Raw genomic sequence first — 144,179 nt, 5'->3', positions numbered from 1 at the left:
ATCACTGGTGTACATGAGAGGAATTCCACAAGGACAAAAGAAGGCAGCTTTTCGGCCCAATCTGAGGGGCATGTAGATAAAATACATACACAGTCGGATTCCTCATCCAGCGACGGCCATAGACTAGCAGCAGGAGTGACATGATACCGGATCATGTCTTCCCGTGCTGAAAATAACACAAACACCGCATTTACTGACACACCAAATATACGTACAGCGGAACCAAAGAGTTTTGGAGCCGACGAGATGATAGCGAGAAAATTGAGCGTCTTTGGGGACAAGTACAGGAAGCGAAAATCCCTTAGAGGAATTAAAATGGGCATTGATCATTCTTTTAACATGCATTCCATCTACCAGTAATGCTATTATACTCTGCATAACTGAAAAAAAATGTTCAAAGAAAAAATATGCCTAACCGACGCTTTAGATATGCTAAAACCATCCACAACAATTTAGAAACATACTCCGTCGTACATAAACACCACCAGCTCTCACTTTACTGGTAGGAAAGACATTGAAATTATCAACATTTCTAAATTTCCCCAAAATTGCAAATGGCGGCCAGTGGGCATCCACACCGTTACTGTCAAACTACGACCCGTTTCAATACTTATGTACGCTCTTCACACTTTAGAATGCAATAACAGTCTGCTTAAATACCTTGACTATGCAGCCTTGTAAACATCTTGTCAGTAGATGATCTCAAAACGATGCTGTAGTCAACGAAATGCAGAGCGATAGGGAGCAAGAGCGAAAGTGAATCTGTTGGAAACAGAGGGGACCGTTGGCAACGACAACGGTAACTACATGGAGACAAAGTCAGAACGAGGCGTCATCGAATGTTTTCGGCAAGGTCAAACAGCCAGCTATAGCGGCATCTCATGGGGTAAAATTCCTGACGATTTTAAGGTTTTTCATCAATGCCTAATATTCCAACGCTGGATATACCGTAGTTCACTAAACCGCCGCACCCGTTAGATGTTGAAAACACATTATTAACTCTGTGAAACCATGTAAAGATTAGCACCTTTAAGGAAGGTTAAGTTTCCGTTTTCAGTCAGTATAATGCAAGTCTCCCGATTCCCCTTTTCTCCTTTTCACATATGTTTATCTTGGACACAGAATTTGTAGTCTATACGCGTGTAGTACCTGTAATAATGGACAGATGTACTTGGGGATTAAAATCATCTGCGTGAAGCTGAAATACAGAGGACATAATTTCTTGAGGGGACCACTTCTTGTGATGGACAATGGACTAAATGACGGTTAAAAGCAAACGACAGAAGGAAAGGAAGCAGATCCTGCTTTGAAAGCTGTTGTCATGGTTCCCCTTCGGCGATAAAATGAAGTGCATGTTGCGTTTGTTTGAACCCCGAGTATTAACTGGCAAACTGGTGAATGTAGGTAGGTGCTGGCAATGGCCATTTACCGGAGGTGGGGACCGTCTTGTGGTATGAAGCTCGTGGTGTACGTTTAGGGTTCCACTACACTAAAGCAGAATGACATGCTCCCTGAGCGAGCAGCGTATGTAAAACGACAGAAGAGACAGAGACATATGACAGTTGTGATTGGATGAAATAGGGTAAGATGTTTCTGTTTTTAAAAGCACATCCATCCAGTAATTATAACTGACAACAAGTTTAAGCATTTACTGCTGTCATTTTCATCACCATGACTTATGCTTATGTGTGTACAGATATTTTTAGGAGGCGACATTTGGTGCGGAACTGGGGTTGACCTGTTCAGCTTCTGTGCTCGGAACGTTAGTCGGACAAGTTGGACAGAAATTGTGTTTTATTGTAGTTTAAATGCCAGGCTGTACCCGCGTGCACATGGACTGGATGTTCCTAGTCTGGCTAACTAAATGTAGGTAAGGTTACAATAGAAGTCGGTGGACAAAAATTTGGTGTTGTGTAACCTTAAGCATGGCGGTAGCGCACTTCGCCTGGACACAGCTGGCTGATAAACGCGCGCTAATAAGCTGACAGGAGTGGTCTCCCTCTGTGCACAGGCCGCGAGCAAGTTGGACGTTCGTCCGTTCATCTGAAAGGCAACGCGCCTGGTGGAGACTAGACCTGGTCGAACTGGCAGTTCTTGTACATCTGATTCATGTTCTTATCAAACACTACTTGTCTTTCTTGATCAGATATTATAGCCTACATCTATCCTGGAAGTAAAGGGTACCAACCCGGTCCAAGTATCATACAAGTCACTAATTATTATGACTATTGCCTGGATTGAACATAAGTAGCAGACAAGAAGCAAATTACCTCTTTCAGTCTCAGAGCCTGTATAATTAACATCCATAAGACATGGGAACGGTTCTACAGCCAGACTGAGCAATGGGAGACTACTCTCGATTATTCATGTCGTGTGCATGTGACGTATAGTAAGTGAAGTGGTCGTAAAATGTCCAGTCTTCCGACAACAGGTTTGTAGTCATGGCCAAACACGATTACAGACTTTGTGATTTCCATCACAGAAAAGGTGTAATGCATTCGACTAGAAGACAGCAACACAGCAGGATACAGCAAATGACCCCTCAATTTCTTCAAGTGTATTTTGTTTACTCTTATGGCAACTTCAAGATGTCTCAAAAATAGACTTACTTTAGCTGCCCTTCCTGCTGTGTTGCTGTCTCCTAGCTAAGAATTGACCCAAAGGAGGAATGAAGACAGACTCATGTGTATACCATTCATTAATATTTATTGACATATAATCTCAAGAAATAGAATGGCAAGTGCTGAAAGAAAGTCTCCAAATCGGGGCCAAAAGGGAAGATCAATCCTCTTATTAGTAGAGAAATAAAAGAAAGAAATGTCAGCCAAAGGGTGAGCCAAAACATACGTGATCGAAAGGGGTTGTCCAAAAATAAACCAAAAGGGTGTAGCCAAAAGAGACCAAAACTGGGAAATGGTATAGTAGACGAGCACCAAAACACACCATCTCATACAACACACTTACATCCGAACATACATGCAAAACACACCATCTCGAACCGTTCACACCCTCACTAAATCACAAATCTCTCTCTATCTCTCTCTCTCTCTCTCTCTCTCTCTCACACACACACACACACACACACACACAAACACACACAAACACACACAAACACACACATATATCAATACCACTGTCTCTCTTATCTGTGTTCAAATACACACGTAAATTGCATCCTCTAACATGCACACCCAATCGTACAACATGTACTCTTGCACACATTCATCCAATCGCACATACACGTTTACCCCTATCCACGCACACACACGCACCCGCGCACGCACACACTCACACACATACACACATGGATGAGGAATCTACGAGAATACTCTCCTGAAGAAGGCAGCCACTCTCCTCAACGCCCTCCTCACGGGATGAATATCCTCCACGAAGCTGTCGTCGTCCTCGTCCTCATAGACCCAGTAGTCACTGTCGTCGTCACTTGAGACAGGGTAATAGTCGACATAGGTGATGGTGACTGGGGCAGGGAGCGTCTCGCCGTGGTCAGGGCGGGCCCAGAACGGGGTGAAAACACTCAGGGGATCGGGAGAGGGACTCGGGGACGAAGCCAGGGAACGCTATATCGATGAGTGGGGAGGGTGGGAGAAAGGAGGGTCATTGGGTGAGGTTGACAGGAGACGTTTAACCAAGCAATGTTAAAGAATGTTTGAGATCATAGCCTCTGGCCACACATGCTATGAGGTTGTATCCAACGAAAAACATGCTGTCAGATTGTTAGAAAGAAATCTTTTTATGTTAATGTGTAAATGGGAGAGGGGTACCCGGAGACAGACTTTCAGCACACCATAAAATATATAATATCACTGGTGTACATGAGAGGAATTCCACAAGGACAAAAGAAGGCAGCTTTTCGGCCCAATCTGAGGGGCATGTAGATAAAATACATACACAGTCGGATTCCTCATCCAGCGACGGCCATAGACTAGCAGCAGGAGTGACATGATACCGGATCATGTCTTCCCGTGCTGAAAATAACACAAACACCGCATTTACTGACACACCAAATATACGTACAGCGGAACCAAAGAGTTTTGGAGCCGACGAGATGATAGCGAGAAAATTGAGCGTCTTTGGGGACAAGTACAGGAAGCGAAAATCCCTTAGAGGAATTAAAATGGGCATTGATCATTCTTTTAACATGCATTCCATCTACCAGTAATGCTATTATACTCTGCATAACTGAAAAAAAATGTTCAAAGAAAAAATATGCCTAACCGACGCTTTAGATATGCTAAAACCATCCACAACAATTTAGAAACATCCTCCGTCGTACATAAACACCACCAGCTCTCACTTTACTGGTAGGAAAGACATTGAAATTATCAACATTTCTAAATTTCCCCAAAATTGCAAATGGCGGCCAGTGGGCATCCACACCGTTACTGTCAAACTACGACCCGTTTCAATACTTATGTACGCTCTTCACACTTTAGAATGCAATAACAGTCTGCTTAAATACCTTGACTATGCAGCCTTGTAAACATCTTGTCAGTAGATGATCTCAAAACGATGCTGTAGTAAACGAAATGCAGAGCGATAGGGAGCAAGAGCGAAAGTGAATCTGTTGGAAACAGAGGGGACCGTTGGCAACGACAACGGTAACTACATGGAGACAAAGTCAGAACGAGGCGTCATCGAATGTTTTCGGCAAGGTCAAACAGCCAGCTATAGCGGCATCTCATGGGGTAAAATTCCTGACGATTTTAAGGTTTTTCATCAATGCCTAATATTCCAACGCTGGATATACCATAGTTCACTAAACCGCCGCACCCGTTAGATGTTGAAAACACATTATTAACTCGGTGAAACCATGTAAAGATTAGCACCTTTAAGGAAGGTTAAGTTTCCGTTTTCAGTCAGTATAATGCAAGTCTCCCGATTCCCCTTTTCTCCTTTTCACATATGTTTATCTTGGACACAGAATTTGTAGTCTATACGCGTGTAGTACCTGTAATAATGGACAGATGTACTTGGGGATTAAAATCATCTGCGTGAAGCTGAAATACAGAGGACATAATTTCTTGAGGGGACCACTTCTTGTGATGGACAATGGACTAAATGACGGTTAAAAGCAAACGACAGAAGGAAAGGAAGCAGATCCTGCTTTGAAAGCTGTTGTCATGGTTCCCCTTCGGCGATAAAATGAAGTGCATGTTGCGTTTGTTTGAACCCCGAGTATTAACTGGCAAACTGGTGAATGTAGGTAGGTGCTGGCAATGGCCATTTACCGGAGGTGGGGACCGTCTTGTGGTATGAAGCTCGTGGTGTACGTTTAGGGTTCCACTACACTAAATCAGAATGACATGCTCCCTGAGCGAGCAGCGTATGTAAAACGACAGAAGAGACAGAGACATATGACAGTTGTGATTGGATGAAATAGGGTAAGATGTTTCTGTTTTTAAAAGCACATCCATCCAGTAATTATAACTGATAACAAGTTTAAGCATTTACTGCTGTCATTTTCATCACCATGACTTATGCTTATGTGTGTACAGATATTTTTTAGGAGGCGACATTTGGTGCGGAACTGGGGTTGACCTGTTCAGCTTCTGTGCTCGGAACGTTAGTCGGACAAGTTGGACAGAAATTGTGTTTTATTGTAGTTTAAATGCCAGGCTGTACCCGCGTGCACATGGACTGGATGTTCCTAGTCTGGCTAACTAAATGTAGGTAAGGTTACAATAGAAGTCGGTGGACAAAAATTTGGTGTTGTGTAACCTTAAGCATGGCGGTAGCGCACTTCGCCTGGACACAGCTGGCTGATAAACGCGCGCTAATAAGCTGACAGGAGTGGTCTCCCTTTGTGCACAGGCCGCGAGCAAGTTGGACGTTCGTCCGTTCATCTGAAAGGCTACGCGCCTGGTGGAGACTAGACCTGGTCGAACTGGCAGTTCTTGTACATCTGATTCATGTTCTTATCAAACACTACTTGTCTTTCTTGATCAGATATTATAGCCTATATCTATCCTGGAAGTAAAGGGTACCAACCCGGTCCAAGTATCATACAAGTCACTAATTATTATGACTATTGCCTGGATTGAACATAAGTAGCAGACAAGAAGCAAATTACCTCTTTCAGTCTCAGAGCCTGTATAATTAACATCCATAAGACATGGGAACGGTTCTACAGCCAGACTGAGCAATGGGAGACTACTCTCGATTATTCATGTCGTGTGCATGTGACGTATAGTAAGTGAAGTGGTCGTAAAATGTCCAGTCTTCCGACAACAGGTTTGTAGTCATGGCCAAACACGATTACAGACTTTGTGATTTCCATCACAGAAAAGGTGTAATGCATTCGACTAGAAGACAGCAACACAGCAGGATACAGCAAATGACCCCTCAATTTCTTCAAGTGTATTTTGTTTACTCTTATGGCAACTTCAAGATGTCTCAAAAATAGACTTACTTTAGCTGCCCTTCCTGCTGTGTTGCTGTCTCCTAGCTAAGAATTGACCCAAAGGAGGAATGAAGACAGACTCATGTGTATACCATTCATTAATATTTATTGACATATAATCTCAAGAAATAGAATGGCAAGTGCTGAAAGAAAGTCTCCAAATCGGGGCCAAAAGGGAAGATCAATCCTCTTATTAGTAGAGAAATAAAAGAAAGAAATGTCAGCCAAAGGGTGAGCCAAAACATACGTGATCGAAAGGGGTTGTCCAAAAATAAACCAAAAGGGTGTAGCCAAAAGAGACCAAAACTGGGAAATGGTATAGTAGACGAGCACCAAAACACACCATCTCATACAACACACTTACATCCGAACATACATGCAAAACACACCATCTCGAACCGTTCACACTCTCACTAAATCACAAATCTCTCTCTCTCTCTCTCTCTCTCTCTCTCTCTCTCTCTCTCTCTCTCACACACACACACACACACACACACACAAACACACACAAACACACACAAACACACACATATATCAATACCACTGTCTCTCTTATCTGTGTTCAAATACACACGTAAATTGCATCCTCTAACATGCACACCCAATCGTACAACATGTACTCTTGCACACATTCATCCAATCGCACATACACGTTTACCCCTATCCACGCACACACACGCACCCGCGCACGCACACACTCACACACATACACACATGGATGAGGAATCTACGAGAATACTCTCCTGAAGAAGGCAGCCACTCTCCTCAACGCCCTCCTCACGGGATGAATATCCTCCACGAAGCTGTCGTCGTCCTCGTCCTCATAGACCCAGTAGTCACTGTCGTCGTCACTTGAGACAGGGTAATAGTCGACATAGGTGATGGTGACTGGGGCAGGGAGCGTCTCGCCGTGGTCAGGGCGGGCCCAGAACGGGGTGAAAACACTCAGGGGATCGGGAGAGGGACTCGGGGACGAAGCCAGGGAACGCTATATCGATGAGTGGGGAGGGTGGGAGAAAGGAGGGTCATTGGGTGAGGTTGACAGGAGACGTTTAACCAAGCAATGTTAAAGAATGTTTGAGATCATAGCCTCTGGCCACACATGCTATGAGGTTGTATCCAACGAAAAACATGCTGTCAGATTGTTAGAAAGAAATCTTTTTATGTTAATGTGTAAATGGGAGAGGGGTACCCGGAGACAGACTTTCAGCACACCATAAAATATATAATATCACTGGTGTACATGAGAGGAATTCCACAAGGACAAAAGAAGGCAGCTTTTCGGCCCAATCTGAGGGGCATGTAGATAAAATACATACACAGTCGGATTCCTCATCCAGCGACGGCCATAGACTAGCAGCAGGAGTGACATGATACCGGATCATGTCTTCCCGTGCTGAAAATAACACAAACATCGCATTTACTGACACACCAAATATACGTACAGCGGAACCAAAGAGTTTTGGAGCCGACGAGATGATAGCGAGAAAATTGAGCGTCTTTGGGGACAAGTACAGGAAGCGAAAATCCCTTAGAGGAATTAAAATGGGCATTGATCATTCTTTTAACATGCATTCCATCTACCAGTAATGCTATTATACTCTGCATAACTGAAAAAAAATGTTCAAAGAAAACATATATGCCTAACCGACGCTTTAGATATGCTAAAACCATCCACAACAATTTAGAAACATCCTCCGTCGTACATAAACACCACCAGCTCTCACTTTACTGGTAGGAAAGACATTGAAATTATCAACATTTCTAAATTTCCCCAAAATTGCAAATGGCGGCCAGTGGGCATCCACACCGTTACTGTCAAACTACGACCCGTTTCAATACTTATGTACGCTCTTCACACTTTAGAATGCAATAACAGTCTGCTTAAATACCTTGACTATGCAGCCTTGTAAACATCTTGTCAGTAGATGATCTCAAAACGATGCTGTAGTCAACGAAATGCAGAGCGATAGGGAGCAAGAGCGAAAGTGAATCTGTTGGAAACAGAGGGGACCGTTGGCAACGACAACGGTAACTACATGGAGACAAAGTCAGAACGAGGCGTCATCGAATGTTTTCGGCAAGGTCAAACAGCCAGCTATAGCGGCATCTCATGGGGTAAAATTCCTGACGATTTTAAGGTTTTTCATCAATGCCTAATATTCCAACGCTGGATATACCGTAGTTCACTAAACCGCCGCACCCGTTAGATGTTGAAAACACATTATTAACTCGGTGAAACCATGTAAAGATTAGCACCTTTAAGGAAGGTTAAGTTTCCGTTTTCAGTCAGTATAATGCAAGTCTCCCGATTCCCCTTTTCTCCTTTTCACATATGTTTATCTTGGACACAGAATTTGTAGTCTATACGCGTGTAGTACCTGTAATAATGGACAGATGTACTTGGGGATTAAAATCATCTGCGTGAAGCTGAAATACAGAGGACATAATTTCTTGAGGGGACCACTTCTTGTGATGGACAATGGACTAAATGACGGTTAAAAGCAAACGACAGAAGGAAAGGAAGCAGATCCTGCTTTGAAAGCTGTTGTCATGGTTCCCCTTCGGCGATAAAATGAAGTGCATGTTGCGTTTGTTTGAACCCCGAGTATTAACTGGCAAACTGGTGAATGTAGGTAGGTGCTGGCAATGGCCATTTACCGGAGGTGGGGACCGTCTTGTGGTATGAAGCTCGTGGTGTACGTTTAGGGTTCCACTACACTAAATCAGAATGACATGCTCCCTGAGCGAGCAGCGTATGTAAAACGACAGAAGAGACAGAGACATATGACAGTTGTGATTGGATGAAATAGGGTAAGATGTTTCTGTTTTTAAAAGCACATCCATCCAGTAATTATAACTGATAACAAGTTTAAGCATTTACTGCTGTCATTTTCATCACCATGACTTATGCTTATGTGTGTACAGATATTTTTTAGGAGGCGACATTTGGTGCGGAACTGGGGTTGACCTGTTCAGCTTCTGTGCTCGGAACGTTAGTCGGACAAGTTGGACAGAAATTGTGTTTTATTGTAGTTTAAATGCCAGGCTGTACCCGCGTGCACATGGACTGGATGTTCCTAGTCTGGCTAACTAAATGTAGGTAAGGTTACAATAGAAGTCGGTGGACAAAAATTTGGTGTTGTGTAACCTTAAGCATGGCGGTAGCGCACTTCGCCTGGACACAGCTGGCTGATAAACGCGCGCTAATAAGCTGACAGGAGTGGTCTCCCTTTGTGCACAGGCCGCGAGCAAGTTGGACGTTCGTCCGTTCATCTGAAAGGCTACGCGCCTGGTGGAGACTAGACCTGGTCGAACTGGCAGTTCTTGTACATCTGATTCATGTTCTTATCAAACACTACTTGTCTTTCTTGATCAGATATTATAGCCTATATCTATCCTGGAAGTAAAGGGTACCAACCCGGTCCAAGTATCATACAAGTCACTAATTATTATGACTATTGCCTGGATTGAACATAAGTAGCAGACAAGAAGCAAATTACCTCTTTCAGTCTCAGAGCCTGTATAATTAACATCCATAAGACATGGGAACGGTTCTACAGCCAGACTGAGCAATGGGAGACTACTCTCGATTATTCATGTCGTGTGCATGTGACGTATAGTAAGTGAAGTGGTCGTAAAATGTCCAGTCTTCCGACAACAGGTTTGTAGTCATGGCCAAACACGATTACAGACTTTGTGATTTCCATCACAGAAAAGGTGTAATGCATTCGACTAGAAGACAGCAACACAGCAGGATAGAGCAAATGACCCCTCAATTTCTTCAAGTGTATTTTGTTTACTCTTATGGCAACTTCAAGATGTCTCAAAAATAGACTTACTTTAGCTGCCCTTCCTGCTGTGTTGCTGTCTCCTAGCTAAGAATTGACCCAAAGGAGGAATGAAGACAGACTCATGTGTATACCATTCATTAATATTTATTGACATATAATCTCAAGAAATAGAATGGCAAGTGCTGAAAGAAAGTCTCCAAATCGGGGCCAAAAGGGAAGATCAATCCTCTTATTAGTAGAGAAATAAAAGAAAGAAATGTCAGCCAAAGGGTGAGCCAAAACATACGTGATCGAAAGGGGTTGTCCAAAAATAAACCAAAAGGGTGTAGCCAAAAGAGACCAAAACTGGGAAATGGTATAGTAGACGAGCACCAAAACACACCATCTCATACAACACACTTACATCCGAACATACATGCAAAACACACCATCTCGAACCGTTCACACTCTCACTAAATCACAAATCTCTCTCTCTCTCTCTCTCTCACACACACACACACACACACACACACACACACAAACACACAAACACACACAAACACACACATATATCAATACCACTGTCTCTCTTATCTGTGTTCAAATACACACGTAAATTGCATACTCTAACATGCACACCCAATCGTACAACATGTACTCTTGCACACATTCATCCAATCGCACATACACGTTTACCCCTATCCACGCACACACACGCACCCGCGCACGCACACACTCACACACATACACACATGGATGAGGAATCTACGAGAATACTCTCCTGAAGAAGGCAGCCACTCTCCTCAACGCCCTCCTCACGGGATGAATATCCTCCACGAAGCTGTCGTCGTCCTCGTCCTCATAGACCCAGTAGTCACTGTCGTCGTCACTTGAGACAGGGTAATAGTCGACATAGGTGATGGTGACTGGGGCAGGGAGCGTCTCGCCGTGGTCAGGGCGGGCCCAGACACTCAGGGGATCGGGAGAGGGACTCGGGGACGAAGCCAGGGAACGCTATATCGATGAGTGGGGAGGGTGGGAGAAAGGAGGGTCATTGGGTGAGGTTGACAGGAGACGTTTAACCAAGCAATGTTAAAGAATGTTTGAGATCATAGCCTCTGGCCACACATGCTATGAGGTTGTATCCAACGAAAAACATGCTGTCAGATTGTTAGAAAGAAATCTTTTTATGTTAATGTGTAAATGGGAGAGGGGTACCCGGAGACAGACTTTCAGCACACCATAAAATATATAATATCACTGGTGTACATGAGAGGAATTCCACAAGGACAAAAGAAGGCAGCTTTCGGCCCAATCTGAGGGGCATGTAGATAAAATACATACACAGTCGGATTCCTCATCCAGCGACGGCCATAGACTAGCAGCAGGAGTGACATGATGCCGGATCATGTCTTCCCGTGCTGAAAATAACACAAACACCGCATTTACTGACACACCAAATATACGTACAGCGGAACCAAAGAGTTTTGGAGCCGACGAGATGATAGCGAGAAAATTGAGCGTCTTTGGGGACAAGTACAGGAAGCGAAAATCCCTTAGAGGAATTAAAATGGGCATTGATCATTCTTTTAACATGCATTCCATCTACCAGTAATGCTATTATACTCTGCATAACTGAAAAAAAATGTTCAAAGAAAACATATATGCCTAACCGACGCTTTAGATATGCTAAAACCATCCACAACAATTTAGAAACATCCTCCGTCGTACATAAACACCACCAGCTCTCACTTTACTGGTAGGAAAGACATTGAAATTATCAACATTTCTAAATTTCCCCAAAATTGCAAATGGCGGCCAGTGGGCATCCACACCGTTACTGTCAAACTACGACCCGTTTCAATACTTATGTACGCTCTTCACACTTTAGAATGCAATAACAGTCTGCTTAAATACCTTGACTATGCAGCCTTGTAAACATCTTGTCAGTAGATGATCTCAAAACGATGCTGTAGTCAACGAAATGCAGAGCGATAGGGAGCAAGAGCGAAAGTGAATCTGTTGGAAACAGAGGGGACCGTTGGCAACGACAACGGTAACTACATGGAGACAAAGTCAGAACGAGGCGTCATCGAATGTTTTCGGCAAGGTCAAACAGCCAGCTATAGCGGCATCTCATGGGGTAAAATTCCTGACGATTTTAAGGTTTTTCATCAATGCCTAATATTCCAACGCTGGATATACCGTAGTTCACTAAACCGCCGCACCCATTAGATGTTGAAAACACATTATTAACTCGGTGAAACCATGTAAAGATTAGCACCTTTAAGGAAGGTTACGTTTCCGTTTTCAGTCAGTATAATGCAAGTCTCCCGATTCCCCTTTTCTCCTTTTCACATATGTTTATCTTGGACACAGAATTTGTAGTCTATACGCGTGTAGTACCTGTAATAATGGACAGATGTACTTGGGGATTAAAATCATCTGCGTGAAGCTGAAATACAGAGGACATAATTTCTTGAGGGGACCACTTCTTGTGATGGACAATGGACTAAATGACGGTTAAAAGCAAACGACAGAAGGAAAGGAAGCAGATCCTGCTTTGAAAGCTGTTGTCATGGTTCCCCTTCGGCGATAAAATGAAGTGCATGTTGCGTTTGTTTGAACCCCGAGTATTAACTGGCAAACTGGTGAATGTAGGTAGGTGCTGGCAATGGCCATTTACCGGAGGTGGGGACCGTCTTGTGGTATGAAGCTCGTGGTGTACGTTTAGGGTTCCACTACACTAAATCAGAATGACATGCTTCCTGAGCGAGCAGCGTATGTAAAACGACAGAAGAGACAGAGACATATGACAGTTGTGATTGGATGAAATAGGGTAAGATGTTTCTGTTTTTAAAAGCACATCCATCCAGTAATTATAACTGATAACAAGTTTAAGCATTTACTGCTGTCATTTTCATCACCATGACTTATGCTTATGTGTGTACAGATATTTTTTAGGAGGCGACATTTGGTGCGGAACTGGGGTTGACCTGTTCAGCTTCTGTGCTCGGAACGTTAGTCGGACAAGTTGGACAGAAATTGTGTTTTATTGTAGTTTAAATGCCAGGCTGTACCCGCGTGCACATGGACTGGATGTTCCTAGTCTGGCTAACTAAATGTAGGTAAGGTTACAATAGAAGTCGGTGGACAAAAATTTGGTGTTGTGTAACCTTAAGCATGGCGGTAGCGCACTTCGCCTGGACACAGCTGGCTGATAAACGCGCGCTAATAAGCTGACAGGAGTGGTCTCCCTTTGTGCACAGGCCGCGAGCAAGTTGGACGTTCGTCCGTTCATCTGAAAGGCTACGCGCCTGGTGGAGACTAGACCTGGTCGAACTGGCAGTTCTTGTACATCTGATTCATGTTCTTATCAAACACTACTTGTCTTTCTTGATCAGATATTATAGCCTACATCTATCCTGGAAGTAAAGGGTACCAACCCGGTCCAAGTATCATACAAGTCACTAATTATTATGACTATTGCCTGGATTGAACATAAGTAGCAGACAAGAAGCAAATTACCTCTTTCAGTCTCAGAGCCTGTATAATTAACATCCATAAGACATGGGAACGGTTCTACAGCCAGACTGAGCAATGGGAGACTACTCTCGATTATTCATGTCGTGTGCATGTGACGTATAGTAAGTGAAGTGGTCGTAAAATGTCCAGTCTTCCGACAACAGGTTTGTAGTCATGGCCAAACACGATTACAGACTTTGTGATTTCCATCACAGAAAAGGTGTAATGCATTCGACTAGAAGACAGCAACACAGCAGGATACAGCAAATGACCCCTCAATTTCTTCAAGTGTATTTTGTTTACTCTTATGGCAACTTCAAGATGTCTCAAAAATAGACTTACTTTAGCTGCCCTTCCTGCTGTGTTGCTGTCTCCTAGCTAAGAATTGACCCAAAGGAGGAATGAAGACAGACTCATGTGTATACCATTCATTAATATTTATTGACATATAATCTCAAGAAATAGAATGGCAAGTGCTGAAAGAAAGTCTCCAAATCGGGGCCAAAAGGGAAGATCAATCCTCTTATTAGTAGAGAAATAAAAGAAAGAAATGTCAGCCAAAGGGTGAGCCAAAACATACGTGATCGAAAGGGGTTGTCCAAAAATAAACCAAAAGGGTGTAGCCAAAAGAGACCAAAACTGGGAAATGGTATAGTAGACGAGCACCAAAACACACCATCTCATACAACACACTTACATCCGAACATACATGCAAAACACACCATCTCGAACCGTTCACACCCTCACTAAATCACAAATCTCTCTCTCTCTCTCTCTCACACACACACACACACACACACACACACACACACACACACAAACACACAAACACACACAAACACACACATATATCAATACCACTGTCTCTCTTATCTGTGTTCAAATACACACGTAAATTGCATACTCTAACATGCACACCCAATCGTACAACATGTACTCTTGCACACATTCATCCAATCGCACATACACGTTTACCCCTATCCACGCACACACACGCACCCGCGCACGCACACACTCACACACATACACACATGGATGAGGAATCTACGAGAATACTCTCCTGAAGAAGGCAGCCACTCTCCTCAACGCCCTCCTCACGGGATGAATATCCTCCACGAAGCTGTCGTCGGCCTCGTCCTCATAGACCCAGTAGTCACTGTCGTCGTCACTTGAGACAGGGTAATAGTCGACATAGGTGATGGTGACTGGGGCAGGGAGCGTCTCGCCGTGGTCAGGGCGGGCCCAGAACGGGGTGAAAACACTCAGGGGATCGGGAGAGGGACTCGGGGACGAAGCCAGGGAACGCTATATCGATGAGTGGGGAGGGTGGGAGAAAGGAGGGTCATTGGGTGAGGTTGACAGGAGACGTTTAACCAAGCAATGTTAAAGAATGTTTGAGATCATAGCCTCTGGCCACACATGCTATGAGGTTGTATCCAACGAAAAACATGCTGTCAGATTGTTAGAAAGAAATCTTTTTATGTTAATGTGTAAATGGGAGAGGGGTACCCGGAGACAGACTTTCAGCACACCATAAAATATATAATATCACTGGTGTACATGAGAGGAATTCCACAAGGACAAAAGAAGGCAGCTTTTCGGCCCAATCTGAGGGGCATGTAGATAAAATACATACACAGTCGGATTCCTCATCCAGCGACGGCCATAGACTAGCAGCAGGAGTGACATGATACCGGATCATGTCTTCCCGTGCTGAAAAGAACACAAACACCGCATTTACTGACACACCAAATATACGTACAGCGGAACCAAAGAGTTTTGGAGCCGACGAGATGATAGCGAGAAAATTGAGCGTCTTTGGGGACAAGTACAGGAAGCGAAAATCCCTTAGAGGAATTAAAATGGGCATTGATCATTCTTTTAACATGCATTCCATCTACCAGTAATGCTATTATACTCTGCATAACTGAAAAAAAATGTTCAAAGAAAACATATATGCCTAACCGACGCTTTAGATATGCTAAAACCATCCACAACAATTTAGAAACATCCTCCGTCGTACATAAACACCACCAGCTCTCACTTTACTGGTAGGAAAGACATTGAAATTATCAACATTTCTAAATTTCCCCAAAATTGCAAATGGCGGCCAGTGGGCATCCACACCGTTACTGTCAAACTACGACCCGTTTCAATACTTATGTACGCTCTTCACACTTTAGAATGCAATAACAGTCTGCTTAAATACCTTGACTATGCAGCCTTGTAAACATCTTGTCAGTAGATGATCTCAAAACGATGCTGTAGTCAACGAAATGCAGAGCGATAGGGAGCAAGAGCGAAAGTGAATCTGTTGGAAACAGAGGGGACCGTTGGCAACGACAACGGTAACTACATGGAGACAAAGTCAGAACGAGGCGTCATCGAATGTTTTCGGCAAGGTCAAACAGCCAGCTATAGCGGCATCTCATGGGGTAAAATTCCTGACGATTTTAAGGTTTTTCATCAATGCCTAATATTCCAACGCTGGATATACCGTAGTTCACTAAACCGCCGCACCCGTTAGATGTTGAAAACACATTATTAACTCGGTGAAACCATGTAAAGATTAGCACCTTCAAGGAAGGTTACGTTTCCGTTTTCAGTCAGTATAATGCAAGTCTCCCGATTCCCCTTTTCTCCTTTTCACATATGTTTATCTTGGACACAGAATTTGTAGTCTATACGCGTGTAGTACCTGTAATAATGGACAGATGTACTTGGGGATTAAAATCATCTGCGTGAAGCTGAAATACAGAGGACATAATTTCTTGAGGGGACCACTTCTTGTGATGGACAATGGACTAAATGACGGTTAAAAGCAAACGACAGAAGGAAAGGAAGCAGATCCTGCTTTGAAAGCTGTTGTCATGGTTCCCCTTCGGCGATAAAATGAAGTGCATGTTGCGTTTGTTTGAACCCCGAGTATTAACTGGCAAACTGGTGAATGTAGGTAGGTGCTGGCAATGGCCATTTACCGGAGGTGGGGACCGTCTTGTGGTATGAAGCTCGTGGTGTACGTTTAGGGTTCCACTACACTAAATCAGAATGACATGCTCCCTGAGCGAGCAGCGTATGTAAAACGACAGAAGAGACAGAGACATATGACAGTTGTGATTGGATGAAATAGGGTAAGATGTTTCTGTTTTTAAAAGCACATCCATCCAGTAATTATAACTGACAACAAGTTTAAGCATTTACTGCTGTCATTTTCATCACCATGACTTATGCTTATGTGTGTACAGATATTTTTTAGGAGGCGACATTTGGTGCGGAACTGGGGTTGACCTGTTCAGCTTCTGTGCTCGGAACGTTAGTCGGACAAGTTGGACAGAAATTGTGTTTTATTGTAGTTTAAATGCCAGGCTGTACCCGCGTGCACATGGACTGGATGTTCCTAGTCTGGCTAACTAAATGTAGGTAAGGTTACAATAGAAGTCGGTGGACAAAAATTTGGTGTTGTGTAACCTTAAGCATGGCGGTAGCGCACTTCGCCTGGACACAGCTGGCTGATAAACGCGCGCTAATAAGCTGACAGGAGTGGTCTCCCTTTGTGCACAGGCCGCGAGCAAGTTGGACGTTCGTCCGTTCATCTGAAAGGCTACGCGCCTGGTGGAGACTAGACCTGGTCGAACTGGCAGTTCTTGTACATCTGATTCATGTTCTTATCAAACACTACTTGTCTTTCTTGATCAGATATTATAGCCTACATCTATCCTGGAAGTAAAGGGTACCAACCGGTCCAAGTATCATACAAGTCACTAATTATTATGACTATTGCCTGGATTGAACATAAGTAGCAGACAAGAAGCAAATTACCTCTTTCAGTCTCAGAGCCTGTATAATTAACATCCATAAGACATGGGAACGGTTCTACAGCCAGACTGAGCAATGGGAGACTACTCTCGATTATTCATGTCGTGTGCATGTGACGTATAGTAAGTGAAGTGGTCGTAAAATGTCCAGTCTTCCGACAACAGGTTTGTAGTCATGGCCAAACACGATTACAGACTTTGTGATTTCCATCACAGAAAAGGTGTAATGCATTCGACTAGAAGACAGCAACACAGCAGGATAGAGCAAATGACCCCTCAATTTCTTCAAGTGTATTTTGTTTACTCTTATGGCAACTTCAAGATGTCTCAAAAATAGACTTACTTTAGCTGCCCTTCCTGCTGTGTGGCTGTCTCCTAGCTAGGAATTGACCCAAAGGAGGAATGAAGACAGACTCATGTGTATACCATTCATTAATATTTATTGACATATAATCTCAAGAAATAGAATGGCAAGTGCTGAAAGAAAGTCTCCAAATCGGGGCCAAAAGGGAAGATCAATCCTCTTATTAGTAGAGAAATAAAAGAAAGAAATGTCAGCCAAAGGGTGAGCCAAAACATACGTGATCGAAAGGGGTTGTCCAAAAATAAACCAAAAGGGTGTAGCCAAAAGAGACCAAAACTGGGAAATGGTATAGTAGACGAGCACCAAAACACATCATCTCATACAACACACTTACATCCGAACATACATGCAAAACACACCATCTCGAACCGTTCACACCCTCACTAAATCACAAATCTCTCTCTCTCTCTCTCTCTCACACACACACACACACACAAACACACACAAACACACACAAACACACACATATATCAATACCACTGTCTCTCTTATCTGTGTTCAAATACACACGTAAATTGCATACTCTAACATGCACACCCAATCGTACAACATGTACTCTTGCACACATTCATCCAATCGCACATACACGTTTACCCCTATCCACGCACACACACGCACCCGCGCACGCACACACTCACACACATACACACATGGATGAGGAATCTACGAGAATACTCTCCTGAAGAAGGCAGCCACTCTCCTCAACGCCCTCCTCACGGGATGAATATCCTCCACGAAGCTGTCGTCGTCCTCGTCCTCATAGACCCAGTAGTCACTGTTGTCGTCACTTGAGACAGGGTAATAGTCGACATAGGTGATGGTGACTGGGGCAGGGAGCGTCTCGCCGTGGTCAGGGCGGGCCCAGAACGGGGTGAAAACACTCAGGGGATCGGGAGAGGGACTCGGGGACGAAGCCAGGGAACGCTATATCGATGAGTGGGGAGGGTGGGAGAAAGGAGGGTCATTGGGTGAGGTTGACAGGAGACGTTTAACCAAGCAATGTTAAAGAATGTTTGAGATCATAGCCTCTGGCCACACATGCTATGAGGTTGTATCCAACGAAAAACATGCTGTCAGATTGTTAGAAAGAAATCTTTTTATGTTAATGTGTAAATGGGAGAGGGGTACCCGGAGACAGACTTTCAGCACACCATAAAATATATAATATCACTGGTGTACATGAGAGGAATTCCACAAGGACAAAAGAAGGCAGCTTTTCGGCCCAATCTGAGGGGCATGTAGATAAAATACATACACAGTCGGATTCCTCATCCAGCGACGGCCATAGACTAGCAGCAGGAGTGACATGATACCGGATCATGTCTTCCCGTGCTGAAAAGAACACAAACACCGCATTTACTGACACACCAAATATACGTACAGCGGAACCAAAGAGTTTTGGAGCCGACGAGATGATAGCGAGAAAATTGAGCGTCTTTGGGGACAAGTACAGGAAGCGAAAATCCCTTAGAGGAATTAAAATGGGCATTGATCATTCTTTTAACATGCATTCCATCTACCAGTAATGCTATTATACTCTGCATAACTGAAAAAAAATGTTCAAAGAAAAAATATGCCTAACCGACGCTTTAGATATGCTAAAACCATCCACAACAATTTAGAAACATCCTCCGTCGTACATAAACACCACCAGCTCTCACTTTACTGGTAGGAAAGACATTGAAATTATCAACATTTCTAAATTTCCCCAAAATTGCAAATGGCGGCCAGTGGGCATCCACACCGTTACTGTCAAACTACGACCCGTTTCAATACTTATGTACGCTCTTCACACTTTAGAATGCAATAACAGTCTGCTTAAATACCTTGACTATGCAGCCTTGTAAACATCTTGTCAGTAGATGATCTCAAAACGATGCTGTAGTCAACGAAATGCAGAGCGATAGGGAGCAAGAGCGAAAGTGAATCTGTTGGAAACAGAGGGGACCGTTGGCAACGACAACGGTAACTACATGGAGACAAAGTCAGAACGAGGCGTCATCGAATGTTTTCGGCAAGGTCAAACAGCCAGCTATAGCGGCATCTCATGGGGTAAAATTCCTGACGATTTTAAGGTTTTTCATCAATGCCTAATATTCCAACGCTGGATATACCGTAGTTCACTAAACCGCCGCACCCGTTAGATGTTGAAAACACATTATTAACTCGGTGAAACCATGTAAAGATTAGCACCTTTAAGGAAGGTTAAGTTTCCGTTTTCAGTCAGTATAATGCAAGTCTCCCGATTCCCCTTTTCTCCTTTTCACATATGTTTATCTTGGACACAGAATTTGTAGTCTATACGCGTGTAGTACCTGTAATAATGGACAGATGTACTTGGGGATTAAAATCATCTGCGTGAAGCTGAAATACAGAGGACATAATTTCTTGAGGGGACCACTTCTTGTGATGGACAATGGACTAAATGACGGTTAAAAGCAAACGACAGAAGGAAAGGAAGCAGATCCTGCTTTGAAAGCTGTTGTCATGGTTCCCCTTCGGCGATAAAATGAAGTGCATGTTGCGTTTGTTTGAACCCCGAGTATTAACTGGCAAACTGGTGAATGTAGGTAGGTGCTGGCAATGGCCATTTACCGGAGGTGGGGACCGTCTTGTGGTATGAAGCTCGTGGTGTACGTTTAGGGTTCCACTACACTAAATCAGAATGACATGCTCCCTGAGCGAGCAGCGTATGTAAAACGACAGAAGAGACAGAGACATATGACAGTTGTGATTGGATGAAATAGGGTAAGATGTTTCTGTTTTTAAAAGCACATCCATCCAGTAATTATAACTGACAACAAGTTTAAGCATTTACTGCTGTCATTTTCATCACCATGACTTATGCTTATGTGTGTACAGATATTTTTTAGGAGGCGACATTTGGTGCGGAACTGGGGTTGACCTGTTCAGCTTCTGTGCTCGGAACGTTAGTCGGACAAGTTGGACAGAAATTGTGTTTTATTGTAGTTTAAATGCCAGGCTGTACCCGCGTGCACATGGACTGGATGTTCCTAGTCTGGCTAACTAAATGTAGGTAAGGTTACAATAGAAGTCGGTGGACAAAAATTTGGTGTTGTGTAACCTTAAGCATGGCGGTAGCGCACTTCGCCTGGACACAGCTGGCTGATAAACGCGCGCTAATAAGCTGACAGGAGTGGTCTCCCTTTGTGCACAGGCCGCGAGCAAGTTGGACGTTCGTCCGTTCATCTGAAAGGCTACGCGCCTGGTGGAGACTAGACCTGGTCGAACTGGCAGTTCTTGTACATCTGATTCATGTTCTTATCAAACACTACTTGTCTTTCTTGATCAGATGTTATAGCCTACATCTATCCTGGAAGTAAAGGGTACCAACCGGTCCAAGTATCATACAAGTCACTAATTATTATGACTATTGCCTGGATTGAACATAAGTAGCAGACAAGAAGCAAATTACCTCTTTCAGTCTCAGAGCCTGTATAATTAACATCCATAAGACATGGGAACGGTTCTACAGCCAGACTGAGCAATGGGAGACTACTCTCGATTATTCATGTCGTGTGCATGTGACGTATAGTAAGTGAAGTGGTCGTAAAATGTCCAGTCTTCCGACAACAGGTTTGTAGTCATGGCCAAACACGATTACAGACTTTGTGATTTCCATCACAGAAAAGGTGTAATGCATTCGACTAGAAGACAGCAACACAGCAGGATAGAGCAAATGACCCCTCAATTTCTTCAAGTGTATTTTGTTTACTCTTATGGCAACTTCAAGATGTCTCAAAAATAGACTTACTTTAGCTGCCCTTCCTGCTGTGTTGCTGTCTCCTAGCTAAGAATTGATCCAAAGGAGGAATGAAGACAGACTCATGTGTATACCATTCATTAATATTTATTGACATATAATCTCAAGAAATAGAATGGCAAGTGCTGAAAGAAAGTCTCCAAATCGGGGCCAAAAGGGAAGATCAATCCTCTTATTAGTAGAGAAATAAAAGAAAGAAATGTCAGCCAAAGGGTGAGCCAAAACATACGTGATCGAAAGGGGTTGTCCAAAAATAAACCAAAAGGGTGTAGCCAAAAGAGACCAAAACTGGGAAATGGTATAGTAGACGAGCACCAAAACACACCATCTCATACAACACACTTACATCCGAACATACATGCAAAACACACCATCTCGAACCGTTCACACTCTCACTAAATCACAAATCTCTCTCTCTCTCTCTCTCTCTCACACACACACACACACACACACACACAAACACACACAAACACACACATATATCAATACCACTGTCTCTCTTATCTGTGTTCAAATACACACGTAAATTGCATACTCTAACATGCACACCCAATCGTACAACATGTACTCTTGCACACATTCATCCAATCGCACATACACGTTTACCCCTATCCACGCACACACACGCACCCGCGCACGCACACACTCACACACATACACACATGGATGAGGAATCTACGAGAATACTCTCCTGAAGAAGGCAGCCACTCTCCTCAACGCCCTCCTCACGGGATGAATATCCTCCACGAAGCTGTCGTCGTCCTCGTCCTCATAGACCCAGTAGTCACTGTCGTCGTCACTTGAGACAGGGTAATAGTCGACATAGGTGATGGTGACTGGGGCAGGGAGCGTCTCGCCGTGGTCAGGGCGGGCCCAGAACGGGGTGAAAACACTCAGGGGATCGGGAGAGGGACTCGGGGACGAAGCCAGGGAACGCTATATCGATGAGTGGGGAGGGTGGGAGAAAGGAGGGTCATTGGGTGAGGTTGACAGGAGACGTTTAACCAAGCAATGTTAAAGAATGTTTGAGATCATAGCCTCTGGCCACACATGCTATGAGGTTGTATCCAACGAAAAACATGCTGTCAGATTGTTAGAAAGAAATCTTTTTATGTTAATGTGTAAATGGGAGAGGGGTACCCGGAGACAGACTTTCAGCACACCATAAAATATATAATATCACTGGTGTACATGAGAGGAATTCCACAAGGACAAAAGAAGGCAGCTTTTCGGCCCAATCTGAGGGGCATGTAGATAAAATACATACACAGTCGGATTCCTCATCCAGCGACGGCCATAGACTAGCAGCAGGAGTGACATGATACCGGATCATGTCTTCCCGTGCTGAAAAGAACACAAACACCGCATTTACTGACACACCAAATATACGTACAGCGGAACCAAAGAGTTTTGGAGCCGACGAGATGATAGCGAGAAAATTGAGCGTCTTTGGGGACAAGTACAGGAAGCGAAAATCCCTTAGAGGAATTAAAATGGGCATTGATCATTCTTTTAACATGCATTCCATCTACCAGTAATGCTATTATACTCTGCATAACTGAAAAAAAATGTTCAAAGAAAAAATATGCCTAACCGACGCTTTAGATATGCTAAAACCATCCACAACAATTTAGAAACATCCTCCGTCGTACATAAACACCACCAGCTCTCACTTTACTGGTAGGAAAGACATTGAAATTATCAACATTTCTAAATTTCCCCAAAATTGCAAATGGCGGCCAGTGGGCATCCACACCGTTACTGTCAAACTACGACCCGTTTCAATACTTATGTACGCTCTTCACACTTTAGAATGCAATAACAGTCTGCTTAAATACCTTGACTATGCAGCCTTGTAAACATCTTGTCAGTAGATGATCTCAAAACGATGCTGTAGTCAACGAAATGCAGAGCGATAGGGAGCAAGAGCGAAAGTGAATCTGTTGGAAACAGAGGGGACCGTTGGCAACGACAACGGTAACTACATGGAGACAAAGTCAGAACGAGGCGTCATCGAATGTTTTCGGCAAGGTCAAACAGCCAGCTATAGCGGCATCTCATGGGGTAAAATTCCTGACGATTTTAAGGTTTTTCATCAATGCCTAATATTCCAACGCTGGATATACCGTAGTTCACTAAACCGCCGCACCCGTTAGATGTTGAAAACACATTATTAACTCGGTGAAACCATGTAAAGATTAGCACCTTTAAGGAAGGTTAAGTTTCCGTTTTCAGTCAGTATAATGCAAGTCTCCCGATTCCCCTTTTCTCCTTTTCACATATGTTTATCTTGGACACAGAATTTGTAGTCTATACGCGTGTAGTACCTGTAATAATGGACAGATGTACTTGGGGATTAAAATCATCTGCGTGAAGCTGAAATACAGAGGACATAATTTCTTGAGGGGACCACTTCTTGTGATGGACAATGGACTAAATGACGGTTAAAAGCAAACGACAGAAGGAAAGGAAGCAGATCCTGCTTTGAAAGCTGTTGTCATGGTTCCCCTTCGGCGATAAAATGAAGTGCATGTTGCGTTTGTTTGAACCCCGAGTATTAACTGGCAAACTGGTGAATGTAGGTAGGTGCTGGCAATGGCCATTTACCGGAGGTGGGGACCGTCTTGTGGTATGAAGCTCGTGGTGTACGTTTAGGGTTCCACTACACTAAATCAGAATGACATGCTCCCTGAGCGAGCAGCGTATGTAAAACGACAGAAGAGACAGAGACATATGACAGTTGTGATTGGATGAAATAGGGTAAGATGTTTCTGTTTTTAAAAGCACATCCATCCAGTAATTATAACTGACAACAAGTTTAAGCATTTACTGCTGTCATTTTCATCACCATGACTTATGCTTATGTGTGTACAGATATTTTTTAGGAGGCGACATTTGGTGCGGAACTGGGGTTGACCTGTTCAGCTTCTGTGCTCGGAACGTTAGTCGGACAAGTTGGACAGAAATTGTGTTTTATTGTAGTTTAAATGCCAGGCTGTACCCGCGTGCACATGGACTGGATGTTCCTAGTCTGGCTAACTAAATGTAGGTAAGGTTACAATAGAAGTCGGTGGACAAAAATTTGGTGTTGTGTAACCTTAAGCATGGCGGTAGCGCACTTCGCCTGGACACAGCTGGCTGATAAACGCGCGCTAATAAGCTGACAGGAGTGGTCTCCCTTTGTGCACAGGCCGCGAGCAAGTTGGACGTTCGTCCGTTCATCTGAAAGGCTACGCGCCTGGTGGAGACTAGACCTGGTCGAACTGGCAGTTCTTGTACATCTGATTCATGTTCTTATCAAACACTACTTGTCTTTCTTGATCAGATATTATAGCCTACATCTATCCTGGAAGTAAAGGGTACCAACCGGTCCAAGTATCATACAAGTCACTAATTATTATGACTATTGCCTGGATTGAACATAAGTAGCAGACAAGAAGCAAATTACCTCTTTCAGTCTCAGAGCCTGTATAATTAACATCCATAAGACATGGGAACGGTTCTACAGCCAGACTGAGCAATGGGAGACTACTCTCGATTATTCATGTCGTGTGCATGTGACGTATAGTAAGTGAAGTGGTCGTAAAATGTCCAGTCTTCCGACAACAGGTTTGTAGTCATGGCCAAACACGATTACAGACTTTGTGATTTCCATCACAGAAAAGGTGTAATGCATTCGACTAGAAGACAGCAACACAGCAGGATACAGCAAATGACCCCTCAATTTCTTCAAGTGTATTTTGTTTACTCTTATGGCAACTTCAAGATGTCTCAAAAATAGACTTACTTTAGCTGCCCTTCCTGCTGTGTTGCTGTCTCCTAGCTAAGAATTGACCCAAAGGAGGAATGAAGACAGACTCATGTGTATACCATTCATTAATATTTATTGACATATAATCTCAAGAAATAGAATGGCAAGTGCTGAAAGAAAGTCTCCAAATCGGGGCCAAAAGGGAAGATCAATCCTCTTATTAGTAGAGAAATAAAAGAAAGAAATGTCAGCCAAAGGGTGAGCCAAAACATACGTGATCGAAAGGGGTTGTCCAAAAATAAACCAAAAGGGTGTAGCCAAAAGAGACCAAAACTGGGAAATGGTATAGTAGACGAGCACCAAAACACACCATCTCATACAACACACTTACATCCGAACATACATGCAAAACACACCATCTCGAACCGTTCACACTCTCACTAAATCACAAATCTCTCTCTCTCTCTCTCTCACACACACACACACACACACACACACACACACAAACACACACAAACACACACATATATCAATACCACTGTCTCTCTTATCTGTGTTCAAATACACACGTAAATTGCATACTCTAACATGCACACCCAATCGTACAACATGTACTCTTGCACACATTCATCCAATCGCACATACACGTTTACCCCTATCCACGCACACACACGCACCCGCGCACGCACACACTCACACACATACACACATGGATGAGGAATCTACGAGAATACTCTCCTGAAGAAGGCAGCCACTCTCCTCAACGCCCTCCTCACGGGATGAATATCCTCCACGAAGCTGTCGTCGTCCTCGTCCTCATAGACCCAGTAGTCACTGTCGTCGTCACTTGAGACAGGGTAATAGTCGACATAGGTGATGGTGACTGGGGCAGGGAGCGTCTCGCCGTGGTCAGGGCGGGCCCAGAACGGGGTGAAAACACTCAGGGGATCGGGAGAGGGACTCGGGGACGAAGCCAGGGAACGCTATATCGATGAGTGGGGAGGGTGGGAGAAAGGAGGGTCATTGGGTGAGGTTGACAGGAGACGTTTAACCAAGCAATGTTAAAGAATGTTTGAGATCATAGCCTCTGGCCACACATGCTATGAGGTTGTATCCAACGAAAAACATGCTGTCAGATTGTTAGAAAGAAATCTTTTTATGTTAATGTGTAAATGGGAGAGGGGTACCCGGAGACAGACTTTCAGCACACCATAAAATATATAATATCACTGGTGTACATGAGAGGAATTCCACAAGGACAAAAGAAGGCAGCTTTTCGGCCCAATCTGAGGGGCATGTAGATAAAATACATACACAGTCGGATTCCTCATCCAGCGACGGCCATAGACTAGCAGCAGGAGTGACATGATACCGGATCATGTCTTCCCGTGCTGAAAAGAACACAAACACCGCATTTACTGACACACCAAATATACGTACAGCGGAACCAAAGAGTTTTGGAGCCGACGAGATGATAGCGAGAAAATTGAGCGTCTTTGGGGACAAGTACAGGAAGCGAAAATCCCTTAGAGGAATTAAAATGGGCATTGATCATTCTTTTAACATGCATTCCATCTACCAGTAATGCTATTATACTCTGCATAACTGAAAAAAAATGTTCAAAGAAAAAATATGCCTAACCGACGCTTTAGATATGCTAAAACCATCCACAACAATTTAGAAACATCCTCCGTCGTACATAAACACCACCAGCTCTCACTTTACTGGTAGGAAAGACATTGAAATTATCAACATTTCTAAATTTCCCCAAAATTGCAAATGGCGGCCAGTGGGCATCCACACCGTTACTGTCAAACTACGACCCGTTTCAATACTTATGTACGCTCTTCACACTTTAGAATGCAATAACAGTCTGCTTAAATACCTTGACTATGCAGCCTTGTAAACATCTTGTCAGTAGATGATCTCAAAACGATGCTGTAGTAAACGAAATGCAGAGCGATAGGGAGCAAGAGCGAAAGTGAATCTGTTGGAAACAGAGGGGACCGTTGGCAACGACAACGGTAACTACATGGAGACAAAGTCAGAACGAGGCGTCATCGAATGTTTTCGGCAAGGTCAAACAGCCAGCTATAGCGGCATCTCATGGGGTAAAATTCCTGACGATTTTAAGGTTTTTCATCAATGCCTAATATTCCAACGCTGGATATACCGTAGTTCACTAAACCGCCGCACCCGTTAGATGTTGAAAACACATTATTAACTCGGTGAAACCATGTAAAGATTAGCACCTTTAAGGAAGGTTAAGTTTCCGTTTTCAGTCAGTATAATGCAAGTCTCCCGATTCCCCTTTTCTCCTTTTCACATATGTTTATCTTGGACACAGAATTTGTAGTCTATACGCGTGTAGTACCTGTAATAATGGACAGATGTACTTGGGGATTAAAATCATCTGCGTGAAGCTGAAATACAGAGGACATAATTTCTTGAGGGGACCACTTCTTGTGATGGACAATGGACTAAATGACGGTTAAAAGCAAACGACAGAAGGAAAGGAAGCAGATCCTGCTTTGAAAGCTGTTGTCATGGTTCCCCTTCGGCGATAAAATGAAGTGCATGTTGCGTTTGTTTGAACCCCGAGTATTAACTGGCAAACTGGTGAATGTAGGTAGGTGCTGGCAATGGCCATTTACCGGAGGTGGGGACCGTCTTGTGGTATGAAGCTCGTGGTGTACGTTTAGGGTTCCACTACACTAAATCAGAATGACATGCTCCCTGAGCGAGCAGCGTATGTAAAACGACAGAAGAGACAGAGACATATGACAGTTGTGATTGGATGAAATAGGGTAAGATGTTTCTGTTTTTAAAAGCACATCCATCCAGTAATTATAACTGACAACAAGTTTAAGCATTTACTGCTGTCATTTTCATCACCATGACTTATGCTTATGTGTGTACAGATATTTTTTAGGAGGCGACATTTGGTGCGGAACTGGGGTTGACCTGTTCAGCTTCTGTGCTCGGAACGTTAGTCGGACAAGTTGGACAGAAATTGTGTTTTATTGTAGTTTAAATGCCAGGCTGTACCCGCGTGCACATGGACTGGATGTTCCTAGTCTGGCTAACTAAATGTAGGTAAGGTTACAATAGAAGTCGGTGGACAAAAATTTGGTGTTGTGTAACCTTAAGCATGGCGGTAGCGCACTTCGCCTGGACACAGCTGGCTGATAAACGCGCGCTAATAAGCTGACAGGAGTGGTCTCCCTTTGTGCACAGGCCGCGAGCAAGTTGGACGTTCGTCCGTTCATCTGAAAGGCTACGCGCCTGGTGGAGACTAGACCTGGTCGAACTGGCAGTTCTTGTACATCTGATTCATGTTCTTATCAAACACTACTTGTCTTTCTTGATCAGATATTATAGCCTACATCTATCCTGGAAGTAAAGGGTACCAACCGGTCCAAGTATCATACAAGTCACTAATTATTATGACTATTGCCTGGATTGAACATAAGTAGCAGACAAGAAGCAAATTACCTCTTTCAGTCTCAGAGCCTGTATAATTAACATCCATAAGACATGGGAACGGTTCTACAGCCAGACTGAGCAATGGGAGACTACTCTCGATTATTCATGTCGTGTGCATGTGACGTATAGTAAGTGAAGTGGTCGTAAAATGTCCAGTCTTCCGACAACAGGTTTGTAGTCATGGCCAAACACGATTACAGACTTTGTGATTTCCATCACAGAAAAGGTGTAATGCATTCGACTAGAAGACAGCAACACAGCAGGATAGAGCAAATGACCCCTCAATTTCTTCAAGTGTATTTTGTTTACTCTTATGGCAACTTCAAGATGTCTCAAAAATAGACTTACTTTAGCTGCCCTTCCTGCTGTGTTGCTGTCTCCTAGCTAAGAATTGACCCAAAGGAGGAATGAAGACAGACTCATGTGTATACCATTCATTAATATTTATTGACATATAATCTCAAGAAATAGAATGGCAAGTGCTGAAAGAAAGTCTCCAAATCGGGGCCAAAAGGGAAGATCAATCCTCTTATTAGTAGAGAAATAAAAGAAAGAAATGTCAGCCAAAGGGTGAGCCAAAACATACGTGATCGAAAGGGGTTGTCCAAAAATAAACCAAAAGGGTGTAGCCAAAAGAGACCAAAACTGGGAAATGGTATAGTAGACGAGCACCAAAACACACCATCTCATACAACACACTTACATCCGAACATACATGCAAAACACACCATCTCGAACCGTTCACACTCTCACTAAATCACAAATCTCTCTCTCTCTCTCTCTCTCTCTCTCTCTCTCTCACACACACACACACACACACACAAACACACACAAACACACACATATATCAATACCACTGTCTCTCTTATCTGTGTTCAAATACACACGTAAATTGCATACTCTAACATGCACACCCAATCGTACAACATGTACTCTTGCACACATTCATCCAATCGCACATACACGTTTACCCCTATCCACGCACACACACGCACCCGCGCACGCACACACTCACACACATACACACATGGATGAGGAATCTACGAGAATACTCTCCTGAAGAAGGCAGCCACTCTCCTCAACGCCCTCCTCACGGGATGAATATCCTCCACGAAGCTGTCGTCGTCCTCGTCCTCATAGACCCAGTAGTCACTGTCGTCGTCACTTGAGACAGGGTAATAGTCGACATAGGTGATGGTGACTGGGGCAGGGAGCGTCTCGCCGTGGTCAGGGCGGGCCCAGAACGGGGTGAAAACACTCAGGGGATCGGGAGAGGGACTCGGGGACGAAGCCAGGGAACGCTATATCGATGAGTGGGGAGGGTGGGAGAAAGGAGGGTCATTGGGTGAGGTTGACAGGAGACGTTTAACCAAGCAATGTTAAAGAATGTTTGAGATCATAGCCTCTGGCCACACATGCTATGAGGTTGTATCCAACGAAAAACATGCTGTCAGATTGTTAGAAAGAAATCTTTTTATGTTAATGTGTAAATGGGAGAGGGGTACCCGGAGACAGACTTTCAGCACACCATAAAATATATAATATCACTGGTGTACATGAGAGGAATTCCACAAGGACAAAAGAAGGCAGCTTTTCGGCCCAATCTGAGGGGCATGTAGATAAAATACATACACAGTCGGATTCCTCATCCAGCGACGGCCATAGACTAGCAGCAGGAGTGACATGATACCGGATCATGTCTTCCCGTGCTGAAAATAACACAAACACCGCATTTACTGACACACCAAATATACGTACAGCGGAACCAAAGAGTTTTGGAGCCGACGAGATGATAGCGAGAAAATTGAGCGTCTTTGGGGACAAGTACAGGAAGCGAAAATCCCTTAGAGGAATTAAAATGGGCATTGATCATTCTTTTAACATGCATTCCATCTACCAGTAATGCTATTATACTCTGCATAACTGAAAAAAAATGTTCAAAGAAAAAATATGCCTAACCGACGCTTTAGATATGCTAAAACCATCCACAACAATTTAGAAACATCCTCCGTCGTACATAAACACCACCAGCTCTCACTTTACTGGTAGGAAAGACATTGAAATTATCAACATTTCTAAATTTCCCCAAAATTGCAAATGGCGGCCAGTGGGCATCCACACCGTTACTGTCAAACTACGACCCGTTTCAATACTTATGTACGCTCTTCACACTTTAGAATGCAATAACAGTCTGCTTAAATACCTTGACTATGCAGCCTTGTAAACATCTTGTCAGTAGATGATCTCAAAACGATGCTGTAGTCAACGAAATGCAGAGCGATAGGGAGCAAGAGCGAAAGTGAATCTGTTGGAAACAGAGGGGACCGTTGGCAACGACAACGGTAACTACATGGAGACAAAGTCAGAACGAGGCGTCATCGAATGTTTTCGGCAAGGTCAAACAGCCAGCTATAGCGGCATCTCATGGGGTAAAATTCCTGACGATTTTAAGGTTTTTCATCAATGCCTAATATTCCAACGCTGGATATACCGTAGTTCACTAAACCGCCGCACCCGTTAGATGTTGAAAACACATTATTAACTCGGTGAAACCATGTAAAGATTAGCACCTTTAAGGAAGGTTAAGTTTCCGTTTTCAGTCAGTATAATGCAAGTCTCCCGATTCCCCTTTTCTCCTTTTCACATATGTTTATCTTGGACACAGAATTTGTAGTCTATACGCGTGTAGTACCTGTAATAATGGACAGATGTACTTGGGGATTAAAATCATCTGCGTGAAGCTGAAATACAGAGGACATAATTTCTTGAGGGGACCACTTCTTGTGATGGACAATGGACTAAATGACGGTTAAAAGCAAACGACAGAAGGAAAGGAAGCAGATCCTGCTTTGAAAGCTGTTGTCATGGTTCCCCTTCGGCGATAAAATGAAGTGCATGTTGCGTTTGTTTGAACCCCGAGTATTAACTGGCAAACTGGTGAATGTAGGTAGGTGCTGGCAATGGCCATTTACCGGAGGTGGGGACCGTCTTGTGGTATGAAGCTCGTGGTGTACGTTTAGGGTTCCACTACACTAAATCAGAATGACATGCTTCCTGAGCGAGCAGCGTATGTAAAACGACAGAAGAGACAGAGACATATGACAGTTGTGATTGGATGAAATAGGGTAAGATGTTTCTGTTTTTAAACGCACATCCATCCAGTAATTATAACTGATAACAAGTTTAAGCATTTACTGCTGTCATTTTCATCACCATGACTTATGCTTATGTGTGTACAGATATTTTTTAGGAGGCGACATTTGGTGCGGAACTGGGGTTGACCTGTTCAGCTTCTGTGCTCGGAACGTTAGTCGGACAAGTTGGACAGAAATTGTGTTTTATTGTAGTTTAAATGCCAGGCTGTACCCGCGTGCACATGGACTGGATGTTCCTAGTCTGGCTAACTAAATGTAGGTAAGGTTACAATAGAAGTCGGTGGACAAAAATTTGGTGTTGTGTAACCTTAAGCATGGCGGTAGCGCACTTCGCCTGGACACAGCTGGCTGATAAACGCGCGCTAATAAGCTGACAGGAGTGGTCTCCCTTTGTGCACAGGCCGCGAGCAAGTTGGACGTTCGTCCGTTCATCTGAAAGGCTACGCGCCTGGTGGAGACTAGACCTGGTCGAACTGGCAGTTCTTGTACATCTGATTCATGTTCTTATCAAACACTACTTGTCTTTCTTGATCAGATATTATAGCCTACATCTATCCTGGAAGTAAAGGGTACCAACCGGTCCAAGTATCATACAAGTCACTAATTATTATGACTATTGCCTGGATTGAACATAAGTAGCAGACAAGAAGCAAATTACCTCTTTCAGTCTCAGAGCCTGTATAATTAACATCCATAAGACATGGGAACGGTTCTACAGCCAGACTGAGCAATGGGAGACTACTCTCGATTATTCATGTCGTGTGCATGTGACGTATAGTAAGTGAAGTGGTCGTAAAATGTCCAGTCTTCCGACAACAGGTTTGTAGTCATGGCCAAACACGATTACAGACTTTGTGATTTCCATCACAGAAAAGGTGTAATGCATTCGACTAGAAGACAGCAACACAGCAGGATAGAGCAAATGACCCCTCAATTTCTTCAAGTGTATTTTGTTTACTCTTATGGCAACTTCAAGATGTCTCAAAAATAGACTTACTTTAGCTGCCCTTCCTGCTGTGTTGCTGTCTCCTAGCTAAGAATTGACCCAAAGGAGGAATGAAGACAGACTCATGTGTATACCATTCATTAATATTTATTGACATATAATCTCAAGAAATAGAATGGCAAGTGCTGAAAGAAAGTCTCCAAATCGGGGCCAAAAGGGAAGATCAATCCTCTTATTAGTAGAGAAATAAAAGAAAGAAATGTCAGCCAAAGGGTGAGCCAAAACATACGTGATCGAAAGGGGTTGTCCAAAAATAAACCAAAAGGGTGTAGCCAAAAGAGACCAAAACTGGGAAATGGTATAGTAGACGAGCACCAAAACACACCATCTCATACAACACACTTACATCCGAACATACATGCAAAACACACCATCTCGAACCGTTCACACTCTCACTAAATCACAAATCTCTCTCTCTCTCTCTCTCACACACACACACACACACACACACACACACACAAACACACACAAACACACACATATATCAATACCACTGTCTCTCTTATCTGTGTTCAAATACACACGTAAATTGCATACTCTAACATGCACACCCAATCGTACAACATGTACTCTTGCACACATTCATCCAATCGCACATACACGTTTACCCCTATCCACGCACACACACGCACCCGCGCACGCACACACTCACACACATACACACATGGATGAGGAATCTACGAGAATACTCTCCTGAAGAAGGCAGCCACTCTCCTCAACGCCCTCCTCACGGGATGAATATCCTCCACGAAGCTGTCGTCGTCCTCGTCCTCATAGACCCAGTAGTCACTGTCGTCGTCACTTGAGACAGGGTAATAGTCGACATAGGTGATGGTGACTGGGGCAGGGAGCGTCTCGCCGTGGTCAGGGCGGGCCCAGAACGGGGTGAAAACACTCAGGGGATCGGGAGAGGGACTCGGGGACGAAGCCAGGGAACGCTATATCGATGAGTGGGGAGGGTGGGAGAAAGGAGGGTCATTGGGTGAGGTTGACAGGAGACGTTTAACCAAGCAATGTTAAAGAATGTTTGAGATCATAGCCTCTGGCCACACATGCTATGAGGTTGTATCCAACGAAAAACATGCTGTCAGATTGTTAGAAAGAAATCTTTTTATGTTAATGTGTAAATGGGAGAGGGGTACCCGGAGACAGACTTTCAGCACACCATAAAATATATAATATCACTGGTGTACATGAGAGGAATTCCACAAGGACAAAAGAAGGCAGCTTTTCGGCCCAATCTGAGGGGCATGTAGATAAAATACATACACAGTCGGATTCCTCATCCAGCGACGGCCATAGACTAGCAGCAGGAGTGACATGATACCGGATCATGTCTTCCCGTGCTGAAAATAACACAAACACCGCATTTACTGACACACCAAATATACGTACAGCGGAACCAAAGAGTTTTGGAGCCGACGAGATGATAGCGAGAAAATTGAGCGTCTTTGGGGACAAGTACAGGAAGCGAAAATCCCTTAGAGGAATTAAAATGGGCATTGATCATTCTTTTAACATGCATTCCATCTACCAGTAATGCTATTATACTCTGCATAACTGAAAAAAAATGTTCAAAGAAAAAATATGCCTAACCGACGCTTTAGATATGCTAAAACCATCCACAACAATTTAGAAACATCCTCCGTCGTACATAAACACCACCAGCTCTCACTTTACTGGTAGGAAAGACATTGAAATTATCAACATTTCTAAATTTCCCCAAAATTGCAAATGGCGGCCAGTGGGCATCCACACCGTTACTGTCAAACTACGACCCGTTTCAATACTTATGTACGCTCTTCACACTTTAGAATGCAATAACAGTCTGCTTAAATACCTTGACTATGCAGCCTTGTAAACATCTTGTCAGTAGATGATCTCAAAACGATGCTGTAGTCAACGAAATGCAGAGCGATAGGGAGCAAGAGCGAAAGTGAATCTGTTGGAAACAGAGGGGACCGTTGGCAACGACAACGGTAACTACATGGAGACAAAGTCAGAACGAGGCGTCATCGAATGTTTTCGGCAAGGTCAAACAGCCAGCTATAGCGGCATCTCATGGGGTAAAATTCCTGACGATTTTAAGGTTTTTCATCAATGCCTAATATTCCAACGCTGGATATACCGTAGTTCACTAAACCGCCGCACCCGTTAGATGTTGAAAACACATTATTAACTCGGTGAAACCATGTAAAGATTAGCACCTTTAAGGAAGGTTAAGTTTCCGTTTTCAGTCAGTATAATGCAAGTCTCCCGATTCCCCTTTTCTCCTTTTCACATATGTTTATCTTGGACACAGAATTTGTAGTCTATACGCGTGTAGTACCTGTAATAATGGACAGATGTACTTGGGGATTAAAATCATCTGCGTGAAGCTGAAATACAGAGGACATAATTTCTTGAGGGGACCACTTCTTGTGATGGACAATGGACTAAATGACGGTTAAAAGCAAACGACAGAAGGAAAGGAAGCAGATCCTGCTTTGAAAGCTGTTGTCATGGTTCCCCTTCGGCGATAAAATGAAGTGCATGTTGCGTTTGTTTGAACCCCGAGTATTAACTGGCAAACTGGTGAATGTAGGTAGGTGCTGGCAATGGCCGTTTACCGGAGGTGGGGACCGTCTTGTGGTATGAAGCTCGTGGTGTACGTTTAGGGTTCCACTACACTAAATCAGAATGACATGCTTCCTGAGCGAGCAGCGTATGTAAAACGACAGAAGAGACAGAGACATATGACAGTTGTGATTGGATGAAATAGGGTAAGATGTTTCTGTTTTTAAACGCACATCCATCCAGTAATTATAACTGATAACAAGTTTAAGCATTTACTGCTGTCATTTTCATCACCATGACTTATGCTTATGTGTGTACAGATATTTTTTAGGAGGCGACATTTGGTGCGGAACTGGGGTTGACCTGTTCAGCTTCTGTGCTCGGAACGTTAGTCGGACAAGTTGGACAGAAATTGTGTTTTATTGTAGTTTAAATGCCAGGCTGTACCCGCGTGCACATGGACTGGATGTTCCTAGTCTGGCTAACTAAATGTAGGTAAGGTTACAATAGAAGTCGGTGGACAAAAATTTGGTGTTGTGTAACCTTAAGCATGGCGGTAGCGCACTTCGCCTGGACACAGCTGGCTGATAAACGCGCGCTAATAAGCTGACAGGAGTGGTCTCCCTTTGTGCACAGGCCGCGAGCAAGTTGGACGTTCGTCCGTTCATCTGAAAGGCTACGCGCCTGGTGGAGACTAGACCTGGTCGAACTGGCAGTTCTTGTACATCTGATTCATGTTCTTATCAAACACTACTTGTCTTTCTTGATCAGATATTATAGCCTACATCTATCCTGGAAGTAAAGGGTACCAACCGGTCCAAGTATCATACAAGTCACTAATTATTATGACTATTGCCTGGATTGAACATAAGTAGCAGACAAGAAGCAAATTACCTCTTTCAGTCTCAGAGCCTGTATAATTAACATCCATAAGACATGGGAACGGTTCTACAGCCAGACTGAGCAATGGGAGACTACTCTCGATTATTCATGTCGTGTGCATGTGACGTATAGTAAGTGAAGTGGTCGTAAAATGTCCAGTCTTCCGACAACAGGTTTGTAGTCATGGCCAAACACGATTACAGACTTTGTGATTTCCATCACAGAAAAGGTGTAATGCATTCGACTAGAAGACAGCAACACAGCAGGATAGAGCAAATGACCCCTCAATTTCTTCAAGTGTACTTTGTTTACTCTTATGGCAACTTCAAGATGTCTCAAAAATAGACTTACTTTAGCTGCCCTTCCTGCTGTGTTGCTGTCTCCTAGCTAAGAATTGATCCAAAGGAGGAATGAAGACAGACTCATGTGTATACCATTCATTAATATTTATTGACATATAATCTCAAGAAATAGAATGGCAAGTGCTGAAAGAAAGTCTCCAAATCGGGGCCAAAAGGGAAGATCAATCCTCTTATTAGTAGAGAAATAAAAGAAAGAAATGTCAGCCAAAGGGTGAGCCAAAACATACGTGATCGAAAGGGGTTGTCCAAAAATAAACCAAAAGGGTGTAGCCAAAAGAGACCAAAACTGGGAAATGGTATAGTAGACGAGCACCAAAACACACCATCTCATACAACACACTTACATCCGAACATACATGCAAAACACACCATCTCGAACCGTTCACACTCTCACTAAATCACAAATCTCTCTCTCTCTCTCTCTCTCTCTCTCTCTCACACACACACACACACACACACAAACACACACAAACACACACATATATCAATACCACTGTCTCTCTTATCTGTGTTCAAATACACACGTAAATTGCATACTCTAACATGCACACCCAATCGTACAACATGTACTCTTGCACACATTCATCCAATCGCACATACACGTTTACCCCTATCCACGCACACACACGCACCCGCGCACGCACACACTCACACACATACACACATGGATGAGGAATCTACGAGAATACTCTCCTGAAGAAGGCAGCCACTCTCCTCAACGCCCTCCTCACGGGATGAATATCCTCCACGAAGCTGTCGTCGTCCTCGTCCTCATAGACCCAGTAGTCACTGTCGTCGTCACTTGAGACAGGGTAATAGTCGACATAGGTGATGGTGACTGGGGCAGGGAGCGTCTCGCCGTGGTCAGGGCGGGCCCAGAACGGGGTGAAAACACTCAGGGGATCGGGAGAGGGACTCGGGGACGAAGCCAGGGAACGCTATATCGATGAGTGGGGAGGGTGGGAGAAAGGAGGGTCATTGGGTGAGGTTGACAGGAGACGTTTAACCAAGCAATGTTAAAGAATGTTTGAGATCATAGCCTCTGGCCACACATGCTATGAGGTTGTAGCCAACGAAAAACATGCTGTCAGATTGTTAGAAAGAAATCTTTTTATGTTAATGTGTAAATGGGAGAGGGGTACCCGGAGACAGACTTTCAGCACACCATAAAATATATAATATCACTGGTGTACATGAGAGGAATTCCACAAGGACAAAAGAAGGCAGCTTTTCGGCCCAATCTGAGGGGCATGTAGATAAAATACATACACAGTCGGATTCCTCATCCAGCGACGGCCATAGACTAGCAGCAGGAGTGACATGATACCGGATCATGTCTTCCCGTGCTGAAAATAACACAAACACCGCATTTACTGACACACCAAATATACGTACAGCGGAACCAAAGAGTTTTGGAGCCGACGAGATGATAGCGAGAAAATTGAGCGTCTTTGGGGACAAGTACAGGAAGCGAAAATCCCTTAGAGGAATTAAAATGGGCATTGATCATTCTTTTAACATGCATTCCATCTACCAGTAATGCTATTATACTCTGCATAACTGAAAAAAAATGTTCAAAGAAAAAATATGCCTAACCGACGCTTTAGATATGCTAAAACCATCCACAACAATTTAGAAACATCCTCCGTCGTACATAAACACCACCAGCTCTCACTTTACTGGTAGGAAAGACATTGAAATTATCAACATTTCTAAATTTCCCCAAAATTGCAAATGGCGGCCAGTGGGCATCCACACCGTTACTGTCAAACTACGACCCGTTTCAATACTTATGTACGCTCTTCACACTTTAGAATGCAATAACAGTCTGCTTAAATACCTTGACTATGCAGCCTTGTAAACATCTTGTCAGTAGATGATCTCAAAACGATGCTGTAGTCAACGAAATGCAGAGCGATAGGGAGCAAGAGCGAAAGTGAATCTGTTGGAAACAGAGGGGACCGTTGGCAACGACAACGGTAACTACATGGAGACAAAGTCAGAACGAGGCGTCATCGAATGTTTTCGGCAAGGTCAAACAGCCAGCTATAGCGGCATCTCATGGGGTAAAATTCCTGACGATTTTAAGGTTTTTCATCAATGCCTAATATTCCAACGCTGGATATACCGTAGTTCACTAAACCGCCGCACCCGTTAGATGTTGAAAACACATTATTAACTCGGTGAAACCATGTAAAGATTAGCACCTTTAAGGAAGGTTAAGTTTCCGTTTTCAGTCAGTATAATGCAAGTCTCCCGATTCCCCTTTTCTCCTTTTCACATATGTTTATCTTGGACACAGAATTTGTAGTCTATACGCGTGTAGTACCTGTAATAATGGACAGATGTACTTGGGGATTAAAATCATCTGCGTGAAGCTGAAATACAGAGGACATAATTTCTTGAGGGGACCACTTCTTGTGATGGACAATGGACTAAATGACGGTTAAAAGCAAACGACAGAAGGAAAGGAAGCAGATCCTGCTTTGAAAGCTGTTGTCATGGTTCCCCTTCGGCGATAAAATGAAGTGCATGTTGCGTTTGTTTGAACCCCGAGTATTAACTGGCAAACTGGTGAATGTAGGTAGGTGCTGGCAATGGCCATTTACCGGAGGTGGGGACCGTCTTGTGGTATGAAGCTCGTGGTGTACGTTTAGGGTTCCACTACACTAAATCAGAATGACATGCTCCCTGAGCGAGCAGCGTATGTAAAACGACAGAAGAGACAGAGACATATGACAGTTGTGATTGGATGAAATAGGGTAAGATGTTTCTGTTTTTAAAAGCACATCCATCCAGTAATTATAACTGATAACAAGTTTAAGCATTTACTGCTGTCATTTTCATCACCATGACTTATGCTTATGTGTGTACAGATATTTTTTAGGAGGCGACATTTGGTGCGGAACTGGGGTTGACCTGTTCAGCTTCTGTGCTCGGAACGTTAGTCGGACAAGTTGGACAGAAATTGTGTTTTATTGTAGTTTAAATGCCAGGCTGTACCCGCGTGCACATGGACTGGATGTTCCTAGTCTGGCTAACTAAATGTAGGTAAGGTTACAATAGAAGTCGGTGGACAAAAATTTGGTGTTGTGTAACCTTAAGCATGGCGGTAGCGCACTTCGCCTGGACACAGCTGGCTGATAAACGCGCGCTAATAAGCTGACAGGAGTGGTCTCCCTTTGTGCACAGGCCGCGAGCAAGTTGGACGTTCGTCCGTTCATCTGAAAGGCTACGCGCCTGGTGGAGACTAGACCTGGTCGAACTGGCAGTTCTTGTACATCTGATTCATGTTCTTATCAAACACTACTTGTCTTTCTTGATCAGATATTATAGCCTACATCTATCCTGGAAGTAAAGGGTACCAACCGGTCCAAGTATCATACAAGTCACTAATTATTATGACTATTGCCTGGATTGAACATAAGTAGCAGACAAGAAGCAAATTACCTCTTTCAGTCTCAGAGCCTGTATAATTAACATCCATAAGACATGGGAACGGTTCTACAGCCAGACTGAGCAATGGGAGACTACTCTCGATTATTCATGTCGTGTGCATGTGACGTATAGTAAGTGAAGTGGTCGTAAAATGTCCAGTCTTCCGACAACAGGTTTGTAGTCATGGCCAAACACGATTACACACTTTGTGATTTCCATCACAGAAAAGGTGTAATGCATTCGACTAGAAGACAGCAACACAGCAGGATAGAGCAAATGACCCCTCAATTTCTTCAAGTGTATTTTGTTTACTCTTATGGCAACTTCAAGATGTCTCAAAAATAGACTTACTTTAGCTGCCCTTCCTGCTGTGTTGCTGTCTCCTAGCTAAGAATTGACCCAAAGGAGGAATGAAGACAGACTCATGTGTATACCATTCATTAATATTTATTGACATATAATCTCAAGAAATAGAATGGCAAGTGCTGAAAGAAAGTCTCCAAATCGGGGCCAAAAGGGAAGATCAATCCTCTTATTAGTAGAGAAATAAAAGAAAGAAATGTCAGCCAAAGGGTGAGCCAAAACATACGTGATCGAAAGGGGTTGTCCAAAAATAAACCAAAAGGGTGTAGCCAAAAGAGACCAAAACTGGGAAATGGTATAGTAGACGAGCACCAAAACACACCATCTCATACAACACACTTACATCCGAACATACATGCAAAACACACCATCTCGAACCGTTCACACTCTCACTAAATCACAAATCTCTCTCTCTCACATACACATACACACACACACACACACACACACACACACACACACACACATATATATCAATACCACTGTCTCTCTTATCTGTGTTCAAATACACACGTAAATTGCATACTCTAACATGCACACCCAATCGTACAACATGTACTCTTGCACACATTCATCCAATCGCACATACACGTTTACCCCTATCCACGCACACACACGCACCCGCGCACGCACACACTCACACACATACACACATGGATGAGGAATCTACGAGAATACTCTCCTGAAGAAGGCAGCCACTCTCCTCAACGCCCTCCTCACGGGATGAATATCCTCCACGAAGCTGTCGTCGTCCTCGTCCTCATAGACCCAGTAGTCACTGTCGTCGTCACTTGAGACAGGGTAATAGTCGACATAGGTGATGGTGACTGGGGCAGGGAGCGTCTCGCCGTGGTCAGGGCGGGCCCAGAACGGGGTGAAAACACTCAGGGGATCGGGAGAGGGACTCGGGGACGAAGCCAGGGAACGCTATATCGATGAGTGGGGAGGGTGGGAGAAAGGAGGGTCATTGGGTGAGGTTGACAGGAGACGTTTAACCAAGCAATGTTAAAGAATGTTTGAGATCATAGCCTCTGGCCACACATGCTATGAGGTTGTAGCCAACGAAAAACATGCTGTCAGATTGTTAGAAAGAAATCTTTTTATGTTAATGTGTAAATGGGAGAGGGGTACCCGGAGACAGACTTTCAGCACACCATAAAATATATAATATCACTGGTGTACATGAGAGGAATTCCACAAGGACAAAAGAAGGCAGCTTTTCGGCCCAATCTGAGGGGCATGTAGATAAAATACATACACAGTCGGATTCCTCATCCAGCGACGGCCATAGACTAGCAGCAGGAGTGACATGATACCGGATCATGTCTTCCCGTGCTGAAAATAACACAAACACCGCATTTACTGACACACCAAATATACGTACAGCGGAACCAAAGAGTTTTGGAGCCGACGAGATGATAGCGAGAAAATTGAGCGTCTTTGGGGACAAGTACAGGAAGCGAAAATCCCTTAGAGGAATTAAAATGGGCATTGATCATTCTTTTAACATGCATTCCATCTACCAGTAATGCTATTATACTCTGCATAACTGAAAAAAAATGTTCAAAGAAAAAATATGCCTAACCGACGCTTTAGATATGCTAAAACCATCCACAACAATTTAGAAACATCCTCCGTCGTACATAAACACCACCAGCTCTCACTTTACTGGTAGGAAAGACATTGAAATTATCAACATTTCTAAATTTCCCCAAAATTGCAAATGGCGGCCAGTGGGCATCCACACCGTTACTGTCAAACTACGACCCGTTTCAATACTTATGTACGCTCTTCACACTTTAGAATGCAATAACAGTCTGCTTAAATACCTTGACTATGCAGCCTTGTAAACATCTTGTCAGTAGATGATCTCAAAACGATGCTGTAGTCAACGAAATGCAGAGCGATAGGGAGCAAGAGCGAAAGTGAATCTGTTGGAAACAGAGGGGACCGTTGGCAACGACAACGGTAACTACATGGAGACAAAGTCAGAACGAGGCGTCATCGAATGTTTTCGGCAAGGTCAAACAGCCAGCTATAGCGGCATCTCATGGGGTAAAATTCCTGACGATTTTAAGGTTTTTCATCAATGCCTAATATTCCAACGCTGGATATACCGTAGTTCACTAAACCGCCGCACCCGTTAGATGTTGAAAACACATTATTAACTCGGTGAAACCATGTAAAGATTAGCACCTTTAAGGAAGGTTAAGTTTCCGTTTTCAGTCAGTATAATGCAAGTCTCCCGATTCCCCTTTTCTCCTTTTCACATATGTTTATCTTGGACACAGAATTTGTAGTCTATACGCGTGTAGTACCTGTAATAATGGACAGATGTTCTTGGGGATTAAAATCATCTGCGTGAAGCTGAAATACAGAGGACATAATTTCTTGAGGGGACCACTTCTTGTGATGGACAATGGACTAAATGACGGTTAAAAGCAAACGACAGAAGGAAAGGAAGCAGATCCTGCTTTGAAAGCTGTTGTCATGGTTCCCCTTCGGCGATAAAATGAAGTGCATGTTGCGTTTGTTTGAACCCCGAGTATTAACTGGCAAACTGGTGAATGTAGGTAGGTGCTGGCAATGGCCATTTACCGGAGGTGGGGACCGTCTTGTGGTATGAAGCTCGTGGTGTACGTTTAGGGTTCCACTACACTAAATCAGTATGACATGCACCCTGAGCGAGCAGCGTATGTAAAACGACAGAAGAGACAGAGACATATGACAGTTGTGATAAGATGAAATAGGGTAAGATGTTTCTGTTTTTAAAAGCACATCCATCCAGTAATTATAACTGACAACAAGTTTAAGCATTTACTGCTGTCATTTTCATCACCATGACTTATGCTTATGTGTGTACAGATATTTTTTAGGAGGCGACATTTGGTGCGGAACTGGGGTTGACCTGTTCAGCTTCTGTGCTCGGAACGTTAGTCGGACAAGTTGGACAGAAATTGTGTTTTATTGTAGTTTAAATGCCAGGCTGTACCCGCGTGCACATGGACTGGATGTTCCTAGTCTGGCTAACTAAATGTAGGTAAGGTTACAATAGAAGTCGGTGGATAAAAATTTGGTGTTGTGTAACCTTAAGCATGGCGGTAGCGCACTTCGCCTGGACACAGCTGGCTGATAAACGCGCGCTAATAAGCTGACAGGAGTGGTCTCCCTTTGTGCACAGGCCGCGAGCAAGTTGGACGTTCGTCCGTTCATCTGAAAGGCTACGCGCCTGGTGGAGACTAGACCTGGTCGAACTGGCAGTTCTTGTACATCTGATTCATGTTCTTATCAAACACTACTTGTCTTTCTTGATCAGATATTATAGCCTACATCTATCCTGGAAGTAAAGGGTACCAACCGGTCCAAGTATCATACAAGTCACTAATTATTATGACTATTGCCTGGATTGAACATAAGTAGCAGACAAGAAGCAAATTACCTCTTTCAGTCTCAGAGCCTGTATAATTAACATCCATAAGACATGGGAACGGTTCTACAGCCAGACTGAGCAATGGGAGACTACTCTCGATTATTCATGTCGTGTGCATGTGACGTATAGTAAGTGAAGTGGTCGTAAAATGTCCAGTCTTCCGACAACAGGTTTGTAGTCATGGCCAAACACGATTACACACTTTGTGATTTCCATCACAGAAAAGGTGTAATGCATTCGACTAGAAGACAGCAACACAGCAGGATAGAGCAAATGACCCCTCAATTTCTTCAAGTGTATTTTGTTTACTCTTATGGCAACTTCAAGATGTCTCAAAAATAGACTTACTTTAGCTGCCCTTCCTGCTGTGTTGCTGTCTCCTAGCTAAGAATTGACCCAAAGGAGGAATGAAGACAGACTCATGTGTATACCATTCATTAATATTTATTGACATATAATCTCAAGAAATAGAATGGCAAGTGCTGAAAGAAAGTCTCCAAATCGGGGCCAAAAGGGAAGATCAATCCTCTTATTAGTAGAGAAATAAAAGAAAGAAATGTCAGCCAAAGGGTGAGCCAAAACATACGTGATCGAAAGGGGTTGTCCAAAAATAAACCAAAAGGGTGTAGCCAAAAGAGACCAAAACTGGGAAATGGTATAGTAGACGAGCACCAAAACACACCATCTCATACAACACACTTACATCCGAACATACATGCAAAACACACCATCTCGAACCGTTCACACTCTCACTAAATCACAAATCTCTCTCACACACACACACACACACACACACACACACACACACACACACACACACACACACACACAAAAAAAAACACACACATATATCAATACCACTGTCTCTCTTATCTGTGTTCAAATACACACGTAAATTGCATACTCTAACATGCACACCCAATCGTACAACATGTACTCTTGCACACATTCATCCAATCGCACATACACGTTTACCCCTATCCACGCACACACACGCACCCGCGCACGCACACACTCACACACATACACACATGGATGAGGAATCTACGAGAATACTCTCCTGAAGAAGGCAGCCACTCTCCTCAACGCCCTCCTCACGGGATGAATATCCTCCACGAAGCTGTCGTCGTCCTCGTCCTCATAGACCCAGTAGTCACTGTCGTCGTCACTTGAGACAGGGTAATAGTCGACATAGGTGATGGTGACTGGGGCAGGGAGCGTCTCGCCGTGGTCAGGGCGGGCCCAGAACGGGGTGAAAACACTCAGGGGATCGGGAGAGGGACTCGGGGACGAAGCCAGGGAACGCTATATCGATGAGTGGGGAGGGTGGGAGAAAGGAGGGTCATTGGGTGAGGTTGACAGGAGACGTTTAACCAAGCAATGTTAAAGAATGTTTGAGATCATAGCCTCTGGCCACACATGCTATGAGGTTGTAGCCAACGAAAAACATGCTGTCAGATTGTTAGAAAGAAATCTTTTTATGTTAATGTGTAAATGGGAGAGGGGTACCCGGAGACAGACTTTCAGCACACCATAAAATATATAATATCACTGGTGTACATGAGAGGAATTCCACAAGGACAAAAGAAGGCAGCTTTTCGGCCCAATCTGAGGGGCATGTAGATAAAATACATACACAGTCGGATTCCTCATCCAGCGACGGCCATAGACTAGCAGCAGGAGTGACATGATACCGGATCATGTCTTCCCGTGCTGAAAATAACACAAACACCGCATTTACTGACACACCAAATATACGTACAGCGGAACCAAAGAGTTTTGGAGCCGACGAGATGATAGCGAGAAAATTGAGCGTCTTTGGGGACAAGTACAGGAAGCGAAAATCCCTTAGAGGAATTAAAATGGGCATTGATCATTCTTTTAACATGCATTCCATCTACCAGTAATGCTATTATACTCTGCATAACTGAAAAAAAATGTTCAAAGAAAAAATATGCCTAACCGACGCTTTAGATATGCTAAAACCATCCACAACAATTTAGAAACATCCTCCGTCGTACATAAACACCACCAGCTCTCACTTTACTGGTAGGAAAGACATTGAAATTATCAACATTTCTAAATTTCCCCAAAATTGCAAATGGCGGCCAGTGGGCATCCACACCGTTACTGTCAAACTACGACCCGTTTCAATACTTATGTACGCTCTTCACACTTTAGAATGCAATAACAGTCTGCTTAAATACCTTGACTATGCAGCCTTGTAAACATCTTGTCAGTAGATGATCTCAAAACGATGCTGTAGTCAACGAAATGCAGAGCGATAGGGAGCAAGAGCGAAAGTGAATCTGTTGGAAACAGAGGGGACCGTTGGCAACGACAACGGTAACTACATGGAGACAAAGTCAGAACGAGGCGTCATCGAATGTTTTCGGCAAGGTCAAACAGCCAGCTATAGCGGCATCTCATGGGGTAAAATTCCTGACGATTTTAAGGTTTTTCATCAATGCCTAATATTCCAACGCTGGATATACCGTAGTTCACTAAACCGCCGCACCCGTTAGATGTTGAAAACACATTATTAACTCGGTGAAACCATGTAAAGATTAGCACCTTTAAGGAAGGTTAAGTTTCCGTTTTCAGTCAGTATAATGCAAGTCTCCCGATTCCCCTTTTCTCCTTTTCACATATGTTTATCTTGGACACAGAATTTGTAGTCTATACGCGTGTAGTACCTGTAATAATGGACAGATGTTCTTGGGGATTAAAATCATCTGCGTGAAGCTGAAATACAGAGGACATAATTTCTTGAGGGGACCACTTCTTGTGATGGACAATGGACTAAATGACGGTTAAAAGCAAACGACAGAAGGAAAGGAAGCAGATCCTGCTTTGAAAGCTGTTGTCATGGTTCCCCTTCGGCGATAAAATGAAGTGCATGTTGCGTTTGTTTGAACCCCGAGTATTAACTGGCAAACTGGTGAATGTAGGTAGGTGCTGGCAATGGCCATTTACCGGAGGTGGGGACCGTCTTGTGGTATGAAGCTCGTGGTGTACGTTTAGGGTTCCACTACACTAAATCAGTATGACATGCTCCCTGAGCGAGCAGCGTATGTAAAACGACAGAAGAGACAGAGACATATGACAGTTGTGATAAGATGAAATAGGGTAAGATGTTTCTGTTTTTAAAAGCACATCCATCCAGTAATTATAACTGACAACAAGTTTAAGCATTTACTGCTGTCATTTTCATCACCATGACTTATGCTTATGTGTGTACAGATATTTTTTAGGAGGCGACATTTGGTGCGGAACTGGGGTTGACCTGTTCAGCTTCTGTGCTCGGAACGTTAGTCGGACAAGTTGGACAGAAATTGTGTTTTATTGTAGTTTAAATGCCAGGCTGTACCCGCGTGCACATGGACTGGATGTTCCTAGTCTGGCTAACTAAATGTAGGTAAGGTTACAATAGAAGTCGGTGGATAAAAATTTGGTGTTGTGTAACCTTAAGCATGGCGGTAGCGCACTTCGCCTGGACACAGCTGGCTGATAAACGCGCGCTAATAAGCTGACAGGAGTGGTCTCCCTTTGTGCACAGGCCGCGAGCAAGTTGGACGTTCGTCCGTTCATCTGAAAGGCTACGCGCCTGGTGGAGACTAGACCTGGTCGAACTGGCAGTTCTTGTACATCTGATTCATGTTCTTATCAAACACTACTTGTCTTTCTTGATCAGATATTATAGCCTACATTTATCCTGGAAGTAAAGGGTACCAACCCGGTCCAAGTATCATACAAGTCACTAATTATTATGACTATTGCCTGGATTGAACATAAGTAGCAGACAAGAAGCAAATTACCTCTTTCAGTCTCAGAGCCTGTATAATTAACATCCATAAGACATGGGAACGGTTCAACAGCCAGACTGAGCAATGGGAGACTACTCTCGATTATTCATGTCGTGTGCATGTGACGTATAGTAAGTGAAGTGGTCGTAAAATGTCCAGTCTTCCGACAACAGGTTTGTAGTCATGGCCAAACACGATTACAGACTTTGTGATTTCCATCACAGAAAAGGTGTAATGCATTCGAGTAGAAGACAGCAACACAGCAGGATAGAGCAAATGACCCCTCAATTTCTTCAAGTGTATTTTGTTTACTCTTATGGCAACTTCAAGATGTCTCAAAAATAGACTTACTTTAGCTGCCCTTCCTGCTGTGTTGCTGTCTCCTAGCTAAGAATTGACCCAAAGGAGGAATGAAGACAGACTCATGTGTATACCATTCATTAATATTTATTGACATATAATCTCAAGAAATAGAATGGCAAGTGCTGAAAGAAAGTCTCCAAATCGGGGCCAAAAGGGAAGATCAATCCTCTTATTAGTAGAGAAATAAAAGAAAGAAATGTCAGCCAAAGGGTGAGCCAAAACATACGTGATCGAAAGGGGTTGTCCAAAAATAAAACAAAAGGGTGTAGCCAAAAGAGACCAAAACTGGGAAATGGTATAGTAGACGAGCACCAAAACACACCATCTCATACAACACACTTACATCCGAACATACATGCAAAACACACCATCTCGAACCGTTCACACTCTCACTAAATCACAAATCTCTCTCTCTCTCTCTCTCTCTCTCTCTCTCTCTCTCACACACACACAAACACACACACACACAAACACACACACATATATCAATACCACTGTCTCTCTTATCTGTGTTCAAATACACACGTACATACTCTAACATGCACACCCAATCGTACAACATGTACTCTTGCACACATTCATCCAATCGCATATACACGTTTACCCCTATCCACGCACACACACGCACCTGCGCACGCACACACTCACACACATACACACATGGATGAGGAATCTACGAGAATACTCTCCTGAAGAAGGCAGCCACTCTCCTCAACGCCCTCCTCACGGGATGAATATCCTCCACGAAGCTGTCGTCGTCCTCGTCCTCATAGACCCAGTAGTCACTGTCGTCGTCACTTGAGACAGGGTAATAGTCGACATAGGTGATGGTGACTGGGGCAGGAAGCGTCTCGCCGTGGTCAGGGCGGGCCCAGAACGGGGTGAAAACAATCAGGGGATCGGGAGAGGGACTCGGGGACGAAGCCAGGGAACGCTATATCGATGAGTGGGGAGGGTGGGAGAAAGGAGGGTCATTGGGTGAGGTTGACAGGAGACGTTTAACCAAGCAATGTTAAAGAATGTTTGAGATCATAGCCTCTGGCCACACATGCTATGAGGTATCCAACGAAAAACATGCTGTCAGATTGTTAGAAAGAAATCTTTTTATGTTAATGTGTAAATGGGAGAGGGGTACCCGGAGACAGACTTTCAGCACACCATAAAATATATAATATCACTGGTGTACATGAGAGGAATTCCACAAGGACAAAAGAAGGCAGCTTTTCGGCCCAATCTGAGGGGCATGTAGATAAAATACATACACAGTCGGATTCCTCATCCAGCGACGGCCATAGACTAGCAGCAGGAGTGACATGATACCGGATCATGTCTTCCCGTGCTGAAAATAACACAAACACCGCATTTACTGACACACCAAATATACGTACAGCGGAACCAAAGAGTTTTGGAGCCGACGAGATGATAGCGAGAAAATTGAGCGTCTTTGGGGACAAGTACAGGAAGCGAAAATCCCTTAGAGGAATTAAAATGGGCATTGATCATTCTTTTAACATGCATTCCATCTACCAGTAATGCTATTATACTCTGCATAACTGAAAAAAAATGTTCAAAGAAAAAATATGCCTAACCGACGCTTTAGATATGCTAAAACCATCCACAACAATTTAGAAACATCCTCCGTCGTACATAAACACCACCAGCTCTCACTTTACTGGTAGGAAAGACATTGAAATTATCAACATTTCTAAATTTCCCCAAAATTGCAAATGGCGGCCAGTGGGCATCCACACCGTTACTGTCAAACTACGACCCGTTTCAATACTTATGTACGCTCTTCACACTTTAGAATGCAATAACAGTCTGCTTAAATACCTTGACTATGCAGCCTTGTAAACATCTTGTCAGTAGATGATCTCAAAACGATGCTGTAGTCAACGAAATGCAGAGCGATAGGGAGCAAGAGCGAAAGTGAATCTGTTGGAAACAGAGGGGACCGTTGGCAACGACAACGGTAACTACATGGAGACAAAGTCAGAACGAGGCGTCATCGAATGTTTTCGGCAAGGTCAAACAGCCAGCTATAGCGGCATCTCATGGGGTAAAATTCCTGACGATTTTAAGGTTTTTCATCAATGTCTAATATTCCAACGCTGGATATACCGTAGTTCACTAAACCGCCGCACCCGTTAGATGTTGAAAACACATTATTAACTCGGTGAAACCATGTAAAGATTAGCACCTTTAAGGAAGGTTAAGTTTCCGTTTTCAGTCAGTATAATGCAAGTCTCCCGATTCCCCTTTTCTCCTTTTCACATATGTTTATCTTGGACACAGAATTTGTAGTCTATACGCGTGTAGTACCTGTAATAATGGACAGATGTTCTTGGGGATTAAAATCATCTGCGTGAAGCTGAAATACAGAGGACATAATTTCTTGAGGGGACCACTTCTTGTGATGGACAATGGACTAAATGACGGTTAAAAGCAAACGACAGAAGGAAAGGAAGCAGATCCTGCTTTGAAAGCTGTTGTCATGGTTCCCCTTCGGCGATAAAATGAAGTGCATGTTGCGTTTGTTTGAACCCCGAGTATTAACTGGCAAACTGGTGAATGTAGGTAGGTGCTGGCAATGGCCATTTACCGGAGGTGGGGACCGTCTTGTGGTATGAAGCTCGTGGTGTACGTTTAGGGTTCCACTACACTAAATCAGAATGACATGCTTCCTGAGCGAGCAGCGTATGTAAAACGACAGAAGAGACAGAGACATATGACAGTTGTGATAAGATGAAATAGGGTAAGATGTTTCTGTTTTTAAAAGCACATCCATCCAGTAATTATAATTGATAACAAGTTTAAGCATTTACTGCTGTCATTTTCATCACCATGACTTATGCTTATGTGTGTACAGATATTTTTTAGGAGGCGACATTTGGTGCGGAACTGGGGTTGACCTGTTCAGCTTCTGTGCTCGGAACGTTAGTCGGACAAGTTGGACAGAAATTGTGTTTTATTGTAGTTTAAATGCCAGGCTGTACCCGCGTGCACATGGACTGGATGTTCCTAGTCTGGCTAACTAAATGTAGGTAAGGTTACAATAGAAGTCGGTGGACAAATATTTGGTGTTGTGTAACCTTAAGCATGGCGGTAGCGCACTTCGCCTGGACACAGCTGGCTGATAAACGCGCGCTAATAAGCTGACAGGAGTGGTCTCCCTTTGTGCACAGGCCGCGAGCAAGTTGGACGTTCGTCCGTTCATCTGAAAGGCTACGCGCCTGGTGGAGACTAGACCTGGTCGAACTGGCAGTTCTTGTACATCTGATTCATGTTCTTATCAAACACTACTTGTCTTTCTTGATCAGATATTATAGCCTACATCTATCCTGGAAGTAAAGGGTACCAACCGGTCCAAGTATCATACAAGTCACTAATTATTATGACTATTGCCTGGATTGAACATAAGTAGCAGACAAGAAGCAAATTACCTCTTTCAGTCTCAGAGCCTGTATAATTAACATCCATAAGACATGGGAACGGTTCTACAGCCAGACTGAGCAATGGGAGACTACTCTCGATTATTCATGTCGTGTGCATGTGACGTATAGTAAGTGAAGTGGTCGTAAAATGTCCAGTCTTCCGACAACAGGTTTGTAGTCATGGCCAAACACGATTACAGACTTTGTGATTTCCATCACAGAAAAGGTGTAATGCATTCGACTAGAAGACAGCAACACAGCAGGATAGAGCAAATGACCCCTCAATTTCTTCAAGTGTATTTTGTTTACTCTTATGGCAACTTCAAGATGTCTCAAAAATAGACTTACTTTAGCTGCCCTTCCTGCTGTGTTGCTGTCTCCTAGCTAAGAATTGACCCAAAGGAGGAATGAAGACAGACTCATGTGTATACCATTCATTAATATTTATTGACATATAATCTCAAGAAATAGAATGGCAAGTGCTGAAAGAAAGTCTCCAAATCGGGGCCAAAAGGGAAGATCAATCCTCTTATTAGTAGAGAAATAAAAGAAAGAAATGTCAGCCAAAGGGTGAGCCAAAACATACGTGATCGAAAGGGGTTGTCCAAAAATAAAACAAAAGGGTGTAGCCAAAAGAGACCAAAACTGGGAAATGGTATAGTAGACGAGCACCAAAACACACCATCTCATACAACACACTTACATCCGAACATACATGCAAAACACACCATCTCGAACCGTTCACACTCTCACTAAATCACAAATCTCTCTCACACACACACACACACACACACACACACACACACACACACACACACACACACACACACACACACACAAAAAAAAAAAAACACACACATATATCAATACCACTGTCTCTCTTATCTGTGTTCAAATACACACGTAAATTGCATACTCTAACATGCACACCCAATCGTACAACATGTACTCTTGCACACATTCATCCAATCGCACATACACGTTTACCCCTATCCACGCACACACACGCACCCGCGCACGCACACACTCACACACATACACACATGGATGAGGAATCTACGAGAATACTCTCCTGAAGAAGGCAGCCACTCTCCTCAACGCCCTCCTCACGGGATGAATATCCTCCACGAAGCTGTCGTCGTCCTCGTCCTCATAGACCCAGTAGTCACTGTCGTCGTCACTTGAGACAGGGTAATAGTCGACATAGGTGATGGTGACTGGGGCAGGGAGCGTCTCGCCGTGGTCAGGGCGGGCCCAGAACGGGGTGAAAACACTCAGGGGATCGGGAGAGGGACTCGGGGACGAAGCCAGGGAACGCTATATCGATGAGTGGGGAGGGTGGGAGAAAGGAGGGTCATTGGGTGAGGTTGACAGGAGACGTTTAACCAAGCAATGTTAAAGAATGTTTGAGATCATAGCCTCTGGCCACACATGCTATGAGGTTGTAGCCAACGAAAAACATGCTGTCAGATTGTTAGAAAGAAATCTTTTTATGTTAATGTGTAAATGGGAGAGGGGTACCCGGAGACAGACTTTCAGCACACCATAAAATATATAATATCACTGGTGTACATGAGAGGAATTCCACAAGGACAAAAGAAGGCAGCTTTTCGGCCCAATCTGAGGGGCATGTAGATAAAATACATACACAGTCGGATTCCTCATCCAGCGACGGCCATAGACTAGCAGCAGGAGTGACATGATACCGGATCATGTCTTCCCGTGCTGAAAATAACACAAACACCGCATTTACTGACACACCAAATATACGTACAGCGGAACCAAAGAGTTTTGGAGCCGACGAGATGATAGCGAGAAAATTGAGCGTCTTTGGGGACAAGTACAGGAAGCGAAAATCCCTTAGAGGAATTAAAATGGGCATTGATCATTCTTTTAACATGCATTCCATCTACCAGTAATGCTATTATACTCTGCATAACTGAAAAAAAATGTTCAAAGAAAAAATATGCCTAACCGACGCTTTAGATATGCTAAAACCATCCACAACAATTTAGAAACATCCTCCGTCGTACATAAACACCACCAGCTCTCACTTTACTGGTAGGAAAGACATTGAAATTATCAACATTTCTAAATTTCCCCAAAATTGCAAATGGCGGCCAGTGGGCATCCACACCGTTACTGTCAAACTACGACCCGTTTCAATACTTATGTACGCTCTTCACACTTTAGAATGCAATAACAGTCTGCTTAAATACCTTGACTATGCAGCCTTGTAAACATCTTGTCAGTAGATGATCTCAAAACGATGCTGTAGTCAACGAAATGCAGAGCGATAGGGAGCAAGAGCGAAAGTGAATCTGTTGGAAACAGAGGGGACCGTTGGCAACGACAACGGTAACTACATGGAGACAAAGTCAGAACGAGGCGTCATCGAATGTTTTCGGCAAGGTCAAACAGCCAGCTATAGCGGCATCTCATGGGGTAAAATTCCTGACGATTTTAAGGTTTTTCATCAATGCCTAATATTCCAACGCTGGATATACCGTAGTTCACTAAACCGCCGCACCCGTTAGATGTTGAAAACACATTATTAACTCGGTGAAACCATGTAAAGATTAGCACCTTTAAGGAAGGTTAAGTTTCCGTTTTCAGTCAGTATAATGCAAGTCTCCCGATTCCCCTTTTCTCCTTTTCACATATGTTTATCTTGGACACAGAATTTGTAGTCTATACGCGTGTAGTACCTGTAATAATGGACAGATGTTCTTGGGGATTAAAATCATCTGCGTGAAGCTGAAATACAGAGGACATAATTTCTTGAGGGGACCACTTCTTGTGATGGACAATGGACTAAATGACGGTTAAAAGCAAACGACAGAAGGAAAGGAAGCAGATCCTGCTTTGAAAGCTGTTGTCATGGTTCCCCTTCGGCGATAAAATGAAGTGCATGTTGCGTTTGTTTGAACCCCGAGTATTAACTGGCAAACTGGTGAATGTAGGTAGGTGCTGGCAATGGCCATTTACCGGAGGTGGGGACCGTCTTGTGGTATGAAGCTCGTGGTGTACGTTTAGGGTTCCACTACACTAAATCAGTATGACATGCTCCCTGAGCGAGCAGCGTATGTAAAACGACAGAAGAGACAGAGACATATGACAGTTGTGATAAGATGAAATAGGGTAAGATGTTTCTGTTTTTAAAAGCACATCCATCCAGTAATTATAACTGACAACAAGTTTAAGCATTTACTGCTGTCATTTTCATCACCATGACTTATGCTTATGTGTGTACAGATATTTTTTAGGAGGCGACATTTGGTGCGGAACTGGGGTTGACCTGTTCAGCTTCTGTGCTCGGAACGTTAGTCGGACAAGTTGGACAGAAATTGTGTTTTATTGTAGTTTAAATGCCAGGCTGTACCCGCGTGCACATGGACTGGATGTTCCTAGTCTGGCTAACTAAATGTAGGTAAGGTTACAATAGAAGTCGGTGGATAAAAATTTGGTGTTGTGTAACCTTAAGCATGGCGGTAGCGCACTTCGCCTGGACACAGCTGGCTGATAAACGCGCGCTAATAAGCTGACAGGAGTGGTCTCCCTTTGTGCACAGGCCGCGAGCAAGTTGGACGTTCGTCCGTTCATCTGAAAGGCTACGCGCCTGGTGGAGACTAGACCTGGTCGAACTGGCAGTTCTTGTACATCTGATTCATGTTCTTATCAAACACTACTTGTCTTTCTTGATCAGATATTATAGCCTACATTTATCCTGGAAGTAAAGGGTACCAACCCGGTCCAAGTATCATACAAGTCACTAATTATTATGACTATTGCCTGGATTGAACATAAGTAGCAGACAAGAAGCAAATTACCTCTTTCAGTCTCAGAGCCTGTATAATTAACATCCATAAGACATGGGAACGGTTCAACAGCCAGACTGAGCAATGGGAGACTACTCTCGATTATTCATGTCGTGTGCATGTGACGTATAGTAAGTGAAGTGGTCGTAAAATGTCCAGTCTTCCGACAACAGGTTTGTAGTCATGGCCAAACACGATTACAGACTTTGTGATTTCCATCACAGAAAAGGTGTAATGCATTCGAGTAGAAGACAGCAACACAGCAGGATAGAGCAAATGACCCCTCAATTTCTTCAAGTGTATTTTGTTTACTCTTATGGCAACTTCAAGATGTCTCAAAAATAGACTTACTTTAGCTGCCCTTCCTGCTGTGTTGCTGTCTCCTAGCTAAGAATTGACCCAAAGGAGGAAGGAAGACAGACTCATGTGTATACCATTCATTAATATTTATTGACATATAATCTCAAGAAATAGAATGGCAAGTGCTGAAAGAAAGTCTCCAAATCGGGGCCAAAAGGGAAGATCAATCCTCTTATTAGTAGAGAAATAAAAGAAAGAAATGTCAGCCAAAGGGTGAGCCAAAACATACGTGATCGAAAGGGGTTGTCCAAAAATAAAACAAAAGGGTGTAGCCAAAAGAGACCAAAACTGGGAAATGGTATAGTAGACGAGCACCAAAACACACCATCTCATACAACACACTTACATCCGAACATACATGCAAAACACACCATCTCGAACCGTTCACACTCTCACTAAATCACAAATCTCTCTCTCTCTCTCTCTCTCTCTCTCTCTCTCACACACACACAAACACACACACACACAAACACACACACATATATCAATACCACTGTCTCTCTTATCTGTGTTCAAATACACACGTACATACTCTAACATGCACACCCAATCGTACAACATGTACTCTTGCACACATTCATCCAATCGCATATACACGTTTACCCCTATCCACGCACACACACGCACCTGCGCACGCACACACTCACACACATACACACATGGATGAGGAATCTACGAGAATACTCTCCTGAAGAAGGCAGCCACTCTCCTCAACGCCCTCCTCACGGGATGAATATCCTCCACGAAGCTGTCGTCGTCCTCGTCCTCATAGACCCAGTAGTCACTGTCGTCGTCACTTGAGACAGGGTAATAGTCGACATAGGTGATGGTGACTGGGGCAGGAAGCGTCTCGCCGTGGTCAGGGCGGGCCCAGAACGGGGTGAAAACAATCAGGGGATCGGGAGAGGGACTCGGGGACGAAGCCAGGGAACGCTATATCGATGAGTGGGGAGGGTGGGAGAAAGGAGGGTCATTGGGTGAGGTTGACAGGAGACGTTTAACCAAGCAATGTTAAAGAATGTTTGAGATCATAGCCTCTGGCCACACATGCTATGAGGTATCCAACGAAAAACATGCTGTCAGATTGTTAGAAAGAAATCTTTTTATGTTAATGTGTAAATGGGAGAGGGGTACCCGGAGACAGACTTTCAGCACACCATAAAATATATAATATCACTGGTGTACATGAGAGGAATTCCACAAGGACAAAAGAAGGCAGCTTTTCGGCCCAATCTGAGGGGCATGTAGATAAAATACATACACAGTCGGATTCCTCATCCAGCGACGGCCATAGACTAGCAGCAGGAGTGACATGATACCGGATCATGTCTTCCCGTGCTGAAAATAACACAAACACCGCATTTACTGACACACCAAATATACGTACAGCGGAACCAAAGAGTTTTGGAGCCGACGAGATGATAGCGAGAAAATTGAGCGTCTTTGGGGACAAGTACAGGAAGCGAAAATCCCTTAGAGGAATTAAAATGGGCATTGATCATTCTTTTAACATGCATTCCATCTACCAGTAATGCTATTATACTCTGCATAACTGAAAAAAAATGTTCAAAGAAAAAATATGCCTAACCGACGCTTTAGATATGCTAAAACCATCCACAACAATTTAGAAACATCCTCCGTCGTACATAAACACCACCAGCTCTCACTTTACTGGTAGGAAAGACATTGAAATTATCAACATTTCTAAATTTCCCCAAAATTGCAAATGGCGGCCAGTGGGCATCCACACCGTTACTGTCAAACTACGACCCGTTTCAATACTTATGTACGCTCTTCACACTTTAGAATGCAATAACAGTCTGCTTAAATACCTTGACTATGCAGCCTTGTAAACATCTTGTCAGTAGATGATCTCAAAACGATGCTGTAGTCAACGAAATGCAGAGCGATAGGGAGCAAGAGCGAAAGTGAATCTGTTGGAAACAGAGGGGACCGTTGGCAACGACAACGGTAACTACATGGAGACAAAGTCAGAACGAGGCGTCATCGAATGTTTTCGGCAAGGTCAAACAGCCAGCTATAGCGGCATCTCATGGGGTAAAATTCCTGACGATTTTAAGGTTTTTCATCAATGTCTAATATTCCAACGCTGGATATACCGTAGTTCACTAAACCGCCGCACCCGTTAGATGTTGAAAACACATTATTAACTCGGTGAAACCATGTAAAGATTAGCACCTTTAAGGAAGGTTAAGTTTCCGTTTTCAGTCAGTATAATGCAAGTCTCCCGATTCCCCTTTTCTCCTTTTCACATATGTTTATCTTGGACACAGAATTTGTAGTCTATACGCGTGTAGTACCTGTAATAATGGACAGATGTTCTTGGGGATTAAAATCATCTGCGTGAAGCTGAAATACAGAGGACATAATTTCTTGAGGGGACCACTTCTTGTGATGGACAATGGACTAAATGACGGTTAAAAGCAAACGACAGAAGGAAAGGAAGCAGATCCTGCTTTGAAAGCTGTTGTCATGGTTCCCCTTCGGCGATAAAATGAAGTGCATGTTGCGTTTGTTTGAACCCCGAGTATTAACTGGCAAACTGGTGAATGTAGGTAGGTGCTGGCAATGGCCATTTACCGGAGGTGGGGACCGTCTTGTGGTATGAAGCTCGTGGTGTACGTTTAGGGTTCCACTACACTAAATCAGAATGACATGCTTCCTGAGCGAGCAGCGTATGTAAAACGACAGAAGAGACAGAGACATATGACAGTTGTGATAAGATGAAATAGGGTAAGATGTTTCTGTTTTTAAAAGCACATCCATCCAGTAATTATAATTGATAACAAGTTTAAGCATTTACTGCTGTCATTTTCATCACCATGACTTATGCTTATGTGTGTACAGATATTTTTTAGGAGGCGACATTTGGTGCGGAACTGGGGTTGACCTGTTCAGCTTCTGTGCTCGGAACGTTAGTCGGACAAGTTGGACAGAAATTGTGTTTTATTGTAGTTTAAATGCCAGGCTGTACCCGCGTGCACATGGACTGGATGTTCCTAGTCTGGCTAACTAAATGTAGGTAAGGTTACAATAGAAGTCGGTGGACAAATATTTGGTGTTGTGTAACCTTAAGCATGGCGGTAGCGCACTTCGCCTGGACACAGCTGGCTGATAAACGCGCGCTAATAAGCTGACAGGAGTGGTCTCCCTTTGTGCACAGGCCGCGAGCAAGTTGGACGTTCGTCCGTTCATCTGAAAGGCTACGCGCCTGGTGGAGACTAGACCTGGTCGAACTGGCAGTTCTTGTACATCTGATTCATGTTCTTATCAAACACTACTTGTCTTTCTTGATCAGATATTATAGCCTACATTTATCCTGGAAGTAAAGGGTACCAACCCGGTCCAAGTATCATACAAGTCACTAATTATTATGACTATTGCCTGGATTGAACATAAGTAGCAGACAAGAAGCAAATTACCTCTTTCAGTCTCAGAGCCTGTATAATTAACATCCATAAGACATGGGAACGGTTCTACAGCCAGACTGAGCAATGGGAGACTACTCTCGATTATTCATGTCGTGTGCATGTGACGTATAGTAAGTGAAGTGGTCGTAAAATGTCCAGTCTTCCGACAACAGGTTTGTAGTCATGGTCAAACACGATTACAGACTTCCATCACAGAAAAGGTGTAATGCATTCGACTAGAAGACAGCAACACAGCAGGATACAGCAAATGACCCCTCAATTTCTTCAAGTGTATTTTGTTTACTCTTATGGCAACTTCACGATGTCTCAAAAATAGACTTACTTTAGCTGCCCTTCCTGCTGTGTTGCTGTCTCCTAGCTAAGAATTGACCCAAAGGAGGAATGAAGACAGACTCATAAGTATACCATTCATTAATATTTATTGACATATAATCTCAAGAAATAGAATGGCAAGTGCTGAAAGAAAGTCTCCAAATCGGGGCCAAAAGGGAAGATCAATCCTCTTATTAGTAGAGAAATAAAAGAAAGAAATGTCAGCCAAAGGGTGAGCCAAAACATACGTGATCGAAAGGGGTTGTCCAAAAATAAACCAAAAGGGTGTAGCCAAAAGAGACCAAAACTGGGAAATGGTATAGTAGACGAGCACCAAAACACACCATCTCATGGAAAACACTTACATCCGAACATACATGCAAAAGACACCATGTATGAAAATAATCCAAACAGATTAGCTGCATATACAACAAAACCTTTAGCACATTGAAGTCAAAAAGATAGCGAGATGTTCCTTCTTCAACATAGGCGGATTGTATACATTAGAACTTAGGGTCAGTGGAGGGGTTTTAGTACCCATGATAGCTCTGAGATCCCTATATAGTATCTGATTATCAGATAGTATAAAACTACTTAATTTAGAGTGTTTTCGCCTCATGAATGCATCTTACAAACGCCTTTATTTACCCCTTAGCATTTTTAGGAACAGACGGACACACACGCTCACTGTTTCCTTGGGAAATGCACCTCCGAACGATGTCAGTGAAGGCACGGGTCAAAAATAGTTTTAAAGGGTCTAATGTAGATTAAATAAATCTGAAATGATTTTTAGATTATCCCCCATCATATGTAGACACGAAAAGTTCACGACAAGGGCCGAAGGGCCAAATAAAAGATAGTCATTAATACATTTTAGTAAAAACTGTCATCACTACCGATACTGCTGCCACACTGCGGCCGATTTCAGTGTACATCTACGTCTTGCATGCCAGCATAGAACTATGGGTAGGAGAGTCAGTCGGCTGTAGTTGCATACATTAGCTCTCCGACCTTTGTCATCATATTCAAATGTCGGATATGGTAGTTAACTACCAAATCGGGCCCATGGGCTCATTTAAATATAACACTCACTCTCAAACTTTAATGTTTAAAAAATAATTAAAAGAAGAGAAAACTCTCAAAAAGGTCAGAGCATTCGTTGTCGTGGTTTCCGTTGGCGAATTAAATTAGGGCAGGCTAATGTGTGTATTTGACCACGCTTATTAACTGGTTAACTGCTGAAAATATTGAATTGCTCGCCAAGACATTTCGTCTGCTGGTGTGTGTCTGATGTACATTAGAGTTAGCCGTGACTGCTGCACTCACAACTATCGCGGAAGGACAAGCGAGTAGATTCACCTCAATCCGCGCTAATAAGCCGACAAGAGTGGCCTCCCTTCAACCACTGGTCGAGAAGAAGCTTAAAGGTCACATGCAAGCAAAAACCCAAACATAATCATGACATATAATATACATTGTTGCTTGTGAAAAAACAAATAAAGAAAACAATAAGTGCACAATCGGGATTCAAAAGTGCAATATTTTGTACTAATTCTTGGGCTTATTTCCCTCGAAACGAAGCCCTCGGGAGACCGAACCCAGTGATCCGCTATGACCTTTCGTCTGTGTATGCATTTAGCTAGAGTACCCTAATCTACTATCTGTCCTAAAGATATTAAATTGATAAATGGATATTTATAAAGCAACAGAGCATATTTACGACTTCTCTTTCTTTTGAAGCTTTCTTTCTTCATTTCAGATGGAAGGTGGTAAGCCCGTTTCCTTGGCAACGTGTTTATGAAAACAGTGGTGAGCCCCTGCAAAGGATACTCATCATAACACTATGATAATGATTGGGAATGTTCCTTTAATATTAGATCCGTGAAAATCCGTCATCGTATCTCAAATGCGTAGATCGATACTAATGCTGTTAATCACTGGATCGTCTCGCCCTGACTATTATTGTAAGTAATATTGCCGAGATCGGCGTGAAACTAAACTCGCGCACTCCTAATATATTAGGATACTACATTCAGAATAGATTCATGTCTTTGTAACTAGGATATTCTACTGAACAGCAAATGAAAGTTTCGAAAAAATGAAATCTCTTGAAAGTAAGCGTTCATATTTATATCTTCTATTTAAATACTGACAACAAACCGGGTTTGCGTTTCTTTTGCTTTCAGTATATATACAATTTATCAGTACAGTAATCGTGGAGTCCGATCGAAGTCCCACTTCCACCACAAACCAAATGTCAAAACTGACCTACATAAACAAATGTTTATACAATCGTGTACATAGCATTGCCAGCGAGTGGAATAAATTTACAACTTAACATTATGAATACGCATGTGATGAAGGTGCAAGAAGTAGGTCTGAAATGTCGTGACAAAGAATAATAAGGGCCTAACAGTCATCCCTAAAATATTCTGAATATGAAACATCGTAATTTCCCTGTTAGACAAACACGACGTCTATGATTCAGCACTCATTCTGTTTTTTGCAATTTTGCACTTTTAGTACCCGTGGAGAAGTGTCCAGACGGACGAATTTCTGCATACAAATTTCTACGTGTACCCAAACTTGTCTGTATTATGTACGCAGATTTCTTCTTATGCTACTGTTGTGACTTATTACATAATTGCAAAGAGCGGTGATTGTTAATCGCCAACGTATCACGGTATACTATATTTAGATTAGACCCCTATGCTTTTGGATTGAGGTAGACGTAGTGTGAAGACGGGTGTTTAGTAGAGTAAATGCGGCATGGGTCATTGTTCTTCACAAAATGGGTACAATGTACTAGTTGCGATCAAACCATTGTGTGTTACATTTTATATGTAGATATAAAACATCGTGGTACTTTAACTAAAACCTTTCATACTGAAAATCGGATTTTTGTTTTAATTTATGAATTTTAACGACGAGGACAAATATATATTTAGGTAATATGATTTGATTAGTAATCATAAAATAATGTTTACATTTAAGGTTAGGTTTAGGTTTGGGTCATGCTTGACATTTAATGGGGAATACCAGCGGAAGTCTTTCCAGTAACTCAAATATTGTATATGCTACTCAAAAATGTTAAACGACACCTTTTTTCCAAAAGAATGAAGGTATTCTGTCATGGATGAATCGAATACGCTGAAAAGATCTTAAATTTGCACCACAAACATGTCCAAATGAATGCTCTTAATTGGTAGATATATTAAATAATAGTATCAAAGTGTCGTGTTCATCTCGAATCTAGATGAATTTTTGCCAGTTTGCTGAAAATAGTTTGAAGGAACTGATGTAGTTTATTGAATGGTCTCTTGGTATGCGCACCGTCTATTTCCGTTTGAGGGGTCTTGAAATGATGCGCATCAAACTCTCATGCAGCAGAACCTGCTTGATCATGACAATTCACACGTGACCATGCTGCGAACATCTGCTTGAAATATACATGTCCAAATGACTTGACACTTGTTTGTGTAAGTCTGACACGACGAGGCCAACAGGAAATGTGGGCTAGCCTTTTAGCTTTGAAGTTACAATCAATCAGACGTCACAGTTTCGATTCCCTTAATGGGCGCAATGTATGAATCCCGTGTTTGGGTTTCCCCGAAGGATTATGCCTTGAATTTTTGTGACACACGTTTAGGCTATGTTTGACGTGATGATCCGGGTTAGAATTGATCTTCAGTAACTCATGCTTGTCGCAAGAGGCGACTAACGGGATCAGGTGGTCCCAGAGTCGCTGACTTACTTGGCACATACTATCGTATCCTAACTACATAGAAGCTCATGCTGTTGATCACTGGATTGTCTGGTCCATAATTCAATCATGAATAGCTGGAATGTTGCAAAGTGCGGCGTAAAACTAAACTCACGTACTCCCCGACCTACTTACTTGTAGTTACGTAAGACCTGCACACATGAGAAGGCATAGTACAATTATAGATAGAAGAGCCCTTGGGAAATGTGTATCCCAAATGGGTCATGTTTGATGATAAGAAGGGGCACTTTAGACGTGTACTGAAACAAAACAAAAAGAAAAAAACTGCTGTGCGACATTAATTCAGATATCTTCTTTCGTGTGGGGATTGGCATGGACACTGACGACCCGTGAAGGTCCGAGGAAGACTAGGCCTTCAGCAACCAATGCCAGTCTAAGTAAGCTTAGTCTCGGCACTTTTCATTACACTCCACTAATGACTAAGTAGTGGAGTGTAACAAAACGTACTGAGACTAAGTTTACTTAGACTGCAACCCATGCTTGCCGTAAAAGGCGACTGTGCTTGTCGTAAGAGGCGACTAAAGGGATCGGGTGGTCAGGCTCGCTAACATGGTTGACACAGTCATGTCATCGCACCCCAGATGTGCAGATTGATTCTCATGATGTTGATCACTGGATTATCTGGTCCATACACGATTATTTACAATCCGCCGCCATATAGATGGAATACTGCTGAATGCGGCGTAAAACTAAACTCACTCACTCATGGACATTGACAGAATGTTAACTGACACTGTCAGACACTCCTCAAAAACATAACGTTTTAAACACCTTTCCAGTTTTGTCAAATATTAGGCTAAACGAGAAAGAAACGTGTTTTAGAACTATAACACTCAAGCATCACAAGCATCTAGAACTATAACACTCAAGCATCACAAGCATCTAGAACTATAACAATGAAGCATCACAAGCATCAATGGCGGATCAGATCAGACCGTCGATACGTCATATATTTCACCCACTTCAAATACACCCTAACAACTTTTTTAAAGTTATACAACTATCACTATGACTGGCAAACGCGTTTCAACCAAAAGTATATTTCCCTTCTAAAAATTAAACGGATATGTGGAAGAGGTTATTAGTGATAGAATTTAGTCTTTCTTCGTTGTGTGCTGAGAATTGAAGTCAGTGAGCTACAACAAGCCGACCTGAAACTTTACTACAAATCTGCTGTACTAATACTAACACTAACAACAACTATTTGACTTAAAATGAAGGGATAGAATAGGTATAACGTAGCTTCTACATGTAGGTTTTCAGTTGTCACAACACTCAGCGAATGTAATCAGCTGTTGAAAATAACCGGGCTCAATCGTGAAAACAAAGCTGCTGCCATATGTTAGCTATACTGGTCACGAGACGAGCCGTGGCAATGAGGAGGAGTGACCACACCCCCTGTTAGAGTCTCCCTATTCAAACGTTTCATCTCAGGAAATATCGATGTTAAAATTAACTTTGTGTGAAATAAGCTTCGGGACATTGCATATACCACACTCGCACATCTCGAGAATCATGGAAATAACATTCATGAAACCCATCATATTTTTGCTATGGACTAATGTTTACGGCAACTGAAATTTTGCATTTTTTCGTCCTTTTTCAATAACCAGCCTAGTCTGGACCTCAGTCCCATATTTCTCTCCCTACAGCCTCGCCCTCCTTTCAGCGCTTGATTTCCAAAGGTTTAGAATCTCTGGTTTGTCTTGGGTTCCTTTTCAATTTAAGTAAGTTTATTTGCTACAATCAAAAGTATATATTCAGAGACCAAGCGTTAGCCTCTGACCAGACGCCAGCAGGCTCTGATAGTCCTAGGCCAAATGTAAGAAATGTGCCTATCTTTTAGGATCTCACATTTGCTCCAAAAGTGTCATCCAGTAATTGGTATGACACATGCCACCCTCCAGGAATTCATCGTGGCAACAGATTGTATCAGGTTACTATAAGCAAACAGGATTTTCCCCACTGCTTGACCGGCACAGCCAGTCTGGCTCAGATACAGCATCGCATGCTGGATGTAGGGTTATAAGTATCCTGACTGAACCAAACATTTTAGTGCCATGAAAACAGCGCAATTGTAAATTTCAACAGTTTATATACGTGATATATAGTGTTATGTAGTACTGTCACACAGAAAGCGGCAAACAAAACCCAGAAGATGGAGAGTGACTTCACTTGATCAAGATTAGAAGGTAAGTTATTTGGAAGTAATATTCTAACTTGTACTGTATTTGTGCTTACTACCCATTGTAGTAACAGACATGTCCTTTAATGTATGGTTGTATTAGTAGTAAAGTAGCTAGTTCTCATAGAAATATGACAGAAAGTGCCACACTTTGATACAGAATTTATTTCATGAGGTTCAGAGATAACAGTATAATAATAGTTTGTTTGAGGACAACAGTGCGCAAAATGTCAGTATAGGGCATGAATTATGTTCATTTTCATATATGACTTTCTCCTGAAATTAAACTGTGAGAATATTTGAATATATGTATGTTAAGGTGAGGTGAAAGAATGTATGGGAAAGTAAACAGATAATATAATGCGTTATAGGTGATGAAATTGTGCATTTTCTGTATGAAATCATAGGAATGTCTGAGATAATTGTCGATCTTTGCGTCGCCAGAGTGGTTCCCATTCGTTCTTCGCTGCTTTCCGTCGAAAGAATCCGGGTATTTCCGTGCGACCTTGACAGCCGGCAAAGTAAAGACGAGGCCCAGTTTAGTAAACCGTTTTTTTTCTTCTGCTGAGACCAACGGGAACCAGTCTAGAATGTTTTGTCAACGTGAAGACTAATTACGTTACGTAACTCATTATGGCAAACCTTGTGACAAAAATAGATTAAAGAGAAAGTTGGGGATTAAATCTAGGTTACCTAACTCCAACCAACGAATGCCTTTGGGCATCTGATGATAAGTGAATTAATTGTCGACTGGCCAGTCAGTCTACTGCGCTGAGTGACATGCACTATCACTAACAGTGAAACGTCACTGCCAGTGAATACTGTAGCTTTGACAGACTGAGAGAATGAATGTTACGCAAGCGTATTCGGTCCGCTTGTACAACAAATGCCTTGTTACAGTGTGTGGGAGTGCTTTACCCATTTTGAGACCGACAGCTTTACGATGTTGCGTTTGCAGAAGGTTACGAAGTACAACAACAGGTGTTTTGCCATCGGACGATTTCACAACTGTGCAACTGCAATCTCCCAAACCGTTCGAGGATATACCAGGCCCGCGGGGCCTGCCTTACCTCGGCTCACTGTTGGACCACAGAATAGGTGAGTACCAGATACCGACCAAAACTGGCCAGCTGTTCTTACCATGAGTGGTAAGCTCACGGGGCCATACATGTTTCAATTGTTTGTTCTTTTCCCCAATGCGTAGATCGATGCTTATGATGTCCGTTACTGGATTGTCTGGTTCAGACTCGATATATTATTTGTCAATGTCAGCTGAACTATACCTAATTGTTAGGTGAAACAACAATAGGCTTGTTACAAGCCCAAACAAATTGTCAGATCTATACCCAGTAAGCCTCTTATCAGAGCGAAGCCATGAGAACCCATGAGATTGTCTTCTTTTCTTTGGATATTATGGTATATTTCCATTTGCTATTGGCTCATGAGTCAGTAGTTATATAGAGGATACTAAATGACCATGTATTACCATTTTTATTACATGAGTTAACAAAACTTCACTTTAGCACATTTGATACCAAACATTTCAAGAGTTTATTAAAACTAGTATACCACAGAAGCAAGTTTAGTATTCTGTTTATTACTCTCTAACAATAACTGATAGATATTGCCTTTAGTGTGATTGTTCACAACATTGCGTGAGTCATACAAGGCCTAAGACAACTGTGAGAGAGATATTAGCATTGTGGCAACATGACCGTAAATCATTATGTCATACATCTAGTGGTATTACACTAGTGTAATATTGTCATAAATATATCCATCCTCGATATCTCCAGGGTATACACTCCGATAAGACTCCACTATACCCTGGACGCATCTACGGCTCTGCCAGATAAATTTATTACCTCCCTTGACTGTCTTTTCATCCAGTCAGGTGTCTACGCTACGCTTTTTTAATTATTTAACCAATTATACTTGGCAACAGCAGCCATGCAGAGGTTTTCTGGAAGAGGTAGAAGGCGTCCTTGCATATGTTGTTTTAAAGTTTCTGACCTGTCAATTTGTTTGTAATTGATTTCCCTAAAATCTGGGATGCACAGTGGGCAAACCTTTGCAGTTGCGACCGCTACCTTTGTTGACACTGGCAAGCTCTGTTACAACGGCGGCGTAGCTGATTGGCTTCTGTGAGAAGGCGGAGCCAGCAAAGGGAGGTTATAAATTTATCTGTCAGAGCCGTAGATGCGTCCAGGGTATAGTGGAGAGAGACTTATCGGAACGTATACCCTGGAGATATCGAGGATGAAATATATCATGCTGCAGTATGGTTGAGTAATATGTGTTTATTCCCTCTATCCCATACTGGCTAGTGACCAGTTATTGCCGCATACCAATTATCGCCAACACCTGGCTGTTGCACTTGTGCAGACAGCTTTACTTGTACTCACATATTGACACGTTAAAAAAACGACAGGTTACAAGAGTTAAAATTAGTGTGAGTATTTTACCTTGTAGACATTACAAATATGAATCCCCTCGGAAGATGAGATGCAAACACGTTGGGGTATGTCACGTGACCATTAGTGTGTTGACATGAAATTTCATAAACGATGAGAGCTGAATGAAAATCATCCTGGCTGTGGTGTGAATCTATGACTTGATAATTCAGTCCACAAAAAGTGCAGATTTTAATTTGTCTGAACATACCCATATTGCCAACAGTCGATCACTTAACTTTGAATTGACCCAAATTTCCATCTCAGTTTTATGGACTCGACAGGTACCATGCAGACAATACTGACAAAATATAACTGTCAATTTTCACCTTTATCTTTACATTTTCCCCCGAGAAAACAAACATTGCCAAAATTGCAAACAACTACTCAAAATGTCAAGTTTGATAAGTTCCCGTCTCCATATTCCCATCAGCTTTTATCAGCATCCGTCAACATTCACAATGAGAGCGAGTTTTGTTCTTTTGAGAAGATGACCAGCCATCTCCCACCTCCTTTGGACATCAGCTTCAGGATCATCTGAAAGATGGAATCTACAAGGGAACTCACACCATCACACAGTCTCATTACAGTCACAAGAAAACCAGGGTGGACTTCATCAAAGCTTTAATTGACAATATCACAAAGAGGTATATCCAAACATATTTCTATCATTACAATGGCAGTCTGGTTAGGTTTGACGTCTTTGTGTTCCATTGTATCTGCAAAGACAATCATTTTAAATGAACGAACAAGCAGTTGATGACAAGCATGTGCATCTTTGGCATGAGGCCTATTACCTTCCTGAGTGAAGAAGAGCTTGAGTCTTGGGGTAATGAATCCCTAGCACTCCTGCTGGATCACTTTGGAAATCTGAAAAGCCATACCTTCAAAAATGAGTTGGGAGAAGTTACTGATAGTCAAGCCATTGCTGACAAAGAAGAAAGAAGGCTTGAGTGGAGGAAGCTCAAGCAAGTTGTGAAGATACAAGGGTAGCCAAGACACTCAACAGTTGTTCTCTGGAGACTCATCAAACAGTACCACAGCGAAGACTGTCCTAACAAGTTGACATTGGCAGCTCATGCACTGACACATCCAGTGCATACAAGTAATTGTGAAAGAGCCTTCTCTGCACATAAGCTCATTATAAGTCCCTTGAGAAACAGACTGTCAAGTGACCACTGATATCAGCTGATGAAGATCATGATTAAAGGACCCAAGGATTTCAACTTCATCAAAGCCTTGAAGATTTGGAGGAAAGCAAAACACAGGGCTATCTTTAACTAATCACCTGACACCATTGTGGTGTTTCCTGACCTGTCCTTGAACCAACAATACATGGTACCTGTCATGTATTAAATGCCATGTTTATTACTCAGTTATTGTTAGTGTTTCTCAACTTTCATCAAGTTGATTAAATACATATGACTATGTCCTATGTGTCGTTTACTTCTATTGTTGTGAAGGATCATGAACAGTTAAATCTCATAAGATTTGAAAAAATCTCATGTGTTTGGTCCCATGTGAGATTTTATCTCATATCTATTCTGACCCAGGTTTATCCCTGAAACTTCCTTTTTTTTAAGCAAATTCCAATTATGAAATGTCTTTAATATGTCAAGGTTTGAAATGCAATAGTTTTATTACCAAGTTTTGTCAAATTAGGTGAATAACATAAAAAATGGGGATAATTGGTTTTGTTAGTTTTATGGATTGCACAATATACACTCACCGCACTTCTTGTTGGCCATGTTTCGGAGAAACGTGATCAACAACTGTAAACAAGCAGAAAACATCGGTGAATAGCTGTTCTATCAAGTTAAATTGTATTTCATTCTGTGAAGAAATAATGGAGCAAATCGTTAAAAACTGCTTAAAAATGGCGATAACTGGTCGCTAGCCAATACTATTTTATCAAAGTGTATACCTGTACAAAAATCCATTTAATGTATATTTATGATGTTGGTGTTTTGTCACCTCATGGTATCTGTGAAGTTGTTTTCTAACATGTATTATCAAAGATTACCATCACCTGTGTAGAATAAAATCTGGACACATTTGCTGTGTTTCAACATGTTACAAAATTTCAATCACCTTTATACCAGGTTTGTTCACTTTAAGATAGTTATGCTTTGTATTTTTCATTGTTTGGGTGCAGACAGGCAGTTTCACAGAGTTAATGTTTTACATGTGACTGTTTACAAGATACTTGATCTGGGTTTCAAGTTTCTTGTCAGTTACCAAAAGTGACTGAAATTATTTCAGCCTTTTATGTTTTTGTATAAAATATACATTCATTTGGGAAATGACTTGAAATGAGACAACTGAATGAGAGAAAAACTATTGGACCTGACTATTGGCATTGCAATAGCTGTTTCCCCCTCAGTAGTCGCCCCTAATAAATACTTACTCAGGTGAAGCACATGCTGACTGTAAGCAAACATGTCCTTATTTTTCACTGTCAAAGTCAAACACCAGGCAGGGTAACAATAATTTCTCATTTTTAACAACCTTGGATCAAACTAATGACCCTCAGCTTCTTCGTATACGCCGTATCTATTAAACCTCCTGTATTTTGTGCCGAACATTTATCAGATACTAAACTATGAAAAGTCACACATACTAATAGATTAATAGATTTATTGTTTCTACCATTGATTAATTGCTACTGGAACTCAACAACTGCAATACATCAGTAGTTCAATGCATCATTACAGTCCGAGTATCTATCTTACAGAGCAACATGATGTTCCAGTGTGCTGTGACCTTAAAACTGGTATTAGTCCAGGAAAGTGTACACACATGTGCAATATTTTTCCAAGTTAATCCACACCTTCTGTGAAATCAGTTGGTAGTATTGTATTTGAAACACTTCCCTTTTATTCAGGACGTTTCAAGAATACTGACAAGTACCAAGATTCATTGATATGGCTGCATGACAAATATGGGAAGATTGCAAAGAAGACGCTGGCTGGCCAAACTACTGTACACATATTTGACCCCGACTATTTTCGAACGGTGTACCAACATGAAGGCAGGACTCCCTATATTCCCCCACTGTTAGAGAGTGTGCAGCTGTACAGACAGAAGAGGGACATGTCACCTGGACTGGGCTTTACGTAAGTTCATTTTTAGTCTAACCCCCAGTCTGCCATGCTATCTCTGTCTTTATGTTTTCATTATCTGAAGACATTTTGCATTTACCATGGAAATAGTAAAGACATTGCTGCTCTAGATTTTAGCTTGTAGAACTTCCACTGGTGCAACTTGAAATTCAGCTTGGTGAGAAAAGGCCATTTTGTATTTATGTGAAAACGTTTAAATCATGAATCCCATTATATGACACCATTTTATATAATTTTATGTTAAGCGGTATGTGCTACCTTTCTGTGCAACAGGGTTATCTGTAAGGTTGCACCATGTGCAAGTAGATTTTATGTATCCTTAATTGGAGTGCATCAAGGTTTCTGATGCACAAATGTTCTTTTCTCACCCAATCTTTAACATATTTTTTAACTACCCCTCGCCACATATGATCTCCTTTAAAACACAAAAGGCAAAGAGTTTTATATATTAACATAAAATTTCTAGTTTTCAAGAGTCTCTGACATTATGTTTTGTATTATATATTACCCAAACAAGGAGAATTATATTTAGGGGCCCTCCCCTTGTTCCATCTGACCCACCCACCACTAACATAAGTGAATGGTCCCTAATTAGGGCAGTAAGCAGCAAAATGGATACACTCAAACAATTCCTATTTACAGGCAAAGGAAGACATTTTACAATGACTTGCATCACGTTGAAAGACGGCCAATTAAATGTGGACTAATCTCCTTTAAAGTCCACTGGTCTAAGGCAAGTAAAATTTAGGAAAGACTAGCAAGTAACCATTAAATTACAGAAGATATTTGTCCCAAATGCTCTTATTTCAAATTAATTTTAACCCTGCCAACATGTCTTATTTGCAGTAATGGTGAAGAGTGGTACCGTCTCCGCACCGCAGTTCAGAAGATGATGATGAGACCGCAAGAAGTCTATGCTTACCTCCCGTTTACTAACCAAGTTGCATCAGAATTTGTGGACAGGATTGAGAAATTAAGAAATGAAGATGGTGAAGTGGAAAATTTCGAAACTGAAATGGCAAAGTGGTCTTTAGAATGTAGGTCAAATTTCTTTTGAACAAAGTATTATTATGTTTACAGACCATGCCTACATGATAACAGACATTGCCAGCTTCCTCTTGTCAGAGGTCCCTGTGGACATCTGCAGGGGCATAGCTACCATTATGAAAAATAGCCCAGGCTTACACATGATTGTTGCTAAAAAGGTTGGGCAGCCCTCAATACTACTAAATTTAAAGTTTTGCAACCTTTTCGGCTTACATTATAAAATTAGCTTGCTATGTGCCCGATCTGTGTTAGATGTGGGACATAGCTAACATTATGAAAAAAAGACCAGGTTTACACAGGATTGTTGCTAAAAAGGTTGGGAAGCCCAATGACATTGCATTGCTAGAGTTCAGCCTGTAGAACTTGCACTGGTGCAACTTGAAATTCAACTGGGGTCAAAATGGCAGTTTCATATTTATGTGAAAATCTGCACCAAGTGCATGTTAAAATTTGGCAATACTACCTAAATTTAAAGTTTTGTAACGTTTTGGGCTTACATTAAAAAATGAGCTTGCTACTGCCTGATCTGGGTTAGAATTAGTGTTCAGCAACCCATGCATGTCGTAAGTGGCAACTATTGGGATCGGGTGGACAGGCTCTTTTCCACCATCTTTTCAATATCAATTATTAGATCTGATTGTCTTCTCCTCTTTTGATATGATTGAATCATATTTCCATTTGACATGAGGTCATGGATCGAGATATACAGAGGATACTGAATAACCTCCCGTGCAATACCAAATTTATTAATCGAGTTAATAAAAGTTGACACATGTTGTATCCCAATTATAGGATCACAGGATTGTCTGGTAGAGGTTTGATTATTTACAGACTGCTGCCTCAATCTCAGATTCAAATACTGGATCACACTCAAAAAGTGCTAAAATTTTTACTTAACTAAGAAAGCTTGATCCTAAATATAACTCTTGTGACACATGACCATTTGATCTTTGTGTTTATGCTGTTATCCAAATGTTATCATATTTCAGCTGCAGCAATGAATTGTTTTGAGACACGTCTTGGATACCTGGACAATTCAGCTTCAGAAGAGGCAAACAAGATGACCAATGCAAATACAGTTCTATTTGAAAAGTCGACCAAAATGAAGTTTTCTTTACCTCTGCATAAGCTTGTCTCCACCCCAACATGGAAGACCATACTAGATTCCGAGGACTTCTTTGCTGGGTAGAAACATTTTCTTTTCATTTGCAAAACAGTAAATGTACTAGTAGACTATAACCGATTATGGATAAAAGTAATGCAATTTTGTAGTAGTGTTTGGTATCCAGGCTATTTCACCTATTTAAAGGGTACTAATCCCGCAAATATAGGATACCAAGCTGAAAAAAGTGTTTTTGACCCTCAAAATTGAAAAACAAAATGGCCACCAAAATCGCCTAAAATAGTGGTAGGTGTGCACTGTATTTTCACCTATGACGGTGTCTATATTTCTTATATTTTGTAAACTTCATTTCTAAAGGCATTTAAAGGGTGCTAATAATAAATAAATAGCAAAACACCATATTCAACGGTGACTGTATGTCTATTTTAAAATTTTGCCAAACTTACATTTGCATACATTTAAAGAGTGATCATCATGAAAGAATTGGATACTGAAACTAAAATACTATGTTTGACGCTCAATATTGAAAACAAAAAGACTACAAGAATAGCTGATTTTTTGGTGATTATGTCCTCATTGCCTTGACTTGAGACTATGAGGAAACAAATAGTATTCAGTTCACAACTACATAGTTTTACACAAACATTTGTAATCGTTTCAGATGAACGCAATACAACAAAAAGAATGATCAATGAAACTTTAAAGGTCACATCAAACATAATTAAAACACAATTATCACTTATTAATGACATAGAATATACATTGCTGCTTGTAAAAAAACAAATAAACAAAATTATGAGCGTACAGTCTTGATTCAAAAGTGCAATATTTTGTACCTGGGGTTACTTCTCTCAAAACGAAGCCCTCAGGAGACTGAACCCAGTCAAAGTAGGTGGATGTGCACTTAAGTGTTCGTTTGCTGATATGATGAGGGCACATTGTGTTTACAGACAGATGATCTGTTTGATGGACATTTTAGAAGTATGGCGAGTCCCAAGAAAGTAAGATTCTTTATGAATAACAACTTCTTTCAGTGTACTTGATGCGTCGTTTCAGTATGGATTCATATACCGTTGTCAAACAAAATCATACACTCTAGAAGAATTTGTTATCCATAAAGAATGTATATAGAGATGTTAGGTTTTGTAAATACATGTTCTCTGAATTTGCTTACCACAATCAACAAGTTTTCTTATGTAACGAGTGGATTATTTACTTGTTTGAGTTCACAACAAGATTAGTGAATCATTTGAAAACAGATTTCGCTGGCTTTTTTTTCATCACGGTTTTTTATTCTCCTGGCAAGTCATGCGGGGGGATGTAGTCGGCGCCTTGTCCATCCGTCCGTAATCATTTTGTTTCTAGAGCATAACTCAGAAACCATTCAATATTTTTAGACCAAACTTGATAGATATAATAATGACAACCTGTAGTAGTGCCTTTTGCTATGTACAGAGTTTTGGCATTTTTATTTTTTTGGGTGTGGAACATTTTGGTGTTTAATGGTGGGGTGGGCTTCGTTTCCGGAGCAGAACTCAAAATATTTTTTTGCAAAACTTGGTAGATATTTCAGTCAGAACCTGAAGTGGTGATTTATTATTTTCTCAGGTTCCATGGAAATGTTTCGGACTTAGTCCCAAAATGGTAGTATGGGCTTTGTTTCCGGAGCAGAACTCAAAAACTGTTCAATATTTTTCTGCAAAACTTATATTAACAGATATTTGAAGCAGACTACAATGTCTAAAAAGACATTAAGTAACTGTCAGATGATTTGCCCTTTCAAATATGTGGGCGCCAGGGAGATAAGTCATCTTGTCCTCATGCACCCATCCTTCCCTTTTTTGCATCACTTCAGGTTTTCTGACCACACCAAACTGACTGTGACTCACTGTTTATACGACTGATATACTTTTCAAAGCACCATCACACAAATTCTCACTCACCTGCATTGTCTCATAGGACGGGATGTCGTTTAGTCGAAGAAACTGCTAAGAAGATTCAGACGTTGGTAGATGAGGGCAAGATGACAGAAAACAAGTACATGTTCTTGGCGTACCTCCTCTCACGGGAAGAGCTCAGCTTTAAAGATGTGACCACTATCACTCTGTCCTTGTTTGGGGACGGCCTGAGCACGGTATGCATACATGATGATTGTATCCTGACAACACTGACCCTGATCTATAGGTGACTGATCTTTTAGGTATGATGGTATCATAATAGTTACAGTCTCATTTAAACAAGTTTTCATTACTCCTCACAGGCGGATCTAGGGGTGGGGAGCAGCCACCTTTTGTGCTGAAATTTTGTTAAATGACCATTGAAACTCTTCTCATTGACTTAAGATGCCACAACTTTGCAAACTTGCATCACCGGGGTAGGTGAAGTTTTGTGGGTTTGACTCCCAGGTTTGCACATATTATATTTTCATCCACATATACCTGGGTCCCGATTCACGAAACTCTCATATCCCTAAGATCTTGTAATTTTTCTAGTAGCATTCACATCTCCTATGTTACAATATAAGAGGTACGAATGCTGTGAGAAAAGTTACAAGATCATAGGCTTGTGAGAGTTATGTGTAACTGGACCCTGCTAGTGGATGTTATCATACTGCATCATCAGGGGTTCCTCCTGCATCCATTGTGATGAAAGCAACTCAGTTACTCACTCAGAAACACAGAAATGCATTGTACACTTGGATATAGGTACACATGTGATGGTCCAGTCAAGTGCAACTCAGGATTGTTATAGGAGGTGGCTCACAGGATCAGTTGGTCATGCTCACCTGCCATGAAGACTGTTTGTCACTGGATTATCAGGTCCATACTGTTACCGTATAGCTAGGATATTGTGAGTGGAGCATTAAAAAGCAAATCTAAATAGGGAAGCCTTACAGCTGCTTTGGCCAGGTTTAGTTTAGTGCATTTACATGCACTCAGTGTAAATTGAACAAAAGCTTACAATAACAGTTGAACTGTTAACTTACATCCTTCAGACAGTTCCGGCAGCACTCTTCAACTTATACTGTGTGGCTGCACACCCTGATGTCCAACAGACCCTGGTAGAGGAGATCAGAGCTGTGGTTCCCCAAAAAGGGGAAATAACTGCAGAGATGATACAGAAGATGCCATATCTTAAAGCTTTTGTCAAAGAGACTTTCAGGTAATTCTGCACTTACATTTAAAGTATGGATAAGGCTCTTGTGCAATGGGAAATCTCCATATGTTCGTGTGGCATACAGATGTATGGATAAGTGAGTGTGTGTTCCGTGTGAGACATTAACCCTATGCTACTTCCATTTGTCTGTGAGCTAATGGTAGAACTTGACAAATAAAAACATGAGATTCATTTCACTCTGAGTTAGGGTGAGTTGTGTGTAAAAACTCTGTGCTGGTTCACCAAGGCAGTTAATGTTCAAGACCTCCGTCTTTCCTCCCAGCTAACGTTAGTTGACATGCCGGGATATAAGTAGATTAATGTTTTTGAACAGCATTTAGAAGTAATGCACATAAAGGCAAGAATAAGTCAGGATAAAGAAGTTGACATCCATCTATTCTTGCCATTAAGTGCACTGTTTAAAACAGCATAACAACCAACAGATTGATGATTCAGTAACAAAGCTCTTACTTTAGATGTAGTGAAAGAAGATGCAATTTTCAAACACCGCTCTGTCCACTTTCAGGTTTTACCCAATTGGCCTAGATGTGTCCAGACGTGTGCAGAAAGACATGGTTGTTGGAGGGTATCATATACCTGCTGGGGTGAGTTAGAGGGTACAGGTACCTGCTGGGGTGTGTGAGGGGGTACAGTTACCTGCTGTCATGAGTGAGGGGGTACAGGCATCCGCTGGGGTCAGTGAGGAGGTACCGTTAAATGCTGTTGTGAGTAAGGGGGTACAGGCACCTGCTTTTGGGAGCAAGGGAGTATAGGTACCTGCTGGGGTCAGTGAGGGGGTACGGGTATCTGCTGGGGTCAGTAAGCGGGTACAGGTGCCTGCTGGGATCAGTGAGGGGGTACAGGCACCTGCTATTGTAAGGGGATACAGATACCAGCTGGGGTGAGCGAAGGGGTTACTGGCACCTGCTGGGGTCAGTAAATGGGTACAGGTATCTGCTGGGGTGAGTGAGGAGGTAGAGGTATCTGTTGGGGTGAATGAGCGAGTAGAAGCATTTGCTTGGGTGAGCAAGGTGGTACATGTACCCTCTTGGGTGAGTGAGAGGATACAGGTACAGGTAACTGCTGGGGTCATTGAAGGGATAGAGGTGTTGCTGGCATCAGTGAGGGGTACAGGTATCTGCTAGGGTCAGTGTGGGGGTAAAGGTACCTGCTTGGGTGAGCGAGGTTTATTTTCCCATACGATACACTATCAGTTCATTTGAACTATTCACTGATTTACTGTATTGTTCTCTACTGTTGCATATTTTTCAGACTCATCTGGAAATGAACAACTTTGTACTCTTCAAGAAGCCTGAGTACTTCCATGAACCAGAGACTTTTCTCCCCGAACGTTGGCTCCGGGGTGGCTCTGCCCACAACATCCATCCATTCCTTCTCACACCATTCAGCCACGGTCCAAGGATGTGTGCAGGTGACTCAGTCTCAATGACTTAGAGTAAAATATGCTCAGATAAAAAAATTGTAAACATTCATTCATATTCAGATCTGGTGACCACGATTAATGAATAGTATTCATGAAGGGCTATGGTTTGATTCACTGAATGTGTGAGTATATCGTAACAGCCCTACTCCTGATCTCTTGGTGTCTGTTGGCACCCACATTTTCTCTTGAAAAAACACAGCACCCAGTGGGGCTAAACTCTTCATGATTGTTTCCAGCACCAGAAAATGTTCATGAAGTTTGAATCTAAATTTCAAAATGGCCATCAGAGCAGCCATATTGAAAGAGATCTTTATGGCCTTTGCACAGGTCATTATTGTTAAAAATGTAATGAAATGTGGTAGATGAAGAGGAATTTGTTTTGCTTGTTCAAATTTTTTTCATGTTGTAAAGATTGATCTTTGGATTGACTTGCACTTTGACTAAGTTGTGAGTATTTGATGATGCGTTGTCATCGTGTTTGATGAATTGACATCATGTATAATAATGAGTTGCCATTGTGTTTAATGATGAGTCAAAATGGTGTTTGATGATGAGTTGTTATCGTGTTTCATGATGAGTTGCCATGATGTTTGATGAGGAGTTGCCATGATGTTTGATGATGAGTTGTTATCATGTTTCATGATGATTTTCCATGTTGCTTGATGATGAGTTGCCATGATGTTTGATAAGTTGTTATTGTGTTTCATGATGATTTTCCATCTTGCTTGATGATGAGTTGCCATGATGTTTGATGAGGTGTCATCCTGTTTGATGATGAGTTGTCATGTGTTTTACAGGAAGACGATTTGCTGAGCAAGACCTGTACGTACTACTGACAAAGGTCCTGCAGCGCTTTCAGGTAGAATGGCACCACAAGGAGATGGGGCAGAGATATCGGGTTCTCATGGTGCCTGACTGCCCAGCTCGGTTCTCATTTAGAGAGAGGAGGACATAGTTTATGGAATGATCTGGGGAAAATGTTGTACTCGGTCTTGCATGTCACACTCAATATCCAATGTCATATGCAATCGCACACGTTATACACAATCTTAAGTGAGTTAAGATTTAACATCACGTGAGCTTTTTTTCCCAGCCCAATCATGGCTCCACCTTCAATGCTGTGTCCAGTCTCTAATGCTATTCAGAGTCACACAAAATTGTGTATGACAACCAAATTCAACCTGGGAACCCAGTCAGTTTGCGTAATACAGTCTTGAATATTGTATGCAGAATAAGATGTCCAGTTCAAACTAGAACACCACACTCAATACGGGATGCCATGTTCAATCAAATGATGTCCTTAACCTCAAGTCAGTGATGTGAGGCAGCAACTCTATACGCTGGTCATGTATGTGTAATGAGTGAGTTTAGTTTTACGCTACACAACAGTATTCCAGCTGCATGGCAGCAATCTGTAAAAAATGGAATCTTGGCACCAGACAAGCCAGTGATCAGTAGCATGAGCATTGATTTACGCCACAGGGATACAAGGATGTGTCAAACAGGTGCCTGACCATCTCATCCTGTTAGTCCTCTCTTACAACCATGGGTTACTGATGATCAATTCTAACCTGGATCTTCACGGCAGTAAAGAAGTTAGATACACAGAGAACTTTCTCCCGTTTAGATTTAAGTATATGTTACTTATGATGATGACTTCCAGTCATTCAGAGGTGATTGGTTAAACTTTGATTTCCATTTCTTGTTTCTACTTAAAGAAATTTGTTTAAGCATTATTCTGGCTATAGTTTAACCAGATAATACAGTGATTGATATAGTGAGCAGTGATCTGTACCATTTGGGTACGACTGATCTCATCCAGTATTGTTTTGTTTATGAATGGTGTTGTGGAGTACAGAAATTTGCATATATTTTATCTATTTTTATTCACAAATAATGCCCTTTTTAAAGTGAAAGAATACAAGAAAACAATCAACATAAATAAACCTTTTATCATGTTTTGACATTTTGTTTTGTTTTCATAGCAAAATTCTCTTCTACAAATATAAGTAAATAAGAGAACAGCTGTACACCAAAACCTGCACCCTGGATGGACATGCCAGACTGACACCCTAGATAGTCACTCCAGATTGGCACCCTAGGTTACACTACAGATGGGCCCACTGGACTGGTCTTGGACCCATATGCTTGATCAGCACACCAGTAGATCCCAATATGACTCAAACAGTAACAGACATCATCACTTGTGGCGACTTCTAAAGAGGGCACCAGGTCGCTTCATTTTCCTGTCCTTGAAATTGTTTTTCCATGACCCAATACTCCTTGTTAAGTTGTCACGATATGGCATGGCCTCTTCAGTTTTCTGAATTGCAAGAAGATGAACACTTGGTGTTTGCAAGTACATGAAAAGACTGATGCATTCATCATGTAATCTGATTCCCATGAAAGCTAAGACAACTATCATGGCAATGCCTCCACTATGAGGTGAAGAATACACATATCAATATGTAACAAATACAATAACAAGTCAGCAGTTCATGTATTGTTCATCAGTCACAGATGTAACATGTTCATTATTTAATAAAAACATGAGCAAAATAATTCTTTTGGCATGTTTTAACCATCTTGATTGATCACAACCCAAAGCAGCGATATTACTAGTGAGTAATATTACAGTACAAATTAAACATATCCCGCTGCAATAATGATGTTCTAAGTAAAGTGAAAACACCCATTTTCAAAAGCTCTGAGTATAGGTTCTAGTGATCAAATAATGGACTGAATTTGTGAATGGATATGGTTTGATTCACCAAATGTCTGTAAGAATTGTTATGGCCCCACTGAATACCTAATGAAGAAATGGAGGAAGAGACAAAAGCAGCACACATATGACAACAGTATTTTCACCTGCAGAACCAAAATAAACCTTTAGCTGAAAAAAGACACATACTGAGCTACCAACACTTTTAGCCTTCGGCCTAAACGTAACTGTGTTGGTAAATGTTTTAAGTTACACCTTTCATAAATGAATTCAGTCTAAACCAGAATGTAAATCTTAATGTATGCTTAAAGCATGCTCTACCTACCTGTTGCCTGGTGACCTGGTCTGGCAGAGTCACAGACCCTTTCACCAGAACATTGACCTTAGACAGCTCATCCAGCGTCAAGGGCGTGACAATGTAGAGGAGTTTTGATTTTGGGTCGATACCTCTCACAAGACCTGCAAAATAATCAAAACTGAGTGATTTTGGTTTATTTGTGGCTGGAATAATATTCAATTTACATCATGGCTTGTCAGCTTAATGTCAGAGGAAAGTATGGGTGATACATGACCACTGAAACATGAGACCAAATGATGTCCCTGAATCAGCATACATTCTAAACTATAGGACAAACTACAGATTATCCACTCACTGTCTAGCTTTGACATTAATTTGTTTTGAGTCAGTTTGACCCTGTTACTTAGATTTTTGGGTTGAGCCCTTTATTAAATAAAATACCAATAAAAACAATTATAACATGTCGACATAGCTTCCATCTGAAGATCTCCTCACTCACTCTACTCATGCATTCAAGTGAAGTAAAAGGTAAAAGAGTGAGATAAGTGGTACATATCAAATTTCACTTAAAATTATCATTTAATTAAAATAATCATCTTGTTTACTGCCAGTGTTAAGTATACAAATCAAGACCATGTACCATATCTGAAATGTTAACGGGTTCTTACCTAACCCGAGACACTGACACACAGGGAGTGTGTTAAGCATTCTCAGCGTAGAGTCTCCTGTGACCTTGATCTCTGGTAGAGGCGCAGTACAGAGTCCAACAATGCTTCCATTCAGCACCAACAGCAGCTTTGACTGCTTCAGGCCAGCAGCATCACACACATGGACTGCGAGGGCAGTCCAGGGCACGGTGTACGGGACAAGAGACAGGACGGACTGGCTGGGTTTGAGGGTGTTACAAAAGTAGGACAGGAGGGTCACATTGCGATGATCGGCAGCCATCCAGGTGATGAACTTTCTGGGAACCAAACAATTTGAGGGGAAACATGAGAATAACGCCACAGTCTTATCCAGTTAGCATGATTAATGACAGCTAGATTAAACTGAGTCATAATTTACTGAAAGGCCAGGAAACCTCTGGTTCAACGCATAAGCAAGAGAGGTTCAAGACTGACGCTTAGTCTCTGAATATATATATATACATATATTCTTCAAAAAAAAAAAAAGTAGGGGAACCTGAACTTTGAAGTCTGATAGAAAGAAAACCCATTAAGGAACATTACAATGACATTCATCTTGTGTATGCAGCATCAATGCATGGGAAGCATGCAGGAGTCTCCTCCATGTGCATGGGTTGTCATTATGAATCTTGATGTTTCTCAGACAGATCAATAAATCACTGTAGACCACTTTTCCCAATAACTTTCTTGCATTTGTGCATGGTCAGGGTTTTCAGGGTCAAATCACACACTACTGACTGAAAATTGTAAACCTGAAACTTTCATGTCTTACTCTAGTCACCTAAAAGCGGATAATTGAATGAACAGCTTTGCTTTGAATGAAATCCATGTGGTGATGCATTCTCAAAACATCCATTATTATTGTATCAACACTGAACCAATCCCATGATATATCTCCCAATTTCGACAATCATACATTGAAAGTACAGTTCCCATACTTTTTTTGAAGAGTATATATATAAAATTTTGATAGTAACAAACAATTCCCGCTGAATTGAAAAGATGCCCCAACAAGAAGACAGATTATAAGCCTGAGGACATCAAGCTTTCTTCATTTAGTGCTTTAGTATTGAAAAAATCATGTAGTTCTGGAACTGTAAGACGGACTGGACAACGCGAAGTACTTGAGCCATTGTTGAAACAATGCCCCTGCATATCTACACAGCCTTTACACAACACCCTATGCCACACCCTGTCAACAGACAACATCTGGCAATTGTATTGTTGCTACTTTTGTGAACCATCAGCTCAAATGATAATGGTATCTGAAGACGCTAAAAGTGAGCAATTACGGTTTTACATCAGTTTTTGCAGTATCATGTTGGGGACACCAGAAATGGGCTTCATACATTGTACCCGTGAGGTGAATCAAAACTCATGGCTTTGGTACGACAGACATATGCCTCACCACTAGGCTACTTCTCCATCCAGTCTACCTGAAGTCATTATTCTGCATTAAGCCACATTTCATAAATCATACAAAACAAACATCAGCCATAATACTGAATCAATGATATATCAGAACATGTTAATGGCATGTTATTTCTACAACAGCCAATCAAATGCAAATACGAATACTAAATATGAAGAGGGAGTGATAATAAATTCTGGGGGTGATACTTTTATGAAACGTGTCACCAGTGTTTTATACAAAATACATTAAAAAAATATTCACGATCATTGATCTTTTTTGTTCAGTACTGGTATATATACCACTTCATAATTTCTTTCAGGAGGAATATTGCAAAGCTTGTACATCAAACATCTGATTGTAAAACACTCACTCATGCATCTTCATGACAGGCGTCTGCACGACACACAACTCGTGCACATCTGCTTCTAGGTCCTGCTGCTATAAAACAAAGTATCACGTCTGAGCTATATAAATGTAGTTTCCAATAGGTTCAGTAAATATATGTCCACCTATCATATTTCACAACCAGCATCAAGATTTCAGCATTGTACTGTTACAGCCCTATGTATGAACAAAACAACCAATTTTTATAAAAATGTATTGTGTTAAGTGCATTGTCTTCAACCGCTCCATATATCATATCCACATAGAAACATAACGGTGCAAAGAGTATTCTAATATTTGTGTCTGTGCTGACGAGTCGACATGTTAGATGATACACTTGCTACTCACCAGGTTGTCTGCTGCGTGTGTGTTGTACAGCCAGCCCTGCTCCGCCATCTTGAACTGTGGTGTAACGGGTGGAAAGTTGTCCAGGGGCTTGTACATATTGATCTGGACCACAATGTCTGGGTTAGTAACATGGAGGATGTCCACCATCAGCTTCAGCCCAATACCTGACAAGACAAAGCAATGTACAAACTTCAAATACACTTCTTAGATCATCCAGCGCTGTGAACCAGGTCACTTTTTGACGGTGAGTGGGTGGGTGTGTCTGCGTGTGTGCTTGAGTGAGTGAGTGAACAATCCCTGTCTATCTGCTTGTTTTGACCAGAATTACCTTTGTTCCATCCCATGGTATTGATGATAAGAGGGTTGTCTCCCTTTTGTGCAGCGTACACAAACTCCACACATTTCACGTACAGCGACACATTAGCAGCTGCAGACACAGCTCCAAAGTAACACATTCTGCAAACAGACACATCATACCTCCCACAATTAAAACAGTTATCAACATGACTAAAGAAAGTACAGAATACAGAATAAACTCCCACCTCCCTCCTCACCATGGCATTTTTAGCCATATTACATTGTCTGTCAATGTCTTACAAAATCCTTTGTTACCTTTTTGTTTTTTAGTAATAGTTAACTGACATAAACTCTTTCATTAAAAACTTAAATAGTCTACAATGATAAAATAGCTTCCTTAATGAACAGTGAGTTTGTGTCAGAGCAGTCCCCCAAACCAAAGGTCTGAAAAAACACAAGTGTATGAGTTTCTAAACAATTCTTTGAGCAATGAAGGCATTCAGGTACAGTGAGTAAGTTGAGTTTTATGCTGCTTTTAGCAATATTCCAATAGAGAACTCTAGAAATGGTTTTCACACTTTGTACCCATGAGGGAATTAAACCCCAGTCTTCGGTGCAAAAAACACTCTAAGCACTCTAATGCAATCCCTTAAAAGATTTCAAGCTCTACATGCATATATATAATGTCAAATATTTACACCCGTCTGGTTGCCTCACATGACAAGCTTATTCACATGGACAAACACTGGTACTTAAATTTTGAATCCCCACAGATGGACTGTATATAGACATCTTTTGATGTTAACGACAAACAATTTAATTTTTATTATCACCCAATGTTAATCACATATCTCCAATATTCAGGTTTGATAATTCCACACACACTCACCTTTCTGCCTTTCTAACATGAGTAAACGGTGGACCTGTAAATACATTTCTTGGAGTGAGTGAGTGAGTTTAGTTTTTTGACGCTTTTAGCAATATTCCAGCAATATCACGGTGGGGGACACCCAAACTGGGCCATGTGGGGAATCAAACAGGGTCTTCAGCATGACACATGAACGCTTTGACCACTAGGCTACCCCACTGGCCCAAACATCAAGTGAAACAGGTGCCACAAATTGCAAATTTAAAACGACATAAAACTGAATGTTGACAAACATGCACAGGCTGAAGACAAATATGTCTGTTGATTGCATTACACCATATTGGACAGAATTGCTGCTGTATAACCCGTAAATAGTGAAGTCCGAACAACATCAAAATCGACCAAGTCACCAAACATGACCTCCGGATCCATACAGTTGTATGACCTGAATACTAAGGCCTTATTAACATAGAATTCCTAAGGTCTAAAGCAACCGGTTTTCTGGCATCAATTTTTCAACTGCTTTTATTAACTGCAATGAGAAAGGTGAGAACTGTCCCTAATATGTCACAGAATAAAATGCTATTAATGTGGGTCATTGTTGAGAAATCATGATAATCTATTGATTCTTTAAGTAGAAAAAGTAAGTCCTAACGACGTTTCTACCTCTTGAATCATACAGATTCTGATGATTGCAACCATGTCAAAATTGATAAATGTTTTTATCTTAATGACTGTTGAGTCATTTTTCCTTGTTTAAAATACACATTCAGAACTTCCAGAGAGGTTAGTGTGACATTGTCATAACTGTTCAACACTGATATGCCAATACTTTATGTATGTCAGTTTCTGATATAACCTTGCTTTATACCGTCCTTCACACTTACCCAGTACTGGCTCTGTCACATGATGTAAAGAAATGCAGCCAGGGGGAGAGAACTCAGTCTGGCCAATGTCTAGCTCCAAGTATGATACACTTTTGCACCTAAAATCATGAGTGAGGGCAGGGTTTAACCAACTTTGAACAGCATTATGTAAATGCTAATTGTGAAGAGAAGTAACATGGAATTTGAGATTATAGTATGTTTTGAAATGCATGTGTGAGGGTGGGTATGTGTGGCTGCTTGTTGTGATCCAGTGTAATGTCGGTTACATAGTTATAGCCCACTATCACACTATGTCAGGGTTTAACATAGAGATTATATTCAGAAACTGTGCTTACTTTTAATCATCTTAAACCAACCCCAGACAGAATGACAAGAACTATAATCATATGATATCTGTTGGTCTAATGACTACCAATCACTCTCCAGCAAGATGCTCTATCCATTAAGCCTGAAGCATGGTGGCTTGTATGTTTTTTCAGAACAAACTCAGCACAGTTTCGGTCTACAGCCCAAAGCAATGCATGTTGTTGATATTTAGTGAAACTCACTGAAACTGGCATGGTGCCAACTATGGAACATAAATCTGAGATTTTTTATTTGTATCATTAACAAGTATGGCTATTTAGAATGAAGGGACACAACTACGCCCCACAAATTCCATATATCCTTCAACTAAAGTGTCTAAATATACACAAGTGTCACACTTCCACTGAAACTTCATGAATTACCATGGTTACACAGTAATTTGCCAAACACATTACTTACACATTGAGAGCTGAGTTGATAAGGTGTCGATTCAGGGTGGACTTGCCACTGTTCTTCCCTCCGCATGTCAAAATCACAGGTGCCCGACCATCACCTAGAGTATTGAATTGTATATATCCACTTACATCACTAAAATACTGATTTATTGTATGTATGCACATGAGAAAAAATCATGATGTCTGTCTGTGAAAGTAAGTGAGTAAGTATGCTTTTATGATGCTTTTTGCTAAATTCCAGCAGTATCACGGATAGGGACACACACATGGTCCTCACACATTGTACATATACAAAATCAACCCCTGGTCCTTGACTAGCAAACACTTTAACCATTAGGCTACGCCTTCATTCCTTCTGTGTCACAGAAACTTCACACATGCAAAGCAAACAACTTGCACAGATATCAGAACATTAAATTGACACTTTACCAGACTTATCTCCCCTTCCAATCATGGCCTCCCAAAGGTCAAGGATTTGTTTTATGTCCTTTGACAACCTGAGCCAAGGCCTCATCACACACTCCCTAGGAAATAGTCCCAATCCAAGAGGAAGTAGTTCCATGTTATGGGGTAGTGGTTCTTCAGTCCTGACTGTAAACAGGCCAGTGTATGGTGACATTGTTGAAATGTAGTTGTGTGCTGCAGAATCCAATGGGCGCACTACAAAGGCAACACTTTGCACACCTTGGAATATTTTCAACTCATCTTCCATCTCTTGCACAGACTTGGTAGATGCATATAAAACAGAGGTTTTTTCAATGACTTGTTTAAAATCAACTGCTGTAACTGTTTTTAACACATTATAACTATTGCTGATAGGGGAGTAAACTTTATAGGAGATATCTGGTTGCAGTTTGTGTCCCATGACAGCTATCTCCCCTGTTACTATCGTGATTGATGCTTTGCCTTGGATGCAGAGTTCTTGTGGGTGACCAAGTACTACCAGTGCTGCTTCCTGTTTGGGTAACGGAATAGAAACACATCTGGAAAAATAACAACAAACATATATACACATCACATTACCCAAAAAGCTTATCATCATTCAGATTACTTTCTTTCAGCTTTTGATTAATCATTAATAAATTTCAGCTCTATCCAAATATCCAGCACACCATATCCCCTTTCTGTTATGACAAAGACTGAGGAAATTTGGCATCAGCACTTTCTGTGAGCACTCTTGTTCAAAAGAAGCGTTTGACTGTCGTTGTTTTTCATATTCACTGGCACAAGAATTGTGTGGTAAATTAGTCTTATTGGGTTAGACGACAATGGTGAAATCACATTCTTGACAAAGCTACAGGGCAAAGAGGTCCAAAAGTATTTATCATAAAAGAAGGGAGACATATGTAGGATACACTGGACGAAGTGGATAGTCAAGGATTGATTGATAAGTTCTAAATAAAACCATTGCACAACTCACTTTAATTCTCCTTTCACAATTTCTTCAGTTGATGACAGAGACACTTTCTTCCAACCACCTTCTGTGACTTCCTTGCCATTCTGTCCCCCTGCCTGGTCCTTGACAGTAACATGTACACTGATCAAACGCTTCTGATCTTCTCCTTTCAGCCTTGTGAGACTGTCTGCACAGGAATATCCAGAGTCATTCAGTAACGATGGATCAGTGTTGTCAGCTGGGCCTTGTTCATGGAACTGGAAGTCGGATGACCCAAATCCAAAGGTACCACACTTATCAAATTCGGTCTGGTCCTGGCCAAAAACTCTGAACAAAGTCTCCTGTTGTTCTATAGATTCTAAAAGGTCTTTACTACTGCAATCATCACCTGAATTTTCTGACTGAGATTCCATGTCTGAGCTCTCCATCTTGTCTTTTTCATCACCATAGTAACGGTTAAAGGCATCATAAGATTGCTCATCATCTGACTCTGAAAGTTCCTTCAGCTGTTTACGTCTTTCCTCAATCTGTTCCTTATTCAGATCAGTCTCTTTCATTAGACTTCTGTTGTAACTTTTCTTCACAAAATCAGATTCAAATTTTGGCATATTTCTTTGGTAATCTCCCTTCTTCCTGCTGTCCATACGGTTTTTAACAGTAGCAGCATTTTCACCTTGGTTACCTTTCACCATATCTCTCTCAGTGCCATCATATTTTCTTTTTCCAGTCCTCCTCTTCACAGCATTTTCTGTTTCTTTCCTATTCTTGTTCACATCAGTTTTTGGTGTGTTTCCAGAACCAACAGGTACCCCCTCAAGGATCATAATACTTTCATTGTTTGAAGCCGTGATGAATTCTGTATCACAAGTCTTCCTGCTGTGTTCACTTTCTGTCCCTGTATCCTTGTCTGTACTCTCTACAGTGTGCGAATGTGCCCTAGTATTGTCCTGTACAAACCCTGGAGAAGATACTCGAAAGTCGCTGTTATCATTTTCAGGAAGCGTGATGACAGTGACACTTTCTGAATGAGTTAAATCTGTTAATTTAGTCTTATCTTTTGAACCACTTATTTTCTTTGTCTTTTTCCTCTCAACTTTCGAAACTTTCTTGGATTTTGTTTTTTTCTGTTTGGCTTTACTTGTTTTCTCCTTATGCATCATGAATGCTGAGACTTTCTTTGCCATTATTCAACCAGTGACAGTTCCAAGATCTGCTTGTTTCCTGAAGGATGAAGTTAAGTTCATTTCAAGATATTAGATGTTCTGAAGGAAAAGCATAAAACTTTCTTGATGATAGATATTTCTAAAATCTACCTGACTTTAATCGTGTTAATCTACATGGAATGTTGAAAAGAAGAATGTGTGTTGCCTCTATTGCAGCATTTTGGTACTAAGCTTTGCCTCAGTGTTCTACTTATGTCACTATCTCAGGCCTTGGGCAATCTTTAAACAGCCTACATACAAACAACTCTCTGCCTTAACAGAATTGATTCATTTTTAAAAAATTCTGTTCATCTCAGTTCAGAGGTGTGTTTGTCTGTGTGCGAGTGTGTATGTGCGCGCATGTGCATGTGTGAGTGTACATGGGTGAATTAATAATCAAGATAATGTTACACGATGCCATGCATCAACAAGTCAGAAAGTCTGACAATTTTAATTCAGACCAATCTGTATTATTAAACTTGAAACCAAAGACAGTGTATGAAATAGCATCTGACCAGCAGCCCGCTGCTTGCTAGTTACATGTTGAGGTTACAACTTTATTTTACAGTCAGCCCTGTGTGCCAATACATTTTCCAAGGGTATATATTTGACCATGACATTTACTACAGGAAATATTCTGAAAGTAATTGTGGTAGCTAGATGATGTCTGTATAGTTCATGATCCATCAAACTCTAACTTCCAAAGATCTGAAGAATATGTTGTGGAAATGCACCATTTCAAATTTGGAAAATATCAATATGTTAGGCCAGTCAACCCATAGCAATATAAGCAGGGGTTCAGGCTAAAACATCACCACAGCAGAATGGCATCTTGCAAAAACGGCACCATTTGTACATAACAGCACCTCTACTTCGTGAAAATGGCACCAACTAAAATTTCTTAGTTTTACTTTCATGAAATAAAAAAACATATCTTAGGTAGGTTTGAAATTCAAACCTTACCTTAAGTAAGTATGATCAACTGGAGAGGAAGGATAAGGTGGGTTACCGACAAAGTAATTAACAAAACTCTCACCATCCGCCGACAAAGATAATCTGTACAAACAGTTATGAAGAGTTTGTCCTGATAATTGGATTGCAGTATGGTTAGATAATAAATGTGTCTACTCTGCCAACAGTGATTGGAAAGTGCATCCTATACCCAAGTGGCTTGCAGTGTGTTTATATAATAAATGCGTCTAATCTACCGACAGTGATTTAAACCATTTACTAAACTGGAATCACTCAAACTCAATGTCAAAATTAAACTGTATTTAAAACCCCAGAATGCACCAACTACATATCATTAATTAAAATGTTTCACCAGTGTTGTATGTGATAAAACTGTCAGAAAAAAACAACATGGTGGTGTCTTGCTGCCCTTTCTCCCTGCGTCTGATATCACAAGGCTATGTATAATGTATTTTTCTGTTCAGGCTGGCTCACGAGAATGAACAATTAGGTGGGAGAACAGTCCTTGGGAATCTACTTATCCCAGAACTCCACCGAGAAACCAACCTCCTTCCTCTCCAGACCAGGCTAATCCAGGAAGGAAGGCTGAAGGCTTATGTCCGCAAGTCCTCATCAACAAGGTAGGATGAAGCATTCAAACTGTTGAGCCTGTTCAAAGATGGTGATCTGTCTTTGTCACAGCTTCTTACAAGGTGTGCAGCTACCACTGAGTTCACCTCTTCTCTCAACACTCTCAATGGTCCTTTTCAGGACCATCAAATAACGCAAAAGAATACTTGATAGCTTGATTTTTAGAAATGAAATAAAACATATTAAATATTAAAACAATAAAGTCAATGTAATATTTTAGTTTTTTTTATATATGGTGCCGTTTTAGCCCATAAATCAGTAGCTGTTTTCGCCAAATGATTTTGGTGCAGTTGTGGTGCTGTTTTAGTTATAACCCCCTAGGCAGAAGGGCCTATAATACCCCCTTTGGTCTGTTAAATCGGCGGACCAGTAGGTTGCCCCCAATTAAGGCTGATGGGGTTGTTGCCGGTACAGGTACCTTTCTGTATACAGAAATGTACCTAAGCCAAAGTCAAAGTACAGAATCGTACCCTAGGACGATCCCATTCTGCATGAGCGCTAAACCGGTTTCTTGAACACGTACTTTTATTCCTGCCTGTCAAAACGTGGAAAAATTCAACACGACAGTGTGTGCTCGTCTGGAAGAACAATATACCTTCCCGTCAGTTGTAAAATATCAGCTCCATATTCGACTGCGTTAACATAAAAACTGAATTAAACGATTTTTTTATGTCCAGAAAGCGTCCGAAAATCAGGCGATGTGAAACAACTCCATAAACCGGAGAAAAGTGGACCCATTTAAGGTACCGGGTACGTTTCTGTACATTTACTTTCGTCCTGCTTACGCTGCTTGAGTGACAATTAATGAATGACATGACAGCACCTTGAATTAAATTACACGTTTTCCAAGCAATGTTTGGTGATCGAAAACTGAACTTTACAGGGAAAAATCACAACAAACAAACTTTGTCTGTCCTTTCTTGGATGTAGGCGAACCCAGATACTGTACAAGCGAGGAATGGCAAGGAGACCAGTAGACGTATATTCCTTTCCTGGAATCCCTGATTTTGACTTGCACGTGTTTGTGTTTACAGGAAGTTAGCAAATGATAATATGCGCATGCGTAATACGGTGTTTCCGATATTACGAGGAAGTCTCGTGATGTAAATAGGAAGGAAGATTTTCCTTTTGGAAAAGGTTAAAACTCTTAATAGCATTTTTTAAGCCCATTTGGTTTTCATTCTTTCAAAAACTTCACGAACGGTTTAATAAGATCGTTTTGTGTACGCTATCTTACATTAGACGGGCTGCTCGGAAAATTTATATTGACAACATAGCCCTTTTTAACTTCCCATGTTTACCATTGGTGCCATATATGCGCATGAAAGATGTATCTGCAGTACGAAAAGATATTTAAAGCCAGTGAAGCGGACAAATTGATTTGTACTTAATATCAAAATTGCATATATTATCTCTCACTTTCAGGAAGTCTCGTTTGGACAGAAGTCAGTTTTGCCATTTTTGTTCACATGTGTGCACATGTTATAATGCTTTCCGCAGTTCTGTCAGTCATAACGTCATATGACTTATGGAAAGGGTTCCTCCCTTTTCCCAATATCATATAATATTTTTTCATTGATATATAGTAGAATTGTTATGAAAACCTAATACAACAATTTCCAGGGGACTCACAAAAATAATTAAAAGCCCCAAAATTACGTGTAATATATATCCCAGTGTTAGGGGTGTTCGACGACATAAGACAAAAACCTACTTTTTATCTTTACTGTCATTTAAAGTTTTGATTTAGAGTGATAAAGGTATATTCATCTATTTCTGGTTACAGGTTACTGGTGTAGGTCCGTGCATCTGGTGACCCTGACCCTTGCACATATCCATTCGTCTCTCTTCCCTAAGATGTTGTCAACTGCTTTCCACTGGTTGTTATTCATCTATTTCACAAAAAAAGTATTGTGTTTCCAACAAAAATGGCGTTGATGGCATCATATTGGCCAAACTGTAGGTGCTTGCCACATCCGGGTATTTTTTATGTGTTTTCGACGATGAGCCATTCTTTTTCCCTCCGAACTGCGAGAGAGTGTTTTGATCACATGGCTTCCTGTTTCATACATAACCTGTCACTAGCAGACGACTGATTTTGTTGAATTTTGCTCGCTATTTTTTGTTATACAAGATAGCATAAACCTATCTCTTTTCTGACCTTGGATCTTTCATTTGACTTATTACTATGGACAGTATGGGTTAGATACTGCTTTGCCAACTGAACAACCCATATAATTTGGAGGGATGTGTATAGTTTGCTGATCAAACAGCATTTGAGGTGTAATGTTAATATTACTGGCAAAAAAGGATAAGTTGAAACAGGGCAGAGAAAGGTTTACAAGAAGTAGACAGTGCACAGCAATGAGTGGGTCAATTGTCATGATGGTGCTCAACTTATCCTTATGTTATAGTGGACATATATGCCACATACTTCAAAGTCTTAAATGAAAAATGTGTTTTCGCTATTGCTTTCATTCATGTTCTTTGAAAGTATTGAGGACTTGATTATGTTTTCACAGAGTTCACGTCAGAGAGAATGAGTGAGGTCACTGGGGACTCAGACGTGGCAACCTCAGCAACTCATTCCAAGTCAGACGCACATCTTCAGAATGGTATAGTGAAAGGACACGATAAGCAGTTAACTCAAGCTAATGGCCAAGCAACTGTGTACACAAATGGTCACGATGTCAGCCCAGAGGAGAAAGGCAAGGAGAAAGAGAAAACAAGGGCTCCTTTGTTAAGTCAGGGCAGTAGTTATAAATCTGAGGACACTCCAACAAATGCTGACACAACCATCTTATCAGCTTTGAGTGAAAATGCCAAAAATGTTCGGCGGGAGAAGAAACCAAGTGATGGAGATAGTGCCGATTATGACACTCAGTCTGACTCCATCGAAACTTTGGAGGAAGAGAGTTCACATGAGGACACGGTCAATGACTTAAGTGACTCTCAGCGCCAGATGTCACTTACCAACCATGATGGAGAATCAGATGAAGTTTCAGAAACTGATATAAGGGAAACCCAAGATGATTATCTTACCCTTAATGGTGTGTTGCGTCCAGATAGTCTTTCATTGCCCAGACCACTGCAGCAGGTGGAGCGGGTCCGAAGCAGAAGCGATGTTCAGATCAGACCAGTCAGCTGTGACGCAAGGGGTCAGTCAGATCGAGGACGGACACAAAGTGAGATTATAGACATTAACTCAGCGCTGAGGCGGACAGAGGGTTTTGGTTCGGATGAGTACCTGTCCAAGAGTCTGCCTCAGGGAACTATCATGAGAAAGGGTGAGATGATAGAGTTTGTGGCAGAAGATCTTCAGGAAAAAATCCGAAGAAGCAGTCCGTTGTCTAGAACAGGTATGTTATCAATATTTAGATTGAAGAGACCTTGCTAATCCTTCACTCTGTATAATATTACCTTGTTATCTTACAGCGGTTTAATCTGGAGACAAGTTAGTCACCAGGTTCTGTGATTCTCAATATGTGTTGGTGCAAGATGTTTTACTTTATGTTCCCAGTTTATCTGTGGGGTAATATCTTTAAGATTACTGGCGTAGAAGTCAAACTGAGGATAGCACCAATTTTTATATTAAATTCAGAAATCAAAGGATGTCTGTCTAGTGACACTGTCCCTGCCATAACGTTTTGAGTTGTGTGCCTTGCATGATAAAGATCATTTAATAGTATTTTAGCAGTTGATTTTAGAATTACATTCATTAATGTCCAACTAAACATGAAGGCCTTTTCATCTATATTCATTTTGACATCGGTAAAATGGAAGTGACCTCCTCTAAGGAGGTCTCTACTGACACTGGCTGTCGACATAGAACTCCAGGATGCATACAAAATACAACCTATTTTGCTCACAAAATACCGTAGTTCAGTGGATCAAAACCTTCATTTCTGTAACCTAGGGGTTTTCTCAATGAATAACCTTGAGAGACACTTACAATGTCACAATGCTTTGAGGAATCACTTTTAATGTACATTCCACTAGGGAATGATATTTTTATGGTTCATGGAAAGTGTGTTTGACATTTATGAATGCATAATGACATCCATTTGCTCTTAATCGATTCTTGAAAGTGCATAACACCTACATACAGTGTCCATGTCAGTGATCTTCTAAGAGTGTTAGATTACCAAAGATGTTTTATAGGTTAAAAGTGAAAATTGAGTTACATGAAATTTCCTGATGTGATGTACCCACAGTCTTCCACAGCAAGACTGTATTGTAACCAGTTGTTTTCCAACTGGCCCACCATGGCAAGTGATGACAGAGTGTTCGAACTGAGATGTCAGTCTTCAACAGCCTGCATGCTTGCAAAGGTCTTTTCTCACCATCAGTCATAAGATTTGTTTTATACCATGAATATGATATTGTTCTTCTGTAAGTTATCCCATTAATGTGTTATTCATTTGGGTATTTGCATTTTGACAGTTCATAATTTAGTTACAGTCGCAATTGTACCCTTATTAATTCATCATAATCATGATTTGATTTCAGGTTACTGTTTCTATTGTTTAGGGTGAATAAGAAAATGTTGTGTTTCTGATTACACCTGTTTAGAATTTAGGGTAGGTAGGATTTATTTTTGCAGTTATATAGTAAAGTATGAACTAATAACAGTGTATAGTTGTTTTTTCAATCAAGCTTGCAACATCATGTCAACTTTCTCTTTCTCTATGACTGATGCCCAAACAGTGTTATCTGAAACCTGATTTCACTCATGCCGATTAAAAAAGAAAATAGGGTCAGCACCAGAATTCAAGGGTCGGTTGGGTAACTGGAACCGCAACATTTTTATTTAGGCCTTAAAGTTCAGGTGAGGGTATCAATACCATATTGTCAGAGAAGCAATTCACAGCTTATCTCATTAATTTGTCATGTTTTACAAACATGAAAAGATAATGTCTCCTCATTGTTGAATAGTTTCACATTGTTTGACATGCACTAGTTTCATGTGTGACAAACTGAAGAAATCTGACATTATCGTGTTGATGAACACATATTTTATTGTCCTACATTCTAATTTGACTGCTATTATGATTAAGGATGACAGTTTTCACTGAGCCAAACCTCAAATCCTTGACACCTGTTTGTTGCCATGCCAACAGACTCAAGTTGCTACAGCAGCAGACGGTCCAGTTTGCGGAGTGTGTCCAGTTCTACATCTGTGTCCACTTCAATGGCTACTTCCACAGCATCAGGAATGTCACGGTCTCCTAGCAGCCTGTTCCAGCAGAGCCCAGATGACATTCCCCCGATTGACCCTCAAGCAGTCCTTGAACTTGAGAATCAGGCCCATCTTGTTGCAGACAGTGTTGACCTTATGATGGGAAACTTGAAAGGAAATCTCCACAAGGTCAGTCTGTAGATTTGAATGGAAATGTTTTGTCATCCCAAACTAGCATCCACAAAGATATCTCTTTATTGAGCAATATCTCTTTTGTGATCTGCTACAGGGACATGGCATCGAATTTCTGGCAGAGTGTAGTGATGACACCAATTTCAGGATGTTGTTAAAAACATCATTAATCTCTTTCAATGACGCTAGCACCTTTTACACTCAAGATACTTTCTTTTCATGAAACTGTAACCTTTTTACACTCAAGACACAATTTAATAATTACTTTACATAACTGATTTGTCATGACAATATAAAATCTTTCCCAGATGTCTTTGACAGTCTGTTGCTAAGTTGCATCACTTTTACCATCATGCTCTTGGCTTGTCAGTTTCAGCAAAGTGGTAATCACCATTCAAAGACCTGCCTCACTTTGGGACATTTGCAATATTATCTTAACTAGATGTGATATAACTAGAATATTGCTTCAAGGCTTCACAAACGTGCACCTTGCCATGATCATAAAGTCTATGAAGGTATTTACTGTACATAAATGTTGAGTGATGTCAATTTCTTATTCTGCACAAAACTAAATTTTCTAGTCATAGAAGTCTGATTATCCTGACAATGTGTAGCCAAGGTCACGATAATAATTGTTGTGATTTCAATCACATTTAATCCTATCTCAGATGTCGTCAATCACAATTGGCTGTCTCGATGCATACCGGAGATCAGTGGACGTCACGTGTGAGTCCGTGGATGGGAGTATTAAGGTAAGATTGTGTCTTATTTCTTGCATAAGTTTGATGGAATTTTGATAATTGCCTCTGAGAGTTTTGGGCATTCATGCACTAATGTAACCAGGTAACCAGTATTGTTCACAGAAGGAATTCCTCTATTTTCAGGGTCAGTTGTTTGCTATGGGGTGGCTGCACACTGAAATTTGTATTTCTGAATGTCTTTTTAATATTTTGTGTAATTGGATCATACCATGTATTCATGGGGATGATGAATATTTTCACTTTCCACTGCAGTGTGCCTACACTTCCTGTGTATGTTCTTAGGACTTTAGACAGAATGTCATGTAGGCATAGTGTGAGTGAACATTTAGAATATGCATAGTGCTCACAAGGAGGTTTGTTTTCTTTTAAAAGACAGCAGAGTGACAAGTAATCAAATTACTGATGCTGTAATGATGCATCAAACTATCAATGTATTGCAGTTGTTGAGTATTGATAGCAATTATTTGATGGTATAAATGAAAAACTAGCAGTGCATCGATAGTATGTGTGACTATTGATAGGTTAGTAATTGACTTCCATTGATAATGTAATACAGGAAGTAGCAGATTGTATGGTTGCTGACCTACTGCTTCATTAAGTTTACGTTTTAACTGTTAGAAACTGGAACTATTAAACTTACTTTCGTTTCATATTAACTATACACTCATTGAATAAATGACTTCAGATGAGGCAATTCAAGGAGAAAAATACTGTTGCAATAATTGGTTGCAATAGACTATTGCTATTGAAATAGTATATCACAATAGACTATCACTATTGCAATAGTTATTTCCCCCATGATAGTCACCCCTACAAATTACCATACCTGTGATCACTCAGTAAGTATTTTGTATATTGCTTGTGTGTCATATGTTACATATTGCTGTATCCTTTCATGTACATTTAGATCAGTGCATGTATTTTTGGGGATACAGTTTTATGACAAGTAGAGTTTGAAAGGTGTATCTGTAAATGATGTGGTGGTGTTGTTTTCAGTCGATGTATGCTCTCATGGCCAAGTGTGAGGAACTCAGTAAAAACATGCAGCCTGTCTACAAGCTAGCAGAAAAAATGTATCCTTTCCATTGAAGATTAACTGTTCAGTATCTGCCTGCTCTATACAATGTGTTAAACAGCCACTGTTCAGGATCTGCCTGCTCTATACAATGTGTTAAACAGCCACTGTTCAGGATCTGCCTGCTCTATACAATGTGTTAAACAGCCACTGGCCTGCTAGCTTGTGGCTAGTAGTAATCCAGTCGGGCCAGTAAATCTCCACTGGCCAGTGAATTTTCATTTAGTGATGTTGTAAATGTATCACTCTCTCCAACTTGTTAGTTAGTGAATGATTTTGTGGGCTAGTAACGTTCAGGCATAGTTAGCCTGACTGGCTAGTAAAATTTGGAAAATTTTACACTGGCTCCACATGTTAGTTCAACAACAGGCATAGTTATTGTGATGAGCTTTTTCATACCAAATGCTGAAGCATCATGTCAGTCCTAGGGTTGATTCTGAATATTTGCATAGTGTGTGAAGCCTCTTGCTGGTGTCCTTGCCTTAAAACTAAATAATTTATGCTTAATTGCACTTGAGGAATATAAAATTAATATGGTAATGGTTACTTTGGCAATGAAAGCGTAGGAAGGAAATACACAGCCATCTTCATCTTGATCTCAGGCGAACTTTGTGTTCTGGTACTTTAGAAATTTTATAAATTCATGAAAATATTATGTCAACAAATGATACTCTGATCAATTTTCAATATTGCAGTTAACAGTCAGAAAACTGGAATTGTTTATGGCACTTGGAGGAGTTACTTGGATTGAAGGTATACAAAGAGCATCTGCTCTGACTTGGTTGAAAATAAGTTTGGAATATTACGAAATGTTTGAGTCAGATTTGCAGGAATTAATTTAATATAGAGATATTTCATGTGTTGAATGAGCGAGACAATCATTAATGTACAACCTTCACTCAACCAGTACTGGATAATATGAGAGTCATACCCTCCTGTTTATGCTTGTGCCATGTAAGAAATACTTCTTTAAATCTTGTTTTTGGTTGTCAGGTCAGACATTTTCCTTAACTCTCACTTAGAAAAGAGATAAAGCGGCTTCTGGATCTGTTTGAAGCCCAGCTTGCCGACAAGACATGAAGACCACCGCCACCAGCAGTAACGTCGTCAGCTGCATAAAGAATCAACCATTTTTCATGGCCTTCTGGTTTCTGTGACATGTGTCAGCAGACACCATTAACACTCATAATACACCTAAATTCCATTTACTAGCAAAAGAGATGACACCTGTTGTTTGACAGAATTAGGAATGATTCTCAGAGTTTGAAGTGATATTGAATCCTCATTCTGTTGAAGATGTTGGTGTTCACTTCCAGTGACCATGATGGCAAGGGGGGTAACTGTAGTGAAGTTACCTCCCTTGCTTTTCTGACCCCCACCCCCCATTTCCAAAAACTTTGGTGTCAACGCTATCGGGTTTCCCATTATTATCAGGTGAAGACAGACTTTATGTGATATGCATATCTTCAGTGCATAAGTGAATTATGTCTTTGAAGGTCACTGAAAAACAATTGGCTCTTTTTTTCAGTGTGTGTGTTTTATGGTGTATATACTTCAGGTGTATTCTTCTGTGATCAGTATAACCATAATAGCAAGACTCAAACATCAAGTGCTTGTTAGGACATGAAAGTTGCAATTTTCATAGTGAAACAGACATATATTCAGCTATGGTGTCTGACTGGTGTACATATGAATAGATGTCAGTGATACGCCTTTGCCAAACTACACTTCCAGGTCTTAGTGTTGCATGTACTGAGTCTCTGAAGAGCTTGTGCAGTGTACTTAATGATAGGTTTGCTGAAACATTTTGAATGAGATCACACAGGTAGAATCATATGGTTTACTTGTGATATCCACATTGTTCAGAGTTGCTTCATGGAAGTACAAAGTCAAGAGCTGTTTCACAGAGCCACTAAGCCAAGAGCTGTTTCACAGAGCCACATTGTCTACATATATTTTCAAATAAATATGCAAGTCTTCTACAGTAATAACTATGTAACAGTCTAAGTAAACTTATCCTCAGTACTTTTCGTTACACTCCACTACTGAGTCTAACAATACCTTACGGGAGGTAACGTCAGATAACCTTTGAGATTGACCAATCAGAACACAGCTTACCAAATCGCGAAAGTGGACATTTGCACATGCCTTTTGAACTTTTTATCTCGAAAAGAATCGTACCCGAACGATTCTGAATGCTAACTCGCTTCCGGGTTATGCACATGGCGTACGTACAACCATGACAGTATTCAAGGATGTCATCTTACGGAAATCATAGCTAAAGGTAACCGTGTCAACAGAAACCCCAAAGTGTATATACTGCAGGTCAAATAACTGTGTTATGTGCGGATTTTTGCTTTTGGAGAGATCTGTGTCAGTGACCTGAATGTTTTGAAAGTCCCTCCGATCCCTAAATGGTAGCCATTGTCTGATTGGTTAAATCTATTTAATCATCTCGTGTTTGATTGGACAGTCATGGGTCGCTCAAAGGTTACCTGACGCGACCTTCTACTAGGTTTTGTTAGACTCAGTGGCGGAGTGTAACAAAATACACTGAGACTTAAGTTTAGTTACACTGAACTATATAGATACTATGATCACTGTGACACCTAAGAATTTTCCCTTGATTAGATGTATAAATATTCACGAGTTAAGACTTTTCTCAAAATCAAAATTATTTTGTCATTTTTCAAAGATTATGTAACAGTTATTTGTAGGCCAAATTGATGAGATGTCTCACACAATTATCATTATCCATGAATATCTCTATTCCAGTTGGATTTAATTTTGATTCCTATTGATTACTAAAGTTTTATTTATACTAAAGTATACTCTGCTGAAACTCACCCTAAGATTGAATGAGAAATATCTCTCAAGATTGATAGGAACAGCAGGAACTATACTTTGCTCACACTGTGTGCCATCTCAAATAGAAAATTGGACATCTTGCATCATATGGGTGTTTCTCCACTGGGGATGGAGGGGTAGCCAAGTGATTAATGGGTTCAATATGTGAAGCCCATTTCTGACATCCCCAGTTATGATATTGCTGGAATATTTCTAAAAGCACCCTGAAACTGAACCTGATAGTACATATATTGAACAGTTTTATGTGAATATTAAGTAAATACAGATTATGTTTCCCTTGTATAAAAATGCTGATTTGTGATACCACCCATGAAACTGAAGCTAATACTCCAGGGTATTTATTTTAATAGTCTGGGGATAAAATATCCTAGATTAAAGAGGATGGTATGTTATGGTTCTCCACAACCCTGTACATAGGACCTCAACAGATATCTCCAACGTGATATCACATGGAGCATGATAAGCACAATATTTCTGTATCATACATGTTATTATAATACATCACATCCAACATTCCACTTGTAACCTTTTCATCACATTGTACATATTTATAAAGTGGATTTTCAAATCTGCATTTAATCTTAAAATTTGTTGACTATAATTTTGCAATCATACCAGGGTTTCAATTATACCTGCTGTGTGTCTGTAAAAATTCCCATGTACATGTAAGAGTTCTCATTTCATGTACATATAGTTATAAATCGTTTTAAATATTGTGATGATTTTGTCAAGGTGACTTTTATTCAACCAAAAATAAAATTAAGGGGAAGGAAGAGGCTCAGTTTTACATCATCATGGTGAATAAATGCATTAAAATTTCTCTGAAAATGAGAAAATATTCATTTGCAAAATTCAAATTTTCTCAAATTGCCTGACCATGCCACTTAGTTTGAAACTCTGGATGAATTCTAACAGAATAGTATGTGTAGAACCTGGTTTTCAATTATGATGGACCTCTTGACTTCAGAATAAGTTCAAATGTATTGGTGTTTAATGTTGAACAAATTGAATGTCATATGTTATATATGTATGTAATTTGCTTTCACCCATAGCAAAAGCTTGGCATTTATTGTGCTAATAGTTATAAGCATTTACAGTGATTACGTGTTATGTATGTCAAATATGAATTTATTTCATACTCTATCTCAAGCTATGCCAATTCCTTTGTCTTAATGATAGTATTTAAAATATACACAGGTACTGTTACCTGTCATAAGAGGCAAAAAGTTTGGGTTGGATGATCAGATTCAGCATCTTGTAGTTGTCCTGTCAGATCTTGGAAGCCATTGGATCATGCTCATTCAACAACTCATGTGTCTCACGTTGATTCAATTATTCCCGGTTGCTGTGATATAGGTTGAATGTTGCTGACTGCAGCTTAAATTGATTGACTAAGGATTGTGTAGATTTATCAGGTTTTATCTATGATATTGGAAAGATGTATGTTAGGGAGAAGACTAGCTTTAACAGCAACAACCATGTGATGATGGCTTCAATCAGCTATCAGTTCAATTATGTTTTGGGATCAGACAGTCAGAATTGCAGGCTTGGTTGTAGCATGTAATATTGTAATTGCATAAATTGATGTTTATGATGTCAATCACCTGATTGTTTCCTCCAGACTTGATCATTTACAGACTGCTGTCTTGTAGCTGCAATATTGCTGAGTGCAGCATGAAACAAACAAGCAAATCCTTCTTTATCGCAGATGTGACAACTGAAACACTGTTCAAAATGACATGAAGTCCAACTGATTCACCCACTGATCCACCCTACAGGTGGTTTGAATGCAGGACCAAGTGAGTGTTGTCTTCTACCCAGTGTGATGTCAGATCAAAACTTGGTCTACTGAGCCCACCATCAAGATCTGTCAGTGTAATGTGTCAACCATTGGTTTCGCTCATCCAGACTTGAACAGACTACTGTAATTCAGCTGCAAATAGTTAATGAAATTGTCTAGTCATATTTCAAGTGCTTCAAAGGTGACAATGTACCTTTTTATTTCTGTATATAATTTATCACTTAATTAAATCAGTTAATTGTAAGTTAATTTTGTTATTTATCATTTCGTATTGTATCAGCAGTGATGGTTATTAGTGTGTCTTCAGCCTTGTGTCTTCTTTACTAAGTCTATCAAGATTCAAAATGGTCTTTGTGCATACGATAATCGTGCTTAGGTTAAGGTCAATTAATGTATAGATATTAAATCACCTTTGCTAAGATCAGTTAGTTGAACAGACATGTGACCCCATTCACCAAAGCCGTCATAGAGTTGTAAGTTGCTGTTGAAGAATAGGAGTTGTAATCATTCCCATTCTTTCACACTGACTGAGGACAGTCATATCTCTATGGTCATTTTGGCACCGACTCTGGGTTGTGTAACTTCCCAACTATTCATTCATAGTCAAGTTATTATTCAATAGTAATTCTGTATATAACATATTGTCTGCTCAGAATTAAGCATAGCAGTAGAACAAGACAGAAATTGTATGGACTGTTTTAACATTTACAGTCATCTTGTTTAATTTCTTGTACATATGCGCTGTGTGTTGCTGTCTACAATGTAGGGACTGATGACGTGTATTCGGACTGATGTCATCTGGCAGTATTCTGGAGCCTTCAGAGCGAGAACAAGAATATTTTTAACTGAAAACACTGACGTGAGGCTGTTTGTGCATTTTATTTTTGAAGGATTTGGTTGTGAACAGATTGAGATATCTCCTCTGATGCTCTGATTTGTTTGTCAAGAAAGCATTGCTGTGCAATAAATTTTCTTTGCATGTGTTGTACTTGTTGTTGTTGTCTCACAGCCTTTCAGAATCTGACCATTCTGAATTCCATGAAAGTATATTCATGCCACCATCTAAACAATCATTATCTACATCAAAGATGCTTTCATCACTATATGTGATGTTACAGTCGTGTGTATCCATACTGAGACCATGATACTGTGTTCAGATGCAAGCTGTATATAAATGAAAGGAACGCTAGATTTATAGAAGTGGTGTAACATAACTACAACGTGACACTAGTACACTTCCACAGAACTCAGCTTGTAATTCTTTCCAGATTTATACTTTGCATGAAGTTCATCACACGAAGAAGCTCCTGCTTCTAGGCTGTCCCTTATAGCAGTCATTGTGAATGATTAGAGTTACCTCCCCTTGCCAGTACAATGATGGGCAGGGAGTTCCCTCTGTGACTGCACTCATGGTTTCCTTCAGTCTATGTCAGCAGGGAATCTTAAGGATAGCATGACACTCTTTCACTCAATGCTGAGGACCTTGCGTTTCTTGGCAGTGTTCATATATGGCCGGTACACCCATTCCACGTCTGCTGTGTCGGCTGTTTCAAGGGTGCCCAAGATTATCTGGTATACTGGAATTAAATTTGGAAAGTACCAATTAAAATTGGGAAAGGCATTGTGTTTTTATCTAGTTTGCCATATCAAACAAAAACTATCAACTAGATGGAATACTCCCACAAGCCCCGAAAGAGAGCACTGTGGACTGCCTTGCAATATGTCACGAAGATGACTAAGGTCAGTTGAACCTATATTCCACTTCCTACACCAGGGTTAGTAGTTAAGTCAATCACTCATGGCGCCAAAGTCCTGGTTCAATTCCCCCAGTCAAAGTGTGAATCCCATTTCTGGTGTCCCTTGCCACAATACTGTTCAAATACCATATTGCCAAAGGCGGTGTGAAATACTCCTATTCCCAAATAAACAGTTTGAATAATTTAATCATCAGCACAATGAACGACCCCCAACTAGCACTGGCTAACATTTAAGATTAAACTCATTTGGACTTTCAAAATCATCCAGGAAATTCCAGTGATACTAGGGACAGTCATGCAAGCCCAAAGATTCAAATACAATCCACCACAAACTTGCACTAAGTTTCTTATCCATATTCATTGGCTTGATACATAGGTAGAATGTATGCTGAAACATTGCTCCTATTTGTATTAATGTTGATAATCCAAATGTATAATGTAATAAATTGACACAGGGACCATCATCGCTTCTTAAGTCAAGTTCAGTGGTGTTTTCTACCAATAAGTATGGTTTAATACCACTTTCAGCATTAAATGCCAGCAATAAAAAGGTGGTGAACACCAGAAATTGTGCTCGTATGGAGAATGGAACTGGGGTCATCGGTTCCCAACTGTGCAGATCGATGCTCATGTTGTTGATTGTCTGGTCCAGACTCGTTTATTTACAAACCACCACCATATTGCTAAAATATTGCTGAGTGCGGCGTAAAACTAAACTCACTCACTCACACAGAAATTGTGGGCCATTCTTATTCTTTCACTTCATTTATAAAACACTGATACTGGAAGTCAGATGATCAGCCAACACACAAACATAACAGTACTCACTTTTCATTTCAAACCTTGGTCCAACTTCTTTAAGTTCAAGTTCTCTGTCAATATATTTGTACACATGGTGTCTGAAATTTGAAACACAGACGTCAAAAGCACATCCTCTCCTTTTAATTCTGATTCCTTAAGTCCCAAGTCTTGGGTTTCACACAGCTGTAGAATTAAGCACAAAAGCAAATAGCCCAGAGAATGCTTAGATTTTAACTATACATGTTGCAAATAAAAGCAGCAAACTTAAAGGACCTTTCTCCCTTAAAATTAATCAGTGAAGACACATGTGAATATCAACACAATGAATTAAGAGGGACACATGTGAACATCAACACAATGAATTAAGAGGGACACATGTGAACAGCAACACAATGAATAAGAGGGACACATAGCCAACCAATAAACAGTTGTGGTCACCACACAGGGGAACATCAAGTATCATCTTCATCTTTTAGCCACAAAAAATGGAGAAAATCAAGCTGAAGAAAGATTTCAACAGAAAAACTGTTAACAAAATGAAACTAGAGTCATCAGAAGATGACATATCCCCCAGGCCCCACATGTTTGAAAGGACAGATAATCTGAGAGTTACTCATTGTTTTTTAGACTAACTTTGAATTGTTTCCATGGAATTCATGAAAATTATAAACGCCATATACCTGTAAACAGCAAAGTCACAATTGCAAGATCTGTCTCATATATCTGCCAAGCACTATAGGTTCAGATTGATGTATCTACCACGTTTTGCAGAAAAATATTGAATGGTTTTTGAGTTCTGCTCCGGAAACAAAGCCAATCCCTCCATTTTGAGACTATGTCTGAAACATTTCCTTGGAAACCAAGAAATAATAAATCACAAAAACCTGTAAATACCAAAAGGCACTACTTCAGGTTCTGACTAATATATCTACCAGGTTCTGCAGAAAAATATTGAACAGTTTTAGAGTTCTGCTCCGGAAATGAAGACCACCCTACCATAAGACTAACACCAAAATGTTCCATGGAAAAACAAAAAAAATATAAATGCCAAAATCTGTAAATAGCAAATGGCACAACCATATGCTGAGATTACTATATCTATCAAGTTTGGTCTAAAAATATTGAACGGTTTCTGAGTTATGCTCCGGAAACAAAATGATTACGGACGCACGGGGGACGAACGGACAGGCGAAGCGTCGACTATATCCCCCCCACATTACATGCCAGGGGGATAACAACATTCTTCAGACAAGTAATGCTCTGTACAGAACAACTGAAATGGAATACAGTTAACTTGCTGAACACACTCAACACACTCATGCTCACCTAAATGAAACATAATCCTCCTCATTAGCAAATGTAACAACTCGCTTGCTGTCTTCCTTTGGCACAGGAAACAAATATTTCAATATGTTTTGTACCTGTAACAGTGGGGAATTGCACATGATTATGATAACATTCAATCTTATATTTATATTTGCTAATTACTCATATGTTATCAATTTCAACTTTTCATTAAAATAACCACCCTTTGTTACAAATTTCTGATCACTACTTTGCATGAGAACATGAAAAAGGGGAGAGGTTACTGTTCACATGATGGATCAGGTTGGATCACAGCACTCAGCAATATTCTATCTACATGACAGCAGCCTGTAAATAATCGAATCTATACCTAACAATCCAATGATTGACATCATGCGCATAAATCTACACAATCAGTAGATGAAGAAATGTCAACCAAGTCTGACCACACGATTCCGCTTGTTGTCTCATACAACATGCATCGGTTACTGAAGATCACTTCTAACCTAGGTCTCAGTGAGAAACAGACAGATATCGGATTAATAACAGAGTACCACAAACTTATGTGATGAATTAAAACCCAGAGCAAGTTTTGAATCAATGCCTACCCTTTTCCCTAACTTTGATGTAAAGTTGTGGAAGATAAGATGTGGGTATGCCTCGGACATCGTCCCAACGTCAGGAATGTCATGTCTCATGATCACATTGGAGAGGGTGAAGTAGGCTGTCGGCCCATATGGCAGGTGACACACCACTAGGCCATCTGAAATCAACAATCAATGACATTTCCACAATACATACATGAGGTGCAGAAATTGGGGTTGTTGTCAGAGTCCATGTTGTTGCTCTTCCAACTTACATTAAGTTACAGTAATGTACATGTGCTAGTGTGTCACTGTGTGCACACGTCGGTGTGTCTGCTTCAGCTTGTCAGGACTAAGGCTGTTTTTACATTCACTTTCTAGTGATGGTCATGAACCAACAGGCTTGGGCTCCATCCACAAAGTAATCATAGTGCTAATGTAATCGCAACTCAGACTTATAGCACTACTGTATGGAAGAGGAACCTGAGTCCAGTATCGCTAGCAATAGAAGTGCTACATCATGGTAGTAACGATCACGTTAGCTCTATGTTCATTGCATGAACTGTATTATCAACAGTAGCTCAGTGATACACTCAGACTACATGTCATGCATGTTTGTGAATGTGTACACAGCTTTGTCCGGCTATGCTAGTCAAGGCTAATGTTTTCTTAGAGAGGCTGTACATTCACTTTCAACTGAAGGTCATGAACCGACAGACTTGGGCTCAAACCAAAAATTGATCACAGTGCTCATGTAATTGTAATTCAGACTTATGTTAGCTCAAGCACTACTGAATGGAATAAGGACCTTGGGTCTGTTCCAAAAGTAATTGAAGCACTACGATTGTCGTAAGTTTGTGTTCAACCATGGGAGTAATGAGCACCTTAGCTCTATGATCGCTACATGGCATGTTGTCCTTGATATCTAAGGTAAGCAGCACTGTTGCATAAACTGCATCACTGACAGAAAATCAAAGTGACGCAGTCAAACTACATGTCATCCTAATGACAAAACAACTGGACTAGAGCCTAAGGCTGCACTCAAAGAGTACATAAGTGTTGTTCAAGTGTTTTTCCTTTCATGAGGACATCAAGAAGATTACTCACCTGGCTTCCCCCTGTGCTCTTGTACCATGATCAGGTCTGTGACATCGTTGGCTCGGCATGCTTCGACAAGCTGCTTCATCTCATAATTACCACGATTGATTCTTTGGCTGTTGGGAAACAGCAGCTTGATTTCCTGAAATGTCATTGAAGAAGATGCACTGACAATATGATCTTTATTGAAATTATAACAACACTGTGTGGTGTTAAGCAACAATGGCTGTGTTGAAAACTTCACCTGACTTTTATCTATCTACAACATAAAACAGGTTACGCCAAAGGCTGAACGATGAAACAAACATTCGTAACACTTCATGTATAATTATTCACAAATTTCAAAGGAAATCTCTCTTCATTTACATTAATTTCCTAGTTATGGACTAAAACTGTTGATGGTCAACAACTGTAAACAAAAGAACATAAAACTGGTCTCATGTGTCACAATTTTCACCCACTTCCTTCACATGTATCACTCATTCATGACTATACACTTTATTCTAGCTAACCTTTGCAAACTGTTTCAGTTTTGAGCTGGGGTCTCTGGCCGTTGTGATCATGATCTTGGGGTCCTCCACGCCAGCCCACTTGTACTCGTCATCAACATGCGTCGTCAAGCCTGAACACCACACAGAGATCTCACCATTGTGAAGATATATCAACACAATCGCCATAGTGCTACAATGGCTGTGCAGAACAGGACCATGTTCTAATAGTTTCATTGTGAAATGAATACAAACATTGTTACAATCTTGACTGATAGATAATGACATTATGATTGTGTTTGTTTGCCACACTCTGCAATATTCCAGTTATATGGGCACTACCTGTAAATAATCAAGTCTGGACCAGATAATCCAGTGGTCAACAGCATGAGCATCTACCTACACAAATGGGATACAATGACATGTGCCAACAAAGTCAGCAAGACTGACCACCCAATCCAGTCAGTTGTCTTTTACTACAAGCATGGGTTGCTAAAGACTGAATCTAACCCAGACAATCCCGGCTCTGACATCGTGAGGTACAACTTTATTTATAATACTTACCAAACATCTCATCAATCAACATGGAGGTGTTTGCTACATACCATCAGCTCCATCACCTTCCCAGTCAAGCGTCTTTTCCAAGTACACTGCATCTTTCCTCAAGTCAACCGGAACAGTTTTATTTTCTGAAAATGAAAACATTCTGGATATCTGCAAACTTGTCAAACACATGTACCAGTGCCAACAGGACCTGCAGATTTACCTCCCTTACACTGAGCATGCTTGTGACATGGTCTATCATTTTAAATACACTACTCTCAATGAAAGACATTATGTAGAGAGAAAAGCACTTATTGCATTCTGAGTAGGTTTGGGATACTTTATGGGATTGTGTGATTGATCTTCAATGCAAAAAGAATCTCCTCAAATATTCATTATCACTATCCCCTTGCTCACTATATATCGTAATGGTCACATTCTATAGTCTGTTTGGCTCAAAAGCAGACCAATGAATTGCAGTCTAGCTCGAAAACTAATAAACATAACATTCTCAATGAAATGCTGATCATAATCTAACATTATACCAACTCTGTAAGGTTTTCTTCGCAGAAACGTTTTCCTTAATATAAAATTTGTTGAACAAACTATCATTAACATATTGACACAGTTCACTGTTTATTACTAGGGAGGAGTGCGGAGAAAGGGACAGCCAGGTGTGCAAGAAAGCATGGAGACAGCACAGCACAGGTTAATGAATAAATAAATAATTCTCTCAGTTTGACCTGTTCCCCACAAGAACGGTGGTGCAAGACTTTAACCTCAACCACTGAACCAGTGCAGCCCTATAAAAGCTGGGCAGTCTGCGTTCTCGCCCCAAAATGTGACAAACTCGTACCTTCTAGAGACTGTTTTATTTTCTGCTTCTTCTCATGGATAGTTCTTTCCCTTTCTTCGATGGATTTTCTGTAAATGTATTCTCTCCGAAGTCTGGCTTGCCTCCTCAACTGAAATGTCAAGAAGGTTTAGTCCGAAGATACTTAAATAGCTTATGCAGCCTTTAAATATGCTACTGATGAAACATTGCCCTGATAAACAAAAATGAAACAAACCATCTTATTTCGCTTGGTTACTGCTCAGCTTGTTTATATTACATTCACCACTTGACCCACGTGTGGTCTGTACAACCGGAAGCTTAGAATTTATGGAACCGGAAGTAACTTTTTAATACTCGATAAACTCCTATTTCACCTCTTGTTTTACACTAACTTGATATTTTCTAATTATCCACATTTCGACGTAGTCATTGATTGATATACCCACACACAGTTCCTTAGTATTCAATAAAGGTATTTATATTTCTTTTTATGACATACTACTGTCCCAGGTTTATCGATTGTTAAATAGCGACTTCCTGTAACATCGAGAAGCTTGAGAACTGAAAACGTTTACCTTACATTTGGATTGTCTGTGGACTCCTCATCAAAATGGTAATAAGGATAGGATTATAACATTCACTTTCACATTACATTCGTATACACAAATTTAGTTTTACTCGTTAATGGTATTTTAATTTCCCAGGTTGTTACACAAACACAACAAAATTCTAAATAGCACATAGGACAGGTATGGAACTTTAATTCCAAAGCATGGTGTTGTTTAGCGATTGTTGGCATCCTCATACTAATTTGACAACTGCTTGAGTCCAAAATATTTGTGACATGTAATGAGAGGTTTATATGCATTGTTCAAGCAGTATTCGTTCTTTGACATGGCGGATGACTATTACATCCCAGTTAGGAGACAAACATCATGTGCTGGCCAATTTCCGGGTGTTATTGAGTATTTGAAGCACGGAAATGCATATGGTACCGACATGATGTTTATCGACATTGTAAACAAAAAGGTAAACCAAAGGGTTTTACTGCACTCGTTTACATCGAGTACGGGTACAGCAGTGAAGTATCATCAGCTGGCTGTTTCAGCTGGTTCAGCTGGAGTTTCTCATTTGTGACGTCTTTCTAACTTTACGTCACAATATGATTTGAATGACATCACCTCTGTTGATGACACAACAAAACAATTGTTTGCGATATTCCTATGTGTCCATACACAGTGAATAGTCTTGCAGTTTCCGGGAATCTAGTACCATTTGATCATGTTTTTCAACCAATCAGATTACAGAACACAGTAACTTTTGGTACAGTGTTCTTGATATTACACCTGCAGATCTTGTTCTGACATTTCATCATTAAGGATAGCTTCATTCAGCTGATATCAATGTTCATTCCTGACCTGTTGGCTTGTCATTCACTCATGCCCCATGTAATGTTAACCTCTTCCTAACCCTACAGGTGGTGGGGTAGCCTAGTAGTTATGGCATTTGCTCATCATGCCAACGCCCCAGGTTTAATTCTCCACATGGGTACAATGTATGAAGCCAATTTCTGGTGTCCCCTACGTGATACTGCTGGAATGTTGTTAAAAGTGGTAGAAAACCATAATCACTCACTCCCAACCTTAACCTGGATCCCTTGTGGAGTATGGTCAACCCTTTCTGTAGTTGCACACTGTATTGTTTTAACTGCCTCTGATGCTATTTGTCTATAGGCCTAATATAAAAATAATAATTTCAAATGTAGGTATGGATGTTAAATTGTTCTATGACATTTGTTTCATTCCCGTCTTTAATGTGTTATGTTTCAGTGATTTTTCCCCTGATGATATATTTAATTGTAAAAAGTTATTTTGAAAAATTGCTTTCTTTTGTTTTAACAGGCACGTAACAGTGAAAAGGCAATGTAAGTAATTAGTGTGATCTACTTGTGTATTTTTTGTGGTACCAATCTAATATTATTATAATCATCTTCTATTGTTTTACCATGTCTGTACTGTTCATGAACATCATGATGTGTCTGATGATGAATATTTTTGTAGCATCATGGGAGCATCCCATGTGTTGTCATGGTTATCAAAAGAGCATCAGTAATTGAAAGTTCCAGTGAGCTAGCACTATAAAACAGCTTAATTCTGGGCTAGTACAAGCAGCTAGTACACACAGACATCATACAAGTGAAATAATCATAATTGGTCGTTAAACCCTATTTCACCTCACACTTACATCAGTATGTCTTTGCATAATACAAGCAAGATATGTGGGCCTGCAATTGATGTGAAATATTATCATTTGTCCATCACTGTCCATCTTTACTTATAGTAACCTTGATAAATATAAGCTTTTTATGAAATGTAGTGATAGTGATAATTTGGTGCTATTTCTAAACCTGTTTGTGTAATATCTTAAGTATCATTTCAGGACCACACTGGCCCGATGGCGAGCTGCACATTTAGATGGAACAAGAGAAAAGGTAACTTGCTGTTTTCATTTCGGGCAATCAAATAATGGAGTATCATACTTGTCCATGGGCTAGTGGATAGTTTCAAACTGCCAATAAACTTGTGGAAAATTGGTCAAGACAGCTTACTTTCTCAAAGTCTTTCCCTGTGGCACATGTCCATTTTTAAGAAAAAATTAACCCCTGCTGCACTAAATAGCTGGACTGGTGCTGAGATTGATGTTAACAACACAGGTGTAAATGAAATAGGATACCACATATCAACTGTATGTTTCACATTAAATCAGACATACTTTGCAGTTGGTAAATGGTCTAATCAATACCTCAGCAATTGGAATTGTTGCCAGTCTAAATAAACATAGTCTCAGTACTTTTGGTTACACTCCTCTACTGAGTCTAACAAAACCTAGTGGAGGTTGCGTCAGGTCACCTTTGAGTGACCTATGACGGATTCAACCAATCAGACAATGTGTACTGTTTAGGATTTGATGGGACTTAAAAAATTCTTTAGTCACTAACACTGATCCCTCAATAAACAAAAATCCGCATAAAACACAGGTATTTGACCTGCAGTATTTATGCTTAGGGCTTTCTTATCATTTGGTTACCATTAGCTAATATTTCCCCAAGCTGACATCCTTGAATCAACAAAAACGCTATTTTCAGCAACTATTTACTCACTGTTGACAGTATTGTAGCGTGCCTCATGTGCATTACCCTGTAGTGCTCATATAGAAAATGGTATAAAGAAATCATTTGGGTACAAACCTTTCCGAGGTAAAAGTTCAAAAGGTATGAGCGAATCATTGGGAGACCACCATCATATAGCTGAAATATTGCTGAGTGGTTTGTTAACAAATGGACAAACTGGCCTGCTCATAATGACATGAGGCAGAGATTACAAAAGATGCATATATACATCTTTTTTTGGTCAGGAAAGACGTCCTTATTTGGCTTCTGACTGTGAGGATGTAAGTAAAGCTGAGAAATGGCGCCGGCAGATCATTGGAGAGATATCAAGGAAGGTGGCCCAGATCCAAAATGGTAAGTGGAAGAATGAATGAGTGAGTAGTTGAGATTTGTTCCATACTGAGCAAGATTGATATTAATTGCATATCATCATACCCAACACTCAAATAAGCTCCTATCCATCACTGGATTGTCGTATCCATACTGCACTAATTACTCATGTACATCTGGAATGGAATCTGGCTTAGTGTTTAAATGTGTTTTTCCGGTGACAGTTGAGCAAAATAATGAAAATACCAAGAAGATTATAGAATGGTAAAAGTAGTACACAGACAGGTGTAGGTTGCAGGATATTTGGGGAATCACCAGTGTACAGAGAATTAAGGCTTCTGCTGATTGCATAACTTTGTACATGTCACCGCAGTCTATGCAGCTTGCCATAAAAGGCAACTATGCTTGTCGTAAGAATCAAATAACAGGATCAGATGGTGACTGACTAGGTTGACACATGTCATCAGTTCCCAGTTGTGCTGATCGATGTTCATGTTGTTGATCACTGGATTATCTGATCCAGACTCATTTACAGACTGCTGCCATATAGCTGGAATATTGCTGAGTGCGGCGTAAAACTAAACTCACCCACTCACTCAGTCTATGCAAATATCTCTGAGCCAGTAATCACACACTTGGCACTAAACATTAATCTTAGCAATTCTCATAAGCTGAGTTAAGTAAACATAATAGACCTTTTATGGACTTCAGACAAGAGCAGTGAATTGGGCTTTAACTGTTTTAGACTACCATTGTTATGATCTTGACAGTCTCCAAGACTACATAAACCCATATTACACCAATACTTGGCACTTTGTGGTGGATCCCTGTATGAGCTCAAGGTGGCTTCACACCTTTCTCTCTCTAATGTTGATGTTGTTTCTGTTAGTTATCATTTGTATAAGATACTGGCCAACACCTGGCTGTAGCGCTTGAGAAGGAAGATGGACTTGCACATCAATAGTATTTCATACGTTGACACATGATGAAAACAATAGACTACAAGAGTTAATATCAAGCTGTCTTCACAAGTGCTACTGTCAGGTGTTGGCAATAACTGGTATGCGGCAATAACTGGAAACTAGCCATAACAGTTTAGTAAGATCAAATTTATTTGATGACAAATGTCACATGGCACAGTACAAAAACAGGGAAAAATGCCATTAATTGATAATAACTTGATGATGTCTTTTTTTTCCAGCTGGTCTGGGTGAGTTCAAGCTGCGAGATTTGAATGATGAGATCAACAAGCTGCTGCGGGAGAAGGGTCACTGGGAGGACCGCATCAAGGAGCTGGGGGGACCAGACTACAAGGTACACACACCGGGGTAGGGTTACCAGACAAGGTGCACACACTGGGGGTGTAGGGGACCAAACTACAAGGTACACATACCAGGGTAGAGTTACCAGACAAGGTACACACACTGGGGGTGTGGGGGACCAAAGTACAAGGTACACACACCAGCGTAGGGGGACCAGACCAGATTGAATAGTACACACAGGGAGTGGAGGACCAGATTACAGGGTACACACACTAGGGGTCAGGGACCAGATCTGAATGTACATGCTGGGAGAGGGAGACCAGATTACAAGTTTGATACACTGGAGGACGGGGACCAGATTACAAGGTGTACACACTGGGGGTTGGAGACCAGATTACAAGGTACACACTGGTTAGAGGACCAGATTACAAGGTACACACTGTGGGTAGAGGACCAGATTACAAGGTACACATGCTGGGGATGCGCACAAGGTACATACAATGGGATTGGGGACCAGACTACAAGGTACATACACCACAGGTGGGGGACCAGATTACAAGGTACTCACACTGGTAGAGGACCAGACTACAAGGTACACATGCTGGGGGTGCGCACAAGGTACATACATTGGGATTGGGGACAAGACTACAAGGTACACACTAGGGGTGGGACCAGATTACAAGGTACACACACTGGTAGAGGACCAGACTACAAGGTGCACACACTGGGGATGGGGGACCAGGTTACAAGGTTCTCAACAAAACTTTTTATTTTTTGATCGAGATGATTTTCTTTCAGAGAATTGGGCCAAAGATGCTGGACCATGATGGGAAGGAAGTGCCAGGAAACAGAGGGTACAAGTGAGTAGCTAGGGCTCCAGCCTCAGAGTGAGGGAGTTTGTATATTGGAGTAAATGATGAGCTGCAATGTAAAACAGATTGTATCTGCAAAGCAGATTACTGTTGTAACATAGAGTTTCAGGCAATCTTGTTTTCTAGTACATCCCAATGTCCGTGAACATTATTCAAATTAGGTAATACTGCTGAAGAATGTCTTCGAAGAACTCCCCTTTGTCTTTGATGTCCTTTTTTCAAAGTCTTCGCTACAGGAAAGTCATCATGCCATGTCTTCATTGACTTACATCAGACTCATTAAAGTAAAACTTTAAACATTCTTATGTGGATAGATCCATACTATTGTCATGACTTTTGAAGTAAAAAGGTTTCTCATGCTTGTCATAAAGGCCAGCTGAAATGTGTATTGTAAGGGATGAATTATTGCTCATACTAGTAGCCCCTCGTCTTCCTGGAACACAACTGATCCATTGCAAACTCTCTTGATTTATGGTAGACCTTTATGTGTGGATGAATGAAAGACGGAGGACTGTATGTTATGGAGATGGTCCTTGATTGTAAGATGGATGTATTAATGTATGCTACAACTTTTAGACTATAAAACTCACGTGGATATTCTTTCAGATATTTTGGAGCAGCCAAGGATCTACCAGGTGTTCGAGAATTGTTTGAACAAGAACGTAAGATATTTTCTATATTCATGGTACAAAGGATGTTCAGTGGAAGTCTCCAATGAGAGAGAGTTGTACCCAGTCATGAGTCACCAGCACATTCTGCAATGTTATACACTTATTTAGCATAGAGCTTGTTGCTAGATGAAGCACTCTATGGGTGAAACACTGTATTTGGAGTCAAGCAGTGCTTGTTTTATTACTTTTGTCCGAGTGCCATGCAGAAATAGTTGTATTCTGTCACTTGATGCTTGTGAAAGATTTAAGCAAAGTTGTAGAAGTTGAAACAAATTGCATGATCATACAACCTTTGTAATTCCAGCTCCGCCCCAGCCTCGGAAGACCAGAGCAGAGTTAATGAAGGACATTGATGCTGATTACTATGGTTACCGAGATGAGGATGATGGGATACTTATCCCCCAGGAACAGGAAGTAGAAAAGCAAGGTATATATCACAGTGGCTACTCTTGCTGTAGGAGACATCTCTTCTGCAAACTGACAGCTCCAGCAATCTGTATGTCATTCATTCAAAGACCATCTGGGTCTGATAACTGAACATATTTGTTGTATCTAATACTCTGCTTCTTTAAACTCCCCTGACTAAATTTTACACTATTCGGTAAGCAATCTTCATACTACAGTAAAATCTCTGGATCTCGAACCCCAAGGCACCAAGGTTCAAGATATTGTGTGATTCGAGACTGAAATACATTCAGTTTTTATATGTGCACATTGTGTACATAGGACTACATATACATCGATATTGAAGTTGATTACTACAACATACAAACAAAAAATCTCTAATTTTGTTCTTTTATTTGTTTCACAGTAATCATCATGATCACCATTCACAAGTTACATAATTAAAAGCATAATTTTCCTTATCCTGACTCATGCTTAATTGCTTATCTCCTCTTCGTGGCAAAGGTAGTGGAACGCCTGAAATCCCTTGAAGTTCCCTTCTAGAAGAAGCGGACGTAAAATTCACACTCACCCATGTATTACCTCCCTTCCCAGCTCATGGTCAGCTGATCGGCCATGATACTTCACTCTCTCCCTATCGCCTGACGAGGGCGGCTGGAGGCACCTGTGGTCCTGTATACGGCGATAAAAGTTTTTCATTCTTTTGGTTTTTATAACTAAATTTGTGTTGTATGCAGTTTTTGGCTTGTATGTGTTTATTATCATTACATAAACTTGTGATTATTGTGCCTTTTTCTAACACATATTTCATCAGCTGAGACTTAGTCTCAGGTGATGAAATCATGTTTTCAGTGCAAGAGATAAGCAACGTTGGCTCACATTAGCCATGTGTAATCTAGTGAAATAAAATCGGGTAACCATTTAATTATTGATGCTGAGGTTCATTCCAGCGAGATGCTCCCCGAGATTGTGTCCAGGGTCCGGTGAGTCCCATCCCAAGACTCAGAAGAGACCATCTATTGAGGCAGGGCCGTCACAGGCCAAGAAAAATAAGTCTTCAAAGTCGAAGTCTTCATCTGTAAGATAATCACAGAATCATCCCTTGTTGATGAAGAAATCATTTGAGGAGGAGATAGTTCCCTTGGAAGAACGTCAATTTTTGATGATGTCTCTGTTGATGATGAGGAGTGAGGACATCAGGACTGTCGACTGCAATCTCGGGCATCGTAGACAACTCTTCAACACAGTCGTCAATGCACGCACCGCATGCATTCGACACAGACGCTTGCATGCAACAATTCACAACACAATTATGGAGCGACGATTGGAAGAGGAAAGACGACTGCACTCGTCAACGATGTCGACTGCGATTCAGCGAGAGCATTCACCTAGACCTGCACTCACGTCTGAGGATGTAAAGGAGGTGCACACATGTACACATGCACGCATGCACGCACGCACGCACGCACGCATGCACGCACGCACGCACGCACGCACACACACTCCAGAAGATCCAGGTCTCGATCATCGGGTCACAGCACAGAGAAGGATATACCCACTCTGAGTGAGTGCACTCGCACGAGTAGTCGCGGATTGACTCGTCAACGGAAAAGGTATCCTTCAGTCTCCTCTATTCATAGAAGACGTCATATGCAGTCACCCTCCCCTTCAGATTTATACTCACACAGTCAGGTTTGTCGGAGATCTATGAATTTGTCTTACTCTAGGAAGCACGAAGTTAGACAACATCGTGATTTGTCACTGGAGGAAGCCCTATTTTCGGGCTCAGAAGTCACATCGTGGATCATGAATGGTCTGGACTTAGTCTCATTATCCAAGGATTCCAACCAACCCCACACTTATAGGATGAAGAAGGAAGACATGCGTTAACGTTTCTGGCGATAGCTCCGATTTCTATGATTTCTGAGAAGTTATCTAGTCAGCATCAAGTCAGCATCCAAGTTTCAACAACAAGATCATGAGCACTCCCCGCAACGATCTTTCAAGATAGACGACATTCGGACGGGCCCACGTCTCAACTACTGCTTGACTGAATCTACTCCCTCGACAAGATTGAAGAGGTAACAAGGATGACTGGTCAAGACGTTAGAGAAGTCATGATGATCAAGTCTATCAACACCTTGACAACAGTGCTCAAGCAGATGGATGCAAGCTAAACCAACACTTGCTGTCAAAGGTCCTTTTCAGGACAACCAAACAACCCAAAAGAATACATGATAACTTGATGTAAAATGAAAAAAACAATAAAGTCAATGATGAATACGTACCGAAGATTCTTCGAGATGACTGCAACATACCACTGCAAACTACATCTCCGATCACAAGAGATGATGGTATTATCTTCAGTGGAAAAATTCTGACACATCTACCTGGAAGACAATTTGTCTACATCAGCTCCAAGCAGTGGAATTATTTTTTGCGCGCTTTACTCATCTAGACACGTGTTAGCCAAACAGCATGGTTACAGAGAATCCAAAATGCTAGCAAGGGTATCACCGTTTCAGCAATGTTTCATGATGAACAGTTATCTGCTACACCAATGACGTCACGTCTACAATCTGATTGGTCCCCGAGAGACAAAGGCCTGTAAAGAAAGCAAGTGACGTTACATCTACATTTCGATAGGTCCTTGAGAGAAAACGCCCTGTTATTATATGTGATGTCATTTTTCCAGTGTCATTTGATTGTTTAGACGGCGTAGAGATTTTCTACAGCAGACTCGACGTTGCCTATCAGGAGGATTACAGCAATGAATGGCAGTTTCTGATCGGACAGCCAGTCAGCTATAAATAGACTTCCTTGGTTGATGATCTGAAGACGAAAAATGATGGCATACAAGCTCATCATGGGAGCTACAATTGGACTTCACTATCAGGCTACTAACTCGGCTCGAATGACTTGAGAATCTAAACCTTTTCAACGGCCAGCATTACCTTTTCACGTAAACAAACAAGGGTCAACGAGATCACTATCTCTACTACACCTAACGTTTCAACTGTTCAACTTAGTCAACAGTCTTTAAGCTAAAGCATGTCACATACCAGGAGCCTGCAAATGCCCTATCTTGTCCTCTTCGTCCATCTCCAACAGAATGGATGCTGCATCGGGAAGCCTTTCAACTAATCGGTCAAGCTTTCGGATCACCGCAAATAGACCTATTTGCAGCAAGATTCAACAAACAGACAACAACCTTTGTGTCCCCAGTACCAGATCCCTTGCCTGGGCAATGGACGCTCTCAGCATTCCATGGGAAGGACTAAACGCGTACGCGTGTCCCCCTCCAGTACTGTTACCAAAAGTCATGGAGGAAATCAGACAAACAAAGAGGTTACAGCTGATTTTGGTCGCGCCCTACTGGCCAACGAGAGGTTGGTTTCCAACACTTAAAGAAGAACTAGGACAACTAACTCTACAGTTACCAGAGTGGAAGAATCTTCTCATTCATCCCAACACTAAGCAAATGCATGGCCAACCATCGGTATTTCATCTTCATGTGTGGGCCGTATTAAGACTTGTTTGATACACAGAGGATATTCGGCAAGAGCAGCGAAAACAGTCACCTCAGCCTAAAATCGCACACTTTATGACAACAAGTGGAAACGTTTTAGACATATGCCAGAAAAAAGGGATTTTCAGCGAACAAGGTGACTCATCCTCAGTAGCAGATTATTTATGCTATTTACGTCATTCTAAGGGTCTGAAAGGTTCTATGTTATCTACATACTTAGCAGCTCTCAGCTCAGTCGTCACCATGGGAACAGGGACCCTTGAGCTCTTGCCTTACTACGTTTGTTCAAGTTGGAAGATCAACAACACAGATTTAGAGCTCCAGCGTGGGACCTAAATATTGTACTTCAATTGAAATGTTGACTCAAAAGACATTATTTTTACTTGCCCTGGCTATATCTGCAAGAATGTCAGAAATCACCACAAGTCACCAAGAAACAGCTCATTTAGGTCTAAGATGGGATTTCATAGCAAAGAATCAACTACCAGGTTAACCGGATAGACAGTTCCATATACCGGCCTTGTCTTCAATCTTAGGACCTCATGATATGATGTCCAGTCAGAGCATTGAAAATATACATTGCATGTACCAAGTCTAGAAGACAATGGTTCAGCGCCTGTTTATCCCTATATCTACTGAGACACTCACGGAAGTATCCTGCAACACTATCTCAGTGTGGATTAGAACTGTTACACTTAGAGCATATGAAGCAGCAGGATTGGATCCACCGTGAGCCTCTAACCCACAATAAGTCAGAGCCTTGGCCTCTACACTAGCGCTACATGGGAATTGCTCACTATGAACTAAAATGGAGGGCTGCTTTTGGAAGTCAAACACGGTGTTTACCAACCGTTATCCATGAGACATAGCCACAGAGGACGTCTCTAGCATTCATCAGTTTGGACCACTTGTCGTTTCTCAGTAACAGTTCCCCGACGACACTGACTTAACTCGCCCGATTTATCACCTGACTTGTGGAAGCCAGACACTCTGCGGAGTATTTTGGTGGAAAGTCTATGCACACGTCTTAAACAGACTAGCATGAGTGATGACCATATACTCGTAATGAAGATACTTGTACACGAAGAGGGGTCGCAACTATTCTCGATTGCTATATCTTGACATTTAGTTGCATCAGAAACTAGCAGGATGTTAGTTACTTTTGATGTCATCATGAGGCAGTCAACAAAGCCTTCTAAGACAAGTTTGACTGGATGTGATTCCCCCCAAAATCTACAATGAATATGAGAAGAATAGGACCGAATTATCGCTGTTACAAGTTCCCGTTAGGTGGGAAATTATTGGACATAATTTGGAACTGATAGCAGAATCCAGTGTGGCCTGACTCACCGCCGTTTCCGTCGGATTCTGTAAGCAATTAAGCATGAGTCAGGATCAGGAAAAATATGTAATTTTCTGAATAAAACTGATATTTTATACTTATCCTGACTCCTGGCGAAAGCCCTTCCAGCTGCCCCTCACAGACACGCTGAATTTTCGTTTCCTCGTGTCGGGTGATTATAGGAGAGACTAATGTATCATGGTCGATCAGCTGACCATGTGCTGGGAGGGGAGGTAATACGTGGGTGAGTGTGAATTTTACATCTGCTTCTTTTAGAAGGGAACATCAAGCGATTTCAGGTGTTCCACTACCTTTGCCACGAAGAGGAGATAAGCAGTTAAGCATGAGACAGGATAAGGATAAAATATCAATTTTATTCAGAAAATTACATAATTATGTGTATATGCAGACTATATTCTAAAAAAATGGATAAAAAGCACATCAGCGTACATCACTTCAGCAGCCATATTGATCACATGACAGTGAGTGTCATACAAAAAATGGAATAATTCATGTACGGAAAAGTCCCTTGTCAACACTCGACATGATGTAAGAAAATGACTGACCACTTTTATAGACTCAAAGATGATTGTCAACAAATTGTCAGTTTAGCTAATCCGTATGCTTAGTGGTCCGTCATTTTTATGTACCCATGCGCGGCAGATGATGCTGGTTAACTGCTCACGTCTCATAGCCTCAAAACAAACTGGCAGTGACAGAATGAACTCAGTTTGCCATGTAGTTTTTGTTTGTTGACAACGTATAGAACATATGCGAAATGTTATGGTAAGCACAGTTCGAGATTAAAATACAAAAATTATATGATTAAAGGCTAATTTTCAGGTTCGAGATATCATGTGTATGTGTGTCTTGAAGTTTGAGATATAAATACGAATGTAATGATAAATATGTAAGAAGAGGTTGAGACAGGAGATTATGTTCGAGCTGTGTATATTGTAGAAGATTTGAGATTAAGGAGTTCGAGATCCAGGGAGTTACTGTGTTTTCATGGTAAAGCATTTTGGTCTTGGCTGCCAGTTGTCCAACATTGGTTTCATGGAAGTCACAGTGGCTGGTCAGGTGTGCTGTCGATTAGGTGCCAGACTCTGAGAACTGAGATTTGAATCCCTTATGGAACTCAACCCAACAAAAGCACTAGTACTGTGTACTTTACAGAGAAATTGTTATTCCAAATATAAAAGTGTTACATTTGACCACTTTCTATGGCATTGTGTCTACATTTTCATGGTAGTGTGTGTGTGTTTTGTTTCGTGTGTGTAGTAGACACATGTACAGTAGACTCACTAAACATTGGATAATCGATCATGAATGTTATGACACATGAACGATTGTCCCAGATGCGCTGAAGGTCAATAAATGACTTGCCCTGTGTACAGATGTCTTCAGGAATACAGGACGTCTATTGTTATACGTGTTGTCCTCAGTAAATACAGGGTTGTTGTTTTTGTTCCTGGTGACAGCAATTGCCAAGAAAGTCCGAGATTGGAAGGAGCAACAGGAGAAGATCAGTCGTGGGGAGGTCACAGAGGAGGACACCATGGAAACTGAGGAGGAAATCTACCTGCCGGAGGAGGTAAGGATAGAATGATGTCAGATAATCATAAAGACAATCTACAAGTTAATGTTCCACATGTTCACATAGTAGCAGTGCTGTTGAGAACTGGACTGTCCAGTCCAGGCTGGGTTATTTACAAACCACTGTCATATTGCTGAAATATATATATAAATATTGCTGAGTGTGACGTTAAGCAACAAGTAAGCAAACACCATAACAACAGACTAATATCTGTCAGAGTCCACTTGAAACTTGTGATAAAACTTGGTTATTACAAGAAGCTCAGGTAGCCAGAAATTTACAAATCCTGCATGCTTTGTGGTGACTTTATTTATACATTTGTTTATTCAGATTGAAGAGGAAATCACGGAAACCCAGAAAACTGAAGAAACTGCTGAGCACTTTATTGCCCACGTACCGGTGCCATCACAAAAGGAGGTCAGCTGATTATCACCCTTTGTTTGAAGCGTTATTTCTTCAGGCTCTTACTTCAAATCAGGAGTAGTTGGGCCAGTGTGAATTTGCTGAAATATTGCTGAAAGCAACACAAAGCCATATTCACTCTCCCTCTCCCTTCTCTCAAATCTTTGAAAAGGAGAAGCTCTCTTTCTGGTATGTGGAATAGATATTTGACTGCAGGTATTCCTAAGACTGATTCACAGGCAAGGGATGCCCATTTGTCAAGACAGAGTTGCATCCCTTTATCTTCTCAGAATCTTGTGATTGTTGGTTTCAATTACAGATTAACTCTGATTGTTTCTTGACTTGTCAGATCCATGCATGTATTAGTAAGTTGTCAAAATTTTAAACATGTACACTTTCTATGACTGGAAAACTATCCAGAACAGCTTAAATGAAACTCATTCATACTCACAAATTTGCAGTTTAAGCATTGTGCAGTTCTGTATATTTGAATGTGAGTCAAAGTGTTGTCAGGAGTGGATACAAAGGAGTTGCACACTCTTCAGAAATGGGAGGTACACACCTCATTTTCACCCCTTTTTGTGAGACTTTCATTGGTCATTTCAGGACTTTAAGGACAAAAGAGTGGGGTGCACATGCCTGCAACCATCTTTGGTTGTTTCCTTGCTGAACCTATGAAGGAATTTGTAACAGAATGTTTGATTGGTTGATTGATTGATTGATTGGGTTGGATTTGATTGATTGGGATGGATTTGACTGATTGGGTTTGGATGGTTTTACTGATTGATTTAACTGTGTGTTTCAGATTGAGGAGGCGCTGGTGATGCGGAAAAAGATGGAGTTGTTGAAGAAATATGCAAGTGAGAGTCTCCTGGAGGAGGAGGAGGGTGTGCGGAAGATGCTGGGTGTGTGATGGGTGTATTACTGTCAGACAACAAAGTTCAATCAGGTTCAAGATTGGAACCAAGAAACATCAAACCATCAAGAAAATCTCTGCATTTAAAGATGTGACTGTTAATCTTCATTTGGGTCATGTACAAAATGTTGTGACAGACAGCTTGTTGCACCTTCCCTTGCAGAGGGCTGGTATTGTTGAAGTGGACAGTTCGTTTAATAATGTGTAGGACTGTCAGATACCGTTGAAGAAACCTAAATGCTTAGAGTTTTTGAGGTTGGACACAGCAGCAAAATACTGCAGACAAGGAGCACAAAGGGACCAAGCTTTAACCAAAAACCGGAAACCAGAAATTCAGCTCGTTGAAGTTCCACACAAGGGTGTTTTGTGTCTATACAAATTGTTGCAGGCACAGGAATTTTTATTGTTTATTGTTATTAAACATTCATATTCTGAAATTATCCTTCTACTAGTATCTGCTGAAAAAAGTTATTAATGTCCAAAGCCTTTGTATAAGAACAGATTTATGATCATCTTACTACTATCAGTGATGTAGTGGAAGTGGGCTATGCTCTTTTACTTTGATAGCTGGTTAATACTGAGAAATTTTGAATTATTCACAAAACTTATTTTTTCAACATATTCTATCTTATACTCTTTAATTAAAGTTATTAATAACACTCAGTTGACCAGGTTTGGTCATACATTGATGGTTTCTAATTTGTCAAAACATTACTTGATTCTGAGAGAACATTATCATGTCAAAGTTTTTCTGATCTGTTCCTTGTTTTGTATGTCTATTCATTATGTATGAATGTTTATATGAGGTGCCATTCTCATTGTGTACATATGTCAGTTTCTATGGTTGCATACTTAATGTCTTGATATTGCAGGAGTGATCCATGGCTTCATTGTATATATCATGCCACATTGTACATATTTTCAAAAATCATTTGAGTCATGACACCTTTACAAAAAAGATAGTAAAGACATCAGCCAAACATTTCTTTATTATTTCTTGTTTGTTTTAAGTTGGATACCATATGAGTGAGTAAGCAACCTTTAGTTTCATGCTGCTTTTAGCTACAATCCAGCAATATCGTCTCGGGACACCCGAAATGGGCCTCACACAGGGTACCGATGTTGGGAATTGAGTCTAAGTCTCTATGTGTCAATCACTCTTGATTAAATGTTTTATGAAGGTCATATTGCGTGACCACTTTTTGAATGAAGGCTATTGATTGAGTTCATTGTTGTATGAAGGCTGTTATTATATCATGTCTTGATATGCAATATGTGGAATCGGCAGTTTTGTGAAGACCATATGTTGAGTTCATCATCTTCTGAAGTATACATGTGGAATTTCCTGTTGTGTGAAGGTCATGTGTTGACTCTATTGTCCTGTGAAGTCACTGTGTTGAATTGACTGTTGTCTGAAAGACATACGTCGTCAGCTGTTGTGTTAATTCCATATTTCTTTTCAACTGTTGTATGAAGGCCATCTGCAGCATCAGCTTGACATACAGTCAAGTCTCCTTAATCCATCCTCCAGTTATCTGACAATCAGCTTTATCTGATGCTTTTGCTGGTAATAAATGTAATTTAGTCTGATTTATTTAATCTGACATCCTCATTAATCCAAAAATTTCCTGTGCAACGGACAATGTCGGATTAATGAGACTTGACTGTATGTTAATACCTTGCTCTTAATATTGACCACCTTTCTGATCCTGGCACCTCAATCCTCCTGACCTGTTGTGTTGTAAGGAAAGGATCATTCATGCAGAATATGCCAGATTTTCGTAACTGCTTCAATTCAAGGGCAGCATCACTGGATAAAGGGAGGACAACTGGTATGAGTGAGTGACCTTGGTTTCATTGTATCCTAGTTATATCCAGGGCGGTGGGGTAGCCCAGTGGTTAAAGTGTTTACTTGTCATGCAGAAAACCCAGGTTCGATTTCCCACATGAGTATAATGTGTGAAGCCCATTTCTGGTGTTCCCCGCCATGATATTGCTGGAGTATTGCTGAAAGCAGCCTAAAACTAAACTTACTCACTCAGTGGAGAAGCTCTGTTAATGGATAGACAACTTCTTTATTGCGATTATAGATGCTAACACCATCATCAAGCAGGTTGTACACTGAGGAAGTTGTCTACCCATAAAAAATGAATTCTTCATCATACCGGCTTCTAAATGCTACATGAAGAGTATATATATATATATATCACAGTGTGTAAGCTGTCTTAGGGAGGAAAGGGATGGCAGCATGAGATGTTTATAATGTGGTGAAACGAAAGAGTGTAGATAAACACCATTCAAAATTAATGCCCAAAGCTGACTGAAAACTCTGACCCACAGCTTTTGTTTTCTGCAGGTCCTTGTGACCGACAGTTTTGTCATCCCCAATAAAGAGTATTATTTTTACAGAAAACATTATTCAGTACTTTCTAAATTCACAAATTTAACTCACTTCGTTAGTTGTCATAGTTTCTGTTTGCTGGGAATTGCTTACACTGAAGCTAGAATATAGAGCTTACACATTATGATCAGGACCCACAACTTGTTATGGCTCTGGGTCCTTAGGGACTGCAGCTTCTCAGGGTTAAGGGCAAACACTGCAGGTAAAAGAGATAACATTGTTCACATATTGACATATGTATACAAAATATGTATTATAAGACATTTGATGTTTTTGAAGGATGTCGGTTCAAATTTATTCCGCATGTAATCATTTGAATTTCAGGGCAGTTGTACAATGTCAGCAGACATTTGATATCATTTATGTAAAAAGAGTGTGTGTATGCATGTCTAGGATCCAAACGTACAAAAATAATCACATTCCATTTAAAGTATGTTTCATCTACTGCTCAACTCTTCATGGTGGCTGGTGACGTCTTGTGTTTAAGAAAGGAACATGTACTATTTTCAGAGTGCACTGAAGTTTGACAGGCCTTTGTCCTGTTTCTCTTTATAAGCTGGTGTTGTATTTTATACATCCCAAGGTCAAGGCACCAAGGTCAGTGACCTGTGGAATAACATGCACTTAAAGGTGACCTATATTTTTGTTCTTGTCACAGGATGTTACGTTGTCCCAAGTAAACAAACATGTTTTCGATTCAAGAAGAGATAATCCTGTTATATAAGTACTTTACGTTAAGAGGATTATTGTTGTTGATTGAATGAAACCATTTTCATAATGATTGAATAAGTGCTTTAAAGAATCATTCCAAGTCATCTTTTGAACTTGGTTTAGTTTGATTATGACTTGCATAGGATTTTGGTTAATAAAAATATTTAGTTATATTAAGTTTGACAATCATAGTGCATGTTTACTGAACCTCAGTTATATTATGATGGTGTGTAGTTTTGCACTAGAAATTCCATGTTTTTAAGAAAAGTATTTAGTGATAATCATACTTGTCAATGGGGTTCATACCAGATTTGGAAGAAGTGTGTTTAGTTTTATGCAGCACTCGGCAATATTCCAGCTATATTGTGGTGGTCTGCAAATAATTGAGCCTGGATCAGCCAGTGATCAACATGGTGAGCATCAACCTACAAAATTGGGATGCATTAATGTTTCCGCAAACCTGACCATCCGATTGCATAACTTGCCTCTTATGTAAAACATACTAATAAGAAACACGTAGGAATAAGTGAGACGCAAGCGAAACACTTCCCGCACTAAAAAGAAGCCATAAAGACCGCCATCTTGCCTGCCAAATGACAGGAAGATAGGACCCGACCGGCAAAGTTACAACAATATATGAATGAAAATTTCAGCCAAGAAATTCCAACTAACGCCCGTGCGAAAGAAAAGGAACCATACATACAGTAGCTGACTCTTTCTCACTCATAATTCCGTAGGCAGATAGCACAAAAACTATCTAAATGGACCACACACGTCTTTCTAGTCGAACGACAGCATGAAAAGTGAGGTGCGAGGTAGACGGCCAGAGTTACCTGCTCTTGGCTGTAGGGGGCCTGGGGGGCCCTGTAAAGGTGGTCCCACAAGACAAAAACGAGTTTTTTGTTTTGTAAATATTTTATTATCAAAATAGTTACAACTGTCGTAGGGATTTTTAATGGACATAAAAATGCTTATATGTACCCCAAGGAGGACTTCTTCTGAAAAAGAATGGGATGCATTAATGTTTCCGCAAACCTGACCATCCGATTGCATAACTTGCCTCTTATGACAAGCATCTGTTACTCAATGCCCGTTTTAACCCAATTCACAAGCCTGTATATCCATTTATCTGTGATATATAAATAATACCTTCCGACTATTCACTTATATTTGCCATGTAATACAACCGAAATACTCTATGTGGAATGAAGTCAGCTCAGTGACAGATTTAGCTGCATTGACAGTGTAATTCACATCGTGTTGTTCCATTCTCATGGAAGTATAGTTATTATTGCTCATGTTTTTAACCACTGGTTTCCCTGGTCAAGGCAAGAACACAGGCAGCAGACTGTAGTGTGAACCACCAATTACTCTTATGCTTGTAAATATCTTTACATCATTGTTACGTGCTGTTGTGTGTATCTGACGGATGGTTGGGTAGCCTAGTGGTTCAGTGCCTTTGCTTGTCATGCCGAAAACCAGGGTTCAATTCCAGACATGGGTACAATGTGTGAAGCCAACTTCTAGTATCCTCTGCTTTGATATTGCTGGAATATTGCTGAAAGTGGCTTAAGCTCACTCACTTACATATCTCAAGAAAACTGATGTCCTGTGACAATAGGAAGTTTTACATGAGATTGTAAGATTCCTTCAGGCTTAAGTAATTTACAGTCAAATCCCGTTGAGTCGAATCGCTGGGGATCAAGTAAAAAATTTGACTTATCGATGTATTTGAGACATAGGAATGTCTATGAGGGTAGAAAAAACTGTCGGGACTGACAGATACTTCAAGTTGTGCATGATATTTGAGATGCCGGCATTTGATTCGTCAGGATTTGATTTAAAAAGTAATTAGATCATTCCTGCTCTGGATTAATCAAGGTTCATTCTTTGTGGAAATCTTAGATAACAAAATGACCAAATAGATACAGAATATTTTTACTGACCTACAAAATGAAATATATGTAGATCTAGGTGAAATGTACTACATCTAGGGTTCATTTCGTAAGCTGTCTTATCTCGAACACTTCTTATGATAACTGAGTCTACCTGATCTACTTTCATGCAGGTCATGTCTTCAAACCTCTTTGCCAAACTTGCCTTATCCTAATTCCTGAAGATCCAAGTTTAATCTTCAGCATACCGGCTATATCCAGGATGGTGGGGCAGCCCAGCGGTTAAAATGTTTGCATGTCATGCGGAAGACCCAAGTATGATCCCCCACATGAGTAAAATGTGTGAAGCCCGTTTCTGGTGTTCACCGCCATGATATTGCTGGAATTTTGCCTAAAAGTAAACTCACTATCTCAGTGAAGAAGCTCTTCTTAATTCTTAATTGAAATTATAGATGCTTATCAAGCAGGTTGTACACTGAGATGTTTCATCTCTTGCAATAAAGAAGTTGTCTACCCATAAAAAAAGAATTCTTCATCATACCAGCTTCTAAATGCTACATAAAGAGTATATATATATATATTTATCACAGTGTGTAAGCTGTCTTAGGGAGGAAAGGGATGGCAGCATGGTCCCTACTTCCTACTTCCTGAAGATCCAGGTTTCGTCTTCAGCATACCAGTTGAAGAGGAAACTATAAGGATCACGTGGTCAAGAGTCGCCTACTTCGCTAATGCTTATCAATGAATATTTTAAGAATGCCTGTCTTGTAACTAGAATATTGCCGATGTGTTTTGTTTGTTTCTGATGTTGAAGCCTGCACTCGGCAATACTCAGTGAGTTGTGACAGTGGTCAGTAAATAATAGTCTTCAGCAGACAATCCAGTGATTAACATCATGAGAATCCATCTGTGCAATAGGGATAGGATGATATGTACCAACCAAGTAAATAAACCTGACTACCCAGCCTTGTCAAGCATGGGTTGCTACTGACTACTGCAGATCCATTTCGTCACGGGTATACCGAGTAAAAAAATGAAACTTTCTGTCGGCTACACCAACCAGGACAGATGTTTAGAGGTCGACTGTCCGCACAGACCATTCGAAATCGTAATACAGGACAAATTTTATGGATAGCAACTTTTTGAGTTTATTTTCATGACGTTTCGGGGCATCAGGTTGAGCTGAACTGAACAGTAAGGCTTAACTGTTAACTCAGCCCATGACCTTACAACGAAATCGGTTGGGGGCTGCCAATCTCCATTCTCGACATCCATATCATGGGCCAATATAGACGCCATTTCATCAATGTCAGCGTCTGCTGTGGGCCCAACGTCACCTCCGATGGACCCAGAGAGACTGGAATCATGTCATCTTTAGCAATGAATTAGCAAATTAAACGAGACTTACCTGTAAGGTGAAGTTTGATTATAATTCCACCGACCGATGAAGTATTGAGGGATTACGTGAGATGTGCGCATGCGCTGAATCATCAGTCTTTAAAGGTGAGAAATATGTTTCCAGTAGAGAAGGGTTGGGAGTGGAGGGCACGTAATCCCTCAATACTTCATCGGTCGGTGGAATTATAATCAAACTTCACCTTACAGGTAAGTCTCGTTTAATTTGCTAATTCCACCTCCCGATTCCGTATTGTCGGAATCACGTGAGATATTTAGAGAAGGAAACGTATTTCTTGAATGGACAGAAAATAAAGACAAATGTGGAAATAATTGTCAAACCTTTTATGTAAGGCACAAATTGTTTGTAAGATGTCAAACATGTCGACGAAAATCTGATTCAGCTAATACTCATCTAAGCTAGACTAGTCTAAGATCATAGAATATTATGCCATGACAGCTTCACTGAACTGATGTCTGTTGGATATAGGTTTTTTATAGAATTTGGCAAATGTACATTGGCTACTCCATCCAGCAGTATTGAGAATGGTACTTAATGGGACTTTCATTGAAGCTTTAGTTGTAGATGCTGACCGGATACTGTGAGGGGTAAAAATGCGCATGTTTATACCTGCTTTGGTTAAAGTCATTTTTACCCATCTAGCAATTGTGTCCTTTGAAACTCTGTGATAAGGTTTCACAGTGGATATGAAAAGGGCAGTTTCATTTCCGCTGATAGGTTCAGTGCGACACAAATACAGTCAAAGTAGGGTAACTAGACACATTTTTTTGTCAGGATAACTGGGTATGGTCAGTTCTTCTTGGTGATATCCTGGCCTGGACTGTTTCAGAAGATCACCAAATCTAATTTTCACACAATTGTCTGTTATTTCAACATTTCTTTGATCTATCATATGCAAAGCCTGAGTTCTCTGCCCTGTCAGCAGTAATAGTAGTGTTGCCAGTTTCATTGACAACTGTTGAAGTGACTCAGGCTCAAATGATTTGAGAAAGCCGATGACAATGCTGACATCCCATGTCACCTTGTTTCGAGGCAATGCTGGTCTTAGATTGTACACTCCTTTCATGAACCGTGTCACAATCGGGTGTTGTCCTAATGGTATGTTTTGAACGGTCACTATTGTTGATAGAGCTGATCTAGCTGTGTTTATAGCTGAATAGCCGAGTCCTTTCTTGTACAGGCTAGCAAGAAACTCTAAACATTGTTGGAGAGATGGTGAAAAGGTATCAGCATTTTGTTCATTGCAAAATTGCATCCATTTTTGGAGATAACTCCCATACTGTTGGTGGGTCGAATTTCGCCATGACTGCAGTATGATGTCCTCAACTGGCTTTGAAAAACTTTCACGTTGGAGAGCTTCCCTGATAGTTTCACGGCTGCGAGTTGAAGCTTCTTGTGAAGTGGGTGGAGCACATCTTTTCTGTATGCGAGTTTTAGAAGCTGAGGTGACTTGGGTAGCAATCTGGGACAGTCTGTCAATAATTGCAGCAGCTTGGTGAACCAGGGTTGCGTCGTCCACAGCGGTACTATCATCAGCGCATCTGCCTGCTCCTCCTGAATTTTCTTGAGGACAACTCCGATGATGCTAAAGGGACAGAAAAAATAGCTGTATAAGTCACCCCAATATAAGGAAAAAGCATCAATGGCTGATGCAGATGGATCAGGGTACCACGACACATAGAGTTGTAGCTGATGGTTTGATTTTGATGCAAATAAGTCTATATCTGGTGTTCCAAACAGAGATGTCAGCTTATTGAACGCACACACATCTATTTGCCATTCCTTATCGTCTGAATTGTTTCTAGAGTACCAATCAGCTTCCATATTGCACACCCCTGGCACATGGGCTGCGGAGATCCATAGTTTTCTCTCTATACACCACAGCCATATCTCTCTTGCGATGTTGTTGCAATCTAGCTTAGTACCACCCATATGGTTAATATATGCTGCTGCTGTAGTATGATCCAATAGAAGTCTGATACGCATGTTGCGAAGTTGAGCACAGAGGGATTTCAGTACACGGCCTGCAGCCTCGAGTTCTAAACAGTTGATATGCATATTGCTCTCTGCACTGTTCCACTGCCCCCCCCGCACTTGTCTCTCCACATACTTCCCCCCCATCCTGATTTAGAGGCGTCAGATTTCACTACGATGGTTGGCTGAGCTCGTTCAAGAGAAACTGGGTATTTGTCCACATTGTCTATCCACCAGTGAAGGTCAGATACACATTGTTTATCTAGTGTTAATGGCCCATCATAGTTGCCTTTTGCTTGCTTAAGGGCTTCATTTTTCGCAATCTCTAGGTGTTTGAAATGCAGAGGTGCGTATTCCACATCCATGGAGCTGGCATTCATTTTCCCTATGAGAATTGCCATGTCTCTAATGGATATTGATCTTCTTTTAATCATGTCTCTACACATATTTTTCATTGTGGAGATCTTTTCATCAGTTAAAGTAACTGTCATGGAGGTACTGTCTATGACAAAACCCAAGTATGTAATGGATTGAGTTGGTTTTAAAACAGATTTCATAGGGTGAAGCGTGAAGCCAAGGCTATCAAGCGTTTTTACTGTAGCCTCCACATTCTCTGAACACAATTTCTCGTTTTGTCCTACTTATAATGAGTCGTCAATATAAGCTGTATTTGCTAACCCTTGTTTTCGTAAAGAGGAGAAAACTGGCTTCATTATCTTAGTATATAGCCTTGGGGCCGATGACAGGCCATTGGGTAGACAAGTAAATTCATATGAAGTTCCACCCCAAAGAAATCTTAAATATTTTCTGTCACTAGCTCTAATGGGGACAGAATAATAAGCGTCTTTGAGATCGACCGAGGCAAAAAAGCAGTCTTTCTGAATCAGGTACAAAACTGTTTTAAAAGTGTCCATCTTAAAGTGGGAGGAATCTACATGGTCATTTAACCATTTAAGGTTTAGGATGATTCTTAGTGATTTGTCTTTTTTCACCTTACAAAAAACATTTGATAAAAATTCTCCCGGAGAATGTTCACATGTTCTAATAATGCCTTTTTGTAACATTCGCTCAATCTCCGCATCCATGAGTATTATTTCACTTGTTTGCAGTCTTAAAGGGGGAGGAGCATTATGTTGCAAGGGTACAAAATTGCTTATCTTCCCCGCAGAGAAATTTTCAGGTGTATTTACAACTACTGGGGGGAGCATAGTATTTTCACCAACCTGTGGGGTTTGGGTGTTTTCACTCATTGAGGTTTCTGGGATGACCTTGGCCCCAGTTGGCGTTGCCCTAAAAAAGGCCGCTGTCTGCTCCCATGGTTGTTTTGAGGCCTACCCCCTGCAGAGTACCCTTTGCCTCTCTGCTGTGTGTACACCTTCCTGGCTGGACCCGAGTTGTATGGCTTGAACCTTGACCCTGAGAATCTCTGTGCAGGACCCACACTTTTCCCCACGGGGCTCCCCTTGTTCAGTTCCTTCCAGTGTAGTTTGGTACTGAGCTCCTTGGTGTCATTTATGTCCTTGACATGTTTGGAGAGATCGTCACCAAAAAGGTTGGTGGTGACGTTGATGTCGCTGTTGCACAGCCTTTTGTAGGGTCACTGCAGGTCTGGCTTGAAGTTTTCTCTCCTCTTAGTATTCAGGTCAGATTGGATTCCGATTAACAGTCTGAGAGTGTGTTTTGTCGTCTTTAGCAACTCAACAACGTTGATTTGTTGTTTGTGGAGCACAGCCTGCATCAATGTGTCAGTCATTTCAACGACCGGTATAATGGCTTTGGCCATCATTTTCTGTGTTTGCTGCATTTTCAGGTCATGAGATCGTGTGAAGTTTTTGCTCTCAGACCAGATAACCTCATTAACTTGAGGTGATACCAGATAGGGGAGATTTTGTGGCCGTTTGTATTTGTCCATGATTTCTTTTAGTTTGTCCATGTTGGGAGGTTTTGATAGGCCCTGGGTTATTGAGGTCGCCAGTGTTTCTGTAATGGCTGGTCCCGTTGCTTCCTCTTCCCCCAAAAAATCAACAATATCTGCCAATAAGGCCTGCAGATTGCTAGTATCGCCTGCCTCCTCCTCCGCTGCATCACTGATAGTGGCACGGTTAACTCCCTGGTCGATGCAGTGATTCACCAATGTATCTATCATATCATCGTCCGACTCACCAGTTTCGCTATGGGCGCCGCCATCTTGGTTGCATTCGGACCCGCTCGGCTGGGTTCGTTCGGCCTCGGTGTTTTCCGGCCTGTTGCTAATTTAAGCTAGTGCCTGGCTGATGCTCAGCATAGCCCGAGTCTGACCCTGGAGAATGGCTTTCAGCGAGGTCTCGTCAAGCGGGGTGTCTGTGTCATTACTGCTCCCCCCACCCCTTCTCGTCTCCATGTCCTCTGACTGGCAAAGTTCTTGTGAACTTGTGTTTTCCCTCATTGAGGATGTACCGGGTTGTATGGCATTTGATACCTCAGTGAGGTCTTCAAAAAGTTGGAAAGCACTGTCACTTCGCTCTGTTGAGCGTGTGTGCCCCTCTGGGCTTTTGCCCCCCGGGACTGGCATCGCCATTTTGGCAAACCACGACCAGTGGTCGTTTTGGTCAGAGAGAGATTGTCTTGAATTTTCTACACAATTAGAAATCCAGGGAAAAAGTTTCGTACGTCTCTCCGAACTCGGTGTAAGAACCAACCTGTTGATGTCAATGACGACTCCTGTCGTCTAAAACTTCGATAATTAGTTCCAATTAATGTATAAGTATGTTGACTGTTGAAACAATGCACGCACAACTGATGATTCAGCGCATGCTCACATCTCACGTGATTCCGACAATACGGAATCGGGAGGTGGAATCCAGGTTTTCCCTCAGATTCTCAGATGGCAGGCATAGAGTCTGGAGACAACGACGTGAACAGTGTGCCCAATGTTTTGTACAGGAAGTTGACAGATTCAGCATGCGGAAGTTGCATGGTGTGGGGTGCTTTCTGTGGGAACAACCGTTCCTGACTTCTGGTCATCTGTTACCGCGACCAAGTGCTCAACCCTGAATTTGTTCCTTTCATGGTGGCTCATGGCCCAGGTCTACAGTTCCAGCATGAAAATACCATGATGTTGACATGAAATTTCCTTCAAAACGCTGGAATCAACGTCATGGACTGGCCATCAACGTCCCCTGACCTTAATCCAATAGAGCATGTTCGGGATGCACTTGGGAGAAGGCTTCATGGTCTCAGGAACCAACCTCAGAATTTGCAGGAACTTGGCACTGCCTTGCAAGAGTAATGACGCAGAATCCCTACCACGTGTTCACAAGCACCAGGCAGTCGATGAGGAAACAGTGTTTGGCAGTGGTCACTGCACGGGGTGGCAATACACATTATTGAACTGAGAAAGTTTCTTTTTTGACTCAGTTTATAAAGAAATATTAACAGAAGGAAATTTGCTGAGTGTATTTTGTTAGGTAAGAACCAAACACAAAAACAGTGATTATCATCATCTGAATGTTTGGTCCAGAACATGATTATTTACTGACAACAGTCATATACATGACCACAGCAGAGTGCAGTTTTAAACCACAGCTGTGGTCATTGGCACACCAGCACCCAAAGATCAATCAGCAATTCAAACAATGATAAGCAGATCCTTGTACTTCAAAATGGAGGTCACCAGACCAGTCAAGATCCAGGTTAGAATTGATTTCCAGCATCCCTTGTTCCTGTGTTGGTTTCAGACAGCCTGTGAACATTTGGGTTAGTCTTCAGTAGCCCATGCTTATTGTAAGTGGTGACATATGGGGATCGGGTGGGCAGTCTTACTAAACTTATTGTATTGTGTAGAACAATGCTCATACTGTTGATCACTGGATTGTCTGGTCCAGACTTGAGTTTTATCATGCTTTAAGCAATATTTCAGCACTACCACATATCTATCTACACTCTACTGTGCCCATGTGGGTAATCGAACTTGGTCTTCAGAGTGACAAGCAAACACTTTAACCATTAGGCTACACCAACCCCAGATTTCTCAAAAGGTGAGCTAGAAATGACAGATACCTAGTACTGGTACATGGTCCAAACTCAGGTATTTACAGACCATCACAAGATATCTGGATAGTTACTGAGGGAGGTGCTAATTAACCAAACAAACACTGTACAGATTTCTTAGGGAAAAAAACAAGAGACACTCAGTGTATGTTATAACAGTTTACTTGCTAGGTTGACACATGTAGTGGTCAGCCATGACACACACAAGTGAGGGAGACACACTTATCTATAATAACTGCTCCATGTATCACTATAAACTGTCAGTGAGCAGTTTAGGATTAACAGTGGAAGATGATTGCATGAAGAATTGTGTCAATGTTGTCAATAATGCTGAATGACAGATGGACATTTCTCAATGAAAAAAAATGGCTTGTAATGATTGGTTGATAACATGATAAACAGGTCTCAATTTACATTCAAAGTCAGACCCAATATATCAGAAATCAAAACTATACTACTCAAAACAAATTAAAGATCCATCACAATTAGAGGGTTGAGTGGTGCATATGCACTTTTATAATTTTTCTGCAGAGAAATACTATTAAAAAAATAAGAATGATTTATGGTTCAACTTCTTTATTATACAAGGTCACAGCGTTTCGAGACAGATTCTAGTCTCTTCTTTCCCCAAAGAAGAGACTAGGAACTGTCTCGAAACGTTGTGACCATGTATATAATAAAGAAGTTGAACCATAAATCATTTTTAATTTGATTCCACCAACTTCTAAATGCCTTTGAAACAACTCATATAATAAAAAAATGGTTATTCAGTAGTTTTTTATGGTATATCTAAAGGAGTAACTTACCTTAAAGCAAGAAATAAAAAATATATTATCTGATTAAAAATATGCTAATTTTTCACTGTATGTAATGTAATTGAAGATGTAATCTTTTATTTATGCCACCTAAATTCAACACTAAACAAATCTTGCTTTCATCTAGACAATTCTATCATTGGTATACAATTCTGTAATTCTGAAAACAGTAACTAAACAATGCAATATTCTTTCTGATAAGTTGGGTCTGTAATAAATTAGGAATATATTACTACAATACATGAAATCGTCACATTGAGTTTAGTATTTCACATGATTGTCCTGTGAAACATGATATGTCTATTATTTCATGTATCCATGAAAGGGTTGGGGGGAATATTACAATATTCCATAGTTCCAGCCAAACTCACAAGGTTTTTCAATCCTGTCTTAATAAATATTATTCTGAAACATTTCTGAAAACATCAATGAAAATATCTATCAAAACAAATCCCCACAAAATCTTGTTTACGCAGAACCTGTTAAGCTCCACGCATTTCATCAAATAAATGACCGGTAGGCAAAACTATCTATCTGTGATTCACATATTTCAGTAATCCAGACCAAAAAACTATCTGGATAATCAAGGCTTCCCCATATGTATCTATAGTAACCACAAGCATAATGATACTTACTAGAGAGGAAGAACAACAGGCACTTACTTTCACATAGTAGACTATGCATTATTTGTTCGATGGACTATGGAAAGCTTGAACACCTGATATTACATTATTATATTAGATTACAGCAGAACGTTCTGCTGTGACCAGTCATTTCTTGTAAACACAGCTGATCAAACATGCTAGTACTTTTTTGTCTAACCTGAAAATCAGTTTGTAAGTTGTCAAAAACCGTTTCCCATTTTTTTTTAATAAACTATTTTCTGTTATTTAATCAAAATTTTGAGATACTATCTGCTTATCCTTTTTTTTATGTAATCCTTTATTAAAATATATGATATTCCTTTGAAGTCCTCTTACTTTGCAATCTTTATCCAATACGCAATGTAGCATAACAATTACAGGTCTCTAGATTGACATTAGTGGAAAATGACTTCAATCTTTTTTAAAAAAAGGAGTCATTTATTTTAACTTCATGACAAATGTCTGTGTGCCCCATTCTAAAGTATATTTAAGAAGATTGTCCCGTTCAATGCTGAAAACTGAGTGTATTTACAGAAATGCACAATATTTTCACATTTATACCTCCATAAATGCAAACACTGTTAAAGTCAAATCATAAATAAATATTTATATTTTGATAACCTCCAAGTTTTCAAGGGAAATAGTAGAAATTATTTTGTTACAATTTTCAAACCAACATAGTGTACCTGCACTATTCAGAACCTTTGTTGCATTAAAAATATTTCTATTTAAAAAACACAATTGAACAAGAACACCGGGTCATTATTGAGATCAATAACAGAATGCTAAAACATAGCCTCTCAGTCATTACAGTAAAACCTCCTCAATCTGGATACTCTCTCTGCAGTAACTTCGCAGTCACTATAGTAAAACCTCCTCAATCTGGATACTCTCTCTGCAGTAACTTCTCAGTCACTGTAGTAAAACCTCCTCAATCTGGATACTGTCTCTGCAGTAACCTCTCAGTCACTGTAGTAAAACCTCCTCAGTCTGGATACTGTCTCTGCAGTAACTTCTCAGTCACTGTAGTAAAACCTCCTCAATCTGGATACTGTCTCTGCCGTAACTTCTCAGTCACTGTAGTAAAACCTCCTCAATCTGGATACTGTCACTCCATTAGCCTCTCAGTCATTACAGTAAAACCTCCTCAATCTTGATACCGTCACTCCATAAGCCTCTCAGTCACTATAGTAAAACCTCCTCAATCTGGATACTGTCTCTGCAGTAACCTCTCAGCCACTGTAGTAAAACCTCCTCAATCTGGACACTGTCACTCAATTAGCCTCTCAGTCATTACAGTAAAACCTCCTCAATCTGGATACTGTCACTCCAGTAGCCTCTCAGTCATTACAGTAAAACCTCCTCAATCTGGATACTGTCACTCCAGTAGCCTCTCAGTCATTACAGTAAAACCTCCTCAATCTGGATACTGTCTCTGCAGTAACCTCTCAGCCACTGTAGTAAAACCTCCTCAGTCTGGATACTGTCACTCCTTTAGCCTCTCAGTCATTACAGTAAAACCTCCTCAATCTGGACACTGTCTCTCCTGTAACCTCTCAGTCATTACAGTAAAACCTCCTCAATCTGGATAGTGTCTCTACAGTAGCCTCTCAGTCATTACAGTAAAACCTCCTCAGTCTGGATACTGTTACTAAAGTAACCTCACAGTCATTACAGTAAAAGCTCAATTTGGATACTGTTACTACACTCGCCTCACAGTTATTATGGTAAAACCTCCTTTTTACTGGATGCTCACATTCCAGCAACTATCACTGATGTCTTGACAATAATATTTATTTAATCTTGATGCTGACAATTTCCCAGAACTTCAGAGATATAAAAACAAAGAAGCTCACTGATCCTTATCAAAATACTATTTTGTCATCATAAAACAGATATTTTGTACTAAAACCTGTATTCCAGGTTCAAATTCAGACCAAGTCAATATACAACCCCTTTAGAATAAGTTTTAATTGTGTAAGAATGCATTATCTCCATTTCACCTGTTACAGAGCAAGTGAGTGGCTGAATCTCTCCACCCCTATCTCACCTGTTACAATGCCTCTGATTGGCTGAAGGAGATAAGCTGATGATGTGGTTTCTGTTTTTGATAAATGCTGCCAGTTTCAACTGTATGACTGGTACAGATGAAATAATAACGAAAATGCATAATCAGTGAGAAAAATATGTAAACATCAGCTGTCATTCTGTAATAAATGCCTGACTATACCTTAAATTCTTCAAATGTTTTCATTGCTTTAATCAATTCAAATTTTTAGGAGATTGACATTTGACTGTTTCTACAAGCATTGTTTTATCAACCCAAGGAATCTAGTGCCCTGTTCTATGAAGCAATATTCTAACACAACCTTACCACAATCGTAGTGTTAAGATCTCATAATCAGAGAGGACCAACACTGCATCAGTACTCTTTCTGAGTCAAAAAATCTCTTGTATTCTACACTTCAAGCTTTAAAAAATATTCAGCATTTGATCCATGTCAGGAGGCATAAATTGAAGGGTACATGATAATACTTTGATAAAATATTTCTTCTTTGTGAAGAAAGCTAATAAAATACATATTTTCAACAACCTCTAAAATATATATGCAAAAGGGATAATGGTAAATAACTTCACCTGGAATTAAGCAAATATGTCCCAGTTCCATTGTGTAGATTTAACCACAAATCATATCACCATTGATCAAGTAACAATTTTTTTAAACTTCACCAAAAAATATTAAGATGCATTTGTGGGGGCTGATGGCTTTGGTTCTGGTTGTTTTCATGTCAAGCAGGAACTTTTGTTATGAAGGTAACATTACACTATAAATTCATGCATGACTCAATTCCAAAACCAAAACAAGTGCCTCTTGTCACCATTCCTATGGTAATTTTCCCACTAAGGCTATCATAAGCCTATACCACTGTCTGGTGTCATGATCATCTTAGCCAAGCAAAGCGAAACTAGAACTGGAAATAAAACAGATGTGTTTGAATAGAATCATGTAGTACTGATTACAAAAGTAATCAGATAAAAAGCCAAATCATAGATAAAAATGATACGCTGCCTTTTTCTCAACATGTTACAGCAGATGCTTTCACTGCAAGCAACACTCATGCTTAATTCAAGGTGAAGTCTAATATATCTCCTCTAAAGTAAGAAATCATCTAGTTGAGGAAATCCAGCCCCCACTTCTTGAAACAATCTTAGTTTTTCTCAAATTATAAATGGGGTTTCAACTAATATGAGTTTCCTATCAAATCACATTTCTCAAATATATCAACCTTTTTTAATGCAGCTTGTGATAAGGGTATCTGCAAATGACAGTCATCTTGTACCCCAAAAGCTGACTTGAGCTTTCACAAGTTTCCTTTTTGAGGTTTATCTGTTAGTTCTAATTCAAATATAGGTCTTGTTTGTTTTGAGAAATGTATTTTGATTTTTGTTTTTCAAATTTGAGATAAACCTCTGGCTCATGAGCTTCAAGAAATCTGAACTGGTGTCTCCAGACAAATAGTTCTAAGGGAATGTTCATACATGACAAATGTCTAGAGTATCGTCACAAAGACTCTAGTTGCTGCACATTAGTCACAGGGAATATAGGTGAATTAAAATATATTCTGTACAGGAGTTCTGATGAGACTAAAATATACCATGATGCATGTCTTCAAGTATATTTCAAATTCACACAGTTGACACAAACAGTTGACGCATTCATAAAGCCTCAGTGAACAGTACATGATTACATTGTCGTATTGAACACACTAAGGATTCCATTCCTAATGACCTGTCCCCCATCATTATGTAACTAGCTTTGTAATCCTGTCTAGACATACACCAGACATATCATTGTTTATGGATAAGATGACCCTAAATTTGACTTTGTAATTTCTATATTTATTCAAAAAAATGTTTTCATTCAGAGGCTGAATATCTTGTTGCATAAGATTTGTATGTTGTTATTGAAGTGACCATAATATTTCCCTGAACCACAGACCTTCTGATCTGATACATATCCTGAATGAGTACATGGAAAAAGTATTTCAATGCACCACCATAAAAAATAGTTCCATTTATGAATGTATTGTAAACTAAAAGTCATTGTGTTCTGTAATAGAAACATTGCAAACAATTGTTTTGTTGCATCATCCACAGTGGTGACGTCATTCAAATCATATTATGACGTAAAGTCAGAATGACGTCACAAATGAGCAGCTCCAGATGCTACCATGGGAACCAGCTGTAACTGACAGCTGACGACATTCCACTTGACGCTGATGAGTGCAGACAGTAAAACCCTTTGGTTTACTTTTTTGTTTAAAAAGATTAAACCCAAAAATGTAAGTGATGATGTGCTCGTTTGACAAGACATTTCAACCAATAATGTTTGAAAACATATCACCATTCCTGGCCCTGATTTCTCGAAACAAACTTATGTCTGAGTTTTGACTTAAGGTAAAGTGTTTACTCAAATTTGAGAAAATCAATTTTCCAGAATGAACTGAAATCAATATTATACTTAAACATAGCTGACAATTTGAGTTTTAGGGATAGATTGCTGAAATGATTAGGGCTTTTTGATTTAAAAAATACAGTTGAGTTAAAAATTCAGCTGTTTAAAACTGTCAAACAGAGTTTGAAATTTGAATAAAAACTTAAGTTTGTTTCGAGAAATCGGGGACTGGGGTAATTTACTAAAAGCTTAAAATGATAATTAGTGTTGGTGTTGGTCTCCAGATTTGGACCATTTGTTGACACAATGTATTTTGTCATGTGAGCAACTCAATTATTGTTTTTTATCCCTGCCTCAATATTAAATATCCTGCTCAAATATTTTATTGTTCCCAAAGTTGCTTTCTTTGATGAAAGGAATACACCATACATATAATCCTCCCAAACATTCCAGCTCTGCATATTACTTTGTCAAATACTGAAGAATAGTAATTTCACTATTTCACATTATAACTCAATCTGGATGACAGCCAAGGTCTCCCTCCACAAAGGGAGAATAGTGCTAAGGTGATGGTAACTCAAACACTTTAACATTGTCTTAAAACTTGTTTTTCAGAAGAGGGTCTTGACATTAAATCTATTCAGCGCTAAAATGTGTTTGTAATATTAAGTGAAATGTGTCACAATACAAGATAAAATCAGTAAGTTATGATATAGGTCAAAAGGCACAGAAATCTGTTTACCAGTCAACAATACATTCTGCAAATTAACAGAATATCTAACAAATGTCTTCATCCTAGTAGTATGAGAACAACCTTTACCTTCCCTCCCCACCACTACCTCATCTTGATTACAGTATGTACACTCTGGGGACTGTACGAAAAAATGGAATACACCCTAAGCCTCTCTAAAACAATATCTCATGAACAAATATTAGACACAGGAACAACCAAAGGACGCGTTACTCAAATTGGTAGAGCCAGAGCCATTCTAAATCAAGACATTATACAGTAATACTCGAGTATGTAAGGATATTCCACAGATTCTGTGATTGAGGCATTATGGGGTCATGTGCATTTTATAAATACCTTGAAATTTCAAGTAACAAAGTTGAAATTTTAAAATACTAATTTTAAATTTCAAGAAAATACATTTTTGTGGAGAACATTTTTTGCAGTTCATTTTGAGGTGTTTATTACATCTGTAAAGGCAAGTTGTAAA

At 40.8% G+C, this 144,179-nt stretch overlaps 5 protein-coding genes and 1 long non-coding RNA gene across 9 annotated transcripts; 3 read left to right on the top strand and 3 right to left on the bottom strand.

Moving 5' to 3' along the window:
* The first annotated feature begins 66,166 nt into the window (after nt 1–66,166).
* Nucleotides 66,167–79,931, top strand: LOC137295513 (probable cytochrome P450 CYP44). The gene is made up of 9 exons (XM_067826879.1): nt 66,167–66,723; nt 70,963–71,194; nt 72,047–72,237; nt 73,237–73,432; nt 75,330–75,504; nt 76,366–76,532; nt 77,053–77,131; nt 77,799–77,958; nt 78,768–79,931. The coding sequence occupies exons 1-9, from the start codon at nt 66,471–66,473 to the stop codon at nt 78,923–78,925; spliced, it is 1,611 nt and encodes a 536-aa protein (XP_067682980.1). The 5' UTR covers nt 66,167–66,470; the 3' UTR covers nt 78,926–79,931.
* On the bottom strand, nt 79,842–91,925 carry LOC137295512 (polynucleotide 5'-hydroxyl-kinase NOL9-like). Of its 2 annotated transcripts, none has more exons than XM_067826876.1 (12): nt 91,741–91,925; nt 88,056–89,252; nt 87,065–87,618; nt 86,640–86,733; nt 85,875–85,972; nt 85,009–85,042; nt 84,151–84,278; nt 83,823–83,986; nt 83,461–83,528; nt 81,659–81,954; nt 81,018–81,151; nt 79,842–80,293 (listed from the first exon to the last, which is right to left on the bottom strand). In XM_067826876.1, the coding sequence occupies exons 2-12, from the start codon at nt 89,213–89,215 to the stop codon at nt 80,171–80,173; spliced, it is 2,853 nt and encodes a 950-aa protein (XP_067682977.1). In that variant the 5' UTR covers nt 89,216–89,252; nt 91,741–91,925; the 3' UTR covers nt 79,842–80,170. The 2 variants fall into 2 exon arrangements, with proteins under 2 accessions (XP_067682977.1, XP_067682979.1); XM_067826878.1 differs by lacking the exon at nt 91,741–91,925 and adding an exon at nt 91,659–91,700.
* LOC137295514 (BLOC-1-related complex subunit 6-like) lies at nt 91,899–101,669 on the top strand. 2 transcript variants are annotated; one of them, XM_067826881.1, is made up of 7 exons: nt 91,899–91,972; nt 92,622–92,715; nt 93,358–94,194; nt 95,956–96,203; nt 96,875–96,958; nt 97,964–98,040; nt 99,065–99,202. In XM_067826881.1, the coding sequence occupies exons 3-7, from the start codon at nt 93,375–93,377 to the stop codon at nt 99,120–99,122; spliced, it is 1,287 nt and encodes a 428-aa protein (XP_067682982.1). In that variant the 5' UTR covers nt 91,899–91,972; nt 92,622–92,715; nt 93,358–93,374; the 3' UTR covers nt 99,123–99,202. The 2 variants fall into 2 exon arrangements, with proteins under 2 accessions (XP_067682982.1, XP_067682981.1); XM_067826880.1 differs by lacking the exon at nt 92,622–92,715 and having other exon boundaries at nt 91,907–91,972; nt 99,065–101,669.
* A 1,902-nt stretch (nt 101,670–103,571) lies between these two features.
* LOC137295515 (U3 small nucleolar ribonucleoprotein protein IMP4-like) lies at nt 103,572–110,464 on the bottom strand. The gene is made up of 9 exons (XM_067826882.1): nt 110,358–110,464; nt 110,144–110,252; nt 109,350–109,433; nt 108,769–108,878; nt 108,266–108,398; nt 107,183–107,337; nt 106,596–106,690; nt 105,297–105,367; nt 103,572–104,288 (listed from the first exon to the last, which is right to left on the bottom strand). Exons 1-9 carry the CDS (start codon nt 110,358–110,360, stop codon nt 104,176–104,178), a joined length of 873 nt encoding a protein of 290 aa, XP_067682983.1. The 5' UTR covers nt 110,361–110,464; the 3' UTR covers nt 103,572–104,175.
* Nucleotides 110,465–110,625: 161 nt separating this feature from the next.
* LOC137295868 (pre-mRNA-splicing factor ISY1 homolog) lies at nt 110,626–127,903 on the top strand. 2 transcript variants are annotated; one of them, XM_067827425.1, is made up of 11 exons: nt 110,626–110,735; nt 112,024–112,046; nt 112,562–112,613; nt 113,537–113,645; nt 114,823–114,935; nt 115,682–115,743; nt 116,362–116,417; nt 116,731–116,853; nt 123,184–123,296; nt 123,630–123,716; nt 124,507–127,903. In XM_067827425.1, exons 1-11 carry the CDS (start codon nt 110,733–110,735, stop codon nt 124,612–124,614), a joined length of 849 nt encoding a protein of 282 aa, XP_067683526.1. In that variant the 5' UTR covers nt 110,626–110,732; the 3' UTR covers nt 124,615–127,903. The 2 variants fall into 2 exon arrangements, with proteins under 2 accessions (XP_067683526.1, XP_067683525.1); XM_067827424.1 differs by having other exon boundaries at nt 110,645–110,735; nt 116,731–116,922; nt 123,100–123,296; nt 124,507–125,599.
* A 3,446-nt stretch (nt 127,904–131,349) lies between these two features.
* LOC137296380 (uncharacterized) lies at nt 131,350–135,225 on the bottom strand. The gene is made up of 2 exons (XR_010957642.1): nt 134,239–135,225; nt 131,350–132,626 (listed from the first exon to the last, which is right to left on the bottom strand). It is a non-coding gene; the product is annotated as an uncharacterized lncRNA (long non-coding RNA).
* Nucleotides 135,226–144,179: the final 8,954 nt, after the last annotated feature.

Source organism: Haliotis asinina, chromosome 9 (assembly GCF_037392515.1).
Source record: "Haliotis asinina isolate JCU_RB_2024 chromosome 9, JCU_Hal_asi_v2, whole genome shotgun sequence".
NCBI lineage: Eukaryota > Metazoa > Mollusca > Gastropoda > Lepetellida > Haliotidae > Haliotis > Haliotis asinina.
The sequence above is the reverse complement of the archived record's forward strand: the minus strand, read 5'-3'. Positions and strand labels throughout refer to the sequence as shown.

Coding starts and splice junctions, on each gene's coding strand:
- LOC137295513 (XM_067826879.1), top strand. CDS start 66,471: ATGAATGTTACGCAAGCGTATTCGGTCCGCTTGTACAACAAATGCCTT. Junction 71,195..72,046: donor TCACCTGGACTGGGCTTTAC/GTAAGTTCATTT, acceptor TCTTATTTGCAG/TAATGGTGAAGAGTGGTACC. Junction 73,433..75,329: donor TCCGAGGACTTCTTTGCTGG/GTAGAAACATTT, acceptor ATTGTCTCATAG/GACGGGATGTCGTTTAGTCG.
- LOC137295512 (XM_067826876.1), bottom strand. CDS start 89,215: ATGGCAAAGAAAGTCTCAGCATTCATGATGCATAAGGAGAAAACAAGT. Junction 87,619..88,055: donor ATTGTGAAAGGAGAATTAAA/GTGAGTTGTGCA, acceptor TTATTTTTCCAG/ATGTGTTTCTATTCCGTTAC. Junction 80,294..81,017: donor ACCAGGTCACCAGGCAACAG/GTAGGTAGAGCA, acceptor CTTGCAATTCAG/AAAACTGAAGAGGCCATGCC.
- LOC137295514 (XM_067826880.1), top strand. CDS start 93,375: ATGAGTGAGGTCACTGGGGACTCAGACGTGGCAACCTCAGCAACTCAT. Junction 94,195..95,955: donor CAGTCCGTTGTCTAGAACAG/GTATGTTATCAA, acceptor CCATGCCAACAG/ACTCAAGTTGCTACAGCAGC. Junction 96,204..96,874: donor TGAAAGGAAATCTCCACAAG/GTCAGTCTGTAG, acceptor ATCCTATCTCAG/ATGTCGTCAATCACAATTGG.
- LOC137295515 (XM_067826882.1), bottom strand. Junction 107,338..108,265: donor AGAGCACAGGGGGAAGCCAG/GTGAGTAATCTT, acceptor TGTTGATTTCAG/ATGGCCTAGTGGTGTGTCAC. Junction 105,368..106,595: donor GAGGATTATGTTTCATTTAG/GTGAGCATGAGT, acceptor TTCAAATTTCAG/ACACCATGTGTACAAATATA.
- LOC137295868 (XM_067827424.1), top strand. Junction 114,936..115,681: donor TGGGGGGACCAGACTACAAG/GTACACACACCG, acceptor ATTTTCTTTCAG/AGAATTGGGCCAAAGATGCT. Junction 116,418..116,730: donor AGAATTGTTTGAACAAGAAC/GTAAGATATTTT, acceptor TTGTAATTCCAG/CTCCGCCCCAGCCTCGGAAG.